Here is a 144,179-nt window from a genome sequence, read left to right on the forward strand (position 1 = left end):
TTGTCTTTGGCCGAGCTTTAATCAGGCTCCAGCCGGCCCTCTGGCACGAGCAGAGGCTTCGCAGGCGCGTAACTGACCGGTGATTTAGAATGATATGATTACACCTACACCGGCATGCTGCGCGGCGGTGTGAATTAGTCCCCCCCCCTCTCTAGAAGATGTGTAATGAGCGATGTTCCCTGCTCCCAGCTGGGGCCTTGCGGACTCAGCCATGAGCCGGCATCCTAATCAGCCGTCAGCCAAAAAAGCCGCTGTTGCCGGCGCATTAGAATCTGTGTTTGTGCATATCAAAAGATTTCCACAAACGCATTGGCAAAACACATAATCACTTGCCCCTCAGAGGGAGAAAGGGGGGGGGGGCTGGATGAACGACAGACAGACTGACAGAGATCATTTCCTTTGAGTGTTGATGGAAATCACTGTTGTCACGTGACAAGTCTGCAACTAGTATCAGTTGTGTGTTTTATTGAGGGAGTCAGAGCTGGGCTGAGAAAGTCAGAGACAACACACACGAGCACAGAAATGATCAAAATAATAATAAAAACACAAGGTTTTGGCTGTAATGTTCCTGCATATGAGCTGAGAAATGACCACTGAGCTAATGAAGGAGTGTTGACTTGTTGTTGAAGGGCTGGTATTCACTTCACCTGATTAGCTACTGTGATAGATGAATGAAACAATATGAAATTATACACTGTAGTCTTCACACAGCCAGAGAAAGAGAGATGATTAGAGCAGACTCAGACCCAACCCAGACAGCTCCAAATGATACAAAAATTCAGTGTTTTGGGTCTTAAAAGACTGAAACTTTCAAAAAGACAAAATAAAAAAGCTTGTTAAGAAAGCAGAAAGCAGAGGCTGCAGTTTTAAATCTAGTTTTATTGTTACAAAAAACTATTTCTGGTCCTAAACAGGTGGCACACCCTTTAACAGACCTATAGTAGCTTCCTGCAGTGGAAGTTCACCTAGCAAACGTGGCTAACACCATGACCACTGAGGCTACATTCTCTTCTAAAATGGAGACACTTTCTACATGACTCACATGACATTTTCTTGTTAATGACTTTCTTTATACTCACAGTGGGTGTCACACAGGGATGTCAGTGGATGTCTCTCTCAGTGATCCTGTTGACAAACCAGACAAGAAGCCATTTAACAAAACTTTATTGATATTGTCAGTTGCTACCAAGTGTCAGCCAGCAGGGGGCTTATCAGCAGGAATGGCTTGTTGGCTGTTTAGTTTAATTTACATTAAATGTTCAAGTGTGTTCTTGAAGTAACACCTATCTTTGCTGTGTTTTACATAATTCTATGTTACTTTACTTTGGGTCCATATTAAACTTCTGCTTGAGTAAAGTAGTAGCTGTTCCTCTTCTGCCCTTTTCCCAGATCTCAGCAGGGAGCTGGTTTACTATTACCATACCATGACTCTGCTGTGCCAAACGTGGTGTTTCGGTGGGAGCGAGAGCATGAAACGATAAATGCAAATTAATAAAATTCCACGCGGGGGTCTTTGCAGAGCTGTCCAACATCACCACGGTGCACCGAACCCCCTCTGATGGTGAGGGCATTGTTGTCTTTGTGACGCTCTGCAGCTGCTGTATTCACTGGAAGAGGCAGCGATGGGGCTCTGTCCCCTCAGACTCACACTGTCACCTCCAGTTCACATGGCAGTCTGCAGAGAGTATGCAGATGTATATTTAAAACTGTTTGGTTACTGTGTAGAGGTCATGTGATAATCCAGATAAGGAAGAAAATAAGTTTTTAAGGATTTTTTTCATACTCTTGGCATTCTGGGAAATGTAGGAAAATCACTAATTGAAGATTAAATGTACAAAACAAATAGTGACTCATTTCAATCCCATTTCTATAATTAGTTTTCTGATGTAATTATTTTATTTTTTGACCTTCTGTGTATGATTCCTGCCTTGCTGTTACCTTTCCTACCTCCTGTTAATTGCTTTCTCATTTATGCTCTGTGAAGCATTTTGGATCTGTTTTGAAAAAAATGGCACGCAAATAAAGACTGAGCTACTTCTGTCAAGCGATGGGTAGCTCATTTTAGAGAAAACAGAGATTTTCTTGTGTCCCTGGAAAATGTATGCATAATAATGCTAGGCAAAGCAATAAGTGCCAGGCAGAGAAAAAAAAGAGGACACAGAGTCCAAAAGTAATGCAGTAACGTCCTCACATTAGGCGAGGATGAGTTTCTTTTATCGTCTTCTTCTTCCTCTCCCTTTTTTTCCTCCTCTGTAGCACCGCTGGCACCGGGCTGCACCACCTGCTCCGGGGCTCTTTTCGCTGTGGCCAGAATGAACAGCTGGCTGCTCTTCTGACGCTCTGATTGGCTAATCCCTGCTGGTCACTTGCGCTTTTCCTCCCTGCATGTCATTGAACTTTCTCTCGCTGAGTGCCAGGTCCGAGGAGTGCTCTCTCTCCCTCTCTCGTCTTTGCCCAGGCCCGTCCTTCATGTGCCCTGTGAATGGTCAGGGTGGCATATGGGGATATGTAAATAATTTAATGAGGTCAAAAGTGTGAGTCTCTTCTACTTTCCCTCAGCCAGACCACCATTTCATGGTATCAATGGGTAAATAAAGAATGTTCCTACATGCAATATTTGGTTCCAGTGTTGACCTTTATTACCCAGAGCCATCCACCTTTGACTGGCTCATCCTGAACAAAACCAGAGCAAAACAGGCTGAAAACCATCCTCACATGAAGGAAACTGCTTCACGTCAGTAGTCAACATTTTGGGATGTATTACTTATTTGCTTTCTTGCTGAGATTTAGATGAGAAGATTGAGCTGGAGTCTGTAGAGACTGTGTGCATCATCCCGGAGATTTGTCATCACAGTGAGGTTGCCAGGTTTGGTACCTTTGCGCCTACAAACTACAGCTCTCATTGACTGTATCTGGCAACCAGTGCTAGCCAGAAACACTAGAGAAAGGCCGGGTGGACAAATAAACTGTTACATGTTTACTGTGTAAATAATTTGGATTTTTGTGTTGTTTACTTACTACTATTACTTCTTCACATGCACATTTCTGCCACCAACCATAAAATAATAAAACCTTGTCAAAACGGTAGCATGTTGCATGCATGCACATGCTCATGATACAAGGGAAACAGAGACCCACTCGTTAAAACAGCTCCAGTGGTCAACAGACTCTTCAGTGCTTCTAGGTTCCATTAAACAAGCAGCTGTGTACGAGTTGACTGATGTTTGGAGGTTTTTGACCAGAACACAGAAACATTCAAAGATGTTCAATACTGGCACTTTGAGTCCAGAAATATTGGCAGATTCTGTCCTAGATTTCAGACTCTGGTTCGGTCTATAATAGTGATGTTATGAAATCAAACGAAGTGCAGGAAACATAAGTCTTCAGAATTTTATGTAGACTCAGCAGGGTGTTAACAAAAGAAAAAAGAAAGTGGGTCAGAAAAGAAACACTACTGAAACTGGCCAATAACACTTGGCAACTCATAAAACCAAAGTAAAACAGTAATCACTCAACAAACAACAAAGAGAGAAAAGGGAGAGGGAGAATAAAACAGAGGAGAACAGGTGGAGTAAACCACAGACTAATTGAACATAAAGGTTGAAACATGCAGCTTGATGAGGGATCCGGAGTTTAACTGATTTGATTGGTCGGACATATCAGAGATAGTCAGCTGAGAGCAGCTTCCTCTTTTCATCAGATGCAAAACTACCACTGAGTCACTCACTTTTTTTTTCATTTCAGAGACTGATCTGTTCTCCAGTGCAACTCAGACTGACTTCAACATGGAAAAAATACACTTCAAATCCTCAGTTGCAACCAAACCTCAGACCTATTTTCATTCACTGGCCTCCGACGTGTTATGTCATGCTCTATCACTTGTACTTGGTGCATTAAAGCATGATCTTTTTTCCCTTACGTCTTCATTTTGCTGCTGATGTTCCGCTCTCTGCCTCCCTTTTTCCATATTGTAACCATCCTGTTTCTTAAAGCACATTTACGTACTGGGTTGGTATTTTTAAAGCTGTGTATAAATAAAGTCGTCTCGACAAATGACAGCCACTGTGCCTTTACCACATACAGTCTATGACAAATGACCTTTTTGGTCTCTAGAAGGATGAGAAATGCAGGTGAAGGAGGAAGACTGAAGAGGGAGATGAATAAAACAAGACAAGAGAAGTGTTTTCAATGCGAACTGGTCGATTTCACTACTAAGTGTATCTGTGGAGGCAGCAGAGTAGCCCGAGGCAAAATGTACACTTAGCTTTGGTCTATACAAGGCCCAGCAGTGAATCATCAGAGCTCAGCTGTCCAAAATACACCACCAATCTGGCCCAGGCATATGGCTGCATGACACTCGTATGAATTACTACTACACGCTCGTGTTGTTGTTTTTCCTCCCTTTTAAATGTTCTATGAGCCGGGCAACACTCCCAACACCGTTTTACATCAGAGCAGATCAAAATCACTGCATTGACGCCTGAGAGCAGAGACCAAACAGGTCTGCATTCTGAGGATTTTAACATGGGAGAGAGGTCCAGCCAGGTTTAAACATCTTAGAGACCTGTTTGAAAAATGTAAAATGTTATTTAGTGAAGATTTGACTGGTGCAAAAAGTGTATTTCTGGTGTTTTAATGAAATTAGACTTCAGTCGTCTCATAAACCTGTATTTGGTTTAAACTGCAGGGGTTACTACATGGGTGGAGTCTGGTTCAAGGGACAATAAAATGAAGACTAGAAAGTAAAAAAAAAAAAAAAAAACTGAGCGTCTGATAGACAGTTTTTGATATTAAGTCCACCAAAAAATCAATTCAGGGTCACCATCCTTTGGCTTGATTGCAATTAAAAGCAGTCTTCCACTGAGCCCAGGCTAATACTCTGAGACAGTATTGATCAGTAAATGTAAGACTAGATTGGATCAACTTCAGTATTTGCCACTAATCAAAGAGTGACAACTGGAATTCATACAGACAAGAGAAAAATAAATCAACTATATGGCAGTGGAGTTGTTATCTGCCTTCAGAAACCAGTATACTCTGGGTCCTCAGAGGGAAATATCATTTAAACTGTGAGTTTTCATCAAGTTTGCGTTAAAAAGATAGTATCATGTCTTCTTTCTTTCATACTTTTCTAGTTTTACCCTCTACATGAACTAATAAATGTCATTTTTACCCTTCCTTTCTTTCCTCTGTTTCCTAATTCAGCAATTCCCTCTCTGCATGCATTACTCTGGGGTTGCAGGAATATTTCATCACATCCCTCTCGAACTTTGACCTTCCTATTAGTTGCCTGTGAAGTCAGAGACCAGTGAATTCAAGCTTGTATGCAAGTCTAATAGATGTAAAATGTAAAAGTAGAGGAAGGTTGAAATTTCTCTCTTAATGATAGCGATATACTCCAGAGGATTCCCTCATTGCCCGCCTTGACACGAGTGCTCATTTTTCGCATGTGTAATTGTCCAGGCGGTTCACAGCACATTATCAGATTCATCAGCTAATCATTTAAGACCCCCTCTTTTATCTACGAGATAGTCTGCGAATGATCCGATGGCACGCCGATCGATAGGAAAATCGGAGTATGCAAAGTGCGTTCTGATGTTTGGCATCGCTCAACCTTTGGCGCTTTCATCTCGGCCTTTTGATGTTGCTTTTAATCTGCATAACGCAGTGTGAGTGGCTAATGGAGTTGAGCGTCTCCTTCAGTGGAGAGGACTCCGCTGCTGGAGTCCACCTGTCAGGGCTGAATAAAGTTTCAAAATCAGATTTGGAAAAAAAAGTTGTGTGTGGTTAATGGCTGGAGAAATGAACAGATCCTGTGTCATTAAGAGAGGAATGTGCAAAAGTTTAATGTTGCAATTAGCAGTTATTTTTTATTATTGATTATTAATTTAGTCCATAGGTGATGTGTTCAAATGTCTTGTTTTGACTGACTAAGTCCAGGACCCAAAGATATTCAGTTTAAAATGATTTAAAACAAGAAATGCAGCAAATCCTCACATTTGAGAGGTCAGCAAATATTTGACATTTTTACTTCATAACTGACTTAATTGATTATTAAAACTGTTGATTCAGTCAAATAAAAAATTAATTGACTTTTAGCACTAATTCCCACCATGATGTAGACATATGATCTCAAGGTGCTTTAATAAAAGCGAATGGTGTGTTATCATAATTAAGGTCGGCAGCTGCTTGATTAAAAAAAATAATAATGTCATTTCTGAGATATTTGAGATATTAATGAGAATCAGAAAACAATGTTTAACATCTGTTTTCTTTTGACAGGTCTGATGTAATTTTGTGTGTTTTTCTCATTATCAGAAAGTCCCATAAAAATATTAAAACAGAAATCTTGCAAATATGTAGCAGTGGTTCTTTAAAAGGCTCAGCAATTTCCTAAAACAGGTAGGCACTGCAGCTTTTGGCAGAAATGGTTAAAACAAGCGAAAATAGTGCATACGCTGGGGACTACTTTCAGTGGCGGATTAATACACATATTTCCAGCAGGAGGATGACTCCATTTAGGCCAAGTTAATTCCAATGCAGAACTTTTAAGATCAATACACTGTTGGTTTGGTCTTTAAAGGGATTTGTTGACATTAAGGATAAAATATAATATCACCAACTCCTTTAAATACTTTGTTGTGACTGGTTAAAAGTGTAGAACAAATACAGGTGAAAAAATGTGGACAACATGTTGGGTTTTACTTCATCATCTAAATGAGACATAATGAACAGCAGGGCCGGGGTCACTTCACTTTGATCCATTTGAAAATGTGAATTGAAACTGTATGTAATTAACATAATAATGAGAAGCAGAGCTTCATCCTCAGTGGTTTCTGTATAAACTGGATATGAGAAGAGAAAGATTTTCATTTTCTCTCCTTATGGAGAGAACTTAAAGTGACTTGAGCCCGACGTTGCCAAACAAACCTCACAGTTTGTTCTCTGGGAATAAACATGAAGCGCTGAGGGTTTGGTACTCTGTAATTTGGCTACTTTTATTCGAGCAGGGTCATTTTCAAGAGAAATTACAAATTAAGAATTCAATAATACTTTTACAAAGACATTTCAGGAAAGATTCTTCTTCAGTCATGATATCATACATAGTATTTAACAGTCCCTCTTCATTTTTTTTAGCTTAAAAAAAGAAACAAAGATGAAGAAAGTGGAATTTTTCAGTCGAAAATACAGTGTTTTCACAATTGTATAAAAGTTCCCAAATTTGGAATTTTCCAGTAACTGGAAAATAAAGGAAATAAAATAAAATAAGATTAAACTTCGCATTTCACAATGTTTCAAAACACAATAAATGCTCTCTTTACGTAAAATTTGCCCCTATGATCGACACCATGTTCCTTTTTACTAAAATATATCTATATATTGAAGAACTATAGTACTGTACACAACAGTATGAAATAAATAAAATTAGGAAATATAAAATGGGCCACATAAATAATGTTTTTTTTTTCAACCTACAAATAAAATGAATGCAATTTGCTGTTTTCAAAAAATGGTTTGGTGTAATACTGACAAAGTTAAAAGAAAAGAAACTGAGAAAACATTGCACAACATAATGTAAACTAAGGAACTGCTGCCTATAAGTCTTAATACTGACACGGGTGCTTCAAAGAACAACGGTGAACCATTTCATAATACTGAAGCTGGTGAAAAAAAGTAACCTTCCTTTTACACAATACGAGGGTGGCACTTGCAGAAAACACACAGGTTAAAAGGTTTGCATATAAGGCTTCTTTTTTCTTATCAAAAACACCTTACAAAGGCTTCGTCCTTCATTTTTTTTCCCCCATACCATCTGTCCATAAACTGTATTTTCCCTTAAAATGAAGGTCTCTTTAAAACTTCATCCTCTTAAAAAACCTCTAAGCTCCTTCATACAGTCTTTTTGTTTAAATTCCTTCATTTGAAGTTGATTCAAGAGGCCTAAAACAGTGTGGCTGGAGATGTCTGTGGCCGGGCAACAGGGCAAAACTAAAGACGACACCGTAGGTAGGTAGGTGATAACAAAGGTAATATCGAAGGACTGTAGTGCAGACACTACTGCTCTTTTTCCAACACTGTATAAATATATACATAGGCAATACTTTTTATTATTTTTGTTCATGATTATAGAAGCGGAGTGCAATTTGTACAAGTCACTAGTTGTGCTATAAATACTATGGAACACAGGGGGTTTATTTGAGGAGGTTAGCACCACACATATTTTTAGGCCTTAGTACTGTACATTTTTTGAAATGTATTCATTTATTCATTGTTCGGTTTGCATAATGCAGCTTATTTCACAAACCCATGCCTCCCTTCCCTAAACGCCTCCTCCAGATTGATTTTTGAGTCCATGTCTTGTTCGGCAGACATCTTTCCCCCCCGAGGAGTCTGTCAAAGAAAGCTTCCCGGAAGCTTCAGGCACGTGCACGTACAGCTTAAAACACGGTGTTTTAAACCGAGTAGGTAAGAATACTGAACTGAAAGAGAGAAACTTAAAACTTTTTAAGATGGGAAGCTTTTGAAACGTCGTTGCCAATTACATGCCATCTTCCATCGTGTCCTCGTGATCCGATTTGGTTTCCGTTTTACCGTCCAGCGAGCTATCGTCCATCGAGTGCTCTCCATTCTCCTCCTCGTCCCTCAACGTGTCCGGGTCTGTGTCCATGCTCTTGCTTTCCTCCTCCTCCTCCTCAAACTCGTCCTCCCTCCGTCCGATCTTCGCATACGTTCCATCCACTTCCTTCCGTCCCTCTCTGATCCCTCCGTTCACGGTTTCGTGCCTCAGGATGGCCTCGCGCTCTGCCAGCTCCGGGTAACCCTGAGGAGTCATGCCCTGCAAGTACGCCCGGCTCATCAGCAGCTCCGTGGGCTCCAGGTGGCCCTTCTCGCGGGCCTCCCTCTCGGCCGCCTCCCGCTCCTCGGCCTCCCGCTTGCAGTACGAGTAGCGGTGGTTCATGTGCTGCGAGTAGGAGCCCGAGTGGGAGAACCTCTTCCCGCACTTGTCGCACTGGTAAGGCTTCTCCCCAGAGTGCAGTCTGGAGTGCTCGATGAGATGGTGTTTGTGTTTGAAGGCTTTCTTGCAGATCTGGCACTGGTGCGGCCTCTTGCCTGCGGAGACACAAAACATAGAACAGGGACGTGAGTCGCCTGCCTCGCTCATCCTGCTGCTACAACAAATTACACAAGTCAGAAGAAAGCAAAACGTTGAGGAAAAACTCTGATGAATTGGATGGCATGGAGTAAAATGACATCACGGAGCATTAAATCCAACTTTGACTTACGACTCAGACCTATTTGTTTATTCAAATTGCGAGCACGATGAGAAAGTGCGCTCGCATTCATGGGCCTACATTATGGAAATTCCCTCCCGTGGTTAAAGCAACCACAACTACTTATTTTAGGCCTGCGTGCCACACTGATGAATGCAACATAAATAAACTACTGCAAAGCAAACAAACAAAGAAGGCGCGACAAAGGAGTAAACAAATCCAAGATAGGCTGGAGGGAAGGGGGAGGCTCCGAGGGGTTACCCTGCTTATCTCAGAACACAATTCAAGTTCATGGTGACGCCTGGCCCTCCATTAGGTTTTGGGCTGGGGCTCCTCCGTCTACCAAATGTGACGGGACGCTTTGGATGCCAAGGCAGAAATGAGAAACCCAAGCTGGCCACAGGGGCAGGGTGAGATAGTTTTATGACACGGGGCCATAAACTGTCTGGCTAAATAAATGTCCTCCAGCTTGTAATGTGGCCACACGGCTGCTGTTACGCTTACACTTTATTCCTGCTCACTAACCTTAACTTCTTCACTCAAACCTAAAGTTACCTGCATTTTTTTTCCCAAAAGCCACCACTGCTAATAACTCTCCAAACATCTAATTTTGGCTTCTTCTTCCCATTCACTGCTGCTCACCACGTGTGGAAATATGGCTGCCTGCCTCACACAAATCACATGACTCCCCTCTGACACTCGTGTCCACCAGCCAACGAGCTTTCAAACTGCACTTCTGCCCAACATCTGGCCAGTTCAACTGCACCTCACTGCGCCTCTGAGCTTCATAATATTGTTAAAAACAACACGCAGCGACACGAACATGAAAGCGTCGCGTCCTGAGTGAGATGCAGGGGCGTAGTGGAGATAACGCTGCCTTCTTTCAAGAGTTCAGCGCACTGTTCTAACGGTGCACCCTCCCCTCCCTTTTATGTCCAACCAGATAACATGAAGGCTGCATAAAACACTGAGCGCTCTGCTACAGATAGTGGATAAAATAAATGATGCAACCTAGTGAAAGAGGATCTCTGTATAATAACTATAATGAAAGACTTGTTATCAGTGCTCTGAAGCTTCTGAGCGCTCCTCCGCTGATGTGATCTATCGCCAATAATGGGCCCGATAAAGGCATTAGGGGCCTTTTGCTGGCTTTATATATCTAGGTGAATTGATGTGTGTCTTTTGAGATAGCAAAATGGTTAATACAGCAGGATATGATTGGAAAATAAAGAGTACAATCACTTGAAAAGATAGCTGAAGTCTCCCTTTGCTTGCCTACCTGCATTAATTACAGATTACACTAAGAACACACAAAGCTTTAAACACATCACATGTTAACAAATTCAGACTTTCTTATTTGAAATCTACTCATTCGTTGGCATCTCAACCCTGTCAATGAAGAAACAAGTTAGGTGTTGGTTTACATATACAAATTAAGGGTCAAACAGAGAAAAGAAAGAAGGAGAAAAGGGGATAACATAAAATATATATTCATACTGATAGGATTTGGCAACACAAACATTTAAAACATAAAAAAGCATGGGGTTTAAAATAAGGGTCTAGAACAGTATATACCTGTGTGTTCATATTTGTGTCTTAGAAGGGAACTGCTCTTCTGGAATGTTTTGTCGCACAAGTCACACGCGTACATACCACTTTCGGTCTTCTTAATCTTCTTCCGCGACAGACAGGAGTCGGGGTCTGTCATGTCGTCCAGCCCTGACATGTAATCTGGTGTACCATCGAGCAGGTCCCCCTTAAAAAAACACAACAAAAACAAAAACAAAAAAAGGAAAAGACAAAAAATCATAATGAATTTGGTGTGCGATGAATGGGTTCTGTATATTTATTAACTGTGAGAAAAGTTAGTCAGCTCTTTTGGAATAATTAGAAGAGCTGCAGGTGGTACTGCAGCTATCAGAGGACAAAATGGATTTGATTAAAAAAAGAAAATCACTTTGATATCATGGAGTTGCAATTATTTGTCCATTCAGGAGTTGAGGGAGCTGTGTTCAGTAAAGTTCTCAGTTTATGTTGTCTATTTTGTCTGGATATGACTGCTATATAAGGTCATTTCTAGTCCAACAGGAAGATATTTGTGTAAAAGTGCTAACTGCTAATCATATATCAAATGCTAATATGAGTTAATACTTAAAATTCTTAAAAATTATGAAAGTATTTTAGGAATAAATGTCATAATATTGCAATTAGGTGATGTGTCAGCCTGCAAATATTGTTTTCATTTAAATAAAAGCTACTCTAAATGAAAAGAAATGAGCCTCTGTGATACTTTATGTCACTAGATAAAACAGTAAACTGAACTGTGCCTCCCAAACAATCACACCATGCTCCATGTTCTCATGAATTTTTGATTACCAGCACATACCAGCATTGATTTCTTATAAAACTTTCAGCTCTGGAGTAATATCACCCATCTATAACTGACATGCTCCCCATTATGAAACTCAGCCATAATGGTGTATTCAGTGTGGTCTAATTTTGTACAGGAGTGTTAATTCTGCACATTCCTTTAAAATTTCCCTTTTATGATGAAGATTAGTCTTAAAGTTGAATTGATGGAGAACAATATTACAACATTAGGAGGAGGCACAGTGAGCCATTCTTGAAACTGCAAACTCATATAATGATTAAAATCAGAAGGTGCACCTTAATGGCCAATATTGAGCCACCAAAGCTTCCTTTAATGAATATGTGTGTGATAATGTGTGGACAGCTCTGCACTGTGTTTTAAGAAGGGACCACTATCACTCTGCAATCAATTTGAACTAAACGCCTGTAGCTGTATTTTTAAAATCTAATTTAATAACTTAGAATAGGAAACATTATTAATACTTTTTTTCATCAAAATGGTTCCCTCTATGTTAAACAGCCTTCAGCATTCACTGGTAATGAACATGGAGACTGTGCATTATTAATCCACATGTAGAAGCTCATTTTGGCTGTGGCTCTCTTTAAAATGCAGCAAGTTGCGATGGGAAATTTTAGAGAAGTGCACAGCTCCGGGGCTCACCTTTGTCATTTTTACAAAGGCCTTTCACCCATATTTAATAACTAAATATCTGAGTTCAGGCCAGCGCTGGAAGAGGACTGGAGTCAGGAGCATTAATGTATTCCACACGCAGCAGCGGGTAAAATTTACAGTGGAGAGTGGTAACAATTAGAGCTTTACTGAGATTAGATTTGAGGGCCAACATCGTTTCTGTTATTTATTTGAACCTGATGCTGTTTGATATTTTGTGCCAGTGTTTTTATGCTTAAATTGGACCTTTCTGAGGGTGAAAAAAAATTAAAACGCTGAAAAACTACTGGGATTCCGGGCTAAGGTTTAGTGTGCAAATCCTTCAAAACTGTTTCAAGACAATTACTGGACAATTAGAAACCTCATGACTAACATCCAGAAATCTACAAATGAAATTCTGTTAGGAGTGCTGGAGACTCATTAAGGCAGGATGAGATAATCCATTAAAAATTATACAAAAAAAGAAGTAAAAGATGTGGCAACAAATCCTGGAACCAGCAAATATTTGTCTTTTTTGCCAGATAAATGACTAACATAACTGAAATTAAAATGATTAACTATTAAGTATGAGCACTAAAAAAGCACATCCGCTCCATCACTGCCTGCTATTACTGTTATTATCATTACTAATATATCAATTTAAAACTGTAAACAGCTGAACCTCTAAAATGCCCCCTGTCCTCCATGACACCACTAATGACGCCTCACTTTTTTCACCCTGGGGTCGTGTCACAGCTGTTTATCTCCATCGCCTTTGCCAGTTCAGTCTACCTCAGGTGAGAGTGTCTCTCCTGACTCTGAAGTCATTTTTAATTAGTACAGAAATGAGTTCAGATCATTTTGAGTGAGCCTGGGGCTTTTACAAAACCACAGGTGGCTTATTTACCTGGAAACCTGGTTTCCGTTGGTACTTTCTCCTCTGCTGCATCTCGGCAAAGGTAGCTGCCCCTGCTGCATAAGTGTAGGCCATGTGTGGTAGGAAGCCCATTTGATCCATGCCCGGGTAGGGCCTAAGACCTGGTATGCTGGCCTGCATCGGGGGCATAAATGTGGCAGGTGGAAAAGCGCTCTGAGGTGGAAGTGACGTGTACAGGGGTTTGGCAGCAAACGGGTTAATGCCGAAGATGGGGCTAGTGCTTTTTTCTAGGTTTCCGTTGTTGGTAGAGGCTGAGAAATCCTTCTTGAGATAGGCCAAGTTCAAAGGCTCTTCGAAGTGCTCTCGGGGAGAGGGGATGCTGTTGTGGTCAATGGTAATGCTGTTGACTTTAGGTCTGCTTTTGACAGTCAGTGCGTGCTTGGGTTCCTTCATGAGTCTCGGCAGAGAGAGGTCCAGCGGCTCAGCCTGCAGGTCTTCTGATGTCAAGCTGTTTGGAGTGTAGGAGCTGCTGTGAGAGTTTTTGGAAGATGTGGAGGACAGATTTAGAGGGGAGGGGGTGTTGCTGCGGGAGTGGTCCAACTTTTCACCTGCGGGTTTGGCGCTGCCGCTGAACTGGTGGTTTTTCAAATGTCTGAGTGAGTTGTCACAGTTGTTAACGTTGTTATGGAGCTCTGCTATGGAGGGGGATGTGATGCGGTCAGTAGGTTTCATTAGTGACACAGGTGACCTAGCTGCCATAGAGTCTTTTGGTGGAGTGTGGTGGTTATTTGTTCCGACAACCATATCCGCGTTGTTCCTGTGCTCTAGTGGTGGGGTTCTGGTAGTGCCATACTGGTACATCTTTCGCTGCTCGAACCACTCCTTGACAAATTCCTGAGGAAGGCCGACTGCTATGGAAATCTTGAGCAGCTCCTCCGAGTTGGGCTCCATGTTCATGGCGAAATACGCCTTCAGCACAGACATGTGGTCCCTGTAAGGGTTAAGGGGCCCAGTGAGTCCCTTCTCAGACAACATAGGGGAGGATAAGTGGCTGTTCTTCTCCATGAATATCCCTGGTTTGTTGGACATCAAATTCTCACTGGGCTGCAGCACAGCTTTGATCTCCTCGTTCATTTTACACAGGTAGCGTTCATGCTGATGCAAAGGTATTGGCCCGGGGAAGGTTTCTTTGCAATATTGGCAAGCATAAGGCGTAAACATGTTGTTTTCCTGCACCTTCTCATCCACACCTCCTTCAAGCATGTGGTTGGATTTCTCTCGTTTGATATTGCTAATCTGTCTCTTTGAGTCTGTTGTCAAGCTCTGGAGGCAGGCTTTGGCTTCGTTCACTTTTTCTAACGTGTAGTCAATGATGCTTTTGGTGGCTCCGTTGTGATTAACGAGTGGGAGACCAGCCTGAGGCCCTCCTGACAATGTCAGTGCCTGTTTCTGCTCTTCAACCTGGGACCCCAGCTCCTTCATGTAGGCCTTGAGCTTGGAGAGCTCCTCTGGCTTGCAGTCCATTTTCTGCCTGCACACAGTGTTGTCCACGATCTGAAGAACCTTCTGCACCTCACTCAGGTTGTTCCCCAGCGGTCCTGGGTAGCCCAGGAGCTGTGACTCAAGCCCGGCAATCCCAAGGTGCTGCAAGGGGCTCTGGGCTGTCGAGTTGTGGTGGACCCCCAGTGGGCTGTTCCCTCCCATTCCCCCGTTCATGAACGGTCCAGGAGCACCGAATCCATGAGACGCCATCATGAGCTTGTAGTCGTTGAAGTCGAGCGGCTCAGTCTTGATGTTAAGGTGGTTGTTGTGTTCGGGGAGGCCGAGCGGCTTGCCGTTCTCCAGCTTCTGCCGCAGCTGGGTGATGGCGGTGTTGGTGGGCGAGGAGGAGGCTGAGGTGGGGGAGGAGCCAGTCTTCATGCTGCTGCGCATCCTGCCATTGACAGCTATCAGACCAATGCACTTCTTGCTGCTTATGTGGGAACTGTAGGAGCCCGAGTGGGAGAAACGCTTCTTGCAGTTGGGACACTCATATGGTTTTTCACCTGAAACAAAAAAAATATATACAATAAGATGGCTGCTATGAGAATAATAGGCTTATATGAATGATATCATAAAATCTGTAGCTTGTACTGAATGTTTATTTGTTTATTTATAAGGGACAATGAACACAAATCAACACAGACATTTTAATAACAACAGAGTAAAGCAAAGGCAATTCAAAAGGCTTTACATAAGGAGAAGGAAGGTATTAGAATACTGATAAAAAAAATACAATTAAAGTAAAATTATATACTGGGAACATGGTACAGCTACAGTGTAATAAATTGTCTGTTGTTTTAAGTCATTTTTGTGCTCCATGACATTTACTGTCTATTTTTTTTCCTGATTTAATCACATCAATATTGTAACAAAATTATTTCAGGTTGTCTTTTCACATCTGGTCAGAGACAACAGATGAAAATCAGCCTTTTGAGCCAGCTCTGCCTCTGTTTAGTTTTTCTGCTGATCGATGGACATTGTCCGTGACAAATAAACTAATAAATGAAATGAAGCTTCTGATATGCTTCGCATAAATGCACATTTCTAAGCAAATATTGTACTTGGCAACTGAAATGACTCTTAACACAGCAGAGTTCAGTGTCCATTAACAGCAGGGAGGGTCCAAAATAAACCGAAAGGAATTTCTGCAGATTCATGGCGTTCTTAAGGCATGGTTATGAATATTCAGGCAGCATTCCTCTCGCCACTCACCGCTATGAATCCGGAGGTGTTCCTTCAGATGGTGCTTGTATTTGAAGGCCTTGCCACACTCGGTGCATTTGAACTTGCGGTTGCCGGCCGCTTGGTTGAGCAGTTGGTGCTGTGAGAGAGAGAAAGGGAGAGAGAGACTCACGTTGAAAAAAATGCACAAACATTGTGGGGGTGAGAGTTCAGTAAATAATCACAATTGGTCGGCATGACAACAAGCAACAAGCCAAACGGCTCCTATCGCCAATGAAGCATCTTGGCTTTCTACTCCCACCTCCGTTGAGCGACTACAGGCAGCGGCGGTGATAACAGAGAGAATCACATACTTTTTAATTTCCTGGCTCCTCAGCCAAAGAAGGCATGCCTTTAGAATTTGGCAGCCCAGAAAATAGAATAAATGAAAAGTCTTTTTTACTCGTTTCCCCTCATTACAACCACCGATCTGATCTACTTTTCATTAATTTGGGCCTAATCAGTCTAAAAGGTATTCAGAGTCATCTGTGAGCTCTTTCACCCTGCATACCTGTATTCACTCCATTTGAATTATACTTTGTACTTTTTCAGAACAGCCTCAAATATCTTACAGTAATTGGGCCTTTTTTAAAAACCTCAAATGTCTCTTTAATAATCTTAGGATACAGAACAGAGCGTATAGGCCTGGCCTTGATTCGCTGTTCAAAGGTAAACATCAGTTGCAATTCATCAAATTTGCAATTCAAACAAGGCCTCGTTCTCTGAAAAGGAAAAAAAATCAAAATATAATACCCAGCAACAACAACAACACTGGGTGTGTAAACCTGGCTCATCACTCACGAAACAATTAATTCCAAGTGGGAGGTGAGGACGTTAAATGGTTAGTAAATACAAAAAAAAAAAAAAAAAAGAAAGAAAAAAAAGACACATTTTCTCGGAGCTCGCTAGGGGAAAAACACAGCGACTCCCTCCTCCCAGTTCAGCCTTGACAAATGCTGGGGTGTGTGCTGACTCTACCCACATTCCTGGGGAGACAGATGGTGGCGCGCAGGACACTGGGAGGACTGGGAGGAATTGTTCAAACAGCCCCAACCTTCAAAGATCAAGCAGGGAGAGTCGGGGGCCCCGCCAAGCGCCGGAGAGGGACCCCACTGCTCGTATGTTGCTGAGTTGCATAAACAAACAGCAACAGCTGCTTCAGTGCCCCCACCTCCACCACCATCCCCTTACTTCCCCCCTGAGGACCCCTGCCCGGTAAAGTTTAGTCTCGCCACCACTGCTAATAAGACACAATCACTCTGCGCTCTTAATTGTGAATGGCACCAGCAAAATGCTCCATCTCTCCTTCATGGCTCGTTGTCAGTGTGAACGCCACCACTGCTGATTGTGGGCGGGGACCCGACTGAATGTTTGCATATGTATAACCTCTAATTAGTCATATTTCAGCTAAGTGGTTAAGAGGAGGAGGAGTATTAAGGCTTGTAAACATACAAGACAGAACAACACTGCACGTGATTACCTATCAGGACATTATTCTTTATGTTAATCTGATTGCTCCTGAGTTTGTTGTTAATTGCCAAATGTACATTTTCACATAAACACATGCTCATTTTGTGGTTTTTCAATGTTTGTGGTTGGTCTTTAATAAACAGAAAAAGAAAAACTGGGTGCTTAGCATGAGCAGAGATAGATACCAGGACTGAAAAGACAAAGAAAAGAGCGCCACCTACAGAAAATCTAACTGCAGCCACAAAAAAATCAAACAAGTAAGACATCACCTCCATCTCATTTCAAGGATTACCATTTAAACAATCCAGCTAATTTACAAATCAGGATAACCGGCTTTGTGGAAGGACCTGTATAGGAGTCTTTGGCCATTGACTTGACTCTGGAGGGGAGCAGCAACAGCATTGTAATATGAGGATTGGGACGGCGGCTCACTCGGCCGGCCCATCTGCTCACGTTTACACCCAGCTGGTAGATCAGGTGAAAGTGCTGGCTGCTGACATCTGATCAAATCAGCCACAGTCTGAGCCTGTCATCCTCGCTTCAGAGAGCACAACACCCACGACCTGGGACTCAACACTGCAAAGCATCAGGGTACATGATATCATCTGTGACTGGCTGAATGGCAATAACACTACTGTACGTTACAGGGTTTCTCTAGTGGAGAAAGTCCATGAGAAAATTAGATATCATCGAAGTGACTCAAACTATTTTTCTTTTTTTTAAAGGAAGCCAAAACAGCCAAAAACTGCTGACCTTTTTCCTGCCGGTTTTCAATTAATTCTTTTTTGAATTTCTTTTTAATGTTAAATTCCACTGTACATCTAAATCACACAAGATTAACTTAAGGTCTTTGATAAAACTGTTGCATTTTTTAAACAAATCCCTCAGTTATAATCATCCTTCAAGGCACAAACACAGACTCCATCTACTTTAAAATTTACTGCTCCAATTTTAGTTCACTGAGAAGTTATAATTATCCCCCAATGTGCGAAAACTCTTGAAAGCATGCAATTTTTTTTTCTCGCCACAATCTATCTCACCCCACATCTTCAACTTAAAGCTGACAAGCGAGTTAAACACCCGTGACTGCTGGATGTGTTTTCACCTCACAGGACTTTAAGGTGATTCATGCTAACTGCCAGCAGATTCACATTATATTTCAGACATATAGGATATAAATCGCTCGAGAAAATTCAAGTATACACAGATGTTTATGCAGTGCATGAAATTAGAAGTGGGAGGGGGTTGGGTGGGGTTTGATGGAGTACTACGACTGCAGGCTGCACCAGAAGAACATTAAAGGCCAGGAGTGAAGTGAAGTTAAGGAGCTGATAAAAATTTCCAAATTGGAAATTAACACAATCATTCGATCGTGAACATGAGACTGGAAAATCATATCAGGGAGGGCCATCAAAAAACCATTTAGGGCCTCAATTAAAGTTATTACCATTAAAGGATCTGCATCTTCAAAATGCCATGAAAAATTAATAATGATTGCCAATCAGAAAAAATGATCTCTCTTCTCCGAGGGATCAGAGCACATTAGAAATGAAATGAAATGAAATAGGGGATAGAAACAGGAGGAGGAGAAAAAATAGAAAGAGAAGGGAGGGATGATGAAGAAAAAAATAAAAATTCCCCTCACCTGATCCCTCGCAGGCTTGTGTGTGGCCATATGTCGCTCAAGCTGAGTGCGGTAAGCAAACGTGTAGTTACACAGGGGGCAGGCGAAGTTCTCCTCGTTCTTCTCATGACGGTACTTGATGTGCTCCTTCAGCGATGTCAAACGCTTGTAGCCCCGGTCGCAGTAGGGGCAGGTCAACAGTTGGGCGAAGGCATCTGGCGTTCCAGGTGGCAGGTCTGCACGGGAGACAGCGGGAGGAGGAGGGGAGGGAGGAGGAGGAAGGGGAAGGGGAAGGGAAAGCGGGCCAAAAGGTCAGCGAATCAATGGCAGCTAACGGGCGGGCTGCCCAGAGTGGTATGGGAGTTATCTCTGCAATCTGCTCCACATGAGAGCCACAGTGTCAGGCTGGCATCCGCTGCACTACGACCTCCTCCCGACTCCTCACACACACACTCACTAACACACTTGTGCAGCCTCACATACAGCACTCACACTTGACTCGGTCTCAGTTTCCTTGACATAGTAGCAAACAGGCACATGACACTGCATGTACACAAACACATGGATACATATATAAAATCATAAGTCCACATACTCGTTGACACACACACACGATTCCCCATACCTTCCTAATTGCTTTAAACTGCCCACACTTTTTAATACCATCCTTGCTGACACGTTCATCATGTCTAAAGCATGAATCATGAGCCTGTTCCAATTCAAACCCCCCTCAGTTCTTTCCCTCCGGGGAGATTCAGAGGTGCGCTATCTGATTTCAAGCCCCTGCCCAGCTGTTGCTTAAGACTGTAGGTAAACACCAAGGCATCCGGCGAATCTGTGGGACCAACAGCTGCCTAGTCGTGTCAGCGGGAAGAGCTGCTACTCTGTCCAGACTCCTTTCCTGTCTTTTTTTTAACATTTGCTGCTGCTATGTTGCTGCAACATTCATGCTAAAATAGGAGGCCAAGTTCAGTGTCAAGCCAGAGTTTTATCATTTTATAAAGTATGGTAAAAAAAATTGGAGCTGGGAATCATCTGAGCACGTTTATAACAGTGCCAATACTGTACAGAGGAGCAAATGTTTTCAGTATTATTTTTTAATGCTTTAAAGCAAGACTGTCTAACTTTTTAAAAAGGAACTAACTCATTTTCTCTGTCAAATGACGTGCTCTTTTTCTTCACTAAAGTATCTCTGGTAACTGAGGAGTTGAACCAACAGTCTCGAAGTAATAAAACTTTATAGTTTCACCTCTGACCCCTCCCACCGACCCGACAGGGTTCGTACCATTCTCCTCTGGTCCAGTGGCCTCTGGCGTGCCCAGGCGGGACAGCTCCTCTGGGGCTTCTGGGTAGATGATGGCCGTGTCGCCGCGCTGCAGGTACTCGGCGATGCTCACCACGTGGCTGTCGCCGTCGTCCAGCTTCCGCTTGCCGAAGAAGTCCTCAAACTCTGAAGTGCAATTGACGCTCTTGACTGAAGGGGAGGCAGAGAGAGAAAGAGAGACGGTGAAGGAGGAGACTGACAGAGAGACAGAGACAGAGACAGAGAGAGAGAGAGAGAGAGAGAGGGGGAGGAATAAATTGGATTCATTTCTTCCCCAGAGAAATGTCTTACGGGAGGATATTGGGAACATCTTGGTGGAAATGCGATGAGGACAGCCACCCTAAAACATTACAGCCATGCTTTGGGGAGAATACATCTAAATTACTGGGTTTGCTTGTCACGCCATGCCGGCTAAAATAAGAATTGTAACTTAATCCGACCAAAAGTCAGAGATAAACCAGCTACCATGAGCTGCTGAAGAACAACGTGTAAAAAAACTTCACTGACCTAATTTACTCATGACATAAAATCTGATTTTGAGTTTGGGACTGTAAAATAAAAAAAGGAAAAGCCTCTCATCCACATACAGTACATACATGCACAAGCCTGGCTTAATCAGCAACAGAGCCACGTTTCTTTGTATCGACTTTCACATATAAGGTCAATCAAGAGACTGTGGCTTTTGTTGATTCTGTGTTGAACAGATTACGGGGGCCAAACCACAAACCAGCACAAAAAAGAGAAGGGGGAAAAAAGAGAGAGACATGCTTTGCCATAGCTGAGCAGAATGTATCTTAAGCCAGCCAAAGTGCTGAGGCCACACAATGCGTTTTCTCAAATTATTTCCCAGTCCCTTCTCTTCAGGGAAACTCTTAAGCTGCAGTGTGGAGATAGCTGCCTCCAAAAACAAACCGGAGCTAAAAGAAATCAGCAGCCTTCATTAGTCAAGGGGATGGCCGACTTTCAAAAATCACACACGCATACACACATTCGCACTCACACACTGTTTACATCCTAAAGAGATTCTGGAGGCTGTTTGGCTATGCTGAACCAAAAAACCGAGTGACGTCTCATCAGACTTCATCCCCTGTTAATTAGGCTTTTAGACTGTGAGCCAAGGTGAGGTTTAAAGAGCGATTTGTTAGGCCGTGATGACTTTGCAGTCCAATTTGCGAAAGGTCAAGGTAGTAGATATTTGGTTGTCAAAAATGGCACCGAAATGTCATCGGTGCCAATGGATCGCTTTTGATACCCGTGATAGCATAATTTACAGCATTCTCATTAGATGATTCTTTGTGGCTTTTGAAGACTGCTAAGCTAATTGTGAGAGACTCGATGCTGTGATGATAGTTTTTTTTAAAGTGGTTATTTAAGATTGAGTGATGATTGACCAGGGTGCGGCTTGGTGCAATCAGTTTCTGGACCTAAACCTAAAATCCTTCAGGGTAATGATATGTTGTTTATTTTATGTTTTACTTTCAGTCAATGCAACCCGCCAAGCTTCTCTATCATCTTGTTAAATAAAACGAGAACTTATTCTTCACCTTTGCTTTTCTTTTTGAGTCATTGTGGATGTGAAATAGAAATGTAACATGTTTCTTTAAGGAGAAACGACTGACTTTCCTTCCAGTGAAGGAGGAAATCACCTGGATCAAAGTGTGCTTTGGCACCAGGACGTGATCAAACTGCTCATGTCTTTAAATGAAATCATATGTGATCTAGTGGCGGGGAGCTTCCACAGCAGTGCAACGGTATTGTTTCCAAAAGTCCTTTAAGCAGTCAAAATGGAAAACATTTGCTATGCTTGAATTTTCAGAACAGAGAGCGGGGGGAAAAAAGTGAAGAAGAAAACACCATCACGAGCATACAGTAATAGTAATTAAAGCTGAAGGGAGGGTTTTTGAGGCAGGGCTGCGTGGCGTTCTGTGGGGTGAGTTTGGTTTACCATAACAGCATCCGGGGCCAGTTGTCAGGGTGGCCAGGATGATATCATGGAAGGGAGAGGGGTGTGTGGCTGCAAATCAGCTTGGCTGGTGTAATGAAAAATGGCAGGTAGGGTTCGCTTCCACCAGGAGCAGGCAACGGGACGCAAACACACGCAAAGACTCATTTAGCTAACCAGAAAGGCTGAAAACAACACGTGTAATCAAAGGATAGAACAATTAGAAGCACTTTAAGTTGCCTATAACCATCCAAGGATTTGTCTTAGTGGTCATTGAGTCAGAGGGACAAGATCTTCCCTCTAATTACAGCTCACAGTTTCTGTCATTGTTTTATTCTTTTTAGGCTCAAATAAGGCCCACGATATAAATCAAAAGGGTTATTATTTATATTATTTATAAGACAGGGCATTGTGTTTCAAAATGTCCACACTGACCCAAAAGACACTGACTAGCAGTCACTGAAAGAAAACACACACTACTGTATAGACTTATGCAACCTGTGATGAGAGGTTGCAAGCAGGGCTCAGGAGACAGAAAGGTTAGGAAAGCCTGTTGCAACTTAGATAACAGGAACTGAAGCTCTGCAACACACAACTATAAAAAACACATCTTGAGTCAACTTACCTGTACCGTTTCCAACTGCCTGCAAAGTGGCATCGGGCCCCAGGGTGTCAAAATCATCTTTTATTTCATCTGCACAGAAACAGAGGAGAAGAAAAGGGGGGGTTGGGGTGAGAGAAGGGAGGGTGAGTACCTTGTTGCACCATACAAACCCAACAAACGCTGACAATGAGGCCTTTAAGAAGAAGGTATGGAGAAAGCAATAAAGGCACAGCTGTGCATCGCGGCACGCTGCGGCTTTGTTCGGCATGCTTAATGAATGCTATCATCTGGGCCAGACAGTGACTTATTTACCTTTAACATGACAACAAGCGGCAGGGGAGGCGAAGAAAGCTTCAATCGCCAAACAGAGCGATTAAATACAACACGGAGCACATCCACCTGAGCAATCATAGAGCTCCAGCCAACACGCAGGCTGAGCTTATTACTCCCTGGCTGTGACGCCGCCACAATCCTCTGCATGCAGGATCACGCTTGTTTTATCATATGTCATTTGGTGGATGCTTTTATCCAAAGCTGCTTGGAGTATTGTAAGCGCACACATTTTTTTGATTTCCCACAACCACTGGCAGAGAGTTAGTGCATTGCTCCTAACTAAAAAGAATACAACCCGTCACCACAAATTAAGAGTTTTAGTTGCACAAACATTTCTCAGGGGCAGAGCTGCTCTGGAGGCAGAAATAACCTCATTGGTTGGGGTAAACCTCAGGTGGGTGGAGCCAAAGAATTAATGTTTTCTGGTGAGGAATGTTAAGGCTGAAGACCAATGAAAAAACAGGAGGAAGTTATTATTTCAAAGCCTTACACATATCATACTAAAGGGTATAGTTCACTGTAATCCTAAAAAGACAGAATCCCGTGTCTCGCTTCCCAATAAACACTGACGAGGAAACTAGTAATCTTTTTGATCGTTTCGCATTTATTTTCATAAAGAATGCCCTGTCATAAAAATAATCCAGCTAAAGCACAGGAGAGTTTTCAGATCTTGGTTACATACAGTATAACTGTTATTTCACCATTTCTGGCTCCACCCACCCAAGGCTGACCTCAACCATTCAGATTTTTTCTTTGTCCCACTGAAGCCCTGCCTCAGAGATGTTTGAATAAGTAACCCTCCAGGAGCACTGGTTTAAACAGAACAGGTTCTTACTGCCAATCAGGATAATGGCACCCAGTCTGTGCAGACGGGCAGATATTGTCCTGGCACAGGTGAGACAGCTGTAAATAAACAGTGGATTGACAGGCTCATAAACAAGCCCCCCTCTGACAAATTCATCCCTCCGCAGTCGACAGGAGGACACTGACTGGACAATCAGCTTAAGGAGCCCCTGGTCCCTCCTTCCTGCCTCGTTGGTAAAAATTAAATCAAGGTGCTTCCGAGAACATGGGGGCTTTGTGTTAAAAAAAAAAAAAGCAACAAAAAACCTGCATTGTGTGCCTTACACGCATCTGTTCTTGTTCTGCGGCTCCTGCAAGGACGTTACAAGTGTTGCATTGTAAGGATTTTTATTTTTTTTACCAGTCCACAGCAGGATCTGATGTATCTGACTATCCCTTGGCTATTAAACCAGGATGAGCGCCTACATTGAGAAACCTGGCTGAGATATTACAGGAAAGGTGGTGGGTGTATTGTTGACAATAATGTTATCCTGCTTACATTACTCTACACAAAAGCCAGAAGCAAAAAGAATTTTTATTTTTAGTTGGAAACAATGGGTTTAATAGTTGTGGAATGCTTTCTAAGGCTCGCAATTCAGCGTTGTCTTGAAATTAAAGATTTGGCTTCTGCGGTGAAATGATAAATACCCCTGTCAATGGCTCCAGAGAATAATGACAGACTCTTCTGGAGGGGTATGTCCTAGTTTAACTTTCCCCTTGCTAGGGCTTTTTTCCTCTTCTTTTTTTTCCTGTACATTTGATTGCACGTCTGCCAAACAGCATCAAAACCACAGGCGCAGTATGAGAAAATAAATGGGTTTTAAACAACATAAATTAAGCCATGACAAAACAAAACAGAATAAAAAAACCTTCACCACAGATTAAAATATACCCACAAGTATCAGATATCAGCATATATGAAAACCTCCCCCCTTTTGCGCTGAACATGGTCAAAACTCCCTCTCATTTCTGTGTCCTCGTAGGCACTGTGTTTGCTTTGGGTAATCAAATTTGGCTGCATACTTTTGGTCTGACGCAAGGGGATGACCAGTGGGATTTACTGGCCCTCCACTCTCCCCTATTTACCTTGGAAAACTTTTGTTATCTGTGGTCTGAAGGGAGGGACCGCTGCTTCCAGCAGGAGGTAGGCTAATACCACATACACCTCTCTGCTATGGCCTCTGGCACACAGACATGCATGCATCCATGCCAGTCCTGAACTACATTCAAATGGTACAAAGTGTCATTGTGGTGAGCTGGGTGCCTGCTCTTTCTATAGTAAGAAAAGGCACCAATGTTGCTGCTGTGGAGCTTCCTTCATACGAAGATTTTACAGGAAATTACCAATTTCACGACTTTATCTCACAGAATAGGATCTAAAATTTTCACACTGTGAAAAAAAATCTTATAAGAAATGAAAAACAAGGGGAAGAAGAGGGATTTGATTTCCTCTGGAGTCATTTATGCCACAAATATGTGCCTATTCTTGGTCATGGAAAGCGTTTTGGATGAAAGTGTCCACTAAATGCTGGAAAAGTGTGTTTTGTCAGCAGTAAATCACAGAAGACCTGAGGCGGTAAGGTACACACCTCCTTGAAGAGCGATGTTGAGGTCTGAGAGCCGTCTCTGGACCCAGGAGGAGTCCAGAATACCTTGGCCAGACCGTAATTCCACCTATTTTCATAGCAGTTCTGATGCTGTTTATTTTGAAAACATTCCTGCTTTTATGGCTGGTCACCGCAGTCACAAGCGCTTTAAAGTTCTGCCTTTGTGCATTTAGCCTCATTTATCCCGAATCTGTCACGTCTGAGTAGAGCATTTAATCGTTTCAGAATCTCAGAAATAAAGGAAGATTTTATTAAAACGGCTTTTTGGAGGCTGATGCCAGTTCTGATATTTTTAGACTAAAGTTGTCAGTGGTACATATTTTGTGTCAGCGTTCCATCCCTTCAAATTTGAGCATTTTACAGCCAAAGAATAGCCAAAGTGTTTTCCTCTGAATGTTATTCTTGGCAGGATGAAAAGCATCAGAAACACTGCACTTATTGAAAAACATGGGAAACTCCTGGATACAGTAGGTGACAAATTAATAACACAAAAACATGACAAATGCGCAAAGAAAACAAGAACCACTGTTTTATCAAAAACAGAAGGCCACATTTGGCAAAAATGTCATAAAAGAAAGATTTTGTGTTTTCAAATAATGCGTCTCCAGGATAGAGCGAATATGCTTCCACAGTCCAACGAACATGAGGAAAAAAAGTGGGATTTCTACAGCCTGTGGTTGCTGCAGCGTTAAGTCAGAAATCCTTCTGACGCCCTAGAGAAGAGTTTAAAAAGGGCAAAGGGAGAAACGCAGGTGATTTATTTGAAAATGTCTGTCAGTGATAATGATGTCATGCTTTCCAGCACATCGTGTCCAGCCTCACTGTGGGATGAAGGAATGTCAAGGACAACGCCAGACACAAGACTCTGATTGTGCCCTGGAATCAGAAGAGGCTCGGTGATAAACTTTTTTTTCTTTTGCTTTCCTTCTTACATGCCGTAGTTATGTCTCAGAAAGTCATTCAGGCTGTGCTGCTCTACAGCTAAAGACAATTGTAAAGCGGCACAGTACACAAAATAAGAGTGTGTGTGTTTGTGTTCTAGGGCGACATTTTTTGGTTTTTACTGCAATTCCCAAATGTCTTAAGAACCACAATCGGTTACACTCACTCACACTTCCAAGACCTGTGTGAAAACTCTTGATAGAGGAGTGACGACCAAATCAGTCCGAGTAGGAAGGAGGGAGGGTGCAAACTTATCTCAGGCCTAAGTTATGTGCTGAGGTATCACTGTAGACACTTAGGCACCGAGGAAGAAAAAAAAAACAGGCTGGGAAACACAGCACCCGCAAGATTGGGAAAGAGACTCCCAAACGCTCTAATGAACTTGACTTGCTCTCCGAAATATGTCAGACACTTTATCACACAAGAAGCATATTATCTGGGAATTGCAACATAGTTGAATTACAGACATTATGGCACCGCGGGTCTTTATCAAATAAACAATTACCGTATGCAACGACAGCTTGTTTATCCTTTATCTTGATTTATTTACCAAACTGTCCCCCCACCCCCACCCCCCCCCCAAGGAGCCAATATGAACTGTTATTTAGTAGAAGCAAATGTTGATACCCACTAAGTTTTTTTCATCCCTAATAAATGTGCAATTTTCCCCCATATTAAAATTTAAGACTGCTGAATGTTCCCCCGTTTTTCGGCACTGTGCACAGCTAGTTCATTAGCAGAAATGAATAGCGAAGCCTAGCTCATTTAAATGGGCTGTCTTACATGACTTCTCGCCATACTCTGTTCCTGTCACATGCTTCCAAGAATCATTGACTCTTATTATACATGTAAATGGCTATCATAAAAATAAAAATTTCATTTAAGATTGTTAATGACTTTTTGCAGCAGTCTGGCTTCCTTTAATGATTATACCCTGCCCCCTAATTAAAAGTATTTATCTTTCAAGCATCCGTGACTGGGGCCCCTGCTATCGGAGTTGCTCAACAAAAGACGATAAGTCAGTCAAGTTGGGGAAGGTATCACCTGCCTGGGATTAAGCAGCTTGTTAGGGAGGAGGTATCACATGGCATCACTCACTGTTGGAGGCTGCTGGAATATCATAAACACTGATACAGTTTGACAAAGAGCACCCTCACATGTCTTGCATCTCCTGCAGAATCTGCAGACAGAAACACTCTCACCTCCTAGTGCTTTTCATTTTCTGCAGCTCACAGGCTTTTTTGTGCGGTTATACATTACTGTAAACATTTTTTGTTGTTTGGCTCAGAGCAGGACTTTTCTCTAAGCATGAACCAAATGGTCTCTGTCACTCACAGAGAAACTGTTTATCATGTCTGTCTGCTGAGGGAGCATCTTCGGGGCTTCACCGTCAGACCTGGCTCAAGCAGTGTTTGCAAAATGCTTTGTGGGGTTTGTTTAAGTCTACTCGGGCACCAGATGGGTGGGGTTTATGGCATGAGACAACACCACGAGTGGCAGGATGTGCACACAGTCGCGATAAAGTGCCTGAGAGTCAGCTTAGTGGTAGTTTTTGTGATTGACAGATCACCTGAATCCCAAACCTCTGGTAAAGCAGGTAGAACAAAAACTAGACGTGTTCTTATGTATTTCTAAAGCCAGATCTATGAGAAATATTGAAAAATAAGCTTATTTGGGACTGTATTATTTCTAGCATTTTTTTTGGAGGCAAGAATCTTTTGACTGGTTTGACTGGAGATTAAGTCCATCTCTGCACCACCTGATTCGAGACACTCACCAGTACCATCAACTGAGGCACTCAGCATGTCATTGTCAGGCCAGATGTGCTCCACGCCGCTGTCCCGCATCTCGTCGTCCTCCTCCTCCTTGGTCAGCAGGCCGTGGCTCTCGGCGCGAGGCGAGGCCTCTGGGTTGGTGAGGCTGGCCGGGCTGCCCGTGCCGTTGATCAGGGGATCTTCCTCAGACACTGGCAGCTTGTCCTCTTCCTCGGTCTCTGAGCCTGTCTCAACCACATTCTCATAGTTGAGAGCTGTAACACAAAGAGAAACAAAGGAAAGACAAGTCTGGTCAGTAAAGGGGAGTTTGGGAGAGGACTGCAGAGAAATAATGCAGTGTACATGTTAAAAATAACTGATGCTGTGGAATCAATTTGCCAACTTTTCATGCTTAGATCTTCTGAAGCATTTCTTATTGATGTTTTATAGGAACATTTCTGAAAGTTTTGGCAGCTTTTAATGGTACTGATTAAGGAATGTAGGCACATACTGCTTTGAGACTCGCATATGGTGTCAGTGAAGTGATTAAACTCTAAACATAAATGACAGAGGAATCTGAAAAGGGATTGCAACTTGTTTTGGAAATTGAGGTGTGTTTCCAGATTAAAAAGGTCACCCCACATCACTGCTTCCTCCAAGGCGTAGGCGTTTTTTTTTTTTTTTTTTTGTGGGTTACACCCCAATTACAGCATCCGCGACTGGAATCTGTGACTGAACCACAGCGGTGGGCAGACAGCTGTCGAGGAGATGCGAGCCAAAATAGCCACTAATTTTCAGTCCTGCTCACATGCCTTGGATGCCAACGAGCTGCACCTTTCAGGAAGGCTCTGCTCTGGAGCATACCCGTCACGTTTGAGATGCTCCGCATAGCACATACAATATTACAAATGTCATTGCTATGCATACAAAAGGCTTAACCTATAGTGATTTAGATTATTCACTCTGTGTGCCCCACGGATGTCTTCACATTTGCATTGTCAGTGAACCATGAACATAAATATAAATGTTTCCTAACATATGAAAATACAGAGACGCAACAGGGCCTTGAGGCTGACTGAGTGCACACAGTGAGGGAGGTAGGCTGACATACATACCACACACGCACACACACATACACACACACACACACACACACACACACACACAAACACACTCAAAACTCCAGAGCAGCATCAGCAGGGCCCGCCTGGTTCCACAACACTCAGGTCCCAGACATATGCCTGCTTTTCTTAAAATAGACGGCCTGTAAATAAGGGCTGTGAACTCAATCAAAGGTGGCTCGCGTGCAAATTAGTCACCACCATCGGCAGGTTCTCAGACACAAGACTCAAACTTGCCGCAGCGTAAATCATGGCATAAAGGGACGTCAGAAGACTTATTGGAGGAGTGCAGATGGAGCACTGGGCGAGCCAGAAGCATGGCATGGGGGACACACCTCATTGGCAGCTTGTACAAGAATGTTCTGCGGTGAGAGCCAATCATGGGAGGGAGAGAGTTTGAGCCACCATAGTGAAGAGGTGGAGGCTTTTTTTAACGTGCTTCGGTTGAATTTATGTTTCTGAGTAATAAAAAAGGCTGCAGTAAGCCCGTAAGTCAGCAGAGTCTTTGGTGAAAATCAACACATTTATATCTATTAGCTTTGACATGCCATGTCATGTTTTAATATTTGTGCATAAATTGTGTAAAATATGCTAAATGCCTCACATTGTGATCCCATAAGGAACCAACAAGCTTAATTAAGGGCATTTTTGTGTCATAATTATAGTTACCAAGGCCTGAAAGTGTCCCTGCCTCTTGAATTTTCCCAGAATCAAGAGCGCCAACAAGATGAAGTTCATGCATGACATTTCTGAGGACATTATACATATGAAAAGATAATCCTCCCCACATCTCCTCCTAACACGTCTCCATACGATTGACTGGTCTGCACTTGCCTTCAGCGAACAACTGCACAACAGGTGCAAATTAAAATGAAAACAGGGCTTTCAAATGTGGGAGGGGAGGCAAGGGGGGAGGAGGGTGGCAGGCAGGCAGGCAAGAGTGGGGGAAGAGGAGGAGGAGGAGGGTGGGAGTGCGGTGACCTGCCTCGAATACCAATCGACGGAGGAAACAAAACCTTTTCAAGAGGTGTGATCACAAGGGTTTAGGCAAGTTCAGACTCAGTAATGCTCCTTGGAGATGACAAAAAAGGCAACCGAGGCTGGAGACCCAGGAGTGGAGAGAGACGTTAGGAATTCCTGGGTGGTCTACATCTACCTTGGTACAACTGATATTGTGCCTTTTATTGAGAAGTTATATGGATCTTTTGAAAGGGAAAAGTCCACCTGTTCAACTTCTAACATATAGATGATTCAATCACTAAAAAGTCTGTCAAATCTACAAATCTCTCATCTCAAAGTCCCTTAAAAACAATAAAAAGATCATCTTAGAATCTCTGTGCCACATCAAAACTGAGATTTTTAAAAAACTTTTCTTAGCAATGTCCCATCAGCTCTGTGTCCCCCAACTTCCAGAGGAGGGGGTAGCAGCGCAGGGCTGGTAGAACAAAAGGCCAAGAGGCTTGGGAAGCTATCAACCCGTCGCTGTGAACCTGATCTCTGGATGCAGATTCAATGATGGTGGAGCAGGGGCCGGCTGAATGAAATTATCTAAGGCTGGACAGGTTTTAAAGGGCCCATTCTTCCCCAATAAAAGGAGCGGGGGAGCTTCTTTTTGTTTAGTAACACATCCACCACAGCAACGCACACCGTTCTGACTTCTAAACTCCCACATAGGGAATGAAGGAATGCAGCATTGTGGACCTTCTGCAACAAACTTTCAGGGCATGATTGAGTAAATCTTGGAGGAGCAAAGTGGAGCTTTTATTTTATTTTTGTCACCAGTTCGAACCATTTTCTGTCTCCTGCTGTTTTTTCTGATCTCTCATGACGTCTTGTCCTCAAGTTTCTGAACAAATTTAAGCATGGGGGCGTTGAACTGTCTCTGAAAGCTGCAGTAGATGCAATCTTCTCCGAACGTCAGCTGTCTCCTCCGCATTCAACGTATACCTCCAAGAAGGCAAAATGACAGTGGGGTGCTCGTCAAGTCAAACGCGTAGTATTAACGTCAAGAAAGCCGCCATTGTTTAGGTGCCACCGTTGACAAGAGCCTCTCCCTCTCTGAGCATGAAGCATCTATTGGTATTGTGTCACGCAACAAAGTAATTCTAACCTACTAATATTTCGCAGGCAGTTATTTCGCCCCCCCCCTCACAACCTCACTCCTAATCAGTCTTTTGTGTTGCTGAGGAGAGAGAAAGACAAAGAAAAGATAATGTTTACTTCTCAAATGCCTCTCCTCTCCTCTCCTTTTCTTACCTTAAGTGTCATCCTTGACAAAAGCAATTACAGCTGACATTTTACAAACTGTTGCTACCTGTTTGAGATTGCTTTCTTCTCTCAAATTTTTTTAATCTCTCCCACCGTTTAAGGTAAATAAAGGGAGCCTCTTTGACTTGAGTTTTGCAGATAATTAAAATGACACATGTAACAGCACAATTCTTGTTTAATATTGGGTTTTAAACTATCTGACATAACCCTTTCACAGGCCTGGCATTATTCTGTCACTCAAAAAAAAGTACAGAGAGGAGAGGAATATTGTATATTGATTAGGATGGCTAAAAGCATCAGCTGTGACAGCCTGAGAGAGAACCAGAGAGCAAGGGAGAAAGTCTTATTAAAATCTCATCATTTCTTTGATGAAGATAAATAAAGAAGGAAAAAAAAACAATGGCACAGGCAATACTTCAGCGGTGACAGTTGTATTCTGCAGATACTGAGAAGCCGGTGGAATTAATTTAGTGTCGGGAAACAAACTCCAAATCTAAAATGATTGTATTTACCAGGCGTCAGGTTTGACAGTGAACGAATGGCTCCAGTGATCAAAAACGCCTTTAATGTTGGAGTCATAATCGACGCCTGCAAAAACCCAGAGATAACTCACTTCGTGTGTGCTTTTGACAACAGTTGTCGGACCACATGCTGCATTCAAAGACACCCAAAGTCAGTCAGAGGAATACGCGGCCACCAACTTATGCCTTTGATGCTGACCCCAGGCATCTGTTTGGCAAAAAACTTTTTTTTAAATGTATGGTATGTACGCAAAGAATTTCTTTCAAGCCGAGAGAGCGTGACACTAAATAAAATGTCAGAAAATGAGCTTGTGGTCACATTTGTTTTGAGTCTTTGATAGTGGAATTTACATTTAGGGCTTCTAGAGGTGAAGACAGCCTTGAAGTGCCTGGTTAAAAGTTCAAGTCACGCAAACCCACATGTATCCTTTTCTTGAACATCCAAACTTTGCCTAACTTTTTAAAGTTATGTAAAGGATTTCATTACCAACCATCATTAAAACAAATGAGAGATGTGTGCAGGTAGAATGAGTTGCATATCTAAACTGGAGAGAAAACTTTCTCCAATTTTCAATGTATTTTAACTTAAAAATCTTTCCTTCTACAGCCACGTTCTGAGGTGCTACACCTACTCTCTTCCGGGGAAAGCCATTTCACAATGCTAACAGGTATAATCACATTTATTTAACAAGTAGTTGTCCAGCGCCCAGAGGAGTCTGCACTAAAAGCCCTTCCTGCTCGAGTCTCAGAGCCAGAGAGAAAGAGAGCTCTTTGTGTTCGACAGGCCAACGGTAGAGGTGATCGCTGCGGGGAGAATGACTAACACCCACGTTCGCGCTCTCACGCTAACCCCGGCTGACTTTTTAGTCGAGTGTCGAGGCTTAGCTCCAGGTGACACGCTCGGCCTCCTACGCCAATAATGAGCCAGGACATTCTCCCTATTGGACGATAACTGCTTGCGCTCGCTCCCTGTCTCATGAATGTGAGCCAAGCAGATCACCTGGATGGCTGCGAGGGAGATGGGGAAGCAGGAACACTCTGTTAGTCAGGGTATGTGTGTGTTTGTGAGTGTGTGTGTGTGTGGGAGGGCATTAAGGTGGAAGCGAGGTCGCTGCCTTGTGGCTATGGCCAGCGGTAGCGGATTCTCATGATGACCTTTTGTCTGCCATTGTTCCTGTCTGCAACAGTTTAAGCACTTCCCCGGGTAAGTCTTACTCCTGTCTGATGGAAACCTCACACCTACAGCAAAACAGCTTTTCAGTACAGTTACCTCATTTTTACATAAACAACTAATCCTTTTACATAGTTTTAAATGGCCTTGATAACATCTTTTTTCACTGTTTTATCACTTACCGGTGGTGATATTTGTTTCTTTTTTTATCTTACTAAAAATACTGATAGCTTTTTTCTTCACTTGTAATAGAAACTAAATTTCAAATTAAGCTAAAACAGTTGAATTAAAGCTGAAATCACTTATGTGAAACTGAACCAAACTGGAAAACTTTTATAGAAAACATGAACTCTATATTCAACATAATGAATCTCAGAAAACTGACTTCCCTTCAAACAGAGTACACTAATGTTGTTCAGTAGTGAACTCAAACACAAGTCATGCCAGTCAAAAGAATAGCAGACATGTTTGGATATTTTGTGCTATCTTGTCTCAGTATAATGGTGCGATCGAGCACAAGGGGCAAATCAGGGCCAAGTCGGTGAAAGGACGGTGGCAGAGGGCAAACAAAAGCCCTGAAAAGAGACAGAGAGAGAGTGAGGGGTGAGGGCCAGGGAGGGGAGGGGGCGACTTGGGAGAGACGATGAATGGTGAAAACTCAGTGAAGTGTAAACGCAACCTGGGAGTGAGTGCGTGTGTGTTTCTGTCTGGGCAGTGTGTGTGTGCGTGTGTGTGTATGTCTACAGAGAGGGGGAAGGGTGTCGCTGAAAAGTGAAGTGAGTGTGTGTGTGTCTGAGTGATACGAGTTGTTCAATAGGTGTGCAAGAGATGCTTTTAATATTTTTTAAAGCTTTTGTTTTCAAATTAAGAGCAAATAACATAAGGTTTAACAGTAAAATACGTCTGTGTGCATCAGCATGGTGAAAACCCAGATAATTAACATCAATAAGCAAAGTAACTAAATTCTAATTTATTCCTTAATGGCAATAAAAAACTGAACTTCTATTTCAAACCAGTACAAATTGATTTTTCCTCCTCAGATCACCTGTAACACACTTTTTTCTGGTGACATATTCCTGAGATTAAATTGACTTTTTAGATTCTTGAAGACAAATATTGGTCTAAATCTACTATTTACACTTGTATGAAAAGAGGGAATAAAGTTTATTGTGCTTTTTACTTTCCTTTGCATCATTTTCTGAAATCGTGCTGTAAATATCTTCGAATGTTTTAGCAGTGTGAATGTAAAAATCTGGTCAAAAATTTTTATGATCGTTTGGGTTGATGGGGAAACTTCCAGCACGTCGGCCCGCATCCGTCAAATCGCTACTGGGTTTTGTCCATGAGGAGACCCTCGCAGCAGCACTGACTCTAATTCAATTAAAGTCCCATTTATTTGCCGAGGAGGCCCGAGCAACAGGCTGGGGAGGGAGAGGAGGCAGAGAAAGCTTCAAGGTTTGCTCAACAGCTCAGAGGTCCCACCTTTGCCCAGTCCTGCATGGATTCACCATCTGTGCCCCCTCCCCACCTCCCCTCCTCCTCCTCTTCCCCTCCTCCTCCTCCCCCAGTTCACACATGTTCCTGCCTCCAACAAATGTTCGAAGAAACCCCCCCCAATCCACCTCCTCCTCCTCGTCACACAAGCCAAAGAAGAAGAATAAAAAAGACACACAAAAGCTTCCCATGGCTGCCCTCAGGACTCCCAGGCCAGGAGAGTGGGAGGGAGAATTCAGAGAAGAAGAACAGAGGAGGGGAAAGGTTGGTAGGGAAGGGGAGAAAGGGGGGAGGAAGTGTATGTGTGTGTGTGTTGGGGGGGTTGGAGGGGGGGGTTGCAGTATATATTTTTTATTCTAGCACAGGTGAGTTTCCCCTTGCCTCCTGATGTTACCCTGACACACGTCAAGCAATGGGAAGAGGGGGGAAAAACGGTTAAAATTAGAAAATTTAATTTATTTGATAATTTCCCAGAATAATTAGAGTTAATATGGGTTAATTAATATGCAAATCTCTCAGCAGATGTTCGGCAGCGAGGCTGCGCGTGACTGAGGAAAAACAGCCCCCTTCTACTTTCTCCTGCCTGGTTTTGGCTGTCAGTTATTGGGCCGTAATTACTGTAACTAACCAAATACACACACACACTGAGGGGGAAAAAAAGAAAACGTTTGCTGGGTGAACTGCTTCCAGTTCTGGAGTCGTCGCAAGCAAAGCGGTGCTTCTCACACACATAAAGGGAGACCATTGCTAATTTCCCCTCCACTATAAAGACCCTTTTTATGCTCCAAGCTGAATGAATGCAGCGAGTACTTTAAACTATTTGAAATTTGCAGGGCTTTGTGTGTATGCCGATGTATAAATGTAAATTGTAAAGAAGAAGAACAAGCAGCAGTGGAGGCACTGTGACGAGAGCACCTGCACGTTAATATTGAGTAGAAAACATTGCTAATAAAGCAGATGTGTGGAATCTGTCTTGCCATAATAGCGGGACAGATACGTGTTTACATGTGTGTTCTCAGCTGAATCTTAATGCCGTAAACATGCATACATTAATACGAAAGAGAATAAGTAGCAAAAATAAAACATTTCACAAATAAGATGTTTTATTTAAAGAAATAGCACAAATGTTAAAATAGCTGCTGTAGAAGTTTTTGGTCACTTTAACTTCAATTTTTAGGCTTGACTTTTATTTTGATAAGTTTGCTAATGAATTCCATAAACTATTCATCTGCAACCAGCTGCAATTTGTACATTTCTATTTCTATAATTTAACCATTAATCAATTAGATGCACAGCAGAAAAAAACGACAATACTTTTTGAGCAAATTTTTGAGAAATATTTACTAGTTTTACACATTAACCAGCTTTTCAAAAGTCTGGATTTTCTGCATCGTTGTAAATTGAATCTTTGACTTTTGAAGATGTCACCTTGAGATCTGGGAGCTAACAAAAGGCAGTTTCACTGTTTTCTGACATTTAAGAGACTAAATAATTCAGTTCAGTTAATCTAAAAAATAATCACAAGGTTCATTGATAATGAAAATGATCACTAGTTGCAGCCCTAGAATGAAATATTTCTCTCCTCTTGTTTGTATTCTTGTGGGAGGAGGGAAGGGTTACCTTTAATAGAAAGATTTAATTCATGAATTCTTCCCTGGGGAGGGAGAAAAATATAAGAGCCTATCTCAGAGTGCTTGCCAGGGTTCTCCTGTGGTCAGCTCTCTCCAATAATAATGTGTTTCCGATAGCAGCGAGTGTGTGTGTGTGTGTGTGTGTGTATGCGTGTGTGCCAAAAGCTGAGACTGTTATCTAAATCGTTCCTCTTTCTCTACGGCCTAGAGTCTCTCTCTCCCTCTTTTTCTCTCTCTTCGTTTCCACCCCTCCTCCTCCTACTCCTCCTCTTGCCCAGTCTCAAAGGGACACCGTGGCTCAATGCCATGAGTCCACGCCCTGGCCTACACACACAAAAACACACACACCTACATGTAGGACGCAGCAGCAACATGCATTCATAAAAATAGATGCACATGACGAATCGGCATGCGGAACATTTTTATAAATAGAAGCACACACTCTCACACATGTAAAAAACACACGCATACCGCACACAAACAAACACCGTGTTAACACACACTCAGGTGGTGGAATCTGCTGACATGGCCTCGTATCAGGTTAGATTTTGGGGTGGAGCGGGGAGGGGGCGCCAAATTGATAGTCACAGCCTTGTGTTATCAGGTCTGAGTGTTTAATATGGAACCCTGCTTTGTGTGTGTGTCCATTTGTATGTGTGAAGGCACCATGAGAGTGCCATGTGGCCTTGCAGTACTTTGTGCACAGCGCCACTGTGATAACACATCTGCTTTAGGTTCATCTGTTTATGAATCACTCTTATCTGCCCTGGAAGTGCTTCACTGCTCCTGTGTGTGTCTTTGTGCATGTGTATGTGTGAGTGTGTGGGAGTGTGCATCTGCGTTCCTGTGCACCTCAGTGTGTGTTTCTCTGTACGCTTGTGTCATTGTGAGTATTTAGAAGGGAGGAAAACAGGGAGACGAAAAGGAACGTGATGAAGGGGGAGATCTACTTTGATCAAGGATGAAGACGGAAACAAATCACAGCAAACACCTGAATCCATTTACATTCTAAAGCAAGCTGCACCGTATAGGCCACAGTACAGTAAAGTATGAGCTGTAACAGAGACCTAGCCTTACAATCTAAACTACAAGTTTTGGAGCATGTGGAGCTGCAACACATGACTTTAAAGACACACACATATCTGGAAATAATTTGCTAAAGAGACTGATAATATTCAATTAATGTGATGTTATGTTGGTGGTATCATCTAAGAGGCAACTTTACTGCCTTTGGATTACTTCTTTGATTTTTGCTCTCAGTCCACATAAAAAGTAGAAAAATCTAATCTGGTCAAAGATGCTAAAGCTTCAAAACTTTCCAAACCTATTGCACAGCCTTAATTAGAAGATCCAAGACTGGGTATCAAACCTCAAAACTTTTAAAATACTTGATAATGTAACACTGAGGATGGAAAAATGTAGAGAACTGAAAGCATCCTCCCTTGTCTTCAGAGAGCTCACGACAGATTAAATAACACCCAGAGACAACCTAAGAAGGTACAAAAGAAGTCATATTGCAACTAAAGCTAACAATAGGTGACCAGTGAGGAACTATCAGGACAGGTGTTGTGTCACCTTCCCTCACACCTATGAGGAAACTCTTTCCCTTGTAGTACAGAGAAGCAAAATCCAGCAATTCTTCATCCCTGACGGCCCCCACGTGCCTCGTTTTAATAAAAAAGAATCTATAAAAATAAATTACTTGCACTAAGTATATGCAAATTCAAATGTAAGCAATCATTGCAAAATTAATTTTGCCAGAACTGATTAAAAGCTTTAATAAATCTATATACAGTATTGCGCCAATCTGATATTGTAAATTTATTACGCTCCCTGTAAGATTAATTAGAAAGCTACGGTAACATATTGCACTGCCAGGCCAGATTACTGTACTTTTTTGTTAATAACAGTTAAGCAGAACCTGAGCTGTAATTACCGGCTAACAGAAGCTTTTGATGCTGATTTCCTTCACCAGGAGGAGAGAGAATGAGATCCAGCCGGTAAAAAGAAACAAATGAAGGCTTCTTTTCTCAAATGCTATGCATCTATTTTGGAAAAAAAAAATTAATCACTGCTTGAAGTTCATCTTTTAATATTGCTAAAAATCCAGGGAATCCAGGCTAGAAGATTTCAATTTGGGAAATGAGGATATGAATTAAAAAGTATCCTCATTTGGTCTGTGGGTTGAGCAAGGCACTAACACTGCCAAGGCGAGGGGTTGAATTCCCACTAGGGCCAGCAAGGGAAAACTATTAATGCACTCACTGTATAAACAACAGTATAACACCAAAGTCTTGTGCAATTTTTGATTTCTAAAGCAGCAGAAATCTTCTTTTTCCACCTTTCACCTTGATTTGTCACCGCTGCAGCTGTTACTAAGACATCAGAGAGGCTACAGGCGTTTATCCCAGACTCTTTCACCTTTTTCCTCAGACGCCAAAACTGTTGAGCAGGCCGCCTGATCACAGCAAAAACAACCGGTTTGATCTGGCCAAGGTTGTTTTGCATTCCTGTCCACAGTGACGGGGCCATGGCCACGTTTATCTCAGCAAAACAGCACCTGAGAGCTAAAACAGTCATTTCTCTCTGCCGACACTCCGGCTTCAACTCTCCTCACAAGCAGAGTTTGGAAATACTCCCATGAAATGTCTGGTTATTATCTTCCTTTGTGATAAGCAGATGACCACTTGTGTTTCTTTTTTTGGGTCTGTTTTTAAAATAAAAGTTGGACTGACAATGACAAGAAAAAACAGGGGAGAGTGAGACCTCTCTCCGTCATAAAACTCTGCCAGTCACCAGCTGTTTAAAGGTCGATCTGTGTGTGTGTGTGTATGTGTGTGTGTTCAGGGGGAGCAGAAGGGGGGAGTCAAGCAGGGACCTCAGATGGACTAAAGAGATCAGACAGGATGAACTGGGGGGATGGGGGTCCAGGTGAGGGGCCACAGGAGGGCGAGGAGGGGGGATGAGGAGGTTTGAGTCCTCTTCTTCCTCTCTGGTCCGAGCCAATCTGGGGGCCCAGGGCCTCATTCACATGGTAATGAGAGTGTAAAATCACATCTGTTACCCCCACGACACACACACACACACACACACACACGCATGCACACACAGAGCAGATCTTTGTCACCTGAATAGCATCCCCACCAGGTATCAAACAAGCACCAGGAAATGGGGACTGTGTGTGTCTGTGTGAGTATGTGTTTGCGTGTGTGTGTGTGCCTTGTCCCCAGCAGGCAACCGGCAAACTGGGCCCTCCAATCAGTAAATGACAGACAGACAGACACAGACACACTCACACACACACACACACACACACACACTAGAGAGATAGCCTGGGCCCTTGCAGAGAGGGAGAGCCCTCTGGAGAAAGGCGACTCTCTGACACTGTTACCAACTTCCCAATTAGCTACCAGCCAGCCAGAGGGGAGGGTGGGGGAGAAGGGGGCTGGAGTTTGGACAGATAGGGGGGCTTCGCTTATTGTCTCGGCAAGGACCTGAGTGTCCAAAACCATCTCCTGGAAGCTCCTTTTTTTTTCACACTGAACGTGATTTTTCAGACAAATCTTGATGGCCTCTACAGCCAACGTGAATTCATCTTGCTCAAGGGCACTTTGGCTGGACTTGAGCTTCTGCATAAACATCACCTATATGCCTAAAGGGTGAATATGGGAGATCATATCTAAATAAGCAGGTTTTATTTGTGAACAGCGATATATTGGTAGATAGGTAAAACCTGCAGAGAATATAACAGCACCAAACTGTGAGCTATAAGAAGAATGTGTATTTTAAGGATGTAAACGTATATTAATGCTTTTCTGAATCAATTCTAGTTCATATTCGTGGCCTTATTGTGATCACCAACTGGATATGAGATTTTGCGCACCTTCTTATGTACCGCTACATCTGGGTGTGTATGTGTGTGTGTGTGCTAGACAGCGCTAGCGGCAAGGTACGCCAGGTGTAAGACAGCAGCGAGATGACACAACTTAACCTCTCTCTCGATCTCGGTAAACGGCACAAACAGGCAGCGCTGCAGTCGGAGGCCCCAGAGCCCATGACTTATACATGACGTGGGTGGGAGTAAACAGGAGGAGACCGAGGCATTTTGTTTCCTCTTTTCCCTTTTGCCAGTTGCATTTTTTTTCATGTTGTACCTGTCTTTCTTATCTAGCCGCAGGAGGGCGAAAACTACACTTTTAATTACATGGTGGGAGTTGAGGTTGGAAGCAGGAGGGGGGTGGGGGGTTGGGGGATGTGGATACCTAGGGCTCTTTCACATACTGTGCTACACCTTAATAAGAGAGCTAAGACCTTAACTGGAAAGTTCAAAGCAGCAACCACCTGCAACCACCTATTTATTTGCTTAGCTTGGTCTTTAACAGCTTAATTATCTCCACTGCTGTCACTTAAATCACCTCTCAATATTATATTTTCCATTTTTGACACACAACTGAGGTTCCTATCAATGAAGAATGAGTGCAAATATAAGATCATTGGTTTAATGTCAACATAAGAAAGTAGTAAGGTTACATCAACAGAGTAGAACATGTAGCAGCTGCATGACAAGTGGAAGAAATACTCCGTAAACAAACTGAACCAAGGATTACGAAATGATCTAGAACTGTTTTTGGTCATTAAATATTGATCATTTACTACTGTGCCACTCCTATTTGACCTTTACATGCGTTGTTATGCTCATTCATTTGGGTGTAATGTATTTTGAGCATTACATTCCTGACAATACTGTGTGAGTAGACCAAGATAATTAACCTAACTGTGCAGAGAAAAGCATAAACCCAGGTTATATCTAGACTAAAATGTGATTTTTTTACCATCAGCTAAGGCATAGAATCAGTCATATGTGTGTATGTATATATACAGCTTACATAATTGAGCAGCTCCATTGCCATGACGTGAATGACTGCAACATATGCACACACACACACACATCCACACACTCTGTAGTCTGCATATACTGTAAGTAAAAAGGAAATTTTGATCTAAGGCTTTTTCCCTCCACCTACCCTTGGGTTCTGCCTCCCTGTGCTTCTGTCAATCCTCTCCTTTTTTTGATCAGTGGCTTGAAAGAGTCGAGCATGTGTGAGTGCTCAGGTACCTGGGGTATGCCGAGGTGCTAATTAGCTCGGCAGGATAATTGATGTGTAGATTACACCGTTGAACAAATGCTCTGACTTGTTTGTTCTTCGCACTTCTCAGCCACTGCGAGGGAAAAAAAAATCCTCCTCTGTAGCACCTCCCACCCCCCTTTTACCTCGGCCCTAATGAACAATTTACCTGGCTTGTAAAGGAGGTGGTTAAGCCTGCCAAGGCAGAGGGAAAACAAAGAGGGGGTTGCGCTGGAGTTCATTTCCCACAGGTGGAACTACTGTCTCCTGTGCTTCAAGACCTGCCTCTATTCCCTGGTGTTAGCAGGGCTGGCTGTGGAAGAAGAGTATGTGTATATACGCTTTGCCAAACCCTGAAGGAGAGGATGGCGAGCATACATAATTCCAAAAGGGAAACAATTTTCAAAATGAAAGAGCATGCCATTAAGAGCGCCAGTAGGCTTCCATTGTTCTGCCCCCCTTTCCTATAATGCTATTTCCTCCATCTTTTGTCTTTGGGACGCTATTATTAGCCGAGCACGCACGCGAATAACCTCCCCCTCCCACCCGCGTCCGTTCAATAGGGTTTGAATTTGCTCATTAACAGCTAAGAATCCGCAAACACATTCGCCGGAGCTTTTGCTACTGCTAATAAACTAATCATGCCCTCTCGTCTAATTGGGAAATAGAATGAGGGGAGGAATGAGAGCTTCGCCTGAGGATTTTAGGAGCTGGGTTTCTATCGCGCTGGCAGAGAAGTGGAAGTGGAGCCCATTAGCAGGACAGATGTAGAGGCAAAAGGTGAACGGCTGAGACGTCGGCTCCTCGCCACACTGCTGGACCGCCCGTAATCTGTCACCCACACTAGTTTACAAGTTAAACACATTATTGTGCTTATTGAGTCTCATTTCTAGGATGCATAGCGCTGGCTGCTTTTTTTCCTCTCCCTCGTGGAGCGCTTACAAACCTGCCAGGGCACTGTCACTGCATGCAAGCTATTACCATTTTTCTCAGCAGTCCTGATTAGTCAGGCAGGCAGGGCAGAGAGAGCAGAAAAAGAGAGAGATAGGGGAACTAAGCCAAGACATAAAGTCTTACACTCATTGTTTTGTGATACTTCCCTCACATCCCTCAGAAACCTCGCCTCGGCGGCTCAAGAAGCCCCCAAATGGCTTCACAGGTCTCCAATTTTCACAGCTCCCGGAAGTCATATCATTGCTATTTTCCCGTGTAAGGGGCAAATGATTTGCACAGTGTAAATGAAAGGAAATGTTTTCTGCAAGATGTCCAACACTGCTGTTAACTCTGTGTTTACCGATGAATTAAAGCCCACCAGGACATAGTTCAGCCATGAAAAATGCACTCAATACAACCTCCCTCAAGAAGATCATTTTATTCTCTTGTTATTGCGTTAGTGGCCTTAGGCACCTCCAGTTTGCTATGTCGGTGTGATAAGGGAGAAAAAAGATGAGTTCTCTTTTTTAGATCAACCCTGAACTCCCTGGGACAGATTACCGTGTCATCGAAAACCCGGGGCGGCATGTTTGGACTACACCGGACTGGGAGTCTTGCTGACTAACTGGCAGTTTCCGTCGCCAACTTGATAACTCTCCTCCAACATCCCTCACCCCAGCCCAGCCCAGCCAGGCAGGCAGGCAGGCACTTTCTTTTTTTTTTTTTTTTTTGTTTTTCCTCCCTGCCTTTTTCCTGTCGCCATCTCGGTATTTAATCTAACACCGGCAGGCGGCAAGAAGGGTTTACTTTTCCCCCCTCAAAGACAGCTTTGCGAGGCGGAGAAGGCAAAAGTAGGAGGAAGAGAGCCGAGCACTCAGGAGGGAGGGACAGGGGAGTCTAGGCAAGGCACAGGAAACCTGGGCCAAGCGTCACTTTTAACAAAAGCCTTTCATCTTTCTCTCCGCTTTCCCCCAAGACAGTGCGCTTCCAGCAGTGGGATCCTTTTAAGTACATACCTGATAAGGAAACTTTTTTTCTTCCCTTTCGAGAGCGCATAAAGGAAAGTATCCCCCTCCCACACACATACACACACACCCCAGTGTGGTTAAAACCCTCTCATCGCTTTGAACGTCAGATACTGTCCCTTTTATCCACGGCAAACGGGTTTCCTATGGCTATTAACTCATTCAAAACAGGTAATTACGGCGGGCAAACAGAGACGCCACGGATCAGAGTGAGCTGCTCAGGCCCACTCCACCTTTGCAATCAAACCAGGCAACGTCTTAGCTACCGAGTTAACAGGACAGAGGTAGTCGAGGATCCATTTGCGGATAACTGCACCTAATCCATTTTAGTCAGTAGTCAGTGTGGCAGGGCTGTGTGTGCGCCGGGGGAGGACCCATGGGATGTATCTGATGGAGAGGTCATAAATCACAGAGAAGAAGTTGAAAAAGTGGAGCTCCCACAGTGGGAGAGAGGTAGCAGACGAGGAGGAGGAGGGGTGGGGGTAAGGGGAACGCCCCTCGGAGGAAAACAACTGAGGCTATCATCACCTTAGTTAAAATATCAGCAACCTCAGGCCAGCCAGGGCGGGACTGCCAAACAATGCCCTCTTCCCTGTGGTTGGAGAAGAGAAGGATTCATGCAGAACCTCTGGTGGGTGGTTGTTATTGCGGGACAATTCCCTCAAGTGTAGTTAACATAGCATGAGCCAGTTGGTGGACATTTTTATCCAAAGCGCTTTTTGCTGCATACATTTTTAGCATGGGTAATCCCAGTGGGAGATGGTCTACTGGCCTGGCAGTGTTAGCAGTCTGCTCATAGGGAATTGAACCTTTAACCCTGGCAGTGTTAGCTCTCAAGTTCCACTCCAAAAACACAGAACTTAAGCAGTTTGTACATTCTAAGTAAGGTGAAGGGACCAAAAATGCTGTCTCACATTCCCCCCCAAAAAAATAATAGAGTCACATGAGGGATGACAAGGAAGAGAGGGAAAGAGAAAAGACAGAGAAGGAGGGAAATCTTAACCCAATCTCAGGAGCCAAGTAGTCCTTTTTCACCTATCGTCTCATCTGCACAGGAAGTAAATGGCGCCCCAGGGGAGCACTCACTCTTTCCTTCCTTGTCTCCTTTTTTCTCCACTGTTTGTTGTTTCAGGTAATGAAAACAGAGCGGCTGACAGAGACGTTTTCATGTTGTTTTCGTGACCTGGACGACATGCCAGAGCCTCCCGCAACGCTTGTTCAACCTAGAGGTGAAGTTTGACAAGATCCTTAAACGTTCTCCCCCTCTCGTCTTCTCCCTCCCTCCACTCAAAATTTGAAGCAAGCTGTTGCGTAAGAAACTCTGTATCTATGGTAATGGGCAGCTAATTGATCCCATGGGGTTTTACTGGCATGGGAAGAACTTATTTACTCTTGCGACAGAGGGATATTTTAGCTCAGACGTTTCTCTCCCTCCTCTCAAGCCTTCCTCTAATGTGACTATAACTCTCAAATTCTCTTATCTGTGCAGGGCATGGTAAGGTGCAAAGGGGGCCAGTGTCTACACATTTTCCCATTTGAGAAGCATGTGTTCATGGGGTGACAACCAGCCGCCCGTTGCATCGCAGAGAGGAACCAATCAGCCTTTAACACCTTGACTCTTCTCTCTGAATGTGGCCGCTGCTGCTGAGCTGCTTCACCCGCCTCAATGTCAGTACTACAAATTGGCTTCCAACAGGAATCCAAGGTGCCAAAGAGCCATTAGACAGACAAAGGCTTGAAGTCTACCCAGGGATTAATGTGTCAGAATCCTTAGCCTGTGTGATACACAGGAATCAACCCTCTTCATTAGGACCTGCTATAAAAGAAGTCAGATTTCCTCTCTGCCAACATCAGCTCACCTCAGTGTGTATTCTTCTTCTTGTAAAGAGAGATTGCACTTTTTACAGCGGGTTTAAATGCTTGAGATTAGAACCTAAGGTTTTGGATATCCCAGGCATTTTCATTTTTATTAAGTCTGAGCTTCTACAGTAGGCTACTGATAAATATGTGGATCATCAACATTTTATAATATTTAATGGAAAAACTACAGCTGCTGACTTGTGCTTTAAGTTTGAAAAAAAAACAAAACACAAACAATACAAAATCACCTGTTTAAATAATTAAATGCAATTATTCAATGCTCCATCACAGAGTCTGAGCTGAGTCCAACACCCAGAAAAGCTGCTGATATTTTGATGAATGCATCATCATGATGAAAAGCACCAACAAAACACCTGCACCACTGGGCGACAACAGGGCGTATTGTCAGTGAAGCCCATCTCCAATTAAACAAAGTCGTAATCTGCCCCTGACAGAGCGGATTAGGTTTTGTCCTGGTGGGGGCTTCATACAGGGAGGGAGGGAGGGGGGAGGAGGAGGATAGAGGGGGTTAACCACGGCCGGCGACTCCATTTCCTGCGAACACGCCCTTGTACTCCCATGGAGTTACCTGACTCAGCGGAGTCAGTTGGGCCGGGTGGCTGACTGGCCGGTCAGTCGTCTGACTTGCTGCCTGCTTGTAGGAATCAAATCCTGTCCAAGATAACAGCTAATCATTTGTCACCCTGAGAAGCAATTCCCTCCAATCACCCGGGAAGAGAGCGCCACTTTATTCTGTGGTGCTGTCAGGATGGCAAGAAATTACATTCGGCCGTGCTTTTCCTCCTCGACTCCCCACCCCCAAATCTCTCCTGAGCCCTGTTTGGAACGACAGCACAACAGCTGACAAGACTGGAAATGACTCTGTGTCTTTCCAACCCACAAACACAGACATACACATGCAACTAAATATCTCTATTACTATACCTGTGAGGATGTTCCTTAAAAACATTTACTTCCTCAACTCTAACCCTAAAGTCAGTTTTAACCCTAAACTTTGGCCTTAAAAAGACAAAGTCAGCTAAAATGTTCCAGAGAATCTTTGTTTTTTCAAACATTGTGAAACACATGTGGTCCAGAAATACAAGAACACATAATCACACAGGAGCTTTGGGAAACTCTGGGAAAACACATGCGGGTAAATACATGCATGCAAGCCTTTGCAACACACACACACACTCACACACTAATGCTGTAGCCTGTCCATGCAGCTGTTTCCTTTTGGGATTCCTTAAGTTGTTACACTGTGACACTCTCTGCTTTCTCAGTTAGACAATCATTTGGATGGAACGGCATCCAACAGCCAAGTTCTGCGGGGGCCTCAACATATCCACAAACTAAAACTTCCTCGATGATGGGAACAATTTGCAAACATGACAACCAAGACATTTAGCTATTGTCCAGTACTGCTTACATAACTGAGACACACCACACAACATTGTTGGCGATTTTGGACAGGAAACCAGATATGACTGAGTGCATGGGCTCATTTTTAAATATATCTACACCTTTTTTAATCTCAGCTTCAGTTTGCCTTAGACAGAACTAAACAGCCTCTTACTGCCACCGTCTTATTCTTGAGCAAGGACAGCCATTTCATCAGCAAAACTGTTGACCTCTGTATTCTGTGTGTGCTAACTCATGCTAACTAGGCAGCTTGCCAGTTTCTACTGAACTTTGTGTTGGCTTTCAATAAAACATGACATTTCTCTTTGTCTTGTCTCTGTCTTTCAGAGTTATGCTTATGTCAGGTCCATACAAATAACATCTTAAATGTATTGTAAGACAAACGAGATTCATTCTTAGGTCCTACAGCAACACAGCTTCTCAGCTCAATGTTGTTTGCTGCATCAATGCCACAAGAGCTGAATGAAGGAAAAGCAGTGGCAGTTCAGAAGGTTTCACATTCTGAGTTAGCGAACTGACTGCTCTGGGATGGCTGCCCACACTGCATTGGCCATACTTAATTACATTATGCACGGCGTGGGGATATTCATAGCATACATGAGCAGCGAATTAAAAGGAAAAAGAGACAATATTGCCAGTGTGGAAAAGGACCTCTGACATTGAACGAATTTGGTGATTTATTTAAAAAAGGCAGCGTCCTATTAGATTAGCAATGCTAAATTAACGTCAATTTAGCAAGAGGAGAAGAAGTCCAACCTGAGAGGAGATCAGTGCAACGGCAGTGTTTGGGAGACACTAGCTTGTTGATGGCATAATGCTAAGTCTGTGTGTTGAAGATAAGAGTGCCATACAGTAGGCCCTAGGCCCAGTGCTGTGTGTGTGTACAGATGCGTCTTATGTGTCAGAGAGTGGGGGGAGGATGTGTGTTTGTACACAGATATATATGAGTGCATGCGTGTTGGTGTGCAAGACAAATGAGAAAGGTGCTTGACAGTGTGAAGCGACTTATCTCTCATTATGGGGAACAGTGGATGAATAAGGCAGTCAATAGAAGACAGAAACAATTAGAGAAAAGCATCCAGGACTGAGTATAGATTGTTGAGGTGCAGTTTTAGGCGTGTGTGCATGTGTGATAGACATGGAGAGGAGTAAAAACCCCCATAAAACTGTTAAAACCAGGTTACAGGTTATATCAAAGAGAAGAGCTGCAAATGATTGCCTAAGCCCTGACTTTGAAGAAGAAATGTGGAAAATTGATCGTTTCAAGTTTACACACTTTCTTTTTTTTCAATTTTAAGGTAGTATTCGGAAAATGCTCTATCAATAAATGGATGTAGCAATCACGGGAGAAGAAGAGGAGGAGGGAAGAAAATGTCCACCTCTCAGAAATTCAAGAGCATTTTTTTCTTTTTCACCAGCACAAATACCAAGGGAGACGTCTGATTTTTCTCAGGTTTAACTGAATAATGTATGCATACTTTCACTTGGGCATGATGAAGCAATTTTGGCCTTTACAACCTGCGAGAGCAGGGGTGGGCTTCACTTCCTGCAAGTTTGAATAATTCAGACAGCCAGGTGGAGAGTCTCAGAATACTTGCTGCTATCTTTTTTCTGGAAAGTAAAAGAGCTGGGTTCTTATTCAAAATGGCTTCATGAAAGAATAAATGAGTGTAAAGATGAGGACACAGGAGAAATGTTTACAAAGTGTGGGTTGTTGGGATGATGCATTCTTTCTGACACCCATATGAAACTTGAATTTGAAGCAGGTATTTAAAAGATTTCAGGAGTCAAAAGGTCATAAAACCCACTCCCTAAACCATGATAAATACACATGACTCTGACCTTTTCTCCTCAGCTTGCATGTTTTCACCTACATCTGAACATTCAGGTTCAGTCCGCTGTTGCACTCTTTGCACGTCACTCTGGATAAGAGCGTCAGCTAAATGGCTAAAATGTAAATGTAAAATGACAGGCCCTGGAGATCTCCCTGCCCTGGATGTGTGTATGTGTGTGTGTGTGTGCGTTTTCCATGGAGTTCAGGTTTGCCCTTGATAAAAGAGAAAGAAAAAAGGAAAAATATATTTGTGCCGAAGAGGAGAAAAATGAATAGAGGGATTTGGCGTCACAAAAGTGTGTCTGACAGGTTGAAGGGCTGGAACCGTGAGCAAACGGACACCTTGGTGGGTTTCCTGAAGCAGCGTCGCCCGAGCAGATATGAAAGGGGAATATATGATATTGGGAACATTGCAGGGTTCAAGACAGAATGTGCAGAATTTGCAGAAATAAAATGACAGTGTTCCTTCTACCTAACAAACCCTAACTGAAGATGTTTGTTCTGTAATGGTATGTACATGATTTACAAAGTAAACACCTGAAAATGAGCAATTACTAAAAAACGAGGGCAGTAAGTTACATGTTAACTGCCTGTATCCTCTGTATTTCAGAGATATAACATGTATTTATTGTGTCCCACCTTCTCGCTGCTTCTTGCTGACACTTAAATTTCCCTCTGGGATAAATAGACCGTGTATCTAGCAGAGGCCCTGCTGTTTTAACACAAAAGCACGCTGAGCTATCTGAGAGAAACCCAGGTACTAGTCCCTGCAGAACCTTCAAATTACTTCAAATCGATGCAGTAAAATAAAGCAAAATGCATAATAATGTGTTAGCTCTCCAGTGGGAGCGGAAAACGGAGAGAGGAGGATAAAGAAGCAAAGGTTTCTCAGGCCAGGCAACGCTGTCGGTTTCTTGCCTTTCTCTCAAACTCCAAACACCCCACGCTGCTCGCTCCTCTTGCTGCCCTCAGTGGCCAAACAAAGAGGAGGATGTTTGTCAGAAAAGTAATGAAAATCAATAAAAGCGAGACCCCACCACCAACCACCTGGCCAAAGGCTTGCGGTGTTCATACACGCTGTTACGAGTGCAGCTCCTTTCCCTCATAGGTTTTTCCTTCCTACGCTAGCCTGAGCAAAGAGGAGTAGGGAGGAGGAGGCTGAGGGGGGGCCACACAGGAGGCCTGAGGAGCAGCTGGGCTCCTCCCACAGTGTTGCCTGTGGGCTGGCTGTGGTGCTCCGGTCTCGGGGCAGGAGGGCAAACAGGCCACAAAGCAGTTGGACACAATAACCACCACTGCTACTACCTACAGTTAGATTTAAGCCAATTAAAGCAGTGATTGTGAAGTCAAAATTTATTATTTTTTTGTTTCCATCTTTGGTGCTAAACAGCCAATGCTGAAGTATTTTCAGCAATTCTACATTTCCCTGAGATCACATGGCAAACTAATAGTGTGGGTGGTACTGTATGAACTCCATTCTGCAAATAAAAGGTGGGTGATGCGACTGAGAGTTAAGGAAGGCTTACTCAAATATCAAAACCATATTTTTACTTGAGCACTGCAGTAACAAAGTTTCTAAGAAAACTGGCACTTGAAGTGATACTATTAGTCAAATATTAGATAACAAACGAACCTAGGATTTTCTTTTTTTTTTTGATGCTGTTAAATTTTTGCATATTCTGCCTAAGAACTAAAAGTTATCTTGAATTTCTGAAATTTCTTTCTCCATCAGGTCTTTTGTTAATATTTAAGGTCATGTAGTATTTTGTTATGGCTTTATTTTATGCTAATGTCAAGAAACGTTATCTTTGCTTAGCCCACTGACAGATTTCTCTACATTACACAATATCCTGCTTGTTTGTTAAAGGGGATTTCAACACCACTTGCACCACTCTCACCCCAGAGTCTACATGCTTTTATTCCAACCAAACATTACAACAGCTGATTTCACTTGTTAACACATATTCAAATGGGTAGAGAAACCTCCATTTCAACATTTTGTTAAAAAGGAAAACCAGCTGGAGCTGATTTAAAGATGAGCTAACCAGAAAATAAGAGCTTTGAACTTTTTGCTTAAGAGTGTTCTTTCCTTTTCCATTGAACTTTTCCTCCTCTGGCCTTACTCTGCTTTTATTTCTACACAAAGCATGCTTGTATTGCACATTGTTACTTCAAGAGAACAGGTATTTTTAGTTAGAAATCCTGTCCCACTAGCCATTTGAGCGTATTCCTCTCTGACATCATTTATGCTGGATAACAACATCAGTTGAATGGCTAAAATGAAAATATGACTCAACGCTCCCTCCCTCTCTCTCACTCTGACACACTGTTCTGGCAACATATGGCAAAACAACATAAAACCCCTAATGCACTCCAACTGTGGCTCGCCCTAAAATGCTGCTGCACCCTGTAAAGAGAGCACTTGTTTCCTCCCACACAACATGAGGGCAACTTAATCTCAATTACACCCAGAGGTGAACACAGTTTCACTTCCCCACCTGAGTGATTGGCGAACAACAGCGGGCTGAACTCTTAAGAGCGGTGCTATTCTGCTCTCCTCAACTCCACTTACCCAGGGAGAGGAAAGAGCATTGCGGTTGAGGTCAGCAAAAATGGCAGCTGAAGCCTCACAGTTCATTCGTGCCTTGCAATCTGTATTAGAGCGTCTTAAAGGAAGGGCTTTAGTGACTGGGGAGTGTTTTCCTCCCTTTTTTTCCAGAGGTTTTGGCTCTGGATTAGCTATGCCAGCAATGAGAGAATCCCTTGGATACTGGCGTGTTACAGCAGAGGCCCGCCCACGCTGAGACCTCATCACGACTGGCTGCTATAGGGGTCATAGCTAACTGCCCTCGACCTCGTCGCAGTGTTGGGGGGTAGCTGTAACCATGTAGGAGGAGGTTACGCTGGAGACCTCTACGTGATACTTCCCTCGCTCTTTCATGAGCAGAAGACGACCTAGGAGACTGGTGTATTTGGTGTGAGCTTAGCCATTTCCCTACCTGATAAGACTGGCATTGCAAAATTGTATTTTCAACAGTTTCTTTGCTTTTTGCTCTTTTATCCTCTCAGGAAAGGTCCATTAAGTGTGTGGACTTTTCTGGTTTCTTGGAAAAAACATTCCTCAGAGCTTCCCTTTACAACTACTGAGTGCCTTGCTCAGGGGCACCCTAGATTCCAAAAAAATATTCCTATAAAGTCAATTTGGTGAAGAAATCAGCCACTGCAATACTGATATCATTATTGTATTGATTTCACATTAAAAGTTGCTTCTGTCTTCAAAAAGGTTGCTTCTGAAACATGAGACACCTAAGAAAATATTGTCTTAATCTTGCAATTTTGGCCTGAGTTTGGATGACTGCAATAATGTATCACAAAGTCACTTTTAATGTAATCACTCTTTTTCAAGACCAACTTGTCCCATTTGTGAAATCTGTACTCATTAAACCCTCTGCAAAAAAAGTCAAGCACAATGCTTAATTGCAGTCCCCCCTCCACTCTTACCTGCCTCCCCTCTCACTCAGACTGGGCTGTGGGTGCGGGGGGATGGGATGGTTGAGGACAAGGACAGGCATGTGTGTTTGTATTTTAAATAAACATGACCCTTGTGGTTTCTCCCAAGGCGAGACATGAAAAAAAAGAGACGCCTAAGTGTGAGAGAAAGGGAAGGACTCTCAACAACAACGATACCTTCGCCTGAACAAAAAGAGACAAGAGGAGTTATCGCAAAGAGGTTGGAGGGATGGTGGGGGGTGGTGGGGGTTCTTGGTGAGGCAGAAGTGCCATTCACCACCACTTAGACCTTCACTCTCTGCGAAGACTAAAAATAGCAGGAAGTTAACCTCATGACGCTCAGTAGGTAAGAAATTAAGAAATTAAAAGCCTCATGCTTCATCATATCCAATAATGTGTTGCTTTATCTGCCTGGTTTCTATCAGTGTTGCCTGAATAAGGTGAATGTTTGAACTCCACGTGTAGCTCAGAGCACAGTGTGCCTGTAGATAGAATGTATCAGACAAAATAACAATCAACAGGTAAAAGTTCAGGCTCCAGAAAACCAAAACTTTCTGTCCCTTTACTGATTAGTTGAACATCCTAATCTTGTTTTCAGGGACATATGTTACATCTATTGGTCTCTGACGCCTTAACACAGGTCCCTTGTAGTGTTACTAAAATATTATTTTTAAAATTCCTATGATTTGTTACTTATTTTCAACATGTAATGTTGTTTTTCACGCTGTTTCTAAAGTAGGTAATGTGTAAAGGTCCTTTAAAGCAAAATGATGCCAACAACTGTTACTTTTAAATCAAAGTACAAAAGCTGTGGATAAAAACACCAGTTCACTACATTAAATGTGAAACAGTGATACACAAGCAGAGAAGAGAGAAGAGACTGGAGGAGCAAGAGGAGGGAGAGGGAGGATGTCAGTGTCAGGAAAGGGGAGAGTGGGGGTCTGCTTTGTAAAACCTCCACTGAAATCTTCCAATAAGGGATTATGACATAGCTCATAAATACACTCAACCTTATAAATATTTGAGCTTGGCTACTCCCCTTGCCTAATGTGCTGTACAGGCCCTAATTAAGCCAGTATCTGATAGATGCCACTGCATAATGATGTGCGGGTGTCTGGTGGTGGGGATGGGAGGCAGGAGCAGCGGCGGCGGCTGGGGACAGAGGTATCATCCGAACCGCTCGCTTTGTAATAATGATAGCAATGTTAATGATGGCACTGCTACTTCAATTAAAACTACTTAGCTACTACAGCTGCTGCCACCGCACTGACCCCAACTGAGCTGGTGGGAGCAGAGAGGTAACCCAGCGCTCCAGCTCCTTCTTTCACTGTAAAAATCCTCAGGTATCAGATCATTTTTCTCCATAACTGAGTCCTTTAAGTCTCCTTTTCTCAGAACAAGTAGAGAAATCTGCTTGTTTCCAATAGCAATCAACTATCAGCATCAATAATCATCATGAACTTAGTGTCAGTCTCTTGAAAGAAGGGCATGTAGGGTGTAATGCCGCACTAGAAAATCACTGGAACAAGTTGATTTGCAATAGAAACCAGAGACAGAGTTTGAAAGCTCAAATTTCAACCTGTTTTCTTTTCAAAATCAGAATATAATGTTCAAAATATTTCTAGGTTCAGGGTTTGAGTTAAAGCACAACTACTTTTCTAGAAACGAACATCAGTATCTTGACAAAAGACAGAATGAGGCAGAACATTAGAATAAAAAAAATTACTCATTCAGTTCCTCTAATACGATTTCTTTTGGACACAGGTTGAAATTAAATCTCAAAACAGGCAGAATTTTCACTCATTTTAAGAAAAGTAGAGCTTCAGGGCTCAGTAACAGACAAAATGACTTGACTAGACAGTTTGCAGTGCTCTCTCTGTGCTGTTCTGTTTCTGCCTCTCTGTTTCTCACACACACACACACACACACACCACTACACACACACAGAGCCCCTATCTGGATGAGATAGACCAGGCATTGATTTACACGTCTCAGTTTCACTCCCTCCTCTCTCCCCTCGATTACAGCGAACTACCTTCTCCTGCTGTTAACGCCTGTAAAGGGACAGCATTATTCCAGTGCACCTATTTGTAAATTTCCTGATAAATTTTGCAGCAGTGAATGCAGCTCTAGTTTTTCTGCTGATGAGGTCTGTTCACCATGCAGGACTTGCTTTGCCAAGCACTATTTGAGCTGTGATTCACTCAGTAACATGCTATCCAGGTCCCTGTTTCAACCCGGGTGACACAAAGAGGAAATTTCTCACTCTTGACCCAATGTTCCACCAGTAAATTATTCTAATAAAAGGGTGATAGAAGGTTATGAGACAATATATGTTACCATTTTTAAACTGCGATGTATGGGTTTTTATTGCACGTGATGAAAGCTCCTAACAATCAAAATAAAGAGAGGAAATCTGGCCTAGTTTTCGCACAGGGTCTTGAGACAATTTATAAGAAGAAAATAGATGCAAAAAAGTTAAATCTTTTATGATGCACTGGGGAGCAGTCTAATCTGGACCCGGCTAATTCTTCTGAGCTTCCCCTAATTTAAAGAGTCGACTTGTAACCTCGTTAAGACCGGCGACTGACTTCTCACCTCGAGTTCAAAATGTTAAACCATTGTCTGCTGAACTTCTGCTGCTGCATTTAACCATCGAGAGAGGCACACAGAGTGAGCTGGGACCTCAAAACTTCATGACTCAATTATTCCGCCATTTGATTCATGTGCTAACCAGATGATCAATGCAGATTAATTATGTAATAGTCGTTTTGGCAGAGCGCCACATGAAGTGGAGGTTAAAAAAAAGGAAAGAAAAGAGGCTATAGACTCTTGGCTTGAAGACGGGGGTAAAAGCCACGAGGGCCACGGACTTGCTCAGGTACTCGGGACTTATTCAATTACTGCGCCGCAGAGCTGCACTGGAAGCATAATTTCTGGGTTTTAGCCTCCTCCTTTTACACACACACACTCTCCCACTCCACTGACCTGGCTTGCTTCTGACAAGCTCTTATTACTGAGCAAACATGCCTGCCAAGTAGCCATGAAGCAGAGCCTAATGAGCACATTATTGTATTTACCTTAGATAAGGTGAGCCGCACAAGGCGATAAGAGCCAGATAACGCCATGTTTGAACAGTGGATGTATACATACAGACAGTCTTTTGGTATTTTTCAGCTGTAACAAAACACAGCAGCTGGTTGAACAAGGAATGCGATACCAGGAATGATTACAGTTAGTTTCAGCCACAAATTAAAGAAACTGTGATAGAAATCTATGTAAAATGAAGCATCAGTGAGCAGGGTGAGTTTTGAATTGCCTCACGCCATTCTAATTGCCAAATGATATTTCCAGTGAGGGCAACACAGCAAGTAGGGTGGGGGCAGGGTGGCGATCAGGCACTTTGGCAGGAAGTGACCTGATGATCTGACGCTGGGGGTAAAAGGTCACCGCTGAGTCCTTTTACTTCAGTTGCCTCACTGCATCCTTCCCTGGAGATCTCACATTTAAAGCGCTGCTCTATTGCAAAGAGGGCCTCTCAAATTTATCACCTATTGACCATAGTTCATGGCAAGGTCATAAATCCATGCTCTAGCCTCTGCAGATGGCCACCTCAAAGCTCTGTCAGCTCGATAATACGAACAGGATACGGACAGAGAAGGAGAACAAAGCCCGAACTCGCTCTCGTGTGAAAAGGTATCCGCCACTGTCAATCCTGTGTATTCGCAGCTTCCTGATTCTGAGTTTTTTGTCCCCCGGTGGCACCTATACTGTGCCAGATGTGTGCCCCCCCCCTCAGACTCCCATCCTCCTGCATGTGACCTGAGACAAGCCCAGGGCAGAATTCTGGGTAATTTCTCGCTCACATCCTACACCGTCGATTGCGGCGCCTTTTTGAGGTGAGGGAAAGTGACAGCGCCGACTCTCCAGGGCAGAGCTTCCCAGTCGAGTGGATCAGCGGACTGAAAATCACTTATGAATAGTCATTAGGCCTTCATTACAAAGCCCCTCACTACCCACTTCTTCCTGAGCAACCAAATGCCTCTTGTCATCTTCACAAGGTGTATCATTTAATTGCCAATTGATTTTTCTCCCCCCAGTATATGACAACATGTCACATAGCAAAATGCAGCCTCGACCAGCCCTAGGCGGCCACATATTCTTGGCATCCTGAACCGCCTCTGAATATTCTTCAAAAAGAGACAGGATGCTTCAACCCAAAGAGAGCTTAAGCGCCTCACACAATAATTAAACTCAATACATGTGAAGACAGAAAGAAGGGAAGGAAAAAAAAAACATTCTTTGAGCGACGACTGGCAATTGTTTCTTTGTGACCCATTTTCTATTTCAGAGGCCACACTGCTCTGAGAGCGTATGTTCCTTTCAATGCACAGGGTGACTAGTCATGGTGATTGTTTTTTTCCTTTTTTAAAATCTGTATATTTTCCATCGACATTCCTGTTTACCGCTCAAAGTCGCAGTCTGCCATTAGCAGAAGTGACATACCTATTTTGTCTCAAAGTAAATGTAGGACAATCGTCCCTGATTGCAAAAGAGTGAATCTCCTGTTAAAAAAACACAAATGTGCCGACAACATTTCAATGACAGCTCGACAGACGTCCGCTCAAATCTCTTCTGTAGATGTTTGGCGTTTTCTGTCAGCCTGCCTCTCAAACCTGAGGGGTTGAGCCCGGAAACTGTGGAGCATTTGGTGTCAGGAAAGGCACGCAAATGGCAAGGCCGTGTCACTTTCCTCCCTCGCTCATCAGATGCTGTTGGTTTTACTGTTGCATTCCCAAACAGCTGCCTGTTATGTTGGTGTGTGTGTGTGTTTTTTTTTTGTACTGACGAATTGCACCGTGTGTTCCCCGGGCCCGTTGTAATGACATCCAAATCGGCAGGGTTATCTGTCAGGTGCACTTCGCCTTGGGTTTGACTCCCGGGAGGAGCGTACATTGTGTCAGCCGGGGAGAAAAGCATTACACGTCGCCTGTATTTACAGAGCAATTTCATCCCGCCTGCATGCGTGGAGGATTGAGCTCGGAGTCTTGTCTAGCCTTCAAATGTGGCAAATCAGCACAGTCGCCCCCTTTGACACGAAATGCGGCACGATTATCGAGTTGGTGCAGCCTTAATAAGCTGAATAATGAGGGAATTTCAGAAATGCCCAAGCGCCATTATACCCCAACAATAAGAGCTAGGAGTGAGTAAACCAGTGCGGGGCAGAAGGTAGGCGTCAGGGATATAATGAGGCTACTGTGTAAGTAATGTAGTCTCTATTGTATACCCATGTAAATGCCCATTTCTTCACATGCACAGCAACGACGGCATTAAGCCAGTCAGAGATTTCTGGAAGAATGGCACACACAGTGGCGCTCTTTTTTCTACTTCACCCCTCTCTCTGCCTCGTTTCTTTCTTTTCTCTCTCTCTCTTTTTTTCTCGTCTCGGTGACAGCCAGTGACAGTGGCTGGCAGCCGCCTGGCTTCTTGAAGGCAAACATTACAGCGAAAGATGAGCTGCAGGTGTGCCAGACTTGTAAACATGCGCTAATTACACATTTTTCCAGCAGATGACAATGAGGTCACTGAAATAATTGCTGTTTTTTTTTTTTTTTTGACTCCACACTGTAATCTAAGTGAGACCGACAGGCTTACAGATGCTGCTCTGCTGCTGTGTCCCTCTGAGCGTGCAGTTTATACAAATAATTTAGCATCTACAAATTAACAAAGAGTCATTGTTGAAGAACATGTTTCACCTACTATGGCCTTCTGTTGCAACTCCCAATGTCTTGGTTGCCTGTTTTTTTTTTTTTTTTTTTTTAAGTTTTGTCAACTGTTCTGGAGTTGAAGAACAGTTTATATCCCTTAGGGTCAAATAATCTCCAACATGCTCCTCCAACCAGTCATTTCAGTCTCAAATTGAGTCCTAAAAGATTTATTTCTATTGGAAACAAGTTGAAATAGACAAGAGTGACTTGGTAAGGAAGACATTTTAGCAGTGTGATTCTGAGGGCTTGTTTTTTACCATGTTTTGTAACCCTGAACACAAAGCCAGATCTCTATTTTACATCTGTAAAGTATGTGAATGGGGTAAAGGGGCAGTTTCTGCATGATGATGATTGCAATTAATTATATTGGCAGTTCATTCAATACTGTTTGTCCTCAATTTTTGAAATATGAGCTGCCCGGACAGTAAATTATGTCAGGTAGCTTGCAAATCACGCCTTGGGCCGGCTGAGCTACTTCAGCTGGAAGATGGCGGGGGAGGTCTGTTTCAGGAAAACAATCTCTCTCCTGCATTGTCAGACAGGGGGGGTTACCCAGCGAATAGGCACATACATCAAAAGAACTGCCAAACAATTGTCTGTTTTTTTATTAATAAGCTCAGAATATTGCTGCTGGACAAGGCCAGGAGAAGTGCCTGGCTTGCACTTTTTTCTGCAACACAATACAGGTGCAGAATTTAACAGCTCTGTACTTGGTGGGGTTATTTTCCTGTAGCATAAAGAGGCTTGTAAAATGTCCTAATCTGTCAGGCTGTGCTGAGGTGGCCATCTATTGAGACAGGAGATAGGCCTTCGCCAGGACGCCTGCTCCTTTTCAAGCCGAGGTCACAAAAATCCAGGTGGATCGTGTTCATGAGCCAAGTCCCCACTTTTACTCCCCTAATGCGGTTAAAGACATGAATACAGATCTCCCTGAGCCTGCAAGGCCTGGCAGACCTCCACAGTGAAGCTAGTGTGAATAGTCTCCATCTTAACAAGTCAGTTCAGTCAAAAAATCTCCCAGTGAGGAAAAAAATTTCCAACAGTTTTTCACAAATAACTACCTTTGTCTCAGAAGAATAAGGAATAATAGAAGGAAAAAATGAAACAAGGTTTTTAAATAGGTTGGTTTCTTTGCTTGTTTTCTTTGCACTGTTTTGTGCAGTGTATACAGTAATATATACTAAAATAGGAAAGTTCAAGGATCAGATGAGAGTCTAGATGCTGTTTCATAGGATGTCTTAATCACACTATAACACACATCTGCTTGGGATACTGAATACTTAGATATATGCTGATATCCAACCTTTTTCATGCAGAAATATCAATCTGCAGCCTCAGTGCAAACAGATCAGTTTCAGCATTGCTTCCTGAAAACCCACAAACCACCAGGGCAACTTTCACAGGAGACAGACATTGCCGAATTGGAATTGTGAGTTTCTATCTGAGGGCCTGATCCGCTGCACTTTGTTTAAGTATCTCTTTCCATTTGTTGGGGAGGCTAATCCTTTGCTGTACTTTTTACAAGCTGTTAATATTGATTGCCGCCGCGGATGAGAGAGGGGCGGCTCAATCTCAATAACAGCATTCCATTATATGGCAGACGACAGCCGTGCCGAGTGTGCATCTTCCATGCAGCCACGCATTTAGGGTATTATCAAATTGATAGTGACTCAAATTGATTTGGATAATGAAGGTCGCTGCACCTTGAAATATAATGGCCACTTATTGTAATTACCATCACAATTATCAAGGTCACCGCATCAAAAACAAAGGGGCTGACATTGTGACCACAGCAATAGAGCCCGACGAGCCTTTATTATTTAGCCTGATCATAGAGTAGTGATACTGTTAAGTATTATGTAGTAAATGCAGATATTCAGATGGAGCAGAAACCACTCCTAATGACTCTAGAGGTTAGTCTATCATCAGCCACCCTGCACATTTCAGAGTTAACCAAAATATCCTTAAATTATTTGTTGGAGTTCACTAATTCCATGTCAGACATCAAACACTATTGGTAAAGTGACAACAGGGCTTTAAGCCCTGGTTTCATTTGAAGAAAAAGAGTGCAAGAAAATACCACATGACACCTACTCCTGCATGATTTTGACTTCAGCTGCCCTTCACCCACCCCCTTTTTTATCTCGCTGCCTCTGATGCCCATCAATGTGTCAGGGAAAACGGGGATGACATCCCAACACGAGCAAACTGTCACACTCGACACCTCGGCTGGGGCACTCGCGGGCATGAAGTGGTTTGAACAAAATTCAAGCGAAATATGTGAATATATCAAAAAACACAAACCTCTGTCCTTAAGTTCAGATGCAAACAGACCTGCTTGATAATATGATTCTATACCATCCAAAGGAAACAGCAGGAGATGCCTGCCTACTATCTCTGAGAATTAAACAATGTTGGATTGCATTTCCTTTCACACAGTTGAGCCTGCAATAAACCCGTGGCCTTTGTTTCGACTACACTGAGCAGAAGGATGACCTCAGCTTTGAAACAATAAAGGGCCTGTAATGGTCTCTCTAGAGGCCTGCTGCCTCAACTTTGTTTCTCCTGAATGTGTGAGAAGAGGGGAAGGAGGCAGAAAAAAGGTTGGGTTATAAACTTTTCCTGCTCTTTAACCGACTGTGCAAATTGATGGCAATAAGGGTGCCACCTGGGGAGGGAACAGCAAGATTTATGAGATAAATGATAGAGAAGAATAGTGCTTATTTTGTTGTAAAAGTGGATGAGAAAGTTTAGATTTTGTTTACACAGAGAAGTATTTGAATGTCATTACTGCCCTGATGTGGGAAACCCCACCCATCTGGTAGCTAACGTAGTGCAAAACAAACACACCAAGTTATTTGTTGGCACATAAACAGGTGACAAGAGAGAGAGAAAGTGAAAAAATGCCAAACAAAGGAGAGTAGAGGGACAGAGGTGGACAAACAGCAAATGAAAGTGGGAGCGAAAGTGTGTGTGTGTGTGTGTGTGTGTTAATAGTAGTAGTAATAGTGGTGGTGGAGGAAACTAAGGGGGCGGAGGCATGGCAAACTGCTAAGAGGATCAAATATCGAAGCACAACAAAAGCTGTGTCACAGGGGCGTTTGAGTCACAAGTCTCCCTTCGACAACCCCTCCTCCGCCACCCACCTCTTCCCCCGCCACCCCGTACCTCTAACCTCCTGTTACCACGACAGCGCTCTGCCACAAAGACAGCCCCTGATATGACAAAGAACAAAACGGCAGACAGATGTAGGTATTGTCATGCAGAGTGTTCCCTCCCTCCTCCTCCTCCTCTTTCCTCCGTCCTCCTCCTTCTCCTCTCCTCAGAGAGGAGAAAAAAAAAAAACAACCTACCCCTGCGCTTCTGCCTGGAACACCTCTGAAAAAGAGCAACCAAGTCACCGCCGCTGAAACTTGGAGATGGCCGTGACGGTCAGTGAACAGGTCGACTCTTTGGTTACATCTTTGTGGCTCAGCAGTGGTGAGGCCGGGTTGATTGAGAGACACAGAGGTGAAGCCAGTTTCAAAACAACACTACAGTTTGACTGATTTTGGCTTTTCAAAGTCGACAAAGATATTTTTAAAAGCTGCCAGGGCGGTAGTTTGTGCTGATATTTTTGTACATATAATCTGGACCCTATTTGTGCCAAAAAAAATCCAAAAGATCTGGGTTGTTTTATTCTTGACAGGGTGAAAAGCCACTGAAACAGCACTTACTATCATGGTACACTGAGACTCTCCACTGAAAGCCAGACTAAAGAGAAGTTAGCAGCTCCTTAAGGCCGGGTGAGGCCAGCTGATGCATTGATCTAGTTTCAACATCAAACATGTTTTATTTTTAGCTTGTTGGTAAACTGGGTAAGACTGAATGCTCTCATTTCATTCTCAAATCTCTGTCATGGTTTATTATTTTGACTGATTTGGAAGTCCTGAGTCCAGTACTCACCAAAAGGTGTAGTTTAGATTAATTTAGACTCCGTTATCAGTTATCATCAGCGAGAAAGGTTTGTGTGAAGATTTTGACCACAGCTGAATAGAAAATGGACTCGTTGGCGTCCTTCTCTTCAGGTGTCATCTGTGTGGGACTGACCTGTGTCCGAGGTGGGCTCTTGATGAAGCTGGGACATATTATTACAGCTGGGAGACCCGGGGAGACGCTGGCGTGGGGACGAGGTCTGATTGATTCAGACCAGATGGGCGTCCCAACACGTTGCAGCGCTGCGACCGAAATAGCTCCATGCACGTCTCGCTGCATTCCTCAGGAACACATTGTGCACTTCATGGCAGAGGCCGAAGATCTACGAGTTCCCTATGAGGGTAACCTTAAATCCAGCGTTTAATATGAACGCTGTTGGCTTATCGCAGTTGGACGAGAAGTCAGACGCTTAAATCAACAGATATTAGAGTAGGAGGTTTCATTCCAGATACACTCTAAAAAAAATCAGCAATCTTTCTTTCCACACCCTTAAGAGGTAATTTATCACCTGCCCAAAACCAAACAATGCTCCAATCAACATATCAGCTCTATTGTAACTGGAAATTGACACGAGTGGTGGAAAACTTTTAGATGTTAGTCAGTCTCCTCTTACAAATTCAGATGTAGTGTTGTTTTGATGACTAATTAGAGCAGAGCTGCCAATTAACTGTCAGACTGATTTATAAACTTTTCAAAGGTAAAGTCACACTGATGATTGCACTGGTCACTGTGTACATAAAACCCAGCACAGACTGCAAACTGCTGAGGGATCTCTCCAAAAATCAAGTCACAAATGTTCTGATCAAGTCTCTATCTTCAAATCTCCACATCTAACTATTGTTTCAAGCAAATTCCACTGAGCATGTGCACCAAAATAACAAATTACTTAACACTGTGGGAGCTGAGATGGCCAGAGAGGTACCTTAAATTAGCCAGGGATTTAATCTAATTGGTGAAAGTCATCTGCTCCAACCTTCACTGTGCTAAATCCCTCTGCTCTCCAGTCTAGACTGAATTCTTGACGGTCCTGCGCAAATGTCCCGGGCCGCGGCGGCAGCAGTGGCGTTGGGACAAATGCAGAGCGGCAGGCCAATCTGACATGAGGCCCGTCTCTTGGGCTTTAATGCGGGGTGGCAGCACAGGCCTCTTTTTAAGGGAATCAATTAAGGTTTAAAAAGGTGATTCCTGGATGCAGTGTCTGGCTTTATTCCTGGGAGGGAAGAGGGGAAGGGGGGAGGGGGCTGGAGGTGGGGAGGGAGGGGAGGTCCCACGGGGGTTAAATAGAAACCACACACACACACACACACATAATCACACACCTCAATAGCACCATTGTCGTAAGCAAACCACATAACTGTGAATTTGGCGGTGCCGTCTTGCCTGATTTGAAAGTTTACATGGCTGTTTTAGTGTCGATTGACTCTTGGACCCTTGAAACCTGTTGAAAGTATAATTTCTCTGCCTCCCACCTCCCATTTCTCCTTCAACTCATCTTTCTGTTCTTTTCTTCCCTCTTTTAAGTCCTTCGGCATAGTTTCCTTGATGTGCTGGAGCCTTCTCTCTAGAGCAGTTTTGGTTTTTTGGTGAAGACGGCCAAACATGTGAGTAAAACATGGTGCCTAAAAATATAACAATTACTTTCGTGCGTGATTCTGAACTCTGAACACTGCTACTTTGAAGGGAAAGTGGCTGTAGGAGAAGACATGGGCCCATTTTAAAAGCAGAGATAGTTCAAATCTAAAATTCAAAACAGCTGAGTTGATTTGGCTGAGTCTCCTATGGTGCTAAAATGATTATTTTCTACTCAGTTCTTCCACTCTGATTCCTGATGAACTCTGGTTCACCCTGTCACCCTCCATTTAAAACCACTAGCCGCTTTCCAAATTGCCCTCTGGTCCTTTCTGACTGCGTCGCATTCATTAAAACTTGCATCTGATATCACTCTATCACTCGCCACCAAAACTTCCAAACTTGTGGGAAAGGGTAGGAAGGGTTTTAGGCTTGTTCTGCACCGTTTAGCGGTGAGCTTGTTGGATTTCACTCGGTTACACCATGTATCAAAGGAAAAGAGTCTTTATCAACACAAAGGTGCCTCTACACCTTAGCATCGACTTTAATCTCCACCCTGAGGCGCCAGGAAAACTATTCTTTCCTTAGCGAGGCACCTTGCATAAGATGTCGAAATCAGCTTACGACATGATCTTTTAAGAAAGCTCGCTCTTGAGTGCAGGTTTCAGACAAGGTATGTGCACTGTGAGATGTGCAGGAATAGAATAAATGCCATTGTGATCTATGAAAGATGAGCATCCTCCTCACCTCCCGATCAAAAGCCTTCAGCACTCAGATACACATAAACAAATCCAGGGAGTGAGGCTTGATGTATAACTCTTATTTATATCATTCAATTTAGCCCCAGCCGCTTGGCAATTCATTTTCATGATCAATTACAAAACCTTAAGGCATCTGTAATGCATTTGGCTTGACAGAGCGCGTTCACAGACGCTCGCTCAAACACACCTCTCTAAAATATTCAACCCGAGCACCTTTGAGAATACGCTGAATTGGCTAATTTTCCTCCTTTTCAGGGTGTATTTGTTTGTATTTATCCCCCAGGACTCAACAGTTACCTACACCTTTGATGCTAATAGCAGGCTTTGTGTTATGTTGAACTCGCGCAGTTGTGTGAGGTGTGTCTGAAGCTGACTGCGCTCATGTTCAACATGATGAGAAGCAGGCTGCAGTGAGGTAATTTGTATAGTGGAGAGCTGGAGATGCAACCAGGAAAGATGCTGGGGGGGGGGGATCCTGTCATTGATAAAACCAATAATCAATGATAAAACTATAGTCTGGATGAAAAAAGTCAACATATTTTCTGTTGGTGTCAAATTTAATGGCTTTTCCAAAACCTGACCTTTCACCTTTAGACCTAACGCTGACCTTTTTTGTTTGATCTGGCACTCAAATTGATATATTCAGTCCACGCTGACATCTTATTGAATTTATTAAATATCAAATATCAGGTAGTCAGTGTCATCTGGTCTGACAGCAGCTGCAGAGAAATGAAGTAATTTTACTACCAGAACTGCTAACACAAAAAGAGTCTTGGTAGAGATGTTTAGAGCTAACTGATGGTCTAAACATAGTTTCTTGAAGAGGTTTGTCAATTCTGGCAAGAAGAAAATTTTGGCAGAACATTTATGGCAGATAAATACCGAGGGTTGAATTAATTGAGGCTTACAGTTATGGTTAAAAAAAAAAAAAAAAAAAAAAAGCTTAAGTTCCTAGAATGAAAGGGCAAAAGCCACTGCAGCTCAACAGCAGATGTAAAAAATAAACAAAACATTTGAGAACCACAAGCCTGTCCTCTATTATGCTGCTGTTTCTCTATTCTCTCCTCACACCGAGTTCCTCCTTCAAACAGGTTCGATTTTATGAATCACTGCTTGCTCCTCAAGGGAATGCATTGTGCATTCCTAGAGCCACGGCCTCGACTGTCTCTGCTCATATACAGGGAAAATTCATTTCAATATTTATCTCCATGAATATTTTTCTTCTTTTTTTGTGGGGTGAAAAATAACGTGGAAATCACAAAACGGGTTTGGGGGATGTGCTGCAGCATGGAGGTGGGAAGCTTGGAGGAGATCATCAGAAAGGGAAATTGTGCACAGCGGGAAGAAAAATCATTGTGTTACCCCAGGTGAAAAATATTGTTGCTTTGCTTAAAAGTGCATGCAAGGCGAGCTACATTATTAGAATGTTTAAATATTAATTCTTCTGCTGGGTAGTAAAGATGATGGAGTCGCGGAGTCAACTACTTTGTTTTTCCTCCCCCTGCTTGTAGGCCACAGCTGCATTATTTTTCCCATCTAACCTCTCTTTGTTCCTTATTCCTTAGGAAAAATACACTTTCCTCTTTGCACTTAGGGTCACTCTTTAGATTCCGGTTACAGTTTAACATGTTAATTTTTGATGTTTAAACAAAACGATGTACGGCATGTGATATTACAGGAAGGATCCGGAGGGTATAATGTGTCATCTGACCAGCTTTGATCTGAGAATCAATACGCCTTGTCTTTGTCTTGACTGAAGGTTAGGTCAGATTTCAAGTGCTCTGAGCAGTTGACAGTTAAAGGTATAACAACATGCACTTGATATAAAAGCCTCCTTTTGAGATGCAGTCAAAGACAGCAGCTTAGGATGGGTAAAAAGTGCTTTTTGTCAAGGTGACTGTCATTTCTCAGAGTGGACATGAAGAGGTTTCACTCCAAAAACACTATGAATAAATTTCAGAAAGTAATTATCACCTGATGTTCATTTCTACAGCCTTAGTTTTTGAGATAACATTCTGTAAAATGTTAATAAGTCTTATGTAAATGGTTCAAGATTGCTGATAACTTCTGCTTCCATGCCGCAATTTGCAGTAACAGGGATCTCATCGTGAGATGAAACTCCTCATACATCAAGAAGTGCTTACAGGGTGTTACTGAGGAGGGAGGAGGGGGAGTGTTTGCCCAACAAAGCCAGGTGTGATTTAGGAGGATCTTCGCCGGCACTCAGGTAAAGCAAAGTAAAGCAAAGTTCCCTTGTTATGTCAGAAAGAGATTTCAAAGCTGCCGGCTTAAAGGTGGGTATTAAGCTGCTCAGATCTGAAACACTTTGGGATCCTTCAGACTGAAATGGATAAAGATACAAAAAGCCTAGGGCAGGGAGGGGAGGGAGGGGAGAAGGGGGCGGAGAAGGGAGGAGAGAGGCAGAGACATTCACACTGCAGCTGAAGTTCTGATTAAACCAATGTTTTCAAACCAGTGTCACAGTTTAGCAGACAGAGGATGCTCAAATCTGAATTTGATAGTGTTTTTGTTCCAAATTTGTCATCTTTAATGTTGGATGGAGGACAAATAACCAAGTAAATGCCCAAACAGGCAGATGTGATGGCTTATAGTTTAGTTGTCCTTTGAATATTGCTGTTATCACATTTGGGTTTCTACATGTGAGCAGCAGTTTGGAGCAGTCTTATTTTCTTTGAAAAAGTTAGTAAAGTCAGCCAGTTTCAACTGTAAGCCAAGGCTTAAGTTTTATTATGTCTTGTTTTCAGATAGATGCATCATTTTCTTCCTAAAACAAGAACATTTCTGTCGGTTAGAATAAGGTTTTCTGAACACAACGTGTGACAGGACCATGAGGGCAGTGGCACAAGGAAAAGCAAAGGGGGGGACTGAGGAGGACTCAGAGACAAAGGAGACGACAGATAGAGACTTGAAGGCCCCAGTGCATGAAAGTGAGAGTGCTGTCACTCTCGACTGCCCCTGCCAGCCCTGCCCCCATCCCTCCCAACCACCCCACCACCACCACCTGCGAGCGATTGCGATGCATGTTCTAGTCACTCATGCAGGAGAAGCAATACACAAGTTCAGTGTACAGCCACTTTAAAAGCTCATCAGGCGCATACTCTGCTTGTAGGAAATACCTTATTCATGACGGACCCGGCTGCGGCCTAGGTAATTACTTGAATCAAGGTGGCCTCGGAAATGTTTAAATCTACAAGGACTGGGAGAATGCATGAATAATGCAAAATAATTTGCATCTAAATTTTTTAAGTGTGCTTTATTCGAAAAAACTAAAACGCGGGCTTCGATTAAACTTTGATGAGTGAAAGCTGAGCGCTGCGTACATGCATGCGTGCGGGCGTGCATGCTTGCAGCAGAGAAAACCTCCTCATTTGTAGAAATTATTTAGAAAGGCGATAAAGGGGACAGAGGAGGCGAGAGGAGAGGCGAGGAGAGCCAGAGGTAGTGCCAATAAATAATAATTAAGAGAGAGAGGTATTACAGCGGCCGGGTGTCTGGAGGACGGTGTGAACAGCATCTACTGCGTCAAACAGGTTGCAACTGCGCTCTTACATTTACGCCACCACTGAGCATCTTGTTTGGTGAGTTTTTTTTCCTCATACACACGTTTTTACAGCTCCACTTGTATTCAACTCTTTGAATATTTATGAGAACGTGTTGTTCACAAAGCAATATTTCCCTCTTCGTTATGGCTTAGGAATTCAGTGGGGCTTAGGCTAGATGGCCAGGTTTGAATGTACACCACCATCAGTATGTGTATTATGTGAGATGATGGGTTTTGCAGTGGTGTAAGGAAGTAATACAGGTGCAGTTTACACATTGTAGCATGCATCAAGAGCTGGAGTGCTTACCTGCTTTGGAGTGAAGAGGCATGTGGAGGAGATGGACCAGTACCGAAAAGAGAAAGAGAAAAAGAAAACTGATTAATAAACGAACAGTTTTATTAACATCTTTCAACCTCCAATCTTTATCCTGTGACCCATCAGAGGGTCTCTAACCCCAGGCTGGGAACCCCTGATTTAGACTCGTGTGAGGCAGATTCTCAGCAAGCATTTTGATGTCCAATGGGAGGTTTTCCCATCCTAACATGACAAAAAAATCCTGATAAAACACTGAATAATTGTATTTTTTTTGACTACGGTGAAACACAAATATTTAGTGTCTGCAAAAAATACCATCCATCTGCAGTTTGAGCCTAAAAATGTGAGTATCTGTCTCCATGATTCCATATCTGACTGATAAAACAAATCTGTCACTTCAGATGAAAATAACCTGAATGAATGTTGAGTCAAACCAAAACACTGACACACACACACACACACACACACACACACACACACACACACACACCTCTCCCTTTGTTAAACAAACCATATATCACTGCTTTTCTCTCTGCTTGGCCTGGACTGGCAGGGCCGGGGAGGTGATAGAGGAGTGGGGGATGAGGAGGAGGAGGAGAAGGAGGAGGTGCACGCTGGGTATTTTTAAACCGAGGCTGGAAACAAAGGCCCCTCCTGAGGCCGGCCCCCTGCCCGGAGGATCACCTAGTCCCAGGCTACGCTGCTCCACTTTTCCCACGCTAACCTCCGGCCTCATTTGCATCCCCTGCTGCCCCTCGTAGCGATTATTTTCAGGTGAGCTGCTCTGTATAGAGGGCCTAGCTTGAGTATGTGTGTGAGCGTCCCCGTATATGTCTACGTGCATGTGTGTATTTATGTGATTTTATGTCCTTAGGTCTATCAGTGTGCATGTGTAACGGTGTGTATGTGTGCGCCCACCCCCTGATCCTGCTCTTAATTACGACTGACTGGCACCAGACACAATCGCCCCCTTGATTCGTCAGTTTGCGCCCCCCTCCCCGACAGCCCGGGGTGACCCGAATTATCTCCCAGCAGCTGGAGGAGGAAAACATCGTCTGCACACGATGACGACCACAGACAGAGATAGTTGAAACAGAGTTGTGCTTGTGGTCTTTCTCCTTCAATAAGGCACTGCTTAGACTGTCACTACCATTATACAGGGTTTCTATAGGTTACAACAGTGCTCTGTGTGTTACTGTATCATCTCAGCACAGCAGGAATGAAGCAGCAGCAGTGCTGTCCTGTTCATTCATTAACACTGCCGTCATGGATGTTAACCAGATTCACCAGTCAACTGTTACATATTAACACTATAGACTACAATATGGTAATATAATAACTAGTATAACATGTACTATAGGTTCCAACAGATACCTCAGGATTCTACACTGTGCTTGGTTACTTGGTTGAATAAGCTTGATAACTTACAACAGTTTGAATATAGACTAGACAAAAAAAATTTACTTGAGTATGTGTCCTGATGAAGACCATGAGATATGGTTGAGAGCTCTGGGAACAGCTAGTAGGTGGGCTTTGAGTTGAGTTGAATTAGACTAGACCAGAAAATGAATTGTAAATTAGTGTGCAATCAGAACTTATGCTTCATGATATGGTACCAGTTATTGCTAACTGGTGAAGCTATCCTCACCATGGGGTCGCTGCTTACAGACAAACTTTCTTTGTTTATATAGTCTCAGTTTGATAATGTACTGTCTATTATTTCTCAATATATGGTGCTAGTACACAATTAGAGGGCAGACACATCATCATTTTTTCTGCAATAAATTTATGTAAAAATGTTCACTTCTTAAGCATTGTTCTCCCAAATAGACCTGAACTCTGTCACCCCGGCTGTGTTAGTGCCTTGTTCTTCCCACTGAGCAACACATACAGTAAACCCACTGATCTCTGCCACAGCAGTTCTTCATAGACATCGCAAACAGACAAAAACAATTTTTGTCCTGCAACAGCCGCAAGCCGCACACATTACTACACCTTATTATTTCATATCATGAGCTCCGGACTAACTCTTTCAGCTGTGGCAAGGGGAAAGGTAGCTACGAGGCAATGTACAGGGATTTACACACACACACACACACACACACACACACAAACAAACACACACATCCCTAATATAATTGTCAGCGTCTGTCCCTCCCCGTCTCAGAGTGAAGCCCCAGCGTTCACAGAGAAGGGTAATTATCGTGTATCCGAAAGGGAGGATGCAACCATCTCTGGCTCTGATTAGAGGGGACAGGAGAGGAGTGTCGCCTCCCTTTTGCAAGCCAGCGTTTACAGGGAGGCGCACCTTTCACTGTCCAAACAATGTCTGTCAGCCACTATCAATAGCTGCCGTGGGAGGAAACAGTAGCCAAGGTGCCTAGACTGCCATACAGACTGAGAAATGGATATAAATTGGGTGAAAAGTGCATTACAAGGCTCTGGTAACTCCACAAATCCCTGTATGGAGGTGGAGCATAGCAGCCATCGTCCCAGAACATGTCTTACAACGTCCCTTTGCACTTATACTAGTTTCTATCATGAATCAGTGTGTCAGACTGTATAAACTAAGATTATTTTGTACCTGGCAGCTCTAGTGATTGCAATCTCTGGATGGATGTAACAGAAATATAATCATATTTCTCTTGCATGAGGAAGGACTCTGTCAAAATTGGTCTTGTCAGAGGTTTTTAGTTGGCCCGTGTGTCACGCTACCTTCCTCTTTCCTCCTCCTGCTTCACTCCCTTCACCTCATTTCTCGTCCCCAGAGGTTACCGTCTGCACCCCTCCCCACCCCCACACCCCCCTTCTCCTCCTCCTCCTCCTCCTCAGCACAGTTAAGCCTCATCTTGTACTTTGTACTCTCCTGTTTCTATCTCTGGCCTCCCGTAGCTGTGTTTCGGCAGTTTGACTTTTCTTGACTGATTTTCTAATCGGTTTTTGATGAAATGTACCATCTCCCACCTTTTTTCCCTTCGCATTTGAAAATATCACTGAAGGGAAACTGTGCCCGTTATCCAACACACACACACACACACACACAAAAATGGAAGAAACTGCAAACTTAATGTGCCGACTGCCTTTGAAGTTCAAGGGAAGGAAGTTAGCTGCCACTTGAGATGTCATAGCTAATTGTCCATTGCGAATACATGTATGATCATACAGCAAAGTGAAAGCGGATAATGACAAAACAGGGAGAGTGAAAGAGTGAGGGAACATATGCAGAGGCCTCATTTAGTAAATAAATGAGCTAAAAAGGGGAAAAAAAGAAGGAGACAGTAAAAGAAAGCAAGAAAAGAAATCGGTCTTCCCTGCTCCCTTTACACACAGCCTGAGTTAACGCATCGTGGAAGATGATCGTCTCGACTCAATTTCTGAAAATTGCCACTGCTGCTGCAACCCTCCCTCCACCCCCAGAGAGAGAGAGAGGGGAGAAAGAAAGAAAGAAAAAAACTTATCAGCGGTTACTCCTCCTTCATTTTATTTCATTTATGAATTACAAGGAAAGATGCCATTATATATTATTAATTCTCTGCTGTTGCTTTGGCTCTGGCTGCTGCAGCGGTGAGCTGCGGATGTCGGCGGCGGTGTAATTACGTTCTAGCCGGGCAGCCATCCGTTTCCTTTCAAAAATTTACAGGATTCTTAATCACGTTGCTCATTTGGGTGCACGGTGGCGGGGATGGCGAAACACAAACAGGGGCACGTCTGTTTGCACGGGAACACCTGCTTAGCATTGATAGCAGATGTCAGTCAGTGAACTGAACAAAAAAAAAGTGCAGGGAGGGGAGGGGGTGGAATTAAAAATGCAAGCATCACCAACTTCTTATTATTTACTTACTCCAAAAATGAACTACTGGAATGGGAGAAGGAAAATCCTGGCAAACGCCGGGGAAGCTGGGCCTCGTAATTGTGCTGCTGCCTCCCTCCCTAACTCTTCTACTACTTCCCCCTCCTTCTCTCTTTCTCTCCTCCTTCCTGTCCATCTCTTTCTCTCTTTAAGAAATCTAGAAGAAAATCTAGAATCTAGAATACAAGAAGCAGTGAACATCAAGAGGTTTTTTTTAACCTTTTCCCTTTTCTTTCCTCCCACTTTTTTCCCTCTCATTCTCAACCTATCGAGCGATGGAGTCTTATATTTCTATCCGTTTGCATCAGTCTTTGCTGCATTATTCATTTGCATTATAGCACTGGATGGTAATTAAATCTTGCCTGCGATGCCGTTGTATTTAAATGAAACGTGAATATTTTAGTGAGGGAAATACAGAATGTTTAATCTGCCCCCCCACCCACTCTCTCTCCCTGTTTTTGCCTTTTAAAAGCTTGAATATTGGCCGAGCTTTGAAACTGTTTATTGTGCTCGCTGCTCTTTCTAAACGGCTTCTTCTTAAGAATAATAGTGTTGAGTCAACAGCCGCATTGACAAACATATTTCAGCTGATGCATTTGCCTGGACAGGGATATTTGATACCTTTGACACACATACACACACCCACACACACACTTGGCTTCTCCTTCTACACACACACACAGACACACATGCACATGTATGGATGCAAACACATATAAAACCTCACCAACAAAATGGCCACTGAGCACCTTTGTCTCACAAACACAGAGAGAGCGAGAGAGCGAGAGAGCGAGAGAGAGAGAGCTTGATAACGTACACATAGTAGTAAGAGACAGTAAGAGAGAGAGAGAGAGAGAGGGAGGAAGGAAGAGAGACAAATTAGCGAGGGAGAGACAGAAAGATAACAGGAGAGAAAAATGACAGAGGGAAAGAGACAAGAAGACAGTGAGAGAGGGTGGGAGACCTTTGTTATTCAGACAGAGAGAGAAAAGAAGAGAGAGAGTGAGGCAGAAAGAAGAATAAAAATCAAAGACAAAGAAAGAAGAGAAAAGTAAGTAAGACTGTGGGGGGAAAAAAGCCCCGTGTCCACACTGGCATGACTTTTTTGACAAAAGAAAACAGAACTTTTCCAGTGTGGATACAGAAAACTCAGCAATGAGCAGTAACCCTGCTGAGGGGCTGCACAGCATTAAAGGTAGGACGCCTGCAGGCCTCTCAGGAGTGACTGTTCACCTGGTTAACAGGTAGTTACTTTTAAGTAACTATCAGATCACCCTTTGTCTGTGCAGTTGTGTGACAACAGTGTCTGTGACACTGCTGAGTAGATGTTGGCTTCGATTTACTTTTTATCATTTGGCAACCGAAAGATATACTGAGAAAATCTTTTGGTGTTTTCCTGTTGTTCAGGTGTTTCATCTGTCGTTCGGTCGACCTAGTGTGGACGACAGTGGGAGAGAGACTGAGAGAGAAACAATAAAACACAGAGGGCGAGAGAGGGCAACAGACCTTTGTCACACATCATTTGCAGAGAGTGAGGAAGGAGAACAATAGAGACAGAAAGAGAGAAAGATGCAGAAAAAAATGAAAAAGAGAAAAAAAGCAGAAGAAAGACAGTGATAGAGAGACCCTGTGAACGGGATGACAGAAGAGAGAGAGAGGTTGAGAAGCAGAGGGATGAGCTGTGCCTTTAATGCCCATCTGGCCCGGAGATGTAATAAAATTGACATATTGATTCCTTTGAATTTACGAATGCCTGTTTCATAAACTCCATTTCCAAAGCCGAGGCCTCTTTAGAGCCCTGTCATTTTTCCCCCAAATGGATCAATTATGTGCCCACGTAATCCTGTTACCTGAGAAACCCACGCATACTTCTCCCATTTGTGGCGCTTCACCGGGCGCACAGACTCGCATTATGTGCACATAAACAAACTCGAGGTTTTTTTTTTTTGTGTGTGTGTGTGTGTGTGAGAGAGTCTGTGTGTGTCTTCACCCCCTCCTCCTCCTCTCCTCCTAATATTAGCGATTGTTTTCTCCCCCCTGGTGTCATCGTACGAGTCTCTCCCGGAGGGTTTTAGGGAGGCTTTTCCTCTGCTTCGCTCTGGCTTGTTTTTGAAGTTGGAGAAATCCCTTTCACCCCTATAAACTGTAATTCTACCACCTCTACATCAACACAAACATCACATCATATCCTTGTTATAAGAGCCCTATAAGCATAAATTCCACTTTCAGCAGAAAAAAATTACCTCTTTACAAAAAAACATAAATCACAAGGAGAGTCAGTTACAAGCTACAGGAGGATTTTCTCTGATAAATACATCATCTCCTCCCAACTACACTTTAAGTAATAAACACTGGATGGTGTGCAGTACTACACACAGGAGGTTTCCCAATCTGCTTTAAGATAAATACTGTTGTGTGGCTCTGAGTACCTGGTTATGAAGAGCAAGGCAACTCAACTCAATCAGACTTTGGAGGTTCATTTCCCTATGTGGTCACCTGTACTAAAAGCACAGGCATGTCTAGTACAAGAAGGCTGAGTTGGATAAAAATGCGCACAAAAATCAGCACATTCACCAAAACCTCGTCTTAAAATCCTTGTTTTCTTACAACAGAAACACAGTGATTATTTGTTGGAAACAGACTGAAATGTTCATGCTCGACAATACACAAAAATGAATGCAAAAACAAAACAAAAAAAAAAATCTATCAAGTAGTTTCTGTCTAAAACATATTACTAATGAAAAAAGGGAAAGAATCTGCCACTGCAGTAAAATTGTTTCCAGAAAAAAAAATCTACTTGTTTCAAGAATTTCCCAGAAATCTGTGTATGTATCTCATTACAATCAAGGAAAATGAATCTAACTATTGGAAACTGGCAGAAATATTCTCATTTTTTGCATTTTTGTTTTCTTACATGGTGAGTCAACTCCTCTGTATCTACTGGGATTTCCTCAGTGAGCACTCATGATTTAGTGGAGTCCATAAAATGACCAGAAGCATGAGTTGGTTTCAAGGAATAACCAGAAACAGAACTAGAATGTGTCTTGGTGTCACTGGTGCAGAAATGTGTCGACAACTTAAAGAGTTTCTGACCCGTGCTGGCAGCACAGGGATGGCTCACATTCATAACCTGGGTGAAAACAGAGGAGTCAGTATGGCTAGTGTCTGGGCGGTAATAGCATAATAGGCGGCTACAAGTGGTCACGGGTCAAACCGGTGCGAGTGTAAATGTTGGAGTAATACAGCGGGCTGTCAGGTGGAACGGAAATGTATGAAGAGCGACAGCAACGGTGGCGCACGGGAGCTCTCACTGAGCCACTAGATATCTATTTTACTATCTCACATTGTTGTAAAACCAAGAGAGAGACAGAGAGGGAGGAAGAAGGGAGGGAGGGAGTGGGAGAAAAAAAAAAATCAGTCCTCGATCTTATTTTCCACACTCCGGCGAGCTACAAGCGGCTCAGTTACACTACACTTGCACCGAACAATCAGTCTGGCAAAGGTTCACAAAACGACGAAATACCTTGTCACTTACTGCCTGACCTGTTCAGCGGAGTGACTCGGAGGGAGGAAAAAGAAGGAAGAAGGAAAAGGATGTAGAGGAGAGGGGGAAAATCATGAAATAAAATAATCATAAAGGAGCTCTGCTGTGGCTGACATGCCTGAGAGATTCTGGACAAATTCTTTATGTTTGCATTCTTGTTTGGTGCCGTAAACATGTGACACATTTATAAAACATTCACTCCAGCTTTTCCTTTAGATATAATCTGTATCATCTTCTTCAAACTCGTCAAAAGGCTGTATGATGATTACACTTAGTAAAGCACTCAAACCCAAGACTTTTTTTTACAAAGCTATCAAATGGAAATGTTCCAGATGTCTTGTGCATCATTTTGCACATATTTCCTCTAAAGTTATCTTGACACATTTGGTATCTCTGAACACTTTAGGATCTCCACTAGAATTTGAGATAAAGTGCTGTGGGACTGAAAAATGTTTGGCTGCACAGCACGACTTCGTAATAGCTGACCCTTTGGCAGGTCAGTGGGGTTTATGAGGTTATTGTGTGTTGAGTGAAGTCTCGTACACTTATCATCAAAAGCAACCTGATTTCTTTGGATGCTTGTTTTTCGTCCAAATCCACAGAGGAAGTGGGGTGGGTGAGTGGGAGAGGGGCGGAGGAGTTATCCCCTCCAAACCTCAAACCGACCAAACAATAACCACCGAGGGGCTTTAAAGCCATACTGGTGCATGTTTGACTTTGAGAAAGAAAACAAGACGACTCAGGTTTTTGGGATGACAAAACTCCAATGAACGCAGCAGCACAACAAGCAGCTTGGATGTCGTATGCAGGGGGGAGGAAGGGTGTAAAGTACATGATTTGTCACATAACAGCTGTAGAAAGTTAGGGAAGCTTTGAGTCTGAGTGAGAGAGGCGATTGTTAAAAAGTGAAGAGGAGGAGGAGGTGGGGGGGTTGGGCTTAACGGGCTGACAGGCGGCCGGGTTCTGCTCACTGGACTTAATCTAAAAGAAAAAGGCCCCAGTTATGATGAAAGGTCGGCAGAGTATGTCTCAGCAAATTGGCTTTTTTTTGCTCCTTTTTTTTTTTTTTTACTTTGTGCTGGCTGATGCTTCCACTCCACTGCTGTGGAAGCCTAATGACCTACGGCCTGCTAGCTCAACCCTTCCTCCCACCTGTCCACCACCCCACCCTCGGAGACAACCAATTTCTGTGAAAACTTTGGCTGCCAGTGTCAGTGTCATCTCCACTGAAGTTTTTCCAAAACCAACGCTGGTGACAAATCAGGAAAGGTCAACCATCAATCTAACTTTTTGGGGCCTTGACTTTTTTGGTCACATTTTGGTCTCAGCAGGCCACTTTGCCTCCTTTAGGAGACAATAAATCACAGATGAACCACTAACAGGAGAATCTAATCTCATGCAAAGTTTGACACATTTCAAGATAGACAGATAAACATGATAGATTAGGTAGATCATTGGGGGAATTCAGAAAGAGTAGCGACCTGGTTGCGGCCAAGTTCATAACATGATGGAACAGTTTGGCTCTGTCTTGTTCCAGGCCTGACATTTCTCCAAGGCCAACTATAATGATGGACAATGACAGGTAATTACTAGGGGGAGCGTACATGAGCACTCAAGATCAGCAGTATCTGTGAAGTTTCTGGAAACTCTGAGCGGGACAGAGGACGGCGGCCAACATCCTGAGCGGCGGGTTCCGCTCCAATCGGAGTCCAATAGGAAAAAACCACGACACCGCAATTTTGATGTTGTGTTTTCCCTAACTTGAACTGAAAAGTTTACAACCGCCGCTTGTGTGCTGAGCTAGCTGCTTGACCCTGAAAGCTCCTACAACCAAAACGACAAGGCTGTCGATGAGGACAGAACTACTTTGTTATCATTAATTTTTTTGTCTCACAGATGTGTGGCTTTTCTCCAAAAACAGCAGAAGATGCATTGGATGGCGGCAGAGTCGAATGTATGTTTTTACACCTGGAAAAACCTCCACTTCCTAATGGCTTACATGCATTTCCTTATTCCTCATCCTGGCGCTTGCTAGTGCTTTTCCTGGTTGTCTTTATCTTTGCGAAGGAAAAGGAGTGTGTGTGTGTGTTTGTGTGAGCGTAATGCCCTAATATGTCATTATTTAGTCTTGGGTGTTTACTCTAGCTGTTGTGAGGGCACAGATGAACTCCTAACGAAGACGGAATACCAAATAGCTTCAATATTTTGCAAACAGCTTCACCTGCACGCTGGGAAAGCAGGGATACGGAGGGGGGAGGCAGAGAAGGGGGAGTCGGTGTTGCAATCTCTCGTGTTGCACAGACTCCTCGGCGCTCCCCCTTTATAAATTACCTCATCAGTGACTGAAATTAACACCGATTCTTGCAGGCAATTTCTCAATTTCCATTGCTAATTAGCTTTTTCTCTTTACTTTTAAATTCTGTAGCACCTGTTTAGGGGGAAGACATCTTAGGCAGTGCAGGCGCATTTAATCACAATTTTAATTAACCATCCCCGTAGATGTGAAAGAGAAGCAATTATAATGCAGATGAATGATGATTTTTTCCACATTAAATTGTTTTGTTTCTTCGTTATGTTGATTGCATAAATACTGGCGCTGCTCAATTTTTATCTACTGTAATTTTGTAATTGTTTTGCAAAAAAAAAAGAAAAAGAAAAAAAAAGGGAAAACCAGCAGCAGAAAGGGTTTGGATAGACAGAGTTTGTCTGTTGACAAATTGTTTCATTTAGTTAACCCGTTAATCGCCACAGCAACATGGAGAGGATTTGGCAGGAAGTGTCTTATTTGCTTTCTTTCCCCCGAAACAACTGTCGTCAACCATCCCGCTTGTCAATCATCCTGAGGTTTTAGGGCTTGTTGTTGGGGGGGATTACAGTCTTCTTATCTCTTTTGACCTTAACAAACTATTTAACCAAATGAAAGTCATCCCCTTTCTTTCCTCAGCCTCCCCTTTAACTACTGAGCATATAGTCACAAATGAAAGCACAGATGGGTGCTACTGGAATGGACTCATAATCTTTATGTGCTCGTGAAAATATCATTGGGTTCGATGACGGCGCTTTCGACTGTGTTTATTGCCCCTTGTTCGCTGAAACTTTGCTTTTATGTTAATGTCAGAGTGACTGTCGCAGTAAAAACAAAAACACACCGCTGTGGCAGATTTCCTTAAAATGCCGCTGCCTTCTTCAGCTGTTAATGGGACATGTTTTCCATAAAAAGCTTACGTTGGCTTTGCGTCGCACCTTTTATTCACAGGGCAAGCCTGTTAAATTAGAGAGTGAGCCTGTTTGAATAGGACAAAATTATCTGTCTATTAGTCACATGTCGTGGGTAAAAAGTTTGAACCAATGTTGCATCATTTCAATTCTTAAATGTCTGATGCCAAACATGTTGGACATACTGGGAATAGAGCTGAAAAAGTTGAGGTTAAAATGCTGCTAAATTAAATTTCTTGAGGCTGTCTCTGATTTTATTTCCAGAACTGTTCCATCAGGATTGATCAGGACTGAGCGTTTTTAGATGCACATACTGTACACACCCCTTTGGAAACAGTTAAACAGTCACTGTTGGTGTATTTTTATTTATTTATTTATTTTTCTTCTATAGAAAACCTATGGAGATCACTGCAAAGGACCTGCTGTAGGGCAGGAAAAACTCCCAGAATCCTCCTGTGCTCTGTCCTCCGCCCTCAGCCACCCCCAGCAACACTCATTCTCTAATCCCACTGAGCACTGCTTTCAGTTTGCCCAAAGACCATGCAGGGGAACTCCAATGGACCAGACACACGCACTCACACACACAAACACACACTCTTTTGCTCTCTCTGTATGTTGCGCGCGCACACACACACACTTGTTTGTCATATCTCTCTCCCAGTCACAGTGACAGACACTTACTGAGGGGACTTTGCTGTCTAAAATTGGTCCGGTCATCTTTAACACAACTACGGACACAGAGGTTTTACTAAAGTCTTTGCAGCTCAGCGTCCGATGGTTAGTGGCATCATCTGAATTTTTAATGTTGAACAGAAAGTTTCTGAGACAAAATGAGATAGGTAGCTCTTGTACATTGTTTGTTTGGAACGTATACAAACAGTTAAGAGTTAGTTGCTTCGATATAAGATGTCTGGGATTTGAGAAAAATAAAATATAAATTAAAAAAAGTCACGATTTACACAACTAAAGGCCTTGGTTGATATTTTTGATATTTTATTTTAAGGATACTAAACTATCAACTTGCATTTTTTGTTTTCTATAAATGTGTGTACTGTATGACACAGAGAGAAAACAGCCAAGAGTGTTTTCAGCTTTGCCGCTCTGACTCTCTCTGAATCACTCCTCTATGAGCAAAGCTGGGGTTTTTTTATGGATCTATCTTAAATCATCCTGAGGTGCGTCTAAAAGGAAGAAGCTCCTCTTTGAATATTAGTGGCGATTGGCTGGAGGTAAACAGAGCATTAAATCCTGCAAAACTGTGGCAAGGCCAATATGGGCGCGGGACAATGGCTTGGCCCGGCATCTCCAAGCCTTTGTTCTCGGCTTAACAAAACTCTGCCGTCACACCGTTTTACCTCAATGCTGCCCTGTCGAAACGGCCATCAGCCCATCAGAGCACATGCATAGCTGAGGACAGGGAGGGAGGGAGAAGAGAAGGAATAAAACGGGGGAAAAGGGAAAAAAAAATAAGGGCGGGGAGAGAAGGGAGGGAAAAGAGAGATTAAGACAGAAGGAGAGAAAAAGAAGAAGGTGGCACAGGAAGAAAGAAAGTAGAAAGAGGGAAGGCAGATGATGCAAGCAGAGAAAGAAAAGATAAAGGAGAGGATAGGTGTCATGAAAGTGAAGAAAAAGAGACTTAAGTGTCAAAATCCTCTAAGGCCATTAAAGGGTCAAGAGCAGCTGAAATATACGTCTGTGGATAGTCATAAGGGAAAAAGAAATGAATAAAAACACAATAATACTCACCTCTCCCACACAACCTTAATAAGAATATATGGCAGCTGTGAGGAAAGGTTGGGAGGTGGGGTGGAGGGGGAGGACGCAGCGTTTTGAGCTTAGTGACGTGGCGGCGACAGAACTGGAGCAGCGAGATTCACTAAAAGTTTCATTACAAAGTCACTTATCTGCTTCCCTCCGCGGGCCACGGCGAGGTTCAGGAGGAAAAACAAAAAGAAAAGAAAGAAACGGCACATCTGCGTCTGCTGTGACCTGTCTGTCTGCCAATTAGCATGTGTGTGAGTGTGCGTGAAGTGTGTGTGGCGCATGTGTACATCTGTGTATGATGTATGTGCCGGGCTATGTGTTTTTGTGTGCACATGTGCATATGTCTGTACATTTGAGTGTGTGTGCGTGTGTGTGACGCCAACTTGGGCATGTGTTTGTCTGCGACACTGCGTGTGTCCGTGTCCATGTGTGTGCAGATGTGCACTTGCCTGGTGAACATGTGTGAGTGTTTGCTGGTGTCAGCCATTTTCAAATCGATGGCACATAATTGCTCACTTGTAGCCCAACCCCCCCCACCACCACCGTCCAGTGCCCTCTTAAAAAATTAAAAGCTTGGAAAAATATGATGCAAACTCCAAAATAAAAGCTGTCTAAGTTCTTTCACTTACTTTTTTACCAGCTGGTAATTAACATTCATGATGATTATCTCATAAAAGCCACTTTTGTTGGACGCAATCTTAAGAATTCCTCATACTGTATTTTCTAAAATGTACATGTCATGGACCCTCGCTAGTACATAGTGGGAGAAAAACTGTTCATGTCAGCCCCACAGTGATTATGATGATAAGCATCAAAGAAAATGTGGGAATTTTTGGCAGTTTGTGATTCGGCTTCTAAATTGCAAATATGGTCAAGGAATCCACAGATGTTGGCGGGCAATAAAAATGTAAACCATCAGTTATATTCCCACTAATATGATTCAGTCTACCTGGGAAAAAAAAGCAAACAGTATTTTCTCTAGTTCAATTAGGGTTGATTTTAAACTGATTTATTAGCACTTAACCCCAAAACTTGACCTGACGATCACCATCTTGGATGTAGTTCAGGCCTCTAGTGCCGCGATTTGCCTGCTCTCAGTTGCCTTCTCCCTCCCTCTCTCTCTCCTCCACTGTCAGGTTCTGGCCTGCCAATTTCCACTTGAAGCTTGACTGGGCCTGATTTGATGCAAACTACCTCGGGGTGAGGTGGGGAGTTGGAGGGAGAGAAGAAGGGGGGGTAGGAGAGGGACTGAAACTGATGAACAGTTATGTCAAGTCGATTTTGCACCGTTGGGGAAAGGTAACCTCTCCTTCGGGGAGGAGATGGCGGGGGAGGAGGAGATAAAGGTAACAAAAAAAAGGGGCAAAAAAAGACAAGGTTGGTGGAGTGGAGGTTGCTTGGGGAGGAAGGTGGGGTCTGAGGGGGGGGTGGCAGAGGGGGCGTGTAATCGCACCAGGGTGCACCCACTCTCTGCCGCTTCACCTCACCTCCCTCTGCTTACCGCCCCGCGCAAAACACTAACTGTCAGTGCGAGTACTAATTGCAGATGTGCCAGTCTGCCATCATAATAAAATCAGAGGCAGGGCGGACATTAAGCATGGCTGGCTCATTTGTGAGACTGCTGAAAAGGTAGCATAAATGAATATTTCATTACCTTAATTACTAAGGAATACTCCTTTCCGCCAGTCGTGGAATGAGTGTTGCTGTAACTAATTATGAAAAGTAATAACATTAGGGATACTGTGATTGCCAGTTTATAAGGCGGCGTCTGCTTGCTGTTGAGGTATAAACCATGTTGGGAAACATGCGGCGCGGAACGGAAGGAAGGAAGGAAACGAGGGCTCGGTTTCGATCAAACCCACACATCTGCAAAAAAGTGGGGTTTGCAGGGATGAATGGAGCACTGATTATTTACCCAGGGATGCTTGTGTGTGTTTGAAATTGCCAAGTGGAGGTTTTAACAGGTATGAAGGGGCTAAAAGGTTGTGAAACTCACTTGGCGTGTAAATGACAGCTTTTTGGCAACACGGGGAGCCCTTTGATACGTTTTTGATGAATACAAACACAGAGTATGAAAGGACGTGCATGCTACAGCTACCTGGACCGCAAAGTGCAATTTGATGAATCCTTTACCACGCAGCCCTGAAGTACCTGCACGTCCAAAAAGGCCAGACTACAGTAAAGCCCCGCGAGCTGCACATTTGCATCGCTTCATCATCCCTCAGAGTCTTTGATGTCAGACACATGGCTCGATACCTTTGTCCGTTATTCACCTCTGCAGCCCGTGGGCACGTCCCATGCCCGGCTGTAATGTATGACCACTGATAAGGTCGTGAGGGGGGTTGTGAGAAAAAAGGCAGAGTACAAGGTCTGCTTTGATGGCCATGCTAATTCCAATACCCCTAAGTAGTAAGAATAACAAAGTGGTGGGGAATTTATCTCAGGAATGCCGGAGCAAGACGGCCGGGCGATAAGGAAGTAGCTTCCCTTGGGTGGGGGAGAAGTAATTAGAGTGGGCTGACTGGTTACATGACTGACTGGCTGGCTGGTGGGATGGATGGATATAAAGGTGGGGGAAATGGACTGGAGGGCCACACAAAAGGCAAAGTTTGAGGCAGAAAGTGTGTCAATTGTCAATTTTCTAAAATATGACTTGTTGCTTAACTACACAACAACTCCCTCTGGTTAATCATGTTTACATTTTGGGCATCTAAGTAACAGCTTGATGGAACAACAGATAAATCCTGTTTTACAACACAGAAATGCAAGAAAAAAAAAAGCTGAGACACATCCTTGACTTTATAACCACTCCCTAGAGATGTTTGTAAGGCCACAACAAAAATCACTAAGAATACACAAAACATTTAAACCCTCACTGATGTTAGAAAAAAAAACAAACAACCTCAGGCCTGCAAGTTACAAAGCCTTGACCTAACCAAAGACAGGGCTGTGCCTCAGGATGAGTCACAGGGCCAAGTCTGAGATCAAGTCTCCATATCTGAACCAATCTTAGTCGTCTTACACAAGGTTTCTAGGTCAGGAAATACCCGTCCTACCCTCTGCTGCCAGGCCTTTACTTCAGCGATTCAGCCTGAATAGCAGCCATGACCAAATTCAGTCATAGCTTCTGTCCCATCAGTCATCTTTAGGCCAATAAATAAGGCGCCAATAGCAAATTACAGCCACAACCACACAAACCTCAGTTTTATCACCTCATCATGACTTAAAAGTAGATAATAATCATACAGCATCTGTCCCCAAAATTCCCGTTCAATGCCTTTTCCAAAACCCAAACCAAATCCTGGATTGCTGTGTTACCCAAACCAAAACTACAACCACATCCACAGAGAGCCCTCCCCTGTCAAACTCCAACCTCCAGCCCTCACAACGTTTAATTTACTGTCATGTATTAAACACACTTCAACTAAATCCTTGACCTTCTGCTTGACCACCTCGCCCCAAAACCCAGACCCAAACTGCAGCCTGAAACCACCGAAAGCTCCTCTCCGCTGCAGCCTTAGCCCCCGTTCGCCCTGCGTGTCAGAAAGGCTGAGGACAGGCCTGTCGGTGTGATTATCCCCCCGCTACCTGAGGAGGTGTTTGTTTGACATTCGCGTTTGACAGCGACGGGACACGAGGCGTTCAGGGGAGGGGGCTCCCTCTCCAGTCACAACCCATTAACACGTGAATTCACCTCTCAGAGTTTTTAACAGGGCCGACTTTGCTACACATGTCCATTGACTGCACCACAGATCACAACACCCACCCCTTTCCATGTTTTAGCTGTCCTTGACTCACTCTTGCCAAAGGTTAAATGTATGTTTGAATAAAAAGGAGGCCGGAGTGTAATTTCTGACCATTTCCTCTTTTCTCTGCAACCTCCGGTTAAGAAGGTGCTTGATCAACGCTGAGATGAAAGCGTGGAAGTGAGTGAAATTTGTGCAACCGCAAAATGACCTAATTTCTTCCTAATCTCGTTTGGCAATCAGCTGCAATTAAATTGAGATAACACATCTGAATTTACTTCCACGCGAGACGAGGGAAACCGGAGCACAAACGAAAGCAGACACATCCTCGTTAACAAAAAAAGGAAAAAAAGGTAACGAGAGGGTTGCACTTACAGTAGGTGGCAGAGAAGCAGGACACGTTCTGAATAATGAACTACAGTAAGAGAGTGAGCCCTGATCAAATAGCATGTTCTATTATCCCGAGTTAAAGGTAGGATGGTGTGCTGCAAAATGTGTTGAGTCGTATGTGGAAAAGGCCTAGATTTCCAGATGTCACCATGCCTTAATCTGGTGATCTGTTATTGATTGTTCCACGCGGCCGTGACCTTGCCAGAAGAGCTCTTCCACCCGACAATCAAACATACATCAAAGAATGTGTGTGTGTTTCCCTAAATGTGTGTGTGTGTGTGTGTGTGCACATGTGGCAGCGAGCATCGCTTGCAGATCAGCGGTGCCGACATCAGAGCAGAAAACTGGAGGCTGCTTTCAACACTTGTTTGCACAAAGGTGTCATCTCTGAAGCAGCTGCCGCAAAAAAGGAAAAAAAAAATATGGGCGAAAAAAATCATTTTAATGGGCAATTGAGGTGATTACTTTTTTTTTCTCCTTTTCCTCAGAAACGTCATGAAGCTGTGCCCTGCTTTATGGCTGACAGCAGTGATAAGTCACACACACACACACTCACATAGACACACACACACACACACACACAGCAGGAAAGCATTCACACAAGAGCTTCAACCAGCTGTGATGCATTTGTTCTTTTGATTTAATCTATATTTGTTCCTTTGCTGCGCTTTTAAGACACAATCCTGTTTGTTAAAATCAGACTTGATTGAACAGGTCACTCCTCATTATGATCAATATTACAGAAAACAACATAGACCATGACAAATAACATGCGATACAGAAAAAAAGTGGGACATTTTACGCTAATTCATCCAAAAACATAAACGTCTACAAACCCAAACTAAAAACAGTAAAATTCTGAAGAGTACAACAGTAAATCTGCACACTGCAAGAGGCAAATCTACAAGGTATGCTTGGCTTGAAGCTACAGTGCAAAGTACATCTAATTTGGTGGAAGAGATGCCATCCAAACTCCTCATGTGCATCTTCGTCTGGATGCACATAGCATTGTTAGGAAAAAGAAGGTGTTTTTGAAGTTGTTTTTTGCCCCCCCCTGCCATTTAATTATGAAACCTAAATGTTAGTTTACACCTGCTCAGCAACCTGTCGTCTGTCTCGCCCAGACTCCCTCGCAAATCAGAAAAGTCGACGCGTGGAAAATGTCGAAAATCACAGGCGAGACGCGGTGCAACAACTGAATAAGTGCAAACAGCAGGACGAGACGGAACGGATGGGCCAAATAAAGACTTTGCATTTTCACTTGAGAAAGACTCAAATGAGGCATGATATTTCAAAATGCATTTTCCTCCTACGCAATGCATAAAACATGCCGGCTTAGGGTAAAGAGTGTACACACGTAAATGAAAAGTCCAAATGCATGCAATTATTTGCCAGACCACTGAAGTTTCAATTTCTGTGTTTGCTTTTTGTCAAAATCGCAAAGGGTGAGAGGAGAAAACAGAGAAAACAAAGGGATGAGAGCAAGACGCTCAGAGAAAAAAAAAAAAGAGAAAACAAGCAAAAAGGCATGAAATAAAGTCAGGGAAGCAGGAGAAAGACATCTGACTGCATTGCAACTTTACTTAGAGCAGCGTGTCGCAGAACAGGCGTACATCAACATAAAGGGGGGAGCTGATACGAGCTGTCAAATCCTGAGAAACAGAAAAAGAATGGATGGAGGGAGGTGGGTCAGAGCTCGACAGGCAGAACGCCGCCGCCAGAAACACCTTTAAGTCTGTCACCTTTGCTCCATCACTCTCCATCTCTGCTTCCTTCACACCGTCCTGAGTTGTCGATGTCCGGGCGACCCTGGCTTCTGACAACCGCCGAGCCACCAAGACAGATCTCAGCTTATTTTCAACCCACTTATATGATGCAGCAGCAAACGCAAACTACACTCATCCCAAACTGTCACACAGCAGAGCCAAATTAGCACAATTTAACTCACAACTTTAATATCTCAAGTAGATACAGCAGTGCACTCGCTATAGTTTCAAGTATCAAAAAGGCGAGAAAACCTGTTTTTTTGAGGCAATTCCTTCTGGGGAAGAGACAGAAGTTCAGCAACAGTTCAGCTGCCATGCACTAAAAACTGGGACTTGCTTACATGTAAAAGACCCTTCTTTTTTTTTAACAATGCATAAACAAAATGCAAGAGATTAAGGCCAAAAGCATGCAGGGAATGCCACGTTGCTGCCTGTGTCACCACATTGTTTTGGACGATACATCATTATTGCCGTTTAAACATAAAGGGAAGTCACAGGGGCAGAGTTGGCTCACTATTGGCTGATTCATGCCTCGGTGTTAGTCAGGCAACGGATCCCAGCCACTGCTCTCGCTTTCATCGTTCTTGGCAGTGGCAGTTGCTGTGTATGTGTGTGTGATTTTGTGTGTGTGAGTGTGCATCACCCCAAATACACTGTAACTTCTGCAGCTCTGCTTTTCCAAACCAATATGTCCCATCACAAAAATCACAGGGATTTTACGTTACCAAAACAAGCACAAGCAATACAGCTTGAAGCTGTTTTCACAAAGACAAGAGACGGAGGGATGGTCACAGAACATGCTGAGGGAATGCACGCACAGCAAAGAGCTGTCATACAAAGAGTTAACCCCCTCCCCTCCCAACACCACCGCCGCCACCCCATTTCTCCAAAGCATGGGTTAATATCATGGCTGCCTGGTAAGGCATTATCCAGAACCTCTCCGAACAAAAGGCCCCTTTTGCAAACAGACTCCTACTTTCCCCCAGTGTCCAAAGGTGTTTGCTGAAGTAAATCTGCCTAAATCCTGCGCAGCTTGGCCAGGAGGAGGAGGGAGGGAAGGTGTACCGATAATCCTTCTTCTTAACCAAAAAGAAAAAAAAGTTCTGGGTAAGGAAAAGAAAGAGAAAGGGAAGAAAGAAAAACTGGAATCCATATCACATGATGCCATTTAAAGAGCTGTGATACCCCCTCCCTCTCATCTCCCCATCTTTGCTTAAGATTTGCATACATCCAGCCTGGGAATCACTTGATAAAGATATCCTGCAAATCATTTTGATTAAACAACAGATAAACTACATTGTGCATGTTTACATAAGTGAACATAGCGGATGTAAAGTAATTTATTTTCCCTCACTTTAAAATGATGGATCGTAAATTGCTCATTTTGACCACACCTGCTCTCAAAAATTTTAAAAAGCACTACAAAACTGTGCTGGCAAATTTATTTTTTTTGACATTCAAAGATGCTCTGAAGTTTGAGAGGCAGATTGTTGCCAAACAGACAAGGACAGAAAAATAAAAGCGCATCGTTAAGACACCTGCTCGTGACCCTTATCGCCTTCTTTAAGCACAATCCAATCAGTCGGATTTTTTTCTTCTGCTTAAGTGTGACTGGCCACGAATAGTGTGGGCATGCCATCTCGTAACACTATCTGTCTGTCAGGAGGGGCCCGGGTCCCTGCTAGAGTAGGGAGGCTATAAAAGGCTTGTAACCAGGGGACGACCAACAAACAACCACAAACACCCTAGTTATTCCTCTCCACCATCCACCCACCCCCTTTCTGCCTCTCTCCCTATTTTCTCCCTTCCTCTTCTTCTTTTTTTCCTCCTCTCCTCTCTTGCTCTCATTTTTTTCGCCCCCCTTTTCATCTCAGGCCCTTTTCTGATGCTGAATGCAAATGTGTAGCCCTGCTGCTGGCGGCGAAAGGGGCTGAATTGTGATTAAGAGGGAGAAGAAGAAGAAGAGGAGCTCCTTTCTTTGTTCTCCCCCCGGGGGATGTTTACCAGGAGAGACACGGCGGATCAGATATGAAAGGCATTCAGGTCAGCATTGATGTGAGCGAAAGTGAAATCGTACCTAAGGCATTCCAAAGACCCGCGGTGTCAGGGGTCCGGGCTCGCGGTGCCTCTGCAAGTGTGTGTTCTCTGGCCGCCAGGCGAAAAATATCTTCACACAAGCAGGGCGGTCGAAGAAGGAAGAATAAAAAAAAAAAAGGAATAATAAAAAAAAAAGGGGAGAAAATGTGTCAAAAATGTTTTTTGGCTATTTTTTGGGAAGAGGAGGAGGGATGGATGAAAGTTTTCTGTCCAGTGTCCAGGATGGAGTTGAGATGATCATTAGTTTTCTTTTCTTTTCTTTTTTTTTTTTGGTGTGTGTGTGTGTGTGTGTGTGTGTTGGGGGGTGTACAGCCACAAGCCATGCTATTTGCTTTTATCTGCCTTATCAAAGCATCAAAAAAACTGTGCTTATGTGTTGCTGTTGTGTGTGTGTGTGTGTGTGTGTGTGTGGAAATGCTGTTGCTCAGCTACATTCCTGATTTAATTCCTTGTGGAAAGCACATATTAGAGGATTTGTTGAATAACATATCAGCTTGAAAGCCGAAGATATCACACTGCGATGACTGTATCTCTGTGACACACACACACACAATAAAATAAAATAAAATCATGTGAATTACAATAACTGCAAATACTCCGGGCCCTTTGACAAACTGATCCCATGAAAAAATGTTTCCTTTCAAAACTGACACCGTTAACCAAAGGGAACATCCTTTTGCTCCTATATACCAACGCTTCGCTTGAAATCACAATGATCTCGTAAGGCAAGTCCATTCATTTTTATGTGCTTGGCTATATACACTTGACTCACACACTTTGAGCAGATGGATATATTTAGCTCGTGTCGACTGCAGCCGAGGGAGAGGGAGTTAAAAAAAAAAAAAATCAAGTGATGCAAAAAGCTACCGTACGCTCCGGAAAATAATAAGGCCTCACGCAGTGCGCCAAAGTGCAATGTGTAGTTGTGACAGGACAAATATGCCTTCTTATTAGCCTGCATTGAGGGAAACCTGCTAGCCGTTTTACATTGGGTAATTGGAATGTGTCTATTTTGATTCAACCACAAGGCCGACGTTATAAAAATACTCCAGTAAGAATCATCGGCTATCTGTGGGTCTGTGCACCACAACACTCAGAGCCCAACAGACCCCCCCCCCCTGCTGCAGACTGATTCCTGCCGGCCCCTGTAATATCTCACAGTAATTATTTCACTTGCTTAAACAAAATAATCCCTCACTTCCCTCAACATGAATGCACTGCAAAACACGTTTCACTGCTTCTTCCTACAGAAAAAAAATCCATCAGGAGTGTAAGGTGTCTGCTTTGGCTGCTCCACACAATTGCCAACCCGTATGGGAATGGCAGCAGTGAATGGCTCGGTGGACAACCCCCTGCCACTATTGACGGTATAAACATGTAAATGAAACACATTACCACTGACAATCAATTGTCCGCGAGCGCCCTGCGAAACCTGCCCTCCTCCTCCCCTCCTTTTTTTCCTTCTTACCCCCTGTTTTGCTCAGTGACGATGGCAAAAAAACTGCCCCTACCTTGAGGAGGGAAAATCTGGGAGAGGAAGGAGGAGGAGGGAGGGAGGGGGGTTGGTGGATGGGACAAGGGAGGAAAGAGGAGGGGGGGTGAGAGAAGAAGGCAAAAAAGAAGAGGAAGAAAGGGAGCACCTTGTCTTACCCCCCTCCTTCCCATTCTCTACTGCGGGAGCTGCGAACACAACTTTAAAAAGGCAGAGGAATAATAGAGATGGACAAATTGTTTAGACTGGCAGAAATCTGGCATTGTCTGGGTCTGAAAGCAAGGCTACCCCTCTCCCACACATACACACACACACACACACACACACTTTTCCCTATTTTTTCCGCAGCTTACGCGTGAATCTGTGATAGCCTTAATAACCACATTCAGACTATTATATCAAACTCCAGCAGCCAGAGACGCAGAGAGAAAAGGGGAGATTGGCCTCGTCTTTCTGCTTCTTCTTCTGCTGCTGCTGCTTCAGATTATGTAATCAGCGCATTTCCGAGGGTATGTCCTGACATCGAAATGTCATCTGGGGTGCGGAGAAAAATCAAAAACGGTTTGAAAACTGAGTGACGTGGAATCAAACGTTTGCCAGAAAAGCACCCTGAGAAAAATAATGCCAACATCTGTATTTCCTCTTTCATCTTCTCCTTAGACAAAAGCTGCCACAGTTTGATGCAAAGAGTCTGTGTAAAATCCAAATCAAAAACAACATGATTACAAAGCCGAAAGATTTTTTTTTCTAAAAAAAAAGGCATGTTTTGATTCTTGTGTCGGTTGAGTAATAAGAAAATAAGGACAGGTGTGCGAGTGCTTTTCTGTTGGGCGCTCACAGCTGGATGTGACAAGCAACACCTGGCGAGGGCCAAACTCTCTAACACTTCACGCTGCCGAGATCAAGTTTCACACCAGGAGAGGAGAAGGGGTTTTTTAGTGGTTTAACAGTGGGGAACTGGATGATAAAAAAATGTAATTTCTCAGGTTTTGTTGCTTTTAAATATTGGTGCCATTTCAGTCTATCAGCTGTAAGACAGGGGCTTCACAGCGGCGTGCAAGAGGTTTGGATGAGGAGGGGATAAGTCATGAACTGTGGTTAAATACCACATGACAGACTGGGCAGTGAGTGAGTAAAGCTACAGTAGCACCTCCAACCCTGAAGGCCGACAGTCATCTGGATGAGAATGTCATTGGTTAGACAACTTAGTGAGCAAATGCCTCATTAATACTAATTGGCACAAATGCTGAAATGTCCCTTCCTTTTTTTTTTTTTTTGAACAGCAGAAAAAATAATCCTAACAATTCCAGTTATTCTATCTGTGTGAGGATGCATTAGATCAAAATTTAGACGCTTGATTAAAAGATAAAAACTAAACCAGATGTAAAACATTTAGCATTTTTAAACAAAAATAATGACAGGTGGCAAGCAGATTATAATTTACATCAAAACATGCTCGCTTACACACCAACACCTCTGAAAGCCGTTCAGTGAAATTAGCTGTAATTGTACATATTTCATATTTGTGTATATTCATCTGATTTGTTAGTTAAGGGAAGAAAGATTGAGTCTGGGTGCAACCGCCCTCCATCTGGTAAAAAATTTAGAAAAACACCTCTGTGTGTGTGTGTATGCGCGCTGCATTTTTTTCCCTTTTTTTCTCTCATTTTTTTTTGGTGCATTCAAGGCGTTTTGTTAGTTACTGCTGGAGGAGTCAGAGTCTGTCCTGCCGGCTGTCACACGCTTCGCCCTGCCCTACCATCCCTCCACAGAGCCAGGCAGGAAGAGGACAGAGAGACAGGCAGAGAGACAGAGAGAGAGAGAGAGAGAGAGGGAGGGAGAGAGGGGAGAGTGGCCAAGCCTCAATAAGCCTCTGCATTCCCAGGGGGGAGGATTGGGGGTGAGGAGGGGTGGGGTGGGTGGGGAGGGGTTGAGGGGGGGTCATCAGACAGAGCTAGTTGTTATGGAAGAAAGAGAAAAAGGGGGAGATTCACATATCAAATTTTAAAACTAGACTGATATTAAATGTATTTTCTTTAAATGTACATTCTCCTGGATGAACGAGTGACTACATTTTTATAAGAGATATAAATATTCTTTACACACACTGCCAAAGCTTGCCGTCTCTTGTCAGGTTTAAGGGTGTGAAAATTATATTTGCTTTGCTGATATTATTTTATCAAATGCTACATTTGGTACAAAAGCCAAGACTGGTTTTCTCCCTCTCACTCCCCCCTTTACAAAACAGGTGGCCAGAGCTAAACAGCCTGTCATATCTCTAAATGTGTCTTATTATTCTATTTTTCTTTTAAGTATGAACACTGTAAATGTACATATATATTGGAAATCTCCAGCTCCACTGTTGTGCTCTTGTGCTATTTAGTGTGGAACAAAATGCTTGTCTGCTATTGATTGTATGAAATCAATAAATGAAATCTGATCTAGATAAATAACCTGTGGGGGCAGAGATTAAAAAACTGTTGTGGAGAAAGCAAATAAAAGCTTCGTCTGAGCAACTGAATCACAGCCTCGATATTTTACACACACACTCACTGCTTCAGTTCGCCAGTGTGTTTCGAGCCTATATGGAATAATCAGGAATAACGGGGCCAGGAAATGTCACTGCAGATTTGCCTCTTGTGGGAAAGTGTGCAGTCAAATGGAGAAAGAAAACCAACAAATCTCCACCTCCAGCACTCCAGTCCAGACCCAATTAATGTCCAGCATTTATCGGACATGTCATCCTATTTATATATGATTATGAAACTCCAATAAACTTACTGATAAAGGTAAACAAAAACGCACAGGTTTACAAATTGAGCCAACAACCAACTGCCATCTCCTGTGAATTATTTCAGCACTCAGCTCGTCCCGGAAAACAGCGACAGTGTGGGGTAAATTACTTGAAAATGTGCTTTACAGAGGAGATGTAAAGGCCCATGTAAAGAGAAAAACATCACGGCTAACGCATGCCAGCGCGTGGATTAAAGCAAATCAAAACTCAAATCACAAGACTGGACTTTTACACCGAGCAGCGTGAGTCTGCTCCAGCCACCGATGCTCTGAGTGACCGCCACACAGTCCCCCATGGCGGATTCTGTCCCGGCGAGAAACCAGCCGGCACCGCTTCACTCCCAACTTTCCAACATCCACAAGTTTCCAACTAACCTCCTCATACCCTTCTTTAAAATAATCTCCTGAAAATACACATTTAAAACCGATATTTTTAAGACTCCAAAGGGCTCGAGTGAGGCTGCAACACGGACGCATTTACGCACAGTTTCTCCCCCGGATAGCGGTCCCTTTATCCCTGCGTAAAAGGGGAAGGCAGATATGCGCACCAGCCGCGGACCTTAACACATCCCCGACCCGCAGTGGAAACCTTCAAACCAGGCTTGCATCCAAAGATATCCCCCCCGACTGCTTGGTTTGTCTCCCCCGTGATTTTCTTACCGTTTTTCCGTCTCGGGTTGGCTTGTTTTCGCCTCTTACACCTGGGGCCATCCGCCATGATCTCTTGCTTCATTGATAAGTGTGTGTGGGATCAGATGGCAGCTCGCATGGACTCGATTCCTTGATTTCAGCTTGATATCTGACGGGAAACACACACAGCACCAACAATGTGGGGTGTTAGCATGGAGGTCCACTTGCACCGGACGCGGACAAGAAACTGCAAATGGAACTTGGATGGAGGAACAGATTGTAAAAAAGAAAAAGAGCCGTGGGTGAAAGTATGAGAAGGAGCGGCGAGGGGATCCGTGTCCATCTAATTTTGATTTTCAGCTGATCGGCTGTCAGCTTAGTGGCATTAACAGCAAAGCAAACAGCAGGAGGAGGAAGGGAATTAGAATTTCTCTTAATAGGAAAACCACAATTCATTTCGCCAACGAGAACTGCAGCGAAAACATGACACTCTTATCCTTATTTCATTCAGAAAAGTTTCACAACCCGGTTTGTATTTTTCTTCACTTTTACGAGAATAAATCTTTTTCTACTTATTTTTATTCAAACTGACAGGATCTGTTCACGTTTTGCGCTCTCAGCCCGGGTTTGGCACAGGAGGCGAAACAGGTTAATAAATCAAATTTCTGTCAAATTTTAGGGTCAGATCCAGAGCTTACGCGTTAAAGACGGCAAAAGCGAGAATGAGCCTCAGCTTGGAATAAGCCTTAACTGTGTGGTCTGATTAAAAGTCATAGAACTTCAATAAACACTTGGGTTCGCCTGAGAAAATTGCACTTCTAGGTTTAATAAACTAAATCCAAACCCTCTAGTCAACAGTTAATAAATAACAGATGGGAAATAATTGTTAAAATGTGCCAACTGACTCCGCACTATAAGAAAAAATCTTTAAGGCACAAATGGCGCATAAACAAAAGCGATAAGACTCAAATCGCCTGTGTGGGATGTTCGGTTCGCCAGCTAATTTATCAGCGCAAATACCGTTATTAGGGTAAGTGAATATTGACAAGAGGTTTTGTTTGTTGTGGGCACTTGGGCGTTTAGCTGAATGATACAAACAGACACTAATATAATACAGGCTGAAGAGACTCAGAGGGAAAACGGGATGCATATCGCCTTTTTTTTCCTCCAAAGGATAGCGGTGTTGTGCAGCGCCAAACGCCCCGCAAAAAGCACACTTTCCCCGGCTGTCAGGAGCTTGCAGGACGCCTCTACACCACGGACGTGAAAAAAGGAAAACAAAACGAAACAAACGCACCTATTTCCACCTGTGCAGGTAAGGCAAAGTTGAGCTCCAACTCTGACGCGGGCGCACGGAAGTTTGTTATCCAACCTTTCTCCGAAAAAAAGACTATAAATAAAAAGAGACGAGGCACATACCTGTTTTTTAGGGGTGTAAAGAGGTGTCTTGTGGATAGGAGTTGCGAGGAGGGATGATACCGGAGCGCGTCGGTGAGCGGATCCTTTTCCACCGGTGATAATAAAGCCTTAGAAATAAAGCCTTAGAAATAGTTGGGAGGAGGGAGGGACCGCTATTCCTGCTAGGGCAGGTTTACAACTGATGTCTTACACCCACTCCAGGAAACAAACCTGGGTAGGGACTGACGTGTTACGCCTCTTCTAATGACATTTTTTTTCTTTCCACCTCCTTTTCTTTGCCGTGTAACACAGAGGAGAAGCCCCCTGAAACGCACGCCACCTATCTTCACGGGAGGGGATAATTGAGGAGAGCCAAACGTGAGCATCTTCTGGGTTGAACGTGAAGTTTTTTTCCTCCCTCTCTCCTTTCTCCCCCTCTTCCTCCTCTTTTCTTTCCCTCACTCTCCTCTCTCTTTCTCCATCTCTTCTCTTTTTGAGTGAAACCAACTATGTCGGGCTTCGACGCGGAGCAAAGAACAGGCGACAGTGTGTTTTTTCTTTCTTCGTGTGAATGTGTGTGTATGTGTGTGTGTGTAGAAGGGGGGAGAAACTTGGAGCGCGTCCACGCCGGCCGCAATCATGTAAGGATTATTTTTTTTATTTCTATTTCCACTCCGTTTAATTTGCAGAAATGGCAGGGTTGATACGGCAGGATGCAGGAGTTGGGGTGGGGAGGCAATTCCACATATTCTTCATTATTGTAATTGGCTGCGACTGCAAAAGGTTTGGGGATGTTCGGCTTTTATCTACGCTGCAAAAAATGTCCGCCAGGACCTTGTCATTTAGTGGAAAACACTGTTCTTTTTGCTAAAAGTGTGGTGACAGTTGCATTAGTTTTCATTACAAATAAATGTTTTCTTATATTGAGCATAATTTACTCAGAGTCAGGGTTTATTTTCTCGCGTTATTATGATTTAACTTGTTTTTTAGAAAATTATTGAAGAAAACTGAAAACGTTTTGGAAACAAGTGGAGTTTCTCAGCGTCTTTAGCAGAATTTGTGTTTTGATTTTTTGTGAAAAATGAGATTGAAAAGGTTAAAAACAGCGGGTTAACCACTAAAGGTGGATGTTTTTATAAAACAATTGTTTTATTACCTGTGATGTACCTGCAGCATCAGTGAGACTGCAGGTACATCACTGTCTGTGTGTATTATGTGAATACATGTAAACTCCACATACGGTCACACTCTGGAGGGAGGAAATAATCATTTCTCATTTTTGCCTCTGCTTATTTGCATTTTCCAATTGCTCCCCCTAACGAAAATGAACCAAAGTGGGTCCAAAATAAATCTGTGATATTATACAACTATGACTGTACAAACTGTAACAGAGCAGTGACAGAGATGACTGCAGCCTCTGTAGGAATATTCTGATGATACTAAAGGAGCTGAAAAATACCATAAAGTACAATAAAGTGACTGTAAAGTCACCGCAGAGAGCCGCAGACACACTGCGAGTCCATGCAGGAATATTAGAAGAATATCATAGGAGTAGTCCGACATTATAAGAGTGATTTTTCGTTCTGGACGCCACTTAATAGGATGAAACCGCATTTATTAAAGAAGTCAACCATCGCAGCCATGTCTGAGTTGCAACAGAGAGAGAGAGAGAGAGAGAGAGAGAAAGAGAGGGGGGGGGGAGAGAGAGAGGGAGAGAGGAAGCTCCACCTTTGCAGCGCCGTGATTGGTTATGTAAATAAAGTATTATTTTGTGTCCTGTCCTCCTGCAGTTCGCCACTGTATGGCTAATTAAATCATCAATCAAGGGGCTGAACTGGTTGATGCCCCCCCCAAATACCCTTCTTCCACCCCCCCATCCTAAAAAAACAATCAGATGCAGGCAAAGAGAAATCACCCATTAAAAGAGTCTTAACTTCTGATAGGAATTTTATATATAGACAGTTTTTACTCTGTTTTCTGAGGAATACCACTTGTATTATTATTACTGTATTATTTTTATTAGAAATACCTTAATAGCCTTTCTCTCCAACTTGTCTGCATGGACCAGAGGGACTCAAATGCCAAATTGAAATTTTGGTAAGTTTACCTTATTCTCTTAAGTGTTTTAAATAATTTCCATCATGAAATCATTTTTTCCTTCTTCTTATCCAAAAAGAAGGAGGGCAGAGGTGGGTAAAACAGATCGGGGTGAAGCTGCTTTGCCTCCCGTTTTTCTCGGGTCGAAAGTGGATCCGGTCCTGGGTGAATTATTGTCATGCGTAATTTACTGCCACGGTGCTTGCATGTAAACGAAGCAGTCCAGCTCCCTCTCGCTCACTCCCTGTCTCTGTCTCTCTCTCTCTTTCACACACACACACGCGCGGGCACACACACACACACACACACACACACACACACACACACACACACACACTTGAACCGTAGCTCCAGCCCTGTGTCCCATTCATTCATGCGAGCCTGGAGTGGCACCTCTCGCCTTTTTACGCACACAGGCTCTCCTACGTGGGGCCGCATATTCACCGTGAAAACGGATTACAGTCGGTGTGTGACCTATAGGGGGACCTTGTGTTTAATGAATATATTGATTTAAATGAGGGGAGGGGGCACAAAAACCAGCATATGCGTGTATTCAGAATTTTTGCTCGATCTTTTTGACTGTTAATTTCAGATTAAAGATGCAAACATGTTGTGCATGTTGTCAGTGTGATTTAATTAATTATGAGGAAAAATGACTGTTTATAATGTTTTGGAGAATTGTTATTGATGAGGTGAACTGTCAAATTAAAAAGGAAGATTTGTAATTATTTACAAATAATTTCTAATGAATTGTGGTTATTTTTAACTGTACTGTTGATCTGTCCTCTGTATTTTCTCTCTAAATAAAAAAAAAATGAAGCTTTTGCAGCACATTATCCGCTGTGGCTTATTTTCTGAAGTTGAAATGTTGCCCCAGAAAAATCAATAAGTGGAAATTCACTTGGGTTTAATGGTTTTTAATGTCCAACACCTAAATTGGAGCTCTGCAGTTCTGCAGCTGTCTGCCTCAGGCATGACTGCTGATTACCAAGATTATAATCCTAATTTTCTCTCCCTCTCTCTCCTCCTGAGTGTGTGTGAGGAGAGGCCCACTTTTAGTTTTTGACAGCGTAAACACATAAACACAGTGGTGCAGTGGGGTTGTAGGAATGTTTCGCAGTATTTAGAGGATCTGTCAGTCTAATTACCACTTCTGTTTGTATGTTCAATAGAGTAGTCGGGTTACACTCACACTACTATATTGTATGTACTTTGTCAGCTGCTCTTACGTGACTGAATGTCTCACCAGCCTTCAAAGTTTATGCGACGAGAGAGACACAGTGACAAAGATCACAGTTTTAGCTTTCTGGATATTCAGACTAATAACAATCCCTTTATACTGCAGTTGTTCAGCTGATCATATTCTTGATCATGTACAAGCTTTAAGTACAAGATCAACATTACAAGCGTGCAGAAGTGAAGAGGTCAGAGGTCACTGCAGCATGACAGTATCCTTTCAAAAAGGCTTGAGTTGTATGTTTTTGCAGGTTTATGTCAAATTCTTCAGTAAATATTAAGATAAAACAACAACAAAACCGTACTGTTCAGGTTTCTCTTCTAGTCAGTGGTAAAGCAGGAAATCCTCTGCAACAGACCGTAGATCAACACGAGACACTAAAACTGTCCACTGAAAACTAAAACCTGGACTAGCAGCAGGTTTCATTGCAGAGTGAAATCAGATCCCCACTTAAATCATATCGGCAGTCGACATCACTGACCATCTGAAATGTGATACTTATTAAAGAGAACATCGGCCCACTGATGCGTTCATCCAACCCAAAGATCACATAAACGACACCCTGGTCTTATTCAGTACAATTAATACTTTTTACATCATTTGTATTTGCAGCCGTTTCTGGTATACAATATAAAATAAGACCAGAGAGACACAGTGAGAGAAAGGGATGCCACAGCAGAACATGCCTCGAGACTGAAACACAGTTGCATGTACATGTTGTGCATTCAACAACTCAGCCGCCAGGCGTCCCTGATTATTGGCCTAATTTAGATCTGTGAGAGTCACATGACACTGTGGTGCATCCAGTGATGAATCTATGCCCAGTCCTGCTCTCAAGAAAAAAAAAAAAAACACTCGGCAGCTCAACCAAACCTCCTACAATATGTAGCATTGTGATACTTTGTGCTGGATGACCTGGGACACTGAATTCAGGACTTTTTCATTCATTTTAAGGCCATAGGATGTAGTCAGAATAAAATATGACTGATCAAAAGCACATATTCAGGCACCTTTTTAATGTCCTTAATTAAAACTAACCTTACCTGGATCTGCCAGATGTGGTATCCATGATGCCTGCATTCCTCCTCCTGCTGCTGCAGGTGGTCATCAGAATATGACGGTTGTAGAGTACACTTCCTCAAGGATTTTCAAGGATTACGTGGACGAGATTTTGCTGTTTCAAGGGCAGTTACAAGCGAGAGAGAGAGAGAGAGAAGGATCATAATTTAAAAAAAAAACATTTTGTTTTTACAAATACAGATAATATTTATATTCAGACAAATTAATCTTAACTCTAACTGTAGTTTAGGTTTAAGCTCCTGTCAACAGAGAAGAGTTCAAAGGTCAGAGTAACACAGAGCTGGACTGATGTGGAGACAAGTTCTGCGATGCTAACACTGATGTTTTTGGCCTGAAGCTGCTGATTCTTGATAGTTTGTGCCAACAGTTAATCCTTTCAATGTTGGCACAAACAAATCTGACACGTTTCCAAGCGAAATAATGATTCAGCTTTTCCCCCAGAGTTTTATTCTTATCAGGTAAGAAAATCATCTGGAACAGAGACTTGTCCAGCATGGGAAACCTAAACCCTCCTTAGTAATCCATAGTGAGTTCATAGCTCTGTGAGGTGGGTTTCACTAATGGCCTATTAAAGCACATACATTCCTGTCATATAAATATAAAATATCCATGCATAATCCTGTCGTAAATGGAACTGGATCAAAATCCTACATTAACATAAAGTTGGCTAACACCTTTGAACAGATAATAGTTGTGGCTTTAACTCAGTTATGAACATTTTACAACAAAATCAGCCCTGAATGATACGGACTGGGGAAAATCTGAGTTTTAATAAAGTGCCTAAATGTTTTGGTTGAACTTCAGCAACAAGCGTCCCAGAGCAAACACATATACAGAGCAGTTTCCTGTGAGGTGAAGGTTTCATGGTCAAATTTGGTCCCATTTTCAGTTACACTTATATAATATAATCACAGAGCCTGACAGTAACACGTACCAGTCCTATAGTGCCTTGTCCTCAAGTGTTGGGTGGTGTTGTTTTTGTCAGCAGTTGCATCATGCATGAATTTGACATATGACATGTCTCAGACATGAAGTAAGAGGGGATTTTTTTTAAAGATTATTTTCAAGTGAAATACGTAATCATGATGATTCAGATTTACCCACAGCAATAATTCTGGAGAAATGAAACTATCACCAACCAAACTTATACCTCTACTTTATACTGATTAGACCAGTAGATGCTGAGTTAAGTAGCTAAGTAACATTATAAAAGCGATATTTATCTTTTATTAATTAGGATAGAGTGTATAGAGAAAGACAACGGTTGTGTGCAAGTTTTAACAATCTGCCTTGAGCTGAAGGAGTTGGTGTAAATACAATTATAACCACTTCATGTGATGTAGAAAATCAAACAAAGCTGGTCTGACCAGAAAGTGGGTCTACAAAAAAGAGGAGGGACATTTTGAAAATTCACTTCTACAATTCAAAACAGCTGTCAAGTGACTGCAGCTCGGCCTCTTGAGTGTTAAACCCTCAGCATACAGTTTGTGCTTCAGCCCTGAAAGCAAGTTTTGCCGCTTTTTAATTAAAATAACGGTCGGTGTAGTGTTCAGAGGTTTTGAATGCATGACAGAGAAGCCATAGTATCCTAGATCACATCTCCTCTCTTGGCTCCTCTCTGTGCCTGTTTGTGGCTCTTCCAGCTCTGCAACATCAAACTCAACATCTCTCGACGGGGTTTGGCTCTGTGATAGCCACCGCAAGAGCCTCAACACCACAACAACTCCAGAGATTGACGGACAATTAAAGACTGAGAGGCGAAGGCTTGAGCGTGTGATCTGCGAGAACTCCTCAAACATGCAAAAAGAATTTAGTTTACATTTGCCATGAGCAAGAAAAGAGTGGGAAAAAACCTCTTCTTTTCTCAGCATTTCTGATCTCTCTCAGTTGGACAAGAAAGCTCACGGAGAGAACAAGATCGCTGCATAGCAGATTGCTGCAGAAACAAATGCTTACACCAAAAAAGTATTGATTTTTTTATGTTGTTCTTGTTAGCTGAAAACTGAGCGGAGGCTTCTACAAATGACCACTTATTCAACTGAGACTCTCACGAGAAAAAGACAAACAAAATATCATGTGTTAGCCATCTTTTTTTTCTGTTCCTGTGGAAAGAGGTCAGATGTTTTGTGGCTCCCAAAAACAACAGGTTGGGAAAGAAAAGATGAATACAAACTCAAAACTTTTCTTTTTATTTAAGCACCTTCTACCTTATTCGTTGTTATTCTTCAGAATTTTGCTCATGCACACTGTATGTAGTTTGCATTGCTTATTTTTATCTTGATTTTTTTACTTTTTGGGCACATAACATCAGTGTTTTTCCTCAATAAAAAACATGATGAAGACAGTGAAATAGAGTTGAAAGCCCCAGAAAAAAGGTAAGTTGACCTAGAGTCACATTACTATTTCCAGTCATGCACAATTAATATGTTATATATTCAAATTCATGTGAAATACGTGTACATGTATAAATGTATTTGTGAATACATGTGAATGTATAACATGAACTGTGGTAAATTTCATTTCAACAGATGTAATTAGGCTTGTGCAGTTATCACTAGACTGGCTGCACATTCAAAGACCTGAATTATTATGAGAAAAGCATCGAGGAGTTATAAAAAAAAAAAAAAAAAAACTCTTTCACTCATTGATTTGCTGGCATGAAAGTGAAGCTTGTTATGTATCAGTATTAAAGTTTGGAGTCATCTTAACATTAGATAGATTTTTTACTGAGGGTTGAAATATTTCTAATGAACCCTCAGCTCCTATTTTTTTTTCCAAAGCAGACACTGCATACACTTAGGTGCCAGTTTATTAGGTTTATTAGCTAATACAGGTGCTGTTGCATTGTATTGGACTACACTGAAATGTATTTCTAATATTCTAATATTTTGTCAGCCTTACTCTCAGACTTTTCTTACTTTTTAACTTTGTTAGGACTCTGTTGATGTTGATGTTTATTAATGATTGATCTTTTTGGATTTTTTTCAGCTTTTACATGACAGCTTTGATTGTATAGAGGGAGAGGGAGGGAGGTGGGTGAGAGAGCAACAAAGGTCAAAGGTCTCCAGCTAAAATCAAACCAGTGATGTTGCTGTGGTAGGCGGCTTTAACCATTAGTAGAAATGGTCTTAGTGTCTTGGAACCAGACAGTGCACATTTATGTAATGTGATACGTACAGTCTGACTGTCTACTGCCTGATCCAATTGCAGTCTCTGTTCCAGCGCCACCAAAACAAATCCAGCACATTTACTGTACTTGACAAATGAAATGGTTTTGATTGGGATTCTGATAGATCCCACAAGAAAACTTTTTACTCTGAGAAGAAAAAAAGCCTACTTATTGCTCGCTGAAATGAATAATTGACAGCGTCTCCGATGAATAATTAATCAAACATTTGAATAATTGTTGTAGCTCTAATCTTGACAGACATTTGCATATCAGCATGCTCTTAATATCTGCCTCTGTATATGAAATTACATCCTCTCAGGACACAAAGATAGAATTAAAAGATCTAACTTACATCTGCAGAAACCTTGTCCGGCTCTCAGAGATTTTCCACTCATTCAGATCTCCTGACATGAACCAAGCATCAGCTGGTATGATACACTGCAAAGAGAGGAAAATAGCTAATAAAGTTACTGTATTTTGATTGGGGGAGGAAAAATAAGATCTGCAATCACATGTAGTGCTGCAACACTACAACATGGATACTGCGTACACACACACAAATATACCAAAACTCCGCAGTAAGACGTAAGAATTATTCTCCGTTACTAAGGTATGCATGATAGAATGATGATCTGACTGATGCACTGTTTCTGTTTAAAGGTAAATTCTCACAATTTGACATTTCATAGCCTGAATGGCAGCAACAAATGACTCAGCTCTGAGGACTTCATCACCCAGAAATCATGTAACAAGACTTGCAACTCTCAAGAGATGTATTTCCTTTTTAAGGGAAGGAAAATTTAGAACAGCTGAACTGTTGACAACCACAGAGTACAGGCAGACAGATTCAAGGCTAAAATGATTTAATGACCAACATTTAGGTACTGGATATAAAATGGGTGAGTCCTGGGTGGATATATAATATCTCCCTTTAAGGTCGGATGTTTTCACTTGTTAGCATGACATCCAAAAATATAAACACATTGGGCTGAAAATTGGACAAATGTCGATGTTTGATGTGAAACCAAAAGCGAGTAAAGAGATCAAAGATAAATTGAATTTGCAAATGTTATTAGTAATATGAAAGATCCATTCTAGAAAATAAGTTTGCTTTGTCAAATTGATTTCAGAGGGATTTTAATTGCTGCTTGGATTATGTTCACGGGTGGAAGGTGGTTGCATATGGAGATGTAGTCAGATTGCTCAGACTTTGACACTGGAGACTAGAGACTTTGTGACCTGCGGCCCATGTTTTGTTAGATTTAGAGTAATGAAACACTTGCTTTAAGTTTAGGGAAAGATTGTGGTTTTGGTTAAATATTGAAAAAAAAAAAATCAATGCATCTTGTCAGAGCTGACTTTTTGGTATTTAACCACAACCACAATCTTTCCCTAAGCTTAACCAAATGCTTTGAATTGCCTTAGCAAACCCATAAAAACCTTAATCATGTTTTAGTTGCCAGGGTTGGATAGTATTGTTGATGCAGGATATTAACAATGTGCAGTCTGCAAATATGTCCATTATAAATATTTAATTTGATATATATACACAGAATTATATTTCTTACAAAACATATCTGCTAATGGAAACTAGTATGTAAGAAAAAGAGAGACTTGGTTGCTGAAAGCTGCATCTGAAGGAGCTCCCTGGTTAACTAGAAATGTAAGGTATGCACTGTGAAGTCCCTGTTCCAAATTCAGCCACAGTGTCATCCACTCCACAATCTAAAAAAAACACATTATTCCATACAAATTATCAGCACATAGTACAGTAAAACAAACTGGCTTCCAAGACTTCGCCTACGATTGTCCAAACTTACTATCACTCAATGTAGTGCCTCCAAACATGGCTGTGTTTGTGTGTCTGCACAAAAAAAATCACTAACTATAAACTAGATGCCAGCAAACTAATGTTTTTTCAGCAAGTGCGGCAGAACTTTGCAGACAAGTCAGCTTTGAACCCTTGGCCTCTTCGATAAGACTCCAGAGTTTGCAGTCTGCTCGTTTGCGCTTTCAAAAGGTTTGCATTATTTTTCAGTGCTGGCTCAGACAAACATCTGTTTCATCCTCCGCTAAAGTTTATGGCCCTGTAGGACTTGAAGAAAAGTCAGTTCACGGTCTGCTGGATGCACTGTATACCTCCACTGCTCATTTTAGACACACCATCCTTTCCTGCATTGTCATCCGTGGCGTTTGTTATCTTGACGCTCAAAGGATTTTGGACAATGTTGATATAAGCTGGTGTAGGAAGCAAATTGCTGTTGTGTTCTCCACTTCCTGCCATCTTTCTATCCTTGCCGAGTAAAGCTATCACTCTCACCTCTCCCTTTTGACCATTTTTCCTTGCAGTGTGTGTTAGTGTGTGTTAGGAGGGAGTCGATGATTCGTCTTTTGATCCTGGCGTGCTTGTTGTCAAAAGCTGCCCGGATTGAAGTGACTGTTGGCCACAATTGACTGTGACAATTAGGGCACGATCACAGTCCCCGAGTGGAGCACTTAAAGGCTAATTTACATGTCACTTTGCCGAATTAAAAAAAGAAAAAAAAAATTGTGAGAGAAAAGATATTCTGCTTTTGCTCACCCTCCCTCCCACCTTCTCTTTTTCTGTCTATCTGCTCTTTCTATTTTTTTTTATTCCTCCATGCCTTGTAAACTGTAATTTGTACACTGCTTAGGGGAACCTGGCAGAAGAGAGGCGACCGGCATTTCCATTTGAAAAGAGGCAATCACCAGGCCACTGCTGAGCCTATTGTCCGGTGGTGGTGGTGGGGGGGTGGTGGCAATTTACAGGCAGTGAAGTTAACCTTCTGGTGAGGTACATTACACACTAGGTTCACACCGGTATGTATGTAGATCTCCTTGTGTTTGCTGATATACTAGTCTGATATTGTTCTTTTTAAAACCTGGGTATGTGTCAGTCAGGTTGGGCAGGATTGTTATCTTGTTGCTCCTCCTGCTGTGAGACGGTTACCGTGCCAGAATTTTACCGCCCTCACACAGTCCTGACCCTGTTTGGGATGTCCCGATTTGTATGAAACATAATTCACCTCTGTACTCCAGCCCACATTTCAGATTTACTAAGCAGTTCAAATAGGATCTGTGTTTTGCTGTTTGATACAAAACAATGGCAACAACAAAATAAAAAAAAAGCAAAAAAACAAAAAACTCATATCAGCTTATACATCAATAGCTCCTTTTACACAGCCTGTTCAAGGCGGGAATGAATTCTATGTAAAGGAGAACCGGCATAGCGGAACAGACGCCAACTGACGCCGGGGCTGTTGTGTTAAACGTCACGCCTCTGATTCCACGATGCCAGCATGCTGTATAAAATCTAACACTGGGGAAGCATTATGCTGGCTTTGTGTGGTTCATTGTGGACAAGAAAAGGTGATGTAATCAAGGGTCTTCTTCACAATACAGCACGATCTCTGCGTAGAAGGGACTAATAAGAGTTCTGTTCCCTTGACATATTTTGACTGACATGACAAGTATTACCTCATCCTACCAAATAAAAATGACTGTCAATCATTTCATCATCTTAACAGCTCACTGATTGGTCCAGTTTAACTTCAGCATATATGAGCTATTAGAAATTTTAGTGACATAATTTTTGAGGATTTCTAAGTACTGAAGTCTTCAAAAATTACTGTCTAAATTTGGCTTCTGCAGCTTTAAAAACAATTTTGGCACAAAGTATCTTTAATCAGTTCAGTTTAATCAGTTATGGTCTTAAAAATCTCATCTGAGCTCAGACACCCATCCCTCAGCTCTTCCTCGTGGCTGAAGTTTCTTTTCTCCTGTTCTGACAGGCTGTTTGTGACAGGTGCAGAGTGTGTGTGTGCATTAAATGTGTGTGTGTGTGTTTGGGTGTGTGAAAGGACTCCCCCCCACATCCATCTCTCTCTCTCTCTCTCTCTCACACACACACACTCCTGCTGTCCTTTCAAAGAGAACATAGAGGGGACAGAGTGTGTACAGAAACAGCAGGTTGATGGGATAATGCCCATCATCTGTTGCACCGTGTCATTTCTGTGCTGCCGTAACCTGCTTTTGTAACGGCCCTGAACACACACAAACACACACACTCACACACGTGTGTGTATTTGCATGTGTTCCTACATGTGAATGAGCAAAATAATAGAATATAAAGGACAGAACTAAATTTAATAGAACTGAATAGGAATAGATGCTTCATTTATAAGGTGGGATATTTATCTAACAGGCAAAGGATGGAGAAACACTTAAACGCTCTTGAAATATAAAAATGAACAAAAGCCCATGTGTGCATATGTGTAGGTGTGTGTGTGTGTGAGAGGTGTTCACCATACGCCAGCCTGGACAGGGATTGTTGTGCAGCTCAGCCTGCTCACAGTAATCATTGGTATAAATTCCTTCCTCTGCTGTGAATGACCTAATCCAGATTTGATGGTCATTATATCAGACCTGTTTCATTATGCCGTAAACATACAGCAGAGATAATCTTAATCTCTGTAATGCCACTGTAAACGAGAAAAGCACTGCTGTTGCACTAAACCCACCTCTGGTTGTTGTGTTTCTGTCTCGATTTCCTGGCAACAATTCAAAGTTAACACTCATTTTGACAGTTTCATGATATTTGAAGCCTTTCTTCCCCTAAATCCTTGAAAACATACATTTTGTGGATACTTGAGTTACTAATATGAGTATCAGGTTGAATGTAGGTTACTAATCCCAGCGATTGAGCCTTTAATTAATTGCGCAGTTTTGTAATAAGGCTGGGGGGATTAGTGTGTGGACAGGTGGGCAGATTTAAACCTCACTGGGCTGGACACATGTTGAGACTGAAGAGAAGCCATCATCCCAAACAAAGAGGGATTTTTTATTCTGTGGAAATACTCCAAATATCTGTACATGCAACACAAAACAATTCTCTTGCATGAAAGCTTGAATGTAAGCTCGGACAATCCACGTGCTGCTGTAAAGCACTGTTTAACAAAAGGCTTCCAAGGGTTCGAAACAGGACCTTCATGGTGTTTCAACAACATAACATAGCGTACACAGAAAACACAGAACACAGAAGTCTCCTGGATAATTTAACATAATCTATATTTATGTTATGGCCACCCATTTTTAAATATTTCAGCTTTTACTCATCAGTCGGCACAGCGAATCAAAGAATGCTTGGTCACTGCGAATGGAAAGAAAACATCCTGCTGTAGTAGGTGAACTAATCTCACTGTGACCCAGAATTTGAATGTAAACTGTTTTCAACTGCTGAATGTTTTATCAGGTTTCTGGAAAGTGCAATCTTTAGCCTCTGCTCGCTGTCAGCAGAACACACAGCTGAATTTAAAGCTTTGTGATTCTTACCAAAATGATCCATGGGAGTCGTAGTATTTTGCATTGATTGTTTGACCAGGAGAGTCCCATGCCCGTCCAAGCCTCAGAAGTTATCTGGTCAGTCTCCTAACAGAAAAGGAACAGGACTCTTACTTTCACATCTGAAATGCACCTTTATAAACCAAACATTTCAAAATCAATTGCAGTGTCACCAGGCTGACACTTGGTTGACATTTGGGACACATATTAAGTACTTTTCATAAAACTGTGTATCCTAACAGAGTTTAAACCAGGAACTGAACATAACAAGCTTCACCAAAACTGCTATTTTATACATTTGCATATAAAAACTGTAGTTATTATATTTTTGTACTATACCACTACTATTCTCAGTGTTTATATTATATAGATAGAGTTTAACTAAAGGCTTAATTCAGTCTGTTAACAACTTTATAAAATGTTTATTATTAGTAGTAGTAGTATACTAATAGTAGTAGTACTATTACTAACCTACCTACGCAGCTCTTTATACTGTGCATGGAGAGATATGCACATGCTGTAGCCCATCACCCCACATCTCTCACACACACACATAACCTCTGCAGTGAACAGCCCACACATACAAACACACACACACTGAAAGGCAAACATACTGAACACATCCCAGCACATTTACCTGTGTTTTATCTCCTTTCCATCCGGAGCTGTGGAGATGTGATGCAACCTGCTGAGCATCTCCATGGGAGGGAAGGAAGCAGATATTACTGAGAGAAAAAAGAGAAAGGGACATGACTGAGTCAACCCTCGCTTTGTCTACACACACAGAGAAGTGGGAGAGGTGCAGTATAGAAAGAGAATGAGAGGAGAAAATAAAGGAGAAGTTATACAGTTATATTTCACCCTTTTTTTCCTCTCCAAATTATACTACCTCCAGTTAGAGAAGCTGAATAGGAACAAATGACAAAAATATTTCCTGTAATATTGCAAAAACAATTTTAAGTTCAGCACGATAAATAGTGCTTGAATTGGCAAATGAATTGGGGAATACTGGCAAATAAATGATGATGCTGGCTGGACACGATTCACCTGATGAATGGTGAAAAATCAGTTTGGAGCAGCTTGTATGAAAAGAAATATCAATGAACCTCTGTCTTAAAGGAGTAGTAACAACTCTGGAAACAAATCAGCTTTTGAGAGTGAAATCAAAGAAGAAATCTTTATGGTAAGAGTGTGATTAGTCTAGTTTAGCATGAAGACAGGGGTAAACACCTGCAAACATCTCTACAGCTCAATCTCTAAACTTTGTGCTCACTGACAGTATTTATGTTAAGAAAAGCTAACCATGTTCTGAGTCCATTTGCCAAAATGTTGAACTGTTCCTTTAAAAGCTTCACCATAATACAGCAGTTAATTTGAGCTGGAATTCTATAATCAACCTTGCAGATTCATATGGGATAAAATGACCAACAAACACTGCACTCACGACAAACACCAGACTCATATTCCAAACATTCATTCCAATATTTCATTCTTAAAACCTTTTCTGGTGAGAATTACTATTGAAACGACTGCAACAAGACGCTTTAATGTGATTTTACTTTCATGCCAGTCATCACTTTCTAAGAAGAGGTGTTAATTTTGCTAAATAGTGAATGTCTCATTTTGGAATGAAACTCTTCATTTATCTCCAAATGTCAATTAAATTCAAATATAATCAAATATATCTCAATGAATAAAACATTGTGGGTAGCACGTTGGATGAGCTTTCACTGCTCAGAGTGTACAGTGTTTTGGGTTTCTCTCTCTCCCTCTCTCATTATAAGCAGCCTTGAGCAGTATAGCAACTCTCTCTCTCCTTCCCCACGTACACTCATGTTTGCCAAGCTCTGTGCTAGTTGTTAGTGGCCCCAAACGGTTTCACAGTACATTTAGGGTTTGATCTTCTGTTAGAGATACGATGGCACAGCACGGCTGCGCTGCCTGCTGCACATAGTATACACAAACCATAGATACAGACGGAAGGCCACTTAAAGCTGCCCAGAAACTCACCTCTGTGCTGACTGCAGAGGCTAATAAAGAACGTTTTATGCTGAGAAAAGACTTCATGAAGAAGGAAGAAGGAAACTCAGGGGAGAGCAGCATCTGTATTATAAACAACAGGTGTAACCCTTTATCCTATATTAAAAATGTTAGACCCCTGTGAGGAATGTGAACACAAGGTTTTCAAGGATTTCTCACTGTAGGTCTGCCATACTGCTTTGAAGGTGGGGAGACCTGAACTGAGAGAATCACCAAACACATTTGCATCAGCTCAAGTTTAAGATGATGTTTCTCTCTCATTAAATGATTATGGATATGCTGATGTACGTCAATGTGCTCTAAATGCGAGAAGGTAAGGCAAGGTTTGAAGAAAAAACCTAGAACAACCAAACAACAGGTAAATAAAGAGTCAGCTGCAGAAGTGCTTAGGTGATGAAAGCCTATTGAAACAAACATTTCAGAGGAAATGCATCCTCACTGCATTGACTTTTGATGATAAAGCACTTTCATTGTAAATATGTCTACACTTTCAGGCCAGTTTAGAATATGGGACCCCTTTTCTGGAGGAGTAATATTATAATATCGTACTGTTTTTTTCTTTTTAAAATCAAGGTTAAAGGATGATTAAAATACTTTGATTTATGGTTTGTTCGTCCAGTGGAATTCAAATATGGGTTTAATAATTAACCTGTGCTGTTGGTGTTGGAGGTAAATGTTTTGTTCATCCACACTTGTACTTTCCATTACAACTTCCTGCTTCTTGTCACACATTATCTAATGAGGACACACACGTTTTCATTTTCCAGCATCATGCTCATTTAGAGATTTCAGATTTCAGAGTCCGGGTTTCAGGTCTGGATGGATTTAGTATCTCAGTGACAGTTTTTTGGCCTGTGTGTGTTGACGGTGTACTTCATAAAAGTCCACACTCTTTGGCAAATATCGAGACACTGCAATAAACCACCCCTAAAGCCAGAAACTGAACACAGAGCCTCAAACCAGACAGCAGGGGTTTTAGTACCATGCTCCAATCAAGTTTTGTTGCCTATTTTTGGGGGCAAAGGGGGGAAGAGGAGGGAGGAGCGTTTGGGGTTTGGTAGGGTTGTTGGGGTCCGTCTTTACAGAATTGTCTATCAATAGGTGCAGCCAGTGTCAGTAGTCCTTCTCATCAAACCGGGGCCTGACAAAGAAGCGGCGGCGCATGGGAAAGGGGCAGCAAGGTGAAACTAATGCCATGGATGTTTGATTCATCAGGGCCTCATTGTTGGCGGCCACGGCTGATTGTGAAGGTTCAGTCAAGCAAAAGGGGTGCGGAGTAATCAGTCGGATTTATGGTGCCGAGGGCCTCGGAGAGAGAGAGAGAGAGGAAAAAAAAAAAAGAAGCCAGATAGAAGCTGTTTGCAGTGCAGCCAGAACAGGTCTGAAATACACATACCTCATATACAAGAAGCTGTTTTAAGATCTAATTCATTCCTACTTTCTACTGCAATGACAACCTGCTTTGATAAAGTAATTAAATAAAATAGATGGAAACATATAAAACAAGTTTTTTTACATTCTTCATGGGAAATATGAACATATACAAGTAAGTCAAAGCACTGTACTTAGTTACTCTCCTAAACTACTTATTAAAAACTGCTCATAAATGTCTTTCCCATTTTCTTCTACTCGCTTTCCTCGTCGTCTCTCTCTCCTTTCCTCCCTCCTTCCTGCTCCTGTCTTTCTCCCCATCCTCTCCCATTCACTGTCCTCAATCTTTTTCCCATCTCCCCTTCCTTCATAAACTACCTTCCCCCCTTTTTTTTCCTCCTCCCTCCTTTCATCCCTCCATCCACCTTTCTGATTGGTCGCTGCAGAGGGAAGACAGATGTAGGGCGAACAGCAGCTAAGCCGTTGTACTCTTAAGCCTAATGTGGAAGTTTTATATGCAAAGAGGTGAAGCAGAGAGGAGGGGAGGGAGGAGGATGGAGTTTGAACTGATTAGGATAATTCCTGCTTTTAATACAGCTGTCCCTCCAGCTTAAGGTAAACCAAATGTTGCCATCGGAGATTAGTGTACCTTGCCTGGTTATTAGCGACCCCCCCTCCTTCCTGCTCACCCCCTCAGACACATACACACACACGTCAGAAATGTCTCTAAAGCCGCTCTCGCTGGCATTAATTTGTGTAAGAGAGAGGCGGGAAGGAGAAGAGGAGGGGGGAAGAAAAGTGTTGCAACTTGATCCCCTTCTGCACCTGTTGGGAAATGGTGTGTGTTGGGTGGAGGACTGCTTGTGTTCTTGGGTTTGTGCCTTCTGAATTTCCTCAATGGAATTTTAAGGACAATCACCGTAAGTGATGACATTTTGGCTTCATTTTCACTTCAGGATACAACTTTAAGGTTGAGTTACAGAATAAATGCCAGCAATTAAAGTCCTCACAAGTATAGCATTGCAAGTGCCTTTATATACATTTAAGTATTTTTAAATAACAGTTATCTACTGCTTTACAGTCCCTGTAAACTCTTCACTGATTCAGTTGTTTAATTTATTTTTGTCTATTGTTTAAAAGTGAAAATGTCATCACCCTTTCCCTTCTGTTATTTTTTGTTATTAATACATATGTCAAACTCCCATATCCTCTAACTGTGATGATACAACCTAAAAGGAAGGGAAATGAAAAAGAAGGAAAGGAGAGATGTAGCTATGGTACAAGGTGACCTTAAGAAGGGAAATGCTAAAATAATTTATTATCTTGACTGACTTTGTAGCAAAACTAGATTATTATAGATTATAATATAATAAAGTAACAGATCCTAAAAAAATTGGATCCCCATGTAGAACTAATAAAGCAAACAACAAGATATTGTCAAAAAGACAGAGCAGATCCTTCCAAAATCAAGGAATGAAGCACCAAAAGCAAACAAAACACACCATTCTGTGCATGTGGACGCTCCTGTGAGTGTGTGTCTTTGCGTGTGTATACCTGTGCATCTGTTCTGGCCCATCAGTCGACACGATCTTAGCCAGTCCTGCCAGTTGGTTTAATACCTTCACACCCTGAGGAGAACAAAACACACACACACAGTTTCTAACACTTGGCATGCCATGTCAAATATTATGTCACCCGCTCTGAGCCACGACCGTTAACGCAAACATTAGTAACTGAATACAGCAGACTTGGCTCTGGAGTTTTATTTGAAATCCTTTTCAATACTTAGGCTGCTCGGTTGAGTTCAGCTGCAGAGAATTAAGCAGTTTCAGTCCAGAACCACAGTAGAGCAGGAGCATAAACCACCAACGCTCCAGTCCTGGATGTCAGACTTTCTCACAAGCACATAATGGCTAACAATCCAAAACTGTCTGTTGGTAGAAAACCCAGAAATGGCTGCTGACCAAAAAAGTGATCTCTTAACTCAGTATACTTTCTGGGATATCTTATGCATAATTAGGAATAGGAAAATTATTATTTTTTTCATAGACTTTCCAGTGTTTTATTTTGTCAAAAAAGGTGAGGGATTATTTTCATGTTCTCTCTGTTGCCAAATTTGATTTCTTTCCGGGGCATTCTTCAGGGCAGTCTGGACACCACAGTGAGTCAGTATCAGAAAAGGGTGGAGACATGCAGATCAAAAATAAACAAATATTCATATTAATTAAACAAGCTAACAACTTCTAATTTCTACTATGTAGCGCACAATTAGCCGTTCACTGAGCTGCTCCAGCACGGCTGACAAAAGACTGTTACATAAACTGAACATCTGCAGCTTTAATATTATTGCAGGTCACTATTCTCCTTCATCAAATGTCAAGTCATTCTTGCAGTAATAATGTAATGTTCATAAAATCAAACACAACTTCCTTGAATAGTTGTTCACCACCATCCAAAAAACGTCAGATTACCCAGACCTTTAACAGAAACCCATGATGTGCTTTACACCCAGAGTGGCTTTGATTTTTCTGTCTAATTTGGAATAAAGCCCTTCAGTTACAGGAGTTGATGGAACAACTGAGAGGCACTCTCCTAACACACTAGGTGGGCATGAATAACCTCTTTAAGCACTGGTAAGTAAGTATTCTAAATACTATGTGACCTAGTTCTCATACGTGTACTGTAGCTGTCACAGAATCAACCCTAATTTCTAAAGCAAGCTACTTCTGACAAAAAGGGAGGAGAAATCCTTTGCCTGGAGCACTTGACGTGAACATGTGAAGATTTCCTCCCAAACGAGATATCCACTGACAAGTGAAGCAACATCAAAAAGTACTAAATTAAAACAAATGATGGCAATTTTCCATGGACAGTAGGTGTGTCTTAGCACTTGAGCTGACAAAATGTTTTATATGCTTTGGGCTTCAGACATATTACCTGATATCTTTAACTCCTGCTGGATGCAAAGCAGGTTTTCACTGAAATGTCTTATTAGATAATTAAAGCTCCCTGTAACTATACAGAGCTATACAATCTCCTCAACACAAGGAATGAGTTCTAACAAATGCAATAAAACAATCAGACCAAAAACCTGGTAATTTGTCGTGTGAAGCTTTGATATGGTTATAGGTATGTATGGGTCCGGGTCTCTACTAAAAATAATAATAAAGTCTTTCAGCCAGTGATCAGGGGAAAAAAATCCATCTGATATGATGTTTCATAAATATAAACATTAAACAGAATTTTAACATGGAAAAACTGAATTTAAATTGCAATCCTCAAGCTACATCCTAATGTATAATGATTACAATGAAGTTCAAATCACTGCATTAGTGTTTTACCTTTATTATTGAAATTATTCTTTTTAGCAAGGGCTCAGATAACTGGAGTGCAACTACTAAACTCTTCCACAGAGGATTTTGGAGCTATTAAGAATCTACAGGACTAAATGGCCCAAGCAAAGCACAAAAGCACAAAATGTCAAGACACAACGTGTGTTTTTACTGGAGTAGTGAGGCCTGTAGCCAACAGAGATCAACACTGTCACATTCAGGAAGTCACCAGATAAATAAAGGTTAAAAAAAAAAAAAAAAAAGTGTGCTCACACACATGCAGAGGCAGCAACGCTTCAATGACACCCTGAATCACAAAGAAGTGAACACTCAGTCAGAGGAAGCCATCAGAGGTGATAACACCGCTCATTTCTGCCTCCCTGACATGTGAAAAGATGGTTCATTGGCTAATGCTCAACAATAATACACCACTACACACACACACACACACACACACACATACACTACATGAAGGTCAGAGGGCAGAAGAAGAGAGAAATCATTACAGACACTGACCCACACAAACAGATGATTACCACCACGAAGGGCCTGCGTGGATCGATGTGGAACAATTCGCTCTATTACCAGGGTTGGGTAGTTAGACAACATACTATGTGTTAAATAACCAGACTGTAGTGGTTGTTATTATAGCTGCCATGAGGGGAAACATCACAGACAAAGAGGAAGGACACAGAAACATTAATAAACTGAAAACAAAGATGAATGTTGAAGAGTAAAGAGGTTAAAGCACCTACTGCAACAGAAAACTATGGGCACACAACTTCAGTAAGTCACCAGTCCTGGCCATAGCTACCACTGAAGACACTGTTTGAGCCACAGTACCTGGTTTTAGACTTGAAAAATAACACAGTCTGATTACAGTGTTTTTGGCAACAAATAATTTTGAGCAGGGGACAAACAGCATGGATTAAAGACATGCTTCAACTATTCACATACACACACATTAACACACAGGAGCTGTGGCCCCGTTCCCTGAAATCTGGGATGTACTTTTCCCATTTGCTGTTCTCATTACTCTTTGTTTCACCATGTCCTTGTTTACATCCTAATAAGTAAATCTGACTTGACTTGAACACAGCTCCAGTTGAGCTGAGAGGGAGCAGAGGCGTGATGGCTACAGGCGGGTCAGCGGGTTAATCACACTTGACTCGGAGCTCATTGCGATTGTCTGGACCACTTTAGACGTCGAGCACAGACCTTTCAGTGGAAATCCCATTAACCTGGCGAAAAGACCATTTAAACACGGTGACTGGAGAACCGATTAGGTTCAATTTGAGATTCCCACTAAGCAGCACATGGCGCTCAGCCACAGCGAGCGCTGAGAAACGGTGAAATTCAACGTGTGTGAACATCACCCAGGCCAGAAAGGTAACTCATCAGGAAGACTATGAACACTCTGAGCACTGAAACACGTTACAAGGGTATGCTCCTATCTTCCGTTTGATTAAATAATGATTTCCTGTGAGTTTTTGTTGTCGGCACCGTTTTAAATGTGGAGGATCTTTTAAAAAAAAAAAAAAAAAGTGTCTACAGAGACAAAAAAGAGCTCATGTACCTTGAAAGGTACCATCAAGCATTTGTAAATTAAGTGGAAGAAGAACAAGACATCACCTCGTGCTGCTTAGCAATAATTCATACCATCCTCCTTGCTGAAGGATATGTCTATGAGTTCAAACGTTATCTAAAGCTCAAAGTTTGCACCACTGCACTGCTGCTCATTGCATTATGGGTACAGAGATGAAGGTAAGTGGGAGGGAGACCTCATGCGCTTTCTTACACTACAATAATCACACAGCATCGATTTGACACGGAAAAATGGCAAACAAAGGTGGGCTCGTATGCTAATATACTAGAACCTCTTTCACCCTTACTGTACAAAACAAGCTGCACTCTGACTCACTAGCTTGGTAGATGACACACAGTCCTGAATCATTCACAGAGCTGGAGGATAAAGCTGAGTTTGAGCGATAAAGGGTTTTAGAAAGGGTTTTAGAAATGCAAAGGTTTCTCAGAAGTGTAAATAATTGCACCTATTGTTTTAAAACTTTTTAAATCTTCCTCATTTGGCATAAACAGTGTTTCAGTTTATTTGGCTGCAGGTGATAAAGGCCATATCAATATGGAGAGAGAGAAAAACAAAAAACTAAGATAACACACAATCTAAGACATCAAAAAGACAAAAAAAATCCTCCACAGTCATGTGAGACTCTATGCTCTATTCCAAAAATAAGTCCAAGAAGAACAAAGTGCAGGCAAACTTTTTGCTATCAAATCTTTACAAGTCAGTTGATGCTTCAGAGGGCGCAGGGTCCCTCGTTCATTTTGCACTGATGCTGAATGACTAATTTAGATACTTGCTCTGGCCTACTTCATCAAAAGACTGAAGGGTTATGGGGTTATGAGTGTTAAGAGATAAAATGGTCAGATATTCAAAGATTGAAAAGAAGTGACATCTGCAGTGCTCTTACAAAATCATCAACTTTCTGTTTCAGACACTGAAATTCACTAATTTTAAAAAGACATTTGCTGCTTTTGATTGTGACTTGGAAATAACTGTATACGCACTTGTGCAAAATGGATCTGTATAAATGGATTTAGGTATTACAGTCACAACATAGACTGAGATAACGTTTAGATCATGATAGGAGACCACAACTATCAAGCAGGATCCTGAGCTTCTAACCTATGTTAACAAGATCAGATTTCCCCTCAAAGAATGAAACAAAAAAAAAAAACAACAAAAAAGAGAACCTTGGAAATTAAATTAAAGCTGGTGTAGGCTACAATGCTGAGAGACGGCTGAGCTGGGAGACCAGATAGACATGTGACCTTCACCAAAATTTATTTGTCCAGAACCATACAGATCAAATTCCACGTGAGAGAGACAAAGTGCATTCATGTGAGCTTTGTCTAATTTGCAATTAGCAAGCTGATAATCTGTGAGATTTTTCTTTAAATGCATGATACACTGAAGTGGGCCTTTAAAACTTTGTCACACAGAAGTTTAGACCTAGCTCATGCCTTCATTTTAAAAGAGCAAATGACCATTTGCAGAGGATGTAACACTGAGAATACATCTAGGAAACACTAGCATTGTCCTTTCAGGTGTTACAGCTGAAAACAGTCATCATCCTAATGAAAACCATGGCTGAAGAGTTCACTAAAAACATGACTTTACCTGAATATATACAGTTAAATGGACAATGAAAGCATCCTCCTCTCTCTTCATAATCAAACCTAAGTGGGTGTGGGGGGTGGGGGATGCAGGGGCCGGTCTGTATGTGAGGCTCTGACAGCCTCGACAGTTGGGATGGGCGACTGCCAAGCTGCTGCTAAATATACACAGGGGTCAGTCTCTGGCAGTTCCTCAGCTTTGTCAGAGCCGCGCTTCAGGTTTTCTGATAAAAGGGGTCTCTGCTCGCTGAAGTCAAGAGACAGTTGTGACAGGGGAGAGGTCGCGGGTTGGGGACCTCTGCGTATATGTACGTGAGGACCTGACCTGTCGGAGGTTGATAGGCACTAGGCGATGGAGGGGGTAGGAGTTGTCACAGAGGTCCCCAGATATCAAGCCAAAAGGACTGAAGTTGTCTGGTTCTTTCCTGCCTGGGATTCGTGGTATTTTTGTGTGAATGTGCGTTACAGCTACACTATAAAAAGTATGTGCTGAGTTAACCACTTAGTCAATTGAAAGAACATGTACTGACAACTAAATTGGTATCGATTAATTCAAATGCCACTTTGTGACTGACAATTTTCATATTTTTTGAATTAAATAATTAATTAGTTTAATAGAAAAAAAATATATGTATCAACTCTAAAAATAATTACTTGGAGCCCTGTGTTAAAAGCAAAAGAGTCATTTAAGTAATCCTGTTAGTTTTTAAATATAGTGAAACTTAAGATTTTATGAAATAAGCAGCAAATAGACATATCTCTGTTAGATTGAAACATATACAAATATCAATTTTGTCAGTATGCTCTCACTATATATATTACTCTATAACACAACCTACAATATCCTATCACCCAATATCAGCTGGGATTGGCTTCAGCCCCCCCCCCCAACGAACCTCAAAAGGTAAGGGGTGTAGACAATGGATGGATATCCATAGGACGTTTCTATTTTTCTAATATTTCTAATGGCATGAGCAATGTCTGCCGACACTGCAGACTGACAGGTGATTCACTGAATGACTTTATAAAAACAAGTATCTCACAGATTAACATTTTTTGCAGTGTGCCTGTGTGTGCATGCATTTCCCTGTGTGTGTGTGTGTGTGAGAGAGAGAGTCTGTGTGTGTGTGTCAGCAGAGCATTGATGAACTCAGCACAATGTTGAATGGGACTGTTTTGGCAGCTGAGACAGCGGGGCCAAACCTGCGGGTCAGAGATAAACGCCCCTCGCCGCTCTGAGCTGTGGAGAGGACGTCCCATCAGAGATGGGGAGAAAGCACAGGAAAACAGCTCGCTGAGGGGGCAGCGATGGACGAGAGGTTAGACATACGGGCTTGTGAGTGGAAGGTTGCTGGTTGAAATCCCAGGGCAACCATGACAACATATTTCTTGGAGAATTGACAGCTTTTTTTATGTTACAATATTCAGTCTCTTTTAATTAGCGCAATAAAATTCCAGGTAGGCCTGATTTTCACAGAACTGGTTTCAGACATTTTGAAATTAGCATATAGCCAGACAAATTACACTTGCAAACCGGTACCCCTGCAGCTGAAAATCATCACCTGTTGTCAATATCTCCTCCTAACTGGATCCCAAACCATCCCAAAATATAAATTAGAAGAAGAACTGTTTGGCTAAGTTGCAAACAAGAAGCCAATTAACAGCTGGCATGACTGCAGACAGAGTCCAGCTTTCCAAAGATACGCAGCAGGTACTTGTGCGCCATGATGAAGGAATTTCAAAGGTCATGCATGACCTCCCAGATACACGAATAAAACAAAATGGCAGAGGAGAAAAAAAAATATATATATATATACATGCAAAAAACCATAGGTCCACTTACTTGTGGATTTACAGATGTAACAGATTACAAACTGTTGGAGGGAAACAGCCAATTAAAGCCATGTTTACTTTTAAAGTTCATCATTTTGATCTTTTTCTTCAAAGTAGGCATCACTTCATGACTCAACAAAGGTTGAAAATTGCTCAAGACCACAGAGAACATAATGGAACTTGAACCTGTGATCCAGTCACCAGGAAGCGGCCTAATCACAGCGAGGAAATGATAAGGTCGGTGCTTGATGTTTGCAGCAGGAAGCCGGGCGGAGGTGACCGCTCCATTTAAACATGCAAACCTGCCAAGATTCAATCTACTCTTGTTTTTTCTCGTGAGTGGCCTTCTCGAGATCAGAAAAAAGGCCTTGGAGAATCACTGACTGGAAGCTTGAAGCTGCATTTAGGAAGGAAGTGAGTAAACGGTGTGATGCGCAGACAAAGGTTCTTACTCCAATGTAAAACTGGAGGCTGTCTGATTAGGGAGAGGCTTTGCTCAGAATGACTGAGCTCAGCAAACCCTCAGATAGTAAGCTGACGTGAAGCAAAGAGGCACTGTGTTTCTACAGCTTCAACTGTCACTTCCAAAACTACTTCGTCTTTTCTGCTACATCCTTGACCAAGACAGCTGCAAGGTTGCTGTTCTGCAGCTGTGCATAACCTCTGTCCTCTCTTTAAGTGGGACACATGAAGGGAAATTCTACTGCGGGAGTCAGTCAGATTATTACCAAATGTCTTGTTATAGTTGAATTTTGCAAAGACAGCAAAGTTTGTTGATGTCTTCATTCCTCTTATGAGCTTTTGATGACACAGTAGTTGTAGACACGACTGGCCAGATCTGAATAACAAGCATCACTCTTATCCACCTTGCATTTGACAGGCAGAGATCCTGTTCATGAAAAGAGGAAGCAGAGAAACGTGACAAAGGTGAGAAGTTCAAAACCTGCTGCTCCAACAAGGTTGTTGTCCACATTTTTCCACTGTGAACACAGACTGAGACACTGCAGCACACTGTCTGACAGGTCACTGATAGTGAATCTGAAAGAAAAGGCAGCTTCAGTTTTGTAAAAACAAAACAGAGAAGCAGCAGAATACTAGCTGTGCCTGAGTCAGAAAAAACCTGATGGAAAAATGGCCACAAATGGCAGCAAGCATGGATGCATTTGACACAGCTGTACAGGATGTTGAAAGATGACTTTTAGACATAACTCTCAACTTGTCATATTACTTAGATAAATATTACAAACATTACATTAACTGATCTTATAAATTACTACTGCAGTTTCTGTGTAGACTGCCATGGACACATGATTTGTTAGGGCAAATTAACCCCCATCACAAACAGCTAATGATAGTGAGTGATAATAATAGTGATAATCAGAGAAATCAGCTAAAGGACATGAAAACTTCTCTAAGCAACAGCATCTTCAGAGCTGTGTAGCACGAGGCTGGAGTTTAAAAGAGCAGCTCTGAGGTACAAATTAATGTGAGTGTGTAACAGGGCGCTGCTGAAAAACTGCATACCTGCACAGCAAATCTGTCCTCTGTAAATAACATTTAGAAAAAGCCAAACCCAGTGTGCAGCAAATAAAGAACCACAAACATGTTTGGAGAAATAATCTGACTGCCACGGAGGCTGCATTACACCTTTCATCTCCACGTTAGAGAGAGTGGATTTGGTCTTCCATCACGAGGACAACACAAACTAACGTGGCGAGAATGGAGCGAGGGTTTGATCTTCCCCGTGGAGAGAGGCTGCATCCGCGCAGTTAGCAAAATGAATTGAATCAGCGGGATTAACGGCACCTGTAAAGACCTGTCAGGTAGATTTACAGGCCCCGCTGATAAGCCAGCGGCGAGGGATAAATACGCCTGGTGTCCCGTCGGCTGCCAGCCAGTCAAAGGAAACCGTCCACCCCTCCCACCTCCTCTATCCTGGCCTCTCTCTTTCGTTTTCCCCTGGAGCTGCAGACACCTCCACCTTTGATAAGGTAATAACATCAGTCTTGACTCCGGCTGCAGAAGTGAAAGCTGACGGCAGGATGGTGGAGACATGCTTTCAGGGTGATGAATGCAGTCAAAAACAGGCGGACTGTGTGTGTTGACGCCTGTTTGGATATCAAAGGTGAACACACCCTTGCTGTCAGGTGCAAATCTTGTATTATGGAAATGACAGCGCTTCAGAGGCCTAAAAAACTTGTTTGTAACAAACAATTTTGTATTTTTGAGTTTCTCTGATGGTATTTTTAGAGGATATTACAAGACTAACACATTGTAAACCCATCAAGGAGCAGGTAGTCACTGCTATGCTCCTAAATTCTGAAAATGGGAGATAAAATCCAGGCTGAAGACAAAAGGTCATGTCTGCAGTCAAAGTCTGAACAATAGTCTAGGCTGTAAAACTTCAAATAACATCCAAGCTCGGGGTGGAGGTGAGGGGTTTATCTTGGCTCCGTCTTTCTGTGTCGTGATGCAGTACAGTGGACATTTGTACCACGGTTTCAGTCTTGGTTTAAGAATTGTTATACTCCTAGTATATGTAAAAGTGAGGTGACAGCTGGCCTGATCCGTGGGGAAAAGCACAAAAAACCAGGAAGGGAAAAGAAACTGCAGTGTTTGGTGAGAACTGGCTCCATTAGTGCCCAGAGCAGGACAAGAAAGCATAAGTCATCTCAGCAGCGAGGCTACTTTAAATCACTTTGACCAAAAGAACAAATTGGGTGAAGAGAGGTCAGACATTCAGAAAAGTAATGAGAATTGGTGTTTGGAAAAAAAAGGTCTGTATTTGTCCGTAAATTCCATTTGGGCAAAACTGTACAGATCTTGATTACAGAACTGCTCTACCCTCCAAACAAAAACTAAAACCACAAAGTTGTTCCCCTCTGAATGTATTACGCTCAACTGTGAAGAACAGAACAGACCCACCTCTGCATAAAATATGAAACATCGAGCTGCGTGCTCCTGAAGTGCATGACATTTAGAAGTGACTTTAACTTTTCATAGACCGAACACCAGCTCTGTCAAAAGACAACTCCCGCTGTAGCAGTCGCTCTGAGGTCATGTGAATCAGTGACAGGCTGCAGAGAAAACTCTGCACCGTGAAACTCAGGGGTGTTTCTCCTCCCTGCTCACTATCCCCTCTTCATAGATTAGAGATTTTAGAGATGGAGAAAGTGGAACTCAAACCCTACATTTCTAGACAGGTTTTTGCTTTATTTTTAGTTTCTAATCATTAGGCTGTCAGTCCCCTGTAAAACACTTGGACCTGCACCGACCTGTAGAAAAGTGCTACACAAAATTTGATTTAACTTATTTAGGACAGTTTTGTGTATAATATTTGGTAATATTATACACAAAAGAATGATTCAGCTACTACCTGCTGTAATTAGCAGTGAGTGCTGGACTACAGCAGCATGTCTCTGAGTTCATTTCACATGTGCAGGAGTATCCTCCCAAAGCTAACATCAAACCTTCACCTCCTCTCACAGCTGGACCTGTTCTTGTGTGGCCGACCTCGGTGCCTTCACCTCACAGAGCGTTTTTCTTCACAGCAACTCAAGAGATACGACTCGATGAAAACTTATTAAGGTTGGTTTATGCATCAAGGGTAGAAACTCACCTCTGAGTCGACTTTAATTGAAAACATCAGTTCACTACATTTACAAGAAGACTGTAAAAAGCTCTCCTGGCTGTGGACTTAACGCAGCACAGGAGGATAGCATATCCTGTCTGTTTGTTTAAGTGTGTGAAAGCAGTTTATGATGGTCAGTTACTGAGTCCACTTACTCCATCTGATTTATGTCCCGGTGCGGTGGAGCTTCCTGCAGGAGGGATTGAGATGCGACAAGCTGCATCCATCCAGGGCGACCTGGGACAGAGTCCAGTGTCGGCATGTAGGCCACGTCCCTGGTGAACATGTTCTCATGGTGAGGTAATCCATGATGTCACCGCTGTGAGCTGCAGGTGGAGAACGGACAGGGGACCAAAAAGAGCATGAGTCTGACTTTTTTTTTTTTTGCATGTGTTTGCTCTCAAACCAAAGCACAGAGAACTGGCTCACAACAGTGACTGTTCAAAAAAAAAAAAAAAAAAAAAATTTTTACTGCTGTCAGGTTTGCTGTGTGACTGAAGGTTTACATGGTTGTTGGGCGTCTTTTCCGGTTGGACAAATACCAACTCATCGCTGCCGGCCAAATTGTGATGTTTTGTTTTTCCTTGGGATTTTAAAGTGAAGGTGATGTCTCATAAGTTTCTGATTTATCTCCACTTTATTGATGGAGACAGGCAATTTAGTTCACTGAAACTTCAGAATAAGTGTTAATGTTAGAATAATTCACCATATGGCCAAAAGCTTCATGGGCTCTTTTTTTGGCACTTTTTTGGCTCTTTAAGCCCAATTAATGTGATAAAAACTCACTGCATTTTTTTCAAACATAAAGCAGTCTCTATAATTCCTTACATTTTTAACTTTTGAAGCACCATGGTTTCCACTAATGGCAACAGAAAAAGGCTTTTTTTTTTTTTTTTTGTACTTTTCAGCACTGCGCCCTGTGGATTCCTCCCAAAATAATCACAAAATGAAATAAAACTTGTATTTTCATGACATGCTGTATGTCATGTAAATTAAACAGCCATACTAACAATCCAGTGGCTTGGATTTCATCTGAAGCCGCATGACGAGTACCTGTGTGCAAGCTAAGTTTCCTCAAAGGACCATTACGTGGATACTGGGGTAGTTCCACCAGAGCATCGCTGGCAAGGCTGCGCTCTTCTCAGAGCTATACAGTTTAATGTTTACCCATATTCCCCACTGGTCTGGAATACTATATATCTGTGAGAGGTAATGTTTTTCAAAGCCATGACCAAATGTGTTTGGATTGGCTGTAGAAAGCTCCTTTAGATTTAACACAGGCTATAGAGGCTGATAGCTTGTCCAAAAAAATATATTCCATGAGCAATGCGGCTCTCAATAAAGAAGTAAATTTAATGAATATTTACATAAGGCTGGATACATGTCAAACTTAAGGGAATTCACAGGGTTGGGACACAGATCACTCACTAAGCTCTATGCAGAGGTACTGTATTATGTTATGGAGCCACAGCTGAACAACTCGCCAAATCAAAAAGGTTTGAACCCTTTATTTCAGCAGGTACTCCCATCATGCATTATTAGCAGAGACACTCGCAGCCAAACATATAAACACAGACATGACTGAAAGAGAAATAAAGGAGGATTAAACAGCTTCATTGCACAAATTGAACTTTTGAAGTATTAGGGGGGTTGATAAATACCAATGAATGACTGATTACCTGACCTGAGATTTCTGGAGTGAACTGTGTCAGGACATTTCAGCTGTGAAAACAGCTTGCTCTCAGTGAAAAAGGGAAAATGTAAAGCCTGTCTTCACACAGTGATCTGTTATTTTACTGTTGTATCTCTGCTCTGATTCACTGCTAAACTGTCCCACACAAAAAGAAACTTTATTGTTTCCAACAACAATGCAAACAATAAAGTTTCAGAGGATGGGAGAGGCTGAACCTATGACACAAGTTGTTGCAGTTCCCTTGGGTCATTTATGGACACCATAGCTTATTCACTTCAAACATACCTAGTACAAAAGCAAACTTCAGGCACTCACCTGTGTAGAAGACATGTCAAAGCTAATGAAAAGCCATCATTGCAGAATGAATAGCAGGTCTTTACCGGGGTTCAAAACAGGAACAAATGCACATCACCTACCGCAGGTGTGTCTGTCTGAATAATTGGCAACAGGTGGATGATAATGAGTCTCAGCCAAAGTCACCTTCCACAAGCACACAAACTAGAAAGGAACAGAAAGCAGACAACAGTGAGCAAACAAGTTATCAACACAAATGACACACAGAATGTTTCATTAAAGAGGGACACAAATCAGTTTCTCTATTCAGACCTTAATGTTACATTCAGTAGTTCATATAGATTACTACCTGCACAACATAACATGCAAATTCAAAGTCCACAACCTGATTGCAAAATCATAGGCCAACCAATGGATCAAAGGTTTGCCTGGCTCAAAAACTGGAGCTCCTGTGGAGGTTTTGTAACTGTACAGTCATTGTTGTAAAAGATCAGGGGCGCCCAGTTGTTTTTGTTCATAGATACATCCAGGAAACCAAATAAAATAAATCAGGGGAAAAGCTTCATCAGAACCAGCAATCTCCAAAGATGCTGAGAGCCGAGCGCCTGTGCTGACGAGACGGGGAAGCTTTGAAATGCAGATGGCGAAGCCTATCGACTGTCACCTGTATGAAGCACTTTAACTCCTGTCGCTGAAATGAGCCTTTTCAAGAGGCGCATTGTGATGTGTATCGGCCGACAAGGCAGATTGGTGATGATTGCTCTATTGTAGCTGTCAGCTAGTGAGAACAAGGTATTCATCCTTTGTCAGAGCGACGTCTCCTCTCTCATCTCACCAATGAGAGCCCCCCACCCCACCCCCCTCCTCTCTCCCCCACCACCATCACCCCACCCTCTTAACCTCTTGTCTTGATTTGGAATTACTGTTCAAAGGCATGGTTTACTGGTGCAGCCTGCTACCATTACTGTCAATGAGGAGAGATGCAGCAGCCATTGTGTTTACTTCCATGTAGCTATTAGACTGCTGCTTTTTGAGTAATCATGATTGTATGTTTGTGTGCAAATTTTACAGTGTGTTTGCCATGATGCACGATGCAACTGGATTCTTGTCGCACTGGAAAAGCCTAAGATACGTTCCTTTAATAAATTACTGTAGCAGAGTTCTTAATTCACCTGTCCAGCTGTAGGCAAGGCTGGGAAAACAAAACTCCATTAATATGCCCCCTAAGAGGTTTTTCTTTTCTTCTTCTTATTTAAGAAAAATAATTTTAAAAATCTTAGATTTGTGATGAAATTTTGACAAATTATGAAAGCAAGACTAAGAAAATAAAAAATGTCTGTGGAAAATTGGCGTTCCCAGCTGAAAGCTCTGACACCTAATTTTGTCTTTGGACTCACTAAATTAGATGTATGTTGTTTGGCAATACAATGTCCAAACTTAGAGGTGTTAGTTTGACAAAGTGTAAGTCACACAGCAGCTTTAATATCACCCTGTCCAGAATAAATGCACACACTTATAGTTTCTATAGTGCTTCATTTATTTCTTGACAGTAATGCTGCACACTGTGTCCGTGTTGTGTGTCTCTGCTTTATTTTCCCCCCTTTTCTCCCATAATTCAAAGTGAAATACTTCCAGCCATTTGACACAATTAGGCGCTCTCTTCCCACCACATTGCATCCCACTGGATGGCCCTCATTATCACGAGCCCTTGCCTTTTAGATAACTTATAATGAGGCCGAAAATGTTTCACATTTTGCTTTTTCTGCTACACCGTCGGTTCAAAGAGACCTACTTCAACCTAATTAGGAGTTCCAACCGCTGCAGTCAAATGCTTTTCTTGTTTCTTATGGGGTTAACAGCGGTGAGATGTAGATTTCCACAAGACAGGGTCTAAAGCCATTATGTTGAATCTGTGACAGATATCAGTGATGTCCAAGTCCTACAAGTGGTCTACAGTATTCAGATCTGTGCAGTGTGAAGTTACGGAGCTGATGGTGAGGATGTTGTCAGTCAGATAATGTGGGGTTTTTGCTTTTTATCCCCCAGATCAACTTACACTTTGAGTACATCTGCAGATCTGGGACTTGAATTGAAAATTACAGCAATAAAAAGACAAGAAAACCTGTTCTCCTCCTTTGGTATGTTGCTGGATGAACAGCTGAGCCCCAAATGTTCCTGAATAATCCACCAAGGACCATAGATCAACATTGTGTCCGTTTAATTGTCTTCCCATTTGTATTGAGCACCTGGTCAGAAATCTTCTGCATACACTCCCTCTTGGAGTCTTTTGGATGCCAAGCAGAAAATGGAAAGCATGTGCTAATTCCCATTTTGAAAAACTGTAAAAGTGGACCTGACTGAATTGAAAACAATGCACAGAACCTTTTCCCAGACATCTGCATATTCAATTCATAGTTCATGCATTTACAATCTACTTCTACCCATTAACCATTGAAAGTTAATTCTTTACATTTGGGTGAGATTATATTTATGCTCAAAGCTGCATGACTGCACTTCATGGGTGTCGTTTGGTGATGTTTTTTTCTGGCTGTTTTCTTTTATACTATTAGAGATTTTAAATGTAATGTCAACTGGTTTAAATCAGTTCCTGTGCTGCATTTCTAACCTGACCTCACATCAGGAAGTTTGATCAACCAATCAGATTGTTTGATGTGCACAGCAGCACAATGTTGCTAAGGTTTAACGGGTGTGATGTTCAGCTCTTCAGTAAGAAACCTACAGACATCCTTCTCTGTATGTGTATCTGTATGTGTATCTTTAAACAAGTATAATTTCCACATGAGAACTTCTACTGCAGTAAGTGTAAACATACTGTCCATGCATCTGCTAACTGTGATGAACAAAGACAAACTTCAGAGGATCAATTTACTAAAAGCTAAGAGATGAAGCTCCACAGCACACGCCTGGTTTAAAGTCACTCTGAAAAATCTTTTCCAAAACACACTCTGTCCAGCTCTCAGGACTCGGCTGTCCACTCAGATAATTACAGCCACGGACCTGACCCCTTCCACCTCTCTTGACCCTCAACAATTCAGCTTTCCACTTGAGTAAGTTGTAGGTGTATTACTGGGCGCCAGCTTGTTCCTGTTAATAATATGAGCGCTGAACCTTGGACCTCACCTGACTATACTATCTGGGACAATAGCCAGCTGAGTGTGTCAGTGTGCGTGTGTATTTCCTTTCCCATAATCTTGTTCCCCTTGCCGAGCCACAGAACCTATAAAGCTGTCAGTGAACATGTAGAACACGTCACCTTTGCCGGGGTTTCTCACACACACACACACACACACATGCAGAGCTGCTGCATTATCGCACACACACGCTGAACAAGCCACTGTTACACATGCACAAAGGTATGCACATGAGAACACACAAGAAAAACAAAAGATGCTCACTTAACACCCTGAAAAACACACATACAGTCAGTGCTACACACTGAAAAGCACACACATCAGATTCACACACTGCAGGAAGGGCCAGATAAACACACAGTATTAACCTCTGCAGATTACTGTGGTTGCCTGTAATACGTTAAATTGGAAGCCTGACAGTTTAAAGAGTCATTCAGTGTATTAAGAATCACCAGTGTTTACACACTGCAGCTATCGGGCGTTATGTCACGGAGTAAACACCCAGACAGATGAATCAATGATGAGCCTGCTTTTTTTTCTTCCTGAAAATATACTGCCGCTACAGCTGGAAATGAATTTTACTTTTCTTTCTGTTTTTTCTTTTAACTTTTATTGAAAGAACAGATGTAATGTTTGACTTGAATCTTACACAGACACTGGTATCTTCCCGCTTTTCAAAATACAAGTTGAGTGAAGGAAGAAACAAAAGTACAACTGTATATGACATGAAGGATTGATTGGCATCCCCTGTCTGAGAGCTGCAATAATCACTGGTATTTATATATCTGCAAATTTTAAATTCCATCTTTGCTGCTCTGGTGCTCTGGCCAATACATATTCCTCTATAGGGACTTGTTGATGCTTCAGGAGCCCCAAAACAAAGGACCCCCAAAGACTTAAAAAAAACTGAATGATCTGCATCATAAAAGCACTCAAATACATGCAGGTCCCACATTTTTATCCAAGCCTCTAATGTATGGTGAAGACATGGATGTGTGCCAAAGTCTAGCTTTAGGATCAATGTAAACTGGGCAGCCACTCGAGAAAAAGAGTGAAATCAGGAGACAATCCAAGTAAAGGAGTGGAAAAATGTCAGAGTTAAGGTGTTGACTGTGTGGCTCTAGCAGTGTGTGTGTGCGTGTGTGTGTGTCAGTCTGTGGATGTGAATGTGGTTGTGTATGTGCATTATACATGTGCATGAATATCCATGTGAATGTGTGGCCGTGTGTATGTGATATGACTGCACATGTGAATGTGTGTGCTGTCCAGGCCCGGTGTGTATGTGGGGGGCCAGCCAGCTCCCGGTCTGACAGGAGGATTATGGGAAACAGATGACTTACGCTTCTAATTTGCGGCCTTAAATTGCAAACAGAGTTTCAGGAGTCCAGGAGAGTTATAAATGGTGCAAGAAAGGTGTGTGTGTATGTGTGTGTGTGGTGGGTGAGTTATGCCACACACACAGCCAGATCACTACATGTTGACTGCAGGTTCACCCAAACACAGGACGACAGGTTATACATTTATATTTCATTTTACCTTTCAGAGTTTTCATGCAGAGTGATGACAGCAGCAGGAGGATGAATATTAACACCTCCAGTGTCAACATAAGAGAAAACAGTGAAGAGTGTGAAGGTCAAAGCTTTAGAGTTCTGGCAGGAGATATTCCTAAGATGTCTCAACTGGTGTGACAGGTTTTTATTTAATTTATTCTTTATATTGTCGAAAAATAAGAACAAAGAAACTGACTTTAGAGCTCTCTCATCTTGGTTGAAAAAAAAAAAAATTAATTATTATAAATTTAATTATTTTCATCACATGCAGGTAGACACAGTTTGATCTTAATCTTTTTTTTTCAATTAAATTCTGATGAAATTCTGTTTAAACCAACAAAAATAGACTTTACTAGGTATCAAAGTTTTGGAGTAACAGGTCTAAAGCAAGATGGACTTCAGATGTGTTTACATTTTTTTTTGTCGTGTATGTCTTGGGGCTTGAAAATGGTCAATATACATATTTTGTGAAAACCCTAATGACCAAAAATGAGCCACAAAATCACTTAATTGTTTTATAAATGTGCTGAAAATGTCCTACGTTCCTGTTTTCAATCATAATTTTAGTTAAATTTAAAATAGTGAAAAATTCCTCTCAAAATTGTCAAAAACATATATACACATAATTGCCGTATGATAAGAGAGATATTTTATTTGCTAATCTCATTGGTCTGATGTGTGCATGAGTAATACATTTTCTTTTTCTTTTTTTTTAAGCAGCATTAAATCTTTGTATAATGTGTGGTCAGTTGTCTACATCATGCAGGAGGGACAAAAATCCCAGCGTGACAAAGCCCTGTTCCTGCAGCACATTTGCCGTGAAGGTAAACAGCTGAGCCAGCAGCACATAAACCTGCACCTGTTGGTGATTAACCTTTTCAGCTAAGGTAGGGAGAGCAGCATGCGGCTCCTGTGGCGAGGAGGAATGCAGTGCTGGGACATCGGAGACAGACTTGAGATTCCTGACCAATGAGAGCTTAGGGAGAGGAAATACCCATGAGACCACTGGGGAGGTTTCACCTGGCACCTGTTGAGCAACCAGAGGACTTGCCAGAGACTGTTGCTGCGGCTGCTTAGAGCAGAGTGTGGCTGTCAGTCATTGTGAGCATGAGTAAATCTGTTGTGAATCATCACCACATGGGTCTCCAGAGATTTCTGTTCCTTTTTTTTCTCATAGATAAAGTTTTACTGTTGTTTCAACTTGGGCCTTATTTTGTAGTTCTGGCCATTATTTTTTATCAATTATGATGTACTCACCAAAGTAAGAGTGAGATAGTCAGACAGTAGTTAAATAGCCAATACTACAGCCAGACTATTTAAACCACTTCATTTGGAGGTCAAACTAAAAGTGAGCTCAACTGAAATATGTGTAATAATCCTTCACTAAACAGGAAAAACTGTGTGTGAATGACAATAGCAAGCACAGTAGGTCGAAACTGAACCAAGGACTTTGTCTGTAAACTGCAATTTTACTATTCCCTTGGTTATCTTTTCTAAGTGTGGCTTACCCAGGGGTTTGTTTACAACCTGTCTGCTTGTCTGACTGCTCGTGTTTCTGTTTCTGCCCTGTTGCACTTCCTCTCAGGGATGTCGCAGTGTTTCTAGATCTCAGCAATTAACTATGATATCATTATTACTGACAATGAGGACAGTCCAAGTTACAAAAATAAGTTGTACAAAACCAGAATTTTGCTTCAACAATAAACTACAGATAAAGCATTTGTTGTAAATACGGTATCTATTGTGTTTTGGAGATCAACTCAAAAAAGATGTGGCATTATCAATTCAAAACTGAACAGGCTTCTCTCTTAGAAGACCAGTGAGGGGAAATAAGTGTGTGAGAGGCAGGAGTCATCTTGTTATGTGCTTGGAAAGAAGAGTTAACGTGTATGTGTGTGTCTGTGTGTGAGCAGAGCGGTTGTGGGTCAGGTCAGTGAAACTGTCTGGACAGATTTGACACTCGTTTTCATGCCATCACACTGACATCACATGTGACAATAGATTTCTTTGCCTTTATTTCCACACTGTGCTCCTCCACAGTGAAGGTATCATCCACTGTAGCATACTTGAATATATGTTTTATGCATGACTTGAGTTATAGTATTTTGCACAACAATACAACAGATCTACACCAAGTCTGAAAGTGGTTGACAGTTACAAAACAATCTCCCATTGATGCTCTGGATGTTGAAAATGAATAAAGCTATGATTTATCACTGTACATAATCAATTTAAAGTCCATAACTATGGCAGGAAATGCAAAGAAGTCTGAGGGGAACTCCACCGATCAAGATCAGCTTACTGTGGAAACAGTTGAAAAAATTCTTCTGTGACTCACAAGGAGGTCTGAGAAAGTAAGCCTGATGGCATCACTATGAGCTCTGAGCTTTGGGATCACAGATATTTAACAGAGAGATAGTACTACAAACTAGGGAGTCTGAGAGATGCGGGTGTGTGCCAGACAGGAAGGGTCTGACTGAAGGATACTGTTGAGATGCATAATGGGAAATGTAACATCCAACATTTGTTGGAGACTGACCCATTCTAAGGACTGAAACTCAGGCCTTCTCTGCCTCCGATGGATCAGTTTGTCTTACAAGTCCTCCTACTCTTAGAAACCCTTATGAAACCATGATAAAAGCCATGCATTTCAACTGAGACAAGTCATTTGTATATTGCACTGTTCAGAACATAAACTCTGCACTGTTCTCATTCAGTTTTTTAGGTGACAACAATGCCATTCAAACCCATATAAAACAGCATAATGGCACCATGATGGCTGAAAAAGTCTCATTCCTCTAAAGGGAGAACCATGATGTGGTCTGTTAGATGTTAAAATGTAATCCAAACCAAGTACAGGAAACAACTCAAGGGATTATGGGTAGAGGGAGACAGAAGCAGCTCCGCCTGCTTGGAAAGCCAAGGAGAACAAAGTCAGCCATTTCTTTATGTGGATTTAATTTGAGCTCCACCTCTGCTGCCAACATCTCTAACCTACATGACTTTTATTTACAATTCGTGGTTGCCTTGTTATTGGGCAGCGTGAAACTAAACTCAAATTAAATTTTCCATTCTGGTTTGGACCAAAGAAAACAAACTGTAGGTGTGATTGTAGCTTTACTTAAGATAAGAGCAGAATGCCACTGAAATAATCCAAGTTTTTCATGGGCCATTTCCTTTCTTTTCCTTGTGTGCATCAATATGTGGCCAGTTCGGATTGTGTGTGTAAACATGGGAAAATTCTTTGGTCTGGAAAGGAAGCCCACCTAAAACTTAAAAGATCTTAATCTAAACCAGTTTGGTGTGAAGGAGGAGAGCTAGATTGTGATGAAAAAGGCAAAAAATACGTGTTATCATGAACAATATACAGTCAGAGGAGTAGTGCTCGGTGTAAAACAGAAAATGAATTAAAATGAAAAGGAAAAGCAAATGTGTGAAGTACAGCAGGCACACATGCACTCAGCATTACAGAGAAAATGCAATTTCACAGAGTGGTATACTTTATAAACCCAGTGTCAGTGGAGCTCTTTTTACAGTGTTTGCAGCAATTCCTTGAAAAACATCCAAACACTGTGAAAGATATCAGGCCTTTTTCCCATGGTGCATACAGTATATCATAGCACAGAACAACAAAACCCCCCCATTAATGTCGGGGTAAATAAAAGACCATGTCAAAGTTTTTTGTGTCTTATTTATGTTGAGCTACTTGCTGAAAACAGAGGCGATATATTTCACGAAGCCACATACAATATAAAGCAGAACAAAGGTCAGCGTCATCTGTCTTTGGAATGTAACACATTACGGTGAAAGATCTTTTCATTCAAACATGAATGGATTACTCGGGCTGCAAAGGTCCCAACCGTAAATAGATTTGGATGTGGACAACAAAAGGAAACGCACTTGATGTCCGGACTCATTTGAAGAGGTGACGACAGACAAGACAGTGACAGCCAATAGGGCGAGAGAAGGGGCAGACCAGCTGGCCACACGCAGTCAACAGTCTCTTCCTATACAGGTACAGTTCTTTGGCATCATATAATCAGACTTAATGGTCTCTACTCGGTGATGGAACAAAAACTCTCCACCCACTGGACTTTTATTTCCACATCTTAATGAAACAGGTGATGGTGGAGGCTGAATGTACCAGTAGTGAGTGCTCGCAGGTCGTGGGACACAGCTCACATGGCAGTTTCCTTGGTTTTAGACTGTAAGCATGAACCAAACGTGCTAAATCTGTTATACAGTTTACTGAGAGACACCTAGACAACGGTACAAATATAAAATAAACTCTAATTCAAGCTTTTTAAATGTGAAGATTTGCTCCTTTTCAAAATTTAATATCATTATGAATTGAACATCTTTGGTTTTGGACTGGAAATGTCATCTTGGGCTCTGGGAACTTTTGATGATAATTTACAGACTTATCAGAGGTGGGCCCAAGGCTGCACTAGTCAAGCCACAGATCTAATCATTGTTTGTGTCATGCATGCACAAGACAAGAAGGGATTTGCACTGTATTATCCTCTGTAGCTTGTCCCTTCCTTGTTTTGCAGAGTGGAAAAAGAACTGACACATTAGACTGAGAGCGAGATCATTGTTAACAACCTAAAAAACTCATAAAATAAATCTTTTTTATGAAGGCAGAGCTCACGTCCCTATCAAGGCTCCTTTTGTGTTATGTATAATCATCTACTGCTTGCATGATCTGCTCTACATGTGAGGCCCCGCTGTGCCAGGATGCACTTATCTAACCAGTGTCAACACAACAAATTCCTGTACAACAAAAACGGCAGCGGTCCACACTGTACTTGAAACTGGGAGAGGAGGACTGTAGTGGGAGGGAGGGGGGAGCACTGAAGCCTGGGTTTCTGGCTTGGCATTGCAGTCCATTTAGCAGCCCATGCAAAGTGTTTACAATACGTCTGTCTGTGGCTTCATTGTCTCATAAATGAGGACAGCGAATCACCTGGTGAGGGGGAAAAGGTCCCGAAGTGGAAAGGCTTTTGTTTGGTGGATGGTGAACCTTTCCCCGTTGCCTTCCCAGGGAGGAGAGGTAGTTTTTTTCTTCTTTTTTGTTGTTAAACCCACAGTCATTAGTCGGCTACAGTGGGGGGAGACGAAGAAGAGGGAGGAGGAAAGAAAAAAAACAAAACGTGAGGCCCTTTGCGGGACCTGAACCTTTTCAAATGCGAGCGCGCCTTTTGTTTTTGCAACCCTGTCAAGAACGGTCACCTAATTAGACCTGATATCTCTGGCCAAAGAGAACCCGTTTGTTAATGGCTCTTTACGGAATTTTCTTAATGAGTTTAGATGGCCATTGTGTGGCAGGGAGCTCCTCTAAGACAAGAGCATTTTCCAGCAAACACATACACACACACACACGGGGACACACACATTACAAAAAAGGAAGCGGAATGAGGGCGAAGATTGAGCAATGGGAGAAGAGAGCTGACATGACTGTGGGCTAAATAGGCAAGGTGTAGCGAGAGCTGCGAGCATTATGGATGGAATCAAGGCAGGGTCATTAAGGCGGAACAAAAGCGAGCGAGAGCGTACCCAGGGGCCTGGTTCCTATCTGGCTGTGCATTGTGTCGGGCCTTGACGGTGTTGGACATTTTCAGACACAAGCAGCACACAACACCTTGATCACATCTAGTCACTGACACCGTTTTCTTCAGCAAACTCCAGCGGCTTCTTCCTTTTAGGAGGGGGGAGCATTTCTTTTTATTTTATTATTTTTTTGTCTTATACCCTCTCCTCTAACACCCAACCTCGACACCAACCCCCTCGTCCTCCTTTTTTTTTGTGCTTTTGTTCATGTCTCAAGGCTTTCCCTTTCTTCTCAGCTCTATGGAGAGGGAACAAGCTTGTTAGCTGGCATGGATATTTTGACTGGAGATATACTTTGGCCACTTGCCTATGGAAACAGTGTCAAAGCACAACCTGGCTTAATTGTCACATCGGCAGTCCTGGGAGAGGTCTTTGGTGAGGTCCAGGCCTAATAAATATCAAAAGCTCCTCTCATCTCTCTCTGCTCTTTCTCTTCTCACCCCCCTCACACACACACATACACACCCCTTCTTTTTTTTTGCCAGTGAGGGAAAACTTGTAAATTAATCTTAGTGTCAAAACAAGACTTTCTCTTCTTGCCTCAGAATCTCTAGTTATTTTTCTGTTTTTGTCCCAGAAGTTTTCATCAAAGGGTAGCGCTGTCTGAGACCTAGTGTAAGACCATCCGTGCAATTTATAGATTTGATGTTTATAGAGGCTTGCAGTTCCTCAGTTGATTTAATGAGAGTCTAAAGCTTCAGCAAAATACACAGCAGCAAAAAAGAGAAAAAAAAATATCAACAACAAACAGAAGCTGTTCAGGAGTAGAACATTTACAGCAGTTGGGGAAGTGGAAGGGGAATGGCATTCGGGGAACTCCAATTTGATGTAACTCGAGGTTTTCCAAATGGGTCACTACACTGTTGCATAGCGATATGGTGGCATGAAGTATTGATTCTTGATTATACGCAAAATGTGCTGTGTAACATTTCAACTAACACTGTGTACATTCAAAGAATCTTTTTGAGCATATATTTAGCAAAACATCTGATGTAACTTTCTCCATTTGCTTTGATGCTCTGAGGTTGGATGTAGCATCAGATTTTGAACCTTCATAATTCATCGCACTGTGACTGATGTTAAAAATACTCATTTTATAGCTGCAGAATACTTGCAAAACTTTGACATATTAATGAGTTTATGCCTGCATTTATAAAAAAGTTTTAACAATCAACATGAAAATTATTAAATCTAATACATCACAAGTTAGTGAGGTAAGCACTAGTTTATTAGTGCTTGTTCCTGTGATGTGCTCCCCAAAGATCACTTGTTACATATGCTGTATGAGTGGGACAATAGTGTGCTTTAATCTGGATTGTCTCTTGAAGTTTGAATTTCTCTTTGTCATGCTCTGGTCTTTGAATATTCAGCCATAGTGAGCATCAATTCTTGTGCTACCTCGTTTGTTTTTCTTAAGAATCAGAACCACAAATTATGTGACTTCTTATAAGACAGAGAAGCACCACAGAATGAACTGAACTGAAATGAGCTTGCACAGGAATTTGTCTTGGAGTCAGCTGGGCAAAGACATCCTGACACTATATAGAGAAACAATCATGTTTTGGTGTCAAAAAATAGTTTATGTGCATTTTTACTCGGGACTGCAATTGCAACAAAGTATTGTAATATTATGTAAGTATTTTATATGAGCAGTGATTGAGAAACATTTGCCCCTCCCCATTACAGCCACAGAGATGCCCTTCAGCGTGGCCTTTGACTCCAATGAAGCTGTTCTGTGGCCAACAGATCAGACTGTGGTTATAATGAGCAGCTAACAAGTGTGAATGTTTGTAACTGTGTGAGTGTGATGAAGAGAGCACTACTCTCTGTGAAACTTCCTTAAACAGATGAAGGTAACAAATAAAGATTTTCTATAGCGTGAAGGAAAAGTGAAAACCATTTGACAGACAGAAGATAAAACATTGGTCCACATTCAGCCTTCAGACTGGATGTACATTCAGGCAATATGGCTGCATAATGGTCAGCTATAAAATGTCTTTCTGTCATTGTAACATTAGTGATGGATGATGTCATATGTGTCCAAGACACATAGGGGCTTTATTTCTAATGATTAATAAACCACAGCTTCATATCTGTACTAATTCATATCACTATCACACTGCCTTAAAGAGCTGCAAACCCTGAAAGAATTTAGAGTTTCATAGGCTTTTCCACCCGAAGGAATAATATCCTCAGGGAAATATTATATACTTCAGTACAATGCCAGAGATATCTGCTTTGAATATCAGCACAAAACGTGCTATTGGCAGTTTTAAACATATCCCTGCATAATGTTCTTCTAACATGCTTTTTGTTTCTCTATATGTTGTCAGTACGTCTTTGCCCAGCTGCCTCCAAGACAAATTCCTGTGCATTTATGCTACATGGTGCATTAAGTGATTCTGGGTCTGATTATAAAGGGACAATTCACCCATTTTTTGTAAACACACTGCTGCAGGGTTGAAGTGTCTCGCTCAGCCACGACTGATGCACTCAGACAGTCGCAGCCGCCTCGTAAAAAAGGGGAATTTAGGCTTTTATCTTTCCCCGTCCATTTTAATAAGCACACTTTGTGACAGCTTAGGTTTCCCCAGCATCTTAGGTGATACGCAACTGAGGCGGAGACTTCCAATTAAGGGGGGGTGAGGGGGTGAGGAATGACACAGAGGAAGGTGATGAGAGATAAAATGTGCATGAGAAAGAAAAACAAGGCTGGTAAGGTTTAGAAAAGGTTTAGATCTGCATGGCCCTTTTTTTTTATAACCCCACTCTTGTCTGTGCCCTTGCCTTTGTTAACTGAGTTAGGCCTGTTACATTAGCCGCTGGAATGCTTTATGTACTTGTACCAATTCAATTATTTGTTTCTGCGACTCAGCTGCGGCAGGAAGCAAGGAGAGAGGCACTCACATAAATTCTAGCTGTTAATTTCCAAGTAATGCAGTGGCCGTGATCATTTAAGACAAGACAATTGATACCACTGTCAGGAAAGAGACATCTCTGAAGGATGCTTTTTTTGTTGTTTTTTCTCTCTGCTTGCAGAACATCTCAGTTCAGATGAGTGTCCCAGAAGCCCTTTGATTAATGTAATACAATAAGAGAAATGGGAGGCTAAAATGCCCGCGCACGTCTCTGATCTGAATATTTGACTCAACAAATGAAATTCTCTCTGTCTGTCTCCTCCTGCCCCTCTGTCGAGGACCTCTCAATCGTTTTCTTTGTCATCAATCAATAGACATGACAGTGACAAACACTCTGAGGTCCCAGTCTCCCTCTTTTTTCTTGCTTTATTGCTTTATGGCTCCTCATTGTCAGGCTTGCCGACACATGTATTTCCATGTCATCTTTTGGAGGTGTCAAAAAGATGACAGAGGGAAACGCAGGGGAGGGAAGGTGGGGGTGGGGGAGTGGGGGTCATGAGCAGGAAGCAATGCCAGTTCATTTATGTCAGTCTTGGATGGAGACGGTGATCATAAATTCATACGTTAGCATACACAGTGCCGCAGGTCACTCAGCTCCGCGGCATAAAAATTTAGATTAAGTGTACCTACTCTGCTCATATAGACAGCTTTTTAAAATTTACACTCTGCAGATCGGAATCACTTCATCATTTACCAAGTACAATGAATGGACAGAGATTAGTCTTGCAGGTGCTGGTGTAGAGCCATACTGACAGCTTACAAAGGCATTGGTTTTGGAGGCTTGTGCTACAATCTTTCTACTAAAGATCCAACTGGAAAGTGTTTTCAGTTGCTCACGTGGTCGTGCGTCACAATATTAACCTGTTACAGGCCCTAAAAGGCAAAAATGATTTTCTTAGCCTCCTAAAGTACCCTGATCCTCCCGCTCACACTGCAATGTGTACAGTTTATTCTATGCAGGAAATGAATTTGATTAAACACAAATTCAGGAAAAGCACAAAGTGACACAAGATGATATATTCATCATAAATACAACAGGACCTCATATTCACCTACAGGAGCTGCTCACATGCACCTAAAACCACCTTTAGCCTTCAAATGTTGCTCCAACAGTATAATTTGTCTGAGAAATCATTCACCACTGCTGCTTGTCACTAAAAAACATGGAAGTGGTCTTTGTCCTGCACCTTAACCAGAGATGCAGCCACAGAGAAACTGAAGTGCCACTGAACTGAAACCTGAGGTAAACTAGAATAAATTAGTTGACATCCCGGGAATGTTTTCTGCCACACAGTCGACCTTGTGACGATGATATGCAACACATTTGAATGTAAAAACATCATACCACACATTCTGCATTCACAAGCCTCTTTCATCTTGGTCAGTGTAGTACCTCCAGGCTTTGTACAGTATGGCAGCACAAATTAGAGCACTGGTGCTCTGGATTCAAAGAAGCAGTTCCTGTCTACAGACCTTGATTGGCCTGTCCTTGATCAAAGTGATAATGAATAAAAGTGCTTAAATCAAGTGGTGTTTTCCTTTAATGCTACAAATGACAACTTTATCTCTAAAAGGCTGTCTCTCTGGTGTAAGGAAGAAAAGACATCAGCTCTCAGAAGGCTGAAAAAGTATGAGGACAGGATTTGGTGTTTTCTAGGTGAATATATATCAAAACATTCATACTACACTGATTTACATTCAATACCACAGCCCTTCATGAAGGTGTTGATTCTGTAATAAAAAGTTATCAAACTAGGCTGAGTTGACCCCACATGCTGTGTACTTAAGATGTCATCATTTTTATGGAAAACAAGGTTAGAGCTTTTGACACCTGACTGCTCCTCAAACATGTTTTGTTAATGATTGCACCATTACCTGTTAGCAATCAGGACAAAGTCAAGCATCAGTTACCTTTTTCAACGTGAGGCCAGGTGAAACTCACCTGTTCATGAAATCAAAACATATAAAGGTTGGAGGAGATGTCTCTTTCATGCTGGAAAAGTTAATTATTTGTGCACTTTTTTGAGATACACCTCAGGTTCATCTGTTAAATTCTGCCCTGTTTCCACAGACAACGGTTCAGGGTTCAACCAGTTGATTAGACCACCTCAACAGGTTTGCCATTTTGAGAAGACGAAAAGAAAATTACACCTTTTCACTAATGGAATGATTGCAGATGCAATGCAAGAAACACTGTGAAAGTTATCAGGCCATTGACAATCTACTGTGTGGGCTTTGTTAGCCAGAGGGACTTTGGATGGAGCTATGAGGATATGGTTTGGATTTTACCTGTTAAACACAATGATGTGTTATCTCTGACATCCCTTAAACATATGCTAAATGTTGTATGTAGTGTTTAATTGTATGTATGTACGTGTTAAAAATAAAAAGAAATTACCCTAAATGTTCCCTCAGTTCCTCTGTATGTGTATCACTAATGTATGTGCAGTGTATTTGTTGTGCTTGTGGATTAAAGTAATTTTAATTTTCTTCAAAACAAAAAAGAAATCATATTTCGCTGCATTTGCTCACCATCAATTAAATGAAAAAAGACATCCTGATACACTCCTTCACCATCCCCGACACCTTTGCTTAATCCACTTACAATATTTGAGCTGCTTCGCAAACAAATTGATATCATCAATTGTGATGTTGGCAAATACCACAGCCAATCTGCTCATGAATGTTTATCTCCTCTAACACTCACCCACCTGCTAAGAGGTGCCACGCTTTAATGAAATTGTTTGGACTACCGGCGCCCGTTGCTAAGGAACTGTGTGTCTCCTGGTTTTTTGCCTGCAGATTTCTGTCATCAAATAATGATTAGAGATGAGCACACCTCAAGGTGCTCAAGCCAGTGAAGGGTGTATTCAGAGCTAGATTGGCAAACAGCTCCAGGGCGAGAAGAGACACTGAAAAATGAGCCTTTGTATGTGATGCCTTTGCTGGCATCGACTCCAGTTGTGGCCCTTTCAAAAGAAACATCGATGGTTTCAGAACTTAATGCGATTGGAGACGCATCGATGTTTACGTTTTGAAGGTAGGATGACCAGGAATTCGGCAGTCTGTGGAATTACACGGCTCAGTCTTCTGCTCCTCTGTACCTCTGAAAGGTGTCGGTAAAAACCTGTTTTCACAACAACACCACCTCTTCTCACCGATTAAGGATTGTCACAGTCAACTTTCGATGCTGCTCCTTTCATCCCTGTTTGATGTCTGATTTCTTCTCCTTTCATATTTTTCAAACTACACATCAGCACACAGACACTGTCAGACATAGGTGACATGAAAAGAGTCTAAGATCAGGTGTTTCATGAATATGTTTACACGTAGCTGTCTTTCACTGACAAATTATTCCTCACTTTTCTGCTATAAAGAGGGTTTTGCAAAATGCATCTGGAGGGCCCATGTCTGACTTGATTTGTGCTACTTCATGCTAAACAGAGACACTAACTCTCCTTCAGGAGTCTGTATGTTTTCAGAGCTTAGTGCTATGGTGTTTAACCTTTATGTACAGAAGATTTGTGCTTCATATTCATATATATCCACTCACTGTGGGAGCTGCCCAGTATGACCACAAACTGCCATGGTCCAAAAACATCTGGATATTAGCATTTAAAATTGCACTTCCAGGCTTTGAGCACTACACTTTCCAAGCATACAGAACACCACACAACTGTAAAGACTGAATCTTTCTGTTACTGCTGACAATCACAATCTACTATCATCACACAAATTATTCAGAAGTGCACAAAGTTAACCTTTCGTCCCGCATCCTGACAACACCCAGTCCGTCACTACTAAGAGGACCTAATGATGCAAATCTGTTTCCATTCTCCCTGATTGAGCAGCAGTCTAACCCAGCAGCTCTGAAATCATGAAGAGTGGGCTGACCCCTCTAACAGATCATAAACCTGTAAACCACATCTCACGACCAAAACCCTAACAAATTAATAGAAACATTTGACTGAAATACTGGTGATATAACATCCAATACAGCGATAATGTGGGGGAACAGGGCCTATCTAAAGGAAAAGTGGTAGAACTTGTTAACAGGCTGTGTACAGTTTACTGAAGTCAGGATTTCTGGGCACTTGAGCTCTCAAAATCTAAACACCCCCCCTTGCTTCTTTTGTGTCATGTTCAGCTTCGAGATCCACTTTGCCAAACATATCCCTCCCCCCTCTGGAGATCTGAACTGGCAGGAAATCAAAAAACATGCTCCTCTACCCACCATAGTGCCACTGCCCCCTCCTGCACTCTCTTTACCCCCACTTGGTGACTGTAGGTGAGCATCTGGACAATGGCATACGGTTACTAGAGTCTCTCCACAGGCCCTCTGCATGGTATTCAATCAGGTTGAGGCAGGAGGGCCTCTAGATTGTATAGATCCAGAGGGCCAATCCATAGGGGTGCTCAGCCTGTGCAACTTCACTCTCTTAAAACCACCTCCTTTTAAGGTAGTGCTATTGGCCCATTCACCACATGTTTAGATCAATTGTATCCCTGTTAATGGAAAATAATTGAAGTTTTTCCGAACCTGCTGCTGCTGCACAGCTTTGTACAAAGAGATGACCTGTGAAGGATGTTTTTAATTCAAAACCCCGCGCTAACAGGGGGAGCAGGGCCTAAATTGACATCTCTGTTCCCTGACGAGTAAAAATGTTTTTTTTTCTCTGTAGTGAGGCTAGGAGGCATCCTCGTGATAATTACTAATGCTGCGGAACAGAGAGAGAATAAGAAAGCTTTCTATAGAAGCTCTCTATAGAAAAAAAGGAAAAAAAACGTGGCAGTGAAATGCAGACACATCAAGAGTCACGCCGAAATGGTTCCCCTTCCATGCATTAATGGCCATATCAATTGAATGGCATCTAAAGTGCTTTGAAAGGAGGTCTGTGTGAGATACACACACACACACACATACATACACGGCTCATACATACAGTCAGCACATCTTGTGATCTCCATCGCTAATGTAAACTTGGTGAGTGTGGAGGGGGGTAAAGATGTTAACTGTGAAAAATAAATGTCATCATTGGTCTCTCCTTCAAGATGGTTTCCTCAGATAAAAATTCTATGGTCGAACTCGGCAACTCGAATCAATCGGCACAATTAGGGCCCGCGGGCCATTACACTGTGCACACATCTTCCCATTCGTTACACTGAATGCTCTCCACTCTCATTGTGCACGGCAAGGCGTTTGTGAGGAGACTCAATAGAGAGAGTGGAAGTGGAGTCTTAAGAGACTCTCTTTGTGATCAGGGTAAATATAGCTCAAGGTAAATGTATATGTATATGTTAAGTAAAAGAGGGTCTCAACCTGGGGGCTGGGAACCTCCATGCAGGTCAGGACATGGGCTTGTGTGGCCATTAGGCCAAACACTGTATATGCTATGAACAGAGTACTTCATGTTCTATCTGTGTGACCTGTTTCTTGTTTATATATGGGATACTGTTAAACAATCTGCATATCTCGGCCAGATTACAGGTATGCACTCCAAACAATTTCCTCTCAATAACTAATTTCAATCCTGAAAGACTTAAATCAAGTACACAAAATCTACCCGCAGATGTATAAGTCAGTTCTTCTGTCTTTATCAGGACAAACAAGAATGAAAGAAATGTAAACTTGCTGTTGAAATAGTATGTGTACAAACAAACTGATTTGCTATACATATAGTTATAT

At 42.3% G+C, this 144,179-nt stretch overlaps 1 protein-coding gene across 6 annotated transcripts; it reads right to left on the reverse strand.

Moving 5' to 3' along the window:
- Positions 1 to 6,972: 6,972 nt before the first annotated feature.
- zeb2b (zinc finger E-box binding homeobox 2b) lies at positions 6,973 to 97,862 on the reverse strand. Of its 6 annotated transcripts, none has more exons than XM_018661124.2 (10): positions 94,952 to 97,862; positions 93,563 to 93,701; positions 28,398 to 28,649; positions 22,917 to 22,985; positions 20,311 to 20,499; positions 19,047 to 19,261; positions 15,923 to 16,031; positions 13,199 to 15,213; positions 10,926 to 11,028; positions 6,973 to 9,111 (listed from the first exon to the last, which is right to left on the reverse strand). In XM_018661124.2, the coding sequence occupies exons 2-10, from the start codon at positions 93,633 to 93,635 to the stop codon at positions 8,540 to 8,542; spliced, it is 3,597 nt and encodes a 1,198-aa protein (XP_018516640.1). In that variant the 5' UTR covers positions 93,636 to 93,701; positions 94,952 to 97,862; the 3' UTR covers positions 6,973 to 8,539. The 6 variants fall into 6 exon arrangements, with proteins under 6 accessions (XP_018516640.1, XP_018516638.1, XP_018516635.1 ...); XM_018661122.2 differs by having other exon boundaries at positions 10,848 to 11,028; XM_018661119.2 differs by having other exon boundaries at positions 10,848 to 11,028; positions 20,311 to 20,544.
- Positions 97,863 to 144,179: the final 46,317 nt, after the last annotated feature.

Source organism: Lates calcarifer, linkage group LG7_2, assembly GCF_001640805.2.
Source record: "Lates calcarifer isolate ASB-BC8 linkage group LG7_2, TLL_Latcal_v3, whole genome shotgun sequence".
Classification (NCBI taxonomy): Eukaryota; Metazoa; Chordata; class Actinopteri; family Centropomidae; genus Lates; species Lates calcarifer.

What these genes read in the sequence shown, in the direction of transcription:
- zeb2b (XM_018661116.2), bottom strand. Translation starts at nt 93,635, where the DNA reads ATGAAGCAAGAGATCATGGCGGATGGCCCCAGGTGTAAGAGGCGAAAA. An exon ending in GGCAGTTGGAAACGGTACAG is followed by an intron (nt 20,545 to 22,916) that starts GTAAGTTGACTC and finishes TCTCTCTGTCAG; the next exon opens with TCTCCTCCTTCACCGTCTCT. An exon ending in ACACAAATATGAACACACAG is followed by an intron (nt 9,112 to 10,847) that starts GTATATACTGTT and finishes GTGTCTCCGCAG; the next exon opens with GCAAGAGGCCGCACCAGTGC.